The sequence below is a fragment of the Mustela erminea genome, chromosome 2 (assembly GCF_009829155.1).
Source record: "Mustela erminea isolate mMusErm1 chromosome 2, mMusErm1.Pri, whole genome shotgun sequence".
In the NCBI taxonomy this organism is placed as follows: domain Eukaryota; kingdom Metazoa; phylum Chordata; class Mammalia; order Carnivora; family Mustelidae; genus Mustela; species Mustela erminea.
This window is the reverse complement of record NC_045615.1, coordinates 84,739,537-84,883,715: the sequence shown is the minus strand read 5'-3', so window position 1 is coordinate 84,883,715 and position 144,179 is coordinate 84,739,537. Positions and strand designations below refer to the sequence as shown.

The 144,179-nt window shown below is 34.5% G+C and overlaps 1 pseudogene; it reads right to left on the bottom strand.

Moving 5' to 3' along the window:
- Window positions 1–70,063: 70,063 nt before the first annotated feature.
- Window positions 70,064–110,936, bottom strand: LOC116582322 (annotated as a pseudogene).
- Between the last annotated feature and the right edge of the window lie 33,243 nt (window positions 110,937–144,179).

Here is a 144,179-nt window from a genome sequence, read left to right as displayed (position 1 = left end):
GGTGGAGAGCATAAATTGATGAGGCCACTGTGGAAAAAGGTATGGAGTCTCCTCAAAAAATTAAAAATAGAATTACCATACAATCCAGCAATTCTACTTCAAGGTATTTATTCTAAGAAAATATAAACACTAATTTGAAATACACATTTATCTCTATGTTCACTGAAGCATTATTTGTAATAGCCAAGATATGGAAATAATCTAAATGTCCATCAATGGCTGAATGGAAAAAAATGGATTATATATAAAATCCATTTTAATTATTTATATTATTATATATAATATATAATATATGTATATATGTATTACTCAACCATAAAAACAATGAAATCCTACCATTTGTGAAAATATTAATGGGCCTAGAGGGTATTATGCTAAGTGAAATAAGTGAGACAGAGTAAGAAAAGTGCCATATGATTTCACTTATATGTGGAATCTATATAAACAAAACAAAACAAAAAAATGAAAAAAAAACCAAACTCAGAGAACTACCTGATGGTTGTCAAAGGGGAGAGAGGTGTGGTGCTGGACAAAACAGGTAAAGGGAATTAAAAGGTACAGCCTTCCAGTTATAAAATAAATAATTCTTGGGAACATAATGTAAAAGATAGGGTATATAGCAATAATATTGTAAAAACTTTGTATAATAACAAATGCTAACTAGATTTATTGTGGTGATTATTTTGTAATGTACATAAATTTGGAATCACTATGCATCTAAAACAAACAGTATTATATGTTAACTATTTTTCAATAAAAATATTTCAATGTTTGAATTGTGTCAAGAAGTGGACTTGTTTTGCAATCATCTAACAGATTACCTTCATACATATAAATACATATATGTATGTATATATAATATATGTACATATAATACATATATTATGTATTTACATACATTTATATGTAAATACATAAATACGTATATGTATTGTGCCTATTGCATTGCTCCTTAACTGTTTGCCTAGAAATGTAGAAATTGTTGAGTCAATTGTGAAATTAATTTTTTCATTAAATTTTTCATTTCATATCCTGATAGTCATGTTGCTAGTTATTTGTGGCTCCTTTATGTGCACTAAGATGCAGCTTGGAGGCAAATACACCATAAAAGTGCCACAGCCATCAGCAACCTTAATAGTCAACCCTTTTGACTGGTTTATAATTAAAACCACTACAATAGCTTTCTTTATAGTACTGCTGCCATCTCTGTCCATCACATGCAAAATACGTTTTCCAGAATTTTATTTTTGGAATGGCTTGTTTAACTTCTTTCACTTTGAGAACATGAGGACAAAATATATGTTAATAAAGTTGTAGGGAGTGAATTCCACTTCACATGGTGGCAGAAAAGGAGAGCAGATTGTTTAACAATTATCTTTACCTTATGGCATTGTACACAGAACTGCATTTTGTATAGCAATTTAAATTTAATAATTACTCAGCAAATGTTTACTCAGTAAGTTTTGTAAACACAATAAAAGTCTATGTATGTATGAGTATGCTGCAATAGAAAGAATCAGCTTGGAGCAATAATATTTTTGAGGTTAAAAAATATGAAATTTTACTTTTAATTAGAACCTATTTTAGTAAGAAACAAAGGGGAAAATTTCACATTAGAAAACTGATCTGTCCAGGAATCAAAGTTCATCTGGAATTACGCACTCAAATGTATCACAGAATATTTGGGATTTTGTACAATATTAATATAATATAGATTACAAATAGCCACTGTCTTCTTCAGACTATAGATTTGAATGCTACTGTTCTTTCCAAAAGCAATCATTTTTAAGCAGTAGATGACATTTAAAATTCTTCCTTTCAACCAGATTTGAATAACACAAACTTTTTCTACATTAGTTCACACTGCAAAAGATGTCTATTATCTACTAAACCAATGGCATTCTGAATCAAAGGAATTTCATTTGATGATAACCAACATTAACTGCTAGCTATTTGAACTGTCAAAGTCCAAGAACATTATATCTACCAGGAGTACTGTGCTGGGGTAATGAAAACGCTTCAAAAATTGGACTTAATGAATAAAAATGTCTAATAAAAGAACATTTCAATCTTTTGAATCATAAAACATCAATAGGACATAAGGACAACTAAATAACTTTGCCATCATAAAACTAGGAATGTTCATGAATTATCTTTTGCATTTCTGTAGTTTTATTCTTTTTCCTTCTTCTAGTCTAAATCGTAGTGGATGGAGTAGTGATACTAAAATAGTGGTTGTACTGGCAATTACAATAATGTAAATAAGAACTATCATTTAGTGAACATTTACTATATGCTTAGTATTGTCTTAAGTGAATCACTCCATCTGAGAGGTTAAGGAAACTGCTTAAGGTTTCCTAGCTATTAAATGAGAGAGAATGGGATTATGAATTCCATCTGCCTGAGTGAAATTTTTACCTTTACCAAAGTACTATGTAAGAAATAGGACTTTGTCTATGAACTTTGTTAAGAAATTTCACAAAAGCACATTTTATTAATATTTAATCATGATAATATATTCTGGCTCACATAGGGCAATATATATGATGATATGTGAGAAATTATTTTGTCAGTATTTTTAATAGTGACCTATAGTTGCCCATGAAAGTATTCATACACAATGTCTGTGTTTTTTATTAACATATAATGTATTATTTGTTTAAGGGTTCAGGTCTGTGTTCATCAGTCTTACACAAATCACAGCACTGACTATAACACATACCCTCCCCAGTGTCCATCAAACAGCCACCCCATCCCTTCCACCCCTCTCCCCTCCAGCAACTCTCAGTTTGTTTCCTGGGATTAAAAGTCTCTTAAGGTTTGTCTCCCTCTCTGGTTTCATCCCATTTCATTTTTCCCTCCCATCCCCTAAGGTCCTCTGTCTTGTTTCTCAAATTCCTCATATCAGTGAGATCATATGATAATTTTATGTATTTTTAAGTTTTCAGTTCTCAGGATTGTCAGACAATGTGAGTCAGGCTACTGTAGGAATTAGTATGTACCTAGAATGGAAACTAAAAGGCAGACTCCATCAAAGCAGGAGGAGATAAAAAACCAAGATTCACAGTCAAGTGAATAAGTAATACAGAAGTCAGAATCAAGGTTTCAAACAAGGGGCTAGTTTATTTAGGAAAAGTCTAACTTTCCTAGTATTCAAACTTTTAAGACTTCAGGTTTTCAGACAATTTACTAGACTAACTCTACATAATACTTTGCTTAATTGAGCAAGTATCTAATAGATAAATGTGGTCCACAAATATGTTTATCTACCAAGGACCTAATATCTGATGAATAGTAGGAGAGGTCAAATTAAACCAAAAAGGGTCAGATAAAACAGAGAACCAAGAGTCTGGCTCGCTGCAAATGCTTGACTGATTCACAAGATAATGTATATTTTTCAATTCAAAAAACATGATTCAGTAAGATGTGTCCAAACAAGCTAAATTATTGAAGAGAACTGCAAAGTCTGCATATGAAAAGATGCTCATGAACCTTGAAAATGCTTTTGTTGCATTATTTAGAACAGTTTTAAATGTCAGGTTACTGCTGGTGGTACTGTTCTTAAGAGTGGCATTTGCAAAATAATATTTGCAAAAGTTCATGTCACTATTTCTGTGAAAACCATAGGCAAACTTACTTTTACACAAAGTTATATGTTCCTTTAATGAAGATACTTTAACTGATACTAGTATAACTATTGCTTTAGTTGTTCTTACATAATAGGCTTGAATTGCTATATGCCTAAGATGTTTTAAATACATATATCAACTGTTTATGAATGATATGACTGTCTCATAAGGGAAGTAATTTAATTAGAATTGTTTGACAAACTACCAAGAGTCACTGTAAATGTTCATGGAGTAACCCATTAAACATTCAAAAAGTAATTGTTCAAAATATTTTAATATTGCTTTTACACTGAAAAATGCTCAAGATGTGTTTAATGCATTATACTTTCCTTATTCTACTATTCATGGACTAAGCAATTTTAATGACTCATAGATTATGATTAGATATACGATTTTTATTTTGGAATTTATATTAGAATTAAGAAATCCCCACCCAGAGAAACATATACTTAACATAATTTAGTTTTAAAAAATAATAGCAAAGAAAAAAAGTCCTGCATGATGAAATTTATTTATATTGTTAGAAGAGAAGAGAATGATGAAATAATATTTAACAAATGGATAGATGGGTTCAAATAGACAGAAAATGGTGGTGTCAGATTTGAATGTTCATTACTAAAGGATGTGTTGAAACAGAGAAAAAAAACTGTATATTTGCAAAAACTAACATGTTTAACACTCATGAAAATTTAGCGAATTCAGAAGTGATATATAAGATATTAATGTGAATCTAGTTTTTATAAAAGTAAACTTTTAAAATTTTGATGTCATTGTAAACTCCAATGCATTTTTCAGAAATAACTCAGAGATTCCATTTACATTTACACATTTACTCCCAATGGTAACACCCACAAAACTATAATACAGTATTATAACTAGGATACTGACATTGAAGCAGTCAAGACACAGAACATTCCTTTCACCACAGGGATCTCTTACATTGCCCTTTTACAGCCACACCTGCTTCCCTCTCACCAAGTATATTCTCTCCCCTCAGTCTCCTTAATCTCTGGCAAAAGATAATCTCTTCTCCATTTTGATAATTTTGTCATTCCCAAGTGTATAAATATAATCATTTTGTGTATAACCTTTTGGGACTGGCTTATTTCACTCAGAAAAATTCTCTGAAGATTCACTGAAGATGGATTTTTTTTTAACAGTTCATTCTTATTTATTTCTGGGGAATTATATTCTGGGGAATATCCCAAGGATAAATTTATCATAGTCTTGTTAACTATGCACATACTGGAGAACTATTGGGTTGATTCCAGTTTGGAGCTATTATGAATAAAGTTTCTAGAAGCATTTTTGTGAAATTTTTTGTGTGAACAGAAGTTTTCATTTATCTGGGATAAACACCTAGAAATATAATAGATAGGTTGTATTGAAATTTCACGTTTAGTTTTTAAAGAAATTGCTGAGCTGATTTCCCGAGTAGCTGTTCCGTTTTACATTCTCACCAATAATGGTAAGAGATGATCCAGTTTCTCCACATCTTCACCAGTATTTGATGTTGTCATCAAATTTTTTTTAACCATTTTGTTATGCATATAGTGAGATCTCATTGTGGTTTTGAATTCCATTTCCCTAATGGCTAATGATGTTGAACTTCTTTTTTTTGTGCTAATTTGTGATCTGTATGCCCTCTTCAGTGAAATGTTTATGTCCTTCCCTTTTAGGGAAGGACAATTAGGTTGCTTTATTTTTAACTGTTGAGTTCTGAGAGTTGTTTATATATTCTACATAGCAGACCTTTGTTGAGTATGTGGCTTGCAAAGCTTTTTATAGTCTGCTGCTAGTCTTCTCATTATCTCTTCATGCTCACAAGATCTTTTACAGAGAAAAAAATTATAATTTTGAAGTTTAATGTACTTTTTTTTTCTTTTATGGATCATGTTTTTGGTGGCAAATGACTATCCTAGATCTCAAAGAGTTTTCTCTTATTTTTTTAAGTTGTATGATTTCATGTTTTCTATTTTAATTTTGTGATCATTTTGAGTTATTTCTTTGTATGAGGTAGATTTAATTGGAGGTTCTTTTACCCTATAGATGTCCAATTGCTCTAACACCATGTTTTGAAATAGATATCTTTCCTCTATTAAAATTTCATTTTCACCTCCATCAAAAATCACTTAAGGATACTTGTGTGGATTTATTTCTGGGTTGTCTATTGGTTACCATTGATCTGTGTGTCCGTCCTTCTGCCAGTACCACACAATGTTGATTAGCTGTAAGTGTTGAAATCAGGTAGACAGATTTCATCCCATTTTGTAATTCTTTTTCAAAATTATTTTAGCTATTCAAGTTCCTTTTATTTTTCATATTAATTTTTAAATAACTCCCTATATCTATAAAATCTCTTCCTAGGATTTTTATATAAATTGCATTGTATCAGTATATCATTTTTGGGAGAATTGTTATCTTTAATATATTGAGTATTTCAATATATAAACATAGTATATCTCTCCATTTACTTATATCTTTTAAAATTGCTTCCATCTGCACTTCATAGTTTTCAACTCATAAACCATGTACAAATTTTTGCTAGATTTCACTTAAGTATTTCATTTTTTTTAAGATTGTTAATGGTTTTGTGTTTTCAATTTCAGTGTCCATATACTTACCAGTTTTATATAGAAATACAATTAATTTTGTGTGTTTATATTTTACTGTGCAATGTTGCTTAAGTCACTTATTATTTCTAAACTTTTTGTGCATTTTTTTTGGAAATTTCTATGTAGACAGTTGTTTTATTTGAAAATAAGAACAGTTCTATTTTTTTCCCAACTTGTGACTTTCATTTACTTTTCTTGCCTTATTACAATGGTCAGAACTTCCAACACTAAGTTGAATATGAGTGGTGAGAGCAGGCACCCTTGTCTTCTTTCCATCTTAGGAGGAAAACATTCAGTCTTTCAGCATTAGGTATAATGTTAGCTTGAGGTTTGTTTTTTGTTTTTTTTTCCTAATATGTTCTTTATCAAGTTGAGGAGATTTCCATCTATTTTTATTTTCTGAATTATTTTTTATCATAAATGGATGTTCAATTTTGTCAAATGCTTTTTCTGCCTAAGCTGATAGAATCATGCATTTTTTTTATTTTGCAAATATGAAAGACTGCATGAATTAATTTTCAAATATTGAAAAATACTTGCCTTTGCAGCATAGGCCCCACTCAGGAGTTATAATTATTTTTATATATTGTTGAATTATGTTTGCTTATATTTTATTAAGGATTTTTATGTATAATGAGAAATAATAGTGTGCAGTTTTTGTTTTTTTTTTTGTATTGTATTTATTGTGTTTTGGTATGAGAGTAATACTAACTTGATAAAATAAATTGGGAGGTGTTTCTTACTCTTTTATTTCCTAAAAAGGATTGCTAGTTAATTCTTTAGCTATCTGATAGAACTCTCCAGTGAAACCACTTAAGCCTGGAGTATTCACTTTCCAGATTTTATTATTATAAACTCAACTTTCTTAACAATTGTATAGATTTTCAGATTTTCTTTTTATAGTGAGTGAAGTGTGGAAATTTGGATTTTTGGTGAAATGGGTAAATTTCATCTAAGTTGTCAAATTTATTCCTGTAGTAGTATTCTCTTTTGATGTCTGAAGATATCCTATGTTTCATTTCAGTTTTATAATTTTGTGTATTTTATTTATTTCTTTGTCATTTTTGCTTGTCAATTCAATGATCTTTTTAACCTCTGTTTTTTTCCCATTGATTTTTCTCTATTGTTTTTCTGTTTTCAAAGTCATTGATTTCTGCTCTTAATATTATTATTTCTTTCTTTCTACATGCTTTTGGTTTATTTTCCTCTAGTTTCTTGGTTCTCAAGGTCAAAACATTGCTTTTCTATTTGACTTTTCCTCTTTTATATTGTAAGCATCTAATATAACAATTTTCCTCTTAGCACTATTCTAGTTGTATCCAAAAGTTTTGATATGTTGGGTTTTCATTTAGTTCAAAGTGTTTGGGGATTTTCTTGAGACATTATCCTTAAACCATGGATTATTTAGAAATGTGTTTGTTGGTTTCCAAATAAATGGAAATATTCCTGTTGTCTATCTGTTATTAATTGCTAATTTTATTCTATTGTGGTTGGTGAAGATCTTCAGCATTATTTCACTTGTATCAAATACATTGAGATGTGTTTTATGGCCCTGAATTTGGTCTATTTTAGCATATGTTCAATGGGAACTTGAAAATAATGTCTATTCTGCTGTTCTTGGTCAGAGTATTCTATCAATGTTGATTAGATCCTTTTGGTTGATGATGTTGTTTAGCTCTTCTGTGTAAATACAAATATAGTTCTTCTGTATTTGCTGGTTGTCTAATTGTTCTATCAATTCTTCACAGTGTCCAGAAAGATACTAGGGTCAAACACAAGCTGTCCAGGGGTTAGGATTTACTGAAAGGTCTCTGTGTTGTTAGACAATCATTCTAGGAATATATATACATATGTATATATATACATGTATATATATAAAATCACTCATGTATTCCACAGCATGAACTTAAAAGATATTTCTGAATTATCCAGTATACCTAGTGTATTTAATATGATTTAACCACAGAAATAGAACCAGTGGGGGATGTATATTAAAAGAGCTATTACAAGGTAGTGACTTATTGTGATGGTTGGTAGGCAAGTTCAAAATCTGCAGACCATGCTATCAGAAAAGGCAAGTTCGAACAAAGTTTGCCTCCTGCTGTCCACAGGTGGAATTTCTTATTCAAAGATGCCTCAGCTCTGCCTTGAGGACTTTCAACTGGTTGAACTATGCTCACCCAAATTATTTACAATAATCTCCCTGTCAGAGAGTTAACTGAATATGGACTTTAATCACATACTTGAAATACCATCATGGTATCATCTTGATTAGTGTTTGACTAACAGGATTGTAGCCTGGTCAAGTTGACACATAAAATTTACCATCACACCTAGCTGTGTTGATCAAACTGTTTCATCTTCTTCAGGTGCCTCTCAAAAAAAAAAAAAAAAAAACTTCTAAGTGAGGCTTTCTCCAGCTCTTTTACTTAGAATTATATCACTTCCTACCAAACATTTCTTATTCTCCCTCCTTGCTTTATTTCTTTTTCTCAACATTACTACCTTTCACAATCTATACTTTAATTGTTTAATTTATGCCCCTCATTAGGATGTAAAAACAATAAGAGTTATTATTTTTGGTTTTTTTTCATTGTTATGTTTCCAAAAACTAGAATGGGACTTTCTACAGAGTATACACTCACCAAATATTTCTTAGATGGATGACCAAGAGGTACCTAGGTGGCTCAGTCAGTTGAGCCTCCAACTCTTGGTTTCAGCTCAGGTCATGATCTCAGGGTCTTGGGATCAAGCCCAACATCAGTCCCTGCACTCAGAAATATCTGAAAAGATAAATATTTTTACTTCAAGATGTATCATTTTATTTATATTATACCTCAGAAATAATATTTCAGGAAAATAGCAGTACTGATTTGCATAGTAAAACTCCACAAAATAATTATTTACATAGTAAGTTTTAAACTACATACATTATTTGACTCATCAATTCCACTTTTAGAAATCCACCCTATAAAAAAAATTTCAAAAGCTTACAAAGACACATGTATAAGGAGATCCATTACAACACTGATTATAAAGGCAAAAATAATAAGCTAAATTTTTATCAAGACAGAATTGGTTAGGGATGCCTGAATGGGTCACTCAGTTAAGCATCTGACACTTGATTCAGCTCAGGTCCTGATGTCAGGGTGGTGAGATCAAGCCCTGCCTCAGGCTCCATGCTCAGTAAGGAATACGCTCAAGATTCTCTCTCTCCTTCTCCCTCTGCCCATTCCCCCTTGCAAACATGTGCACTCTCTCTCTAAAAATAAATAAAATCTGAGGTACTTAGATAGCTCAATCATTGAGTGTCTGCCTTAGGTTCACTCAGGTCATCCCAAGGTCCTGGGATCAAGCCCTGCATTGGGCTCCCTGCTCAGCAAGAAGCCTGCTTCATCTCCCACTAACTCTGCTTGTGGTCTTTCTGGCTTTCTATTTCTGTGTCAAATAAATAAAATATTTTAAAAATCTAAAATAAAATAAATAAAAATAAATAAAATCTTGGAGAAAAAAAAGAATTGGTTAAATAAAATACTGTACACCCATGTTATGAAATACCATAAAACAGGTTAAAAAAGAAAGAGGTAAGTCTGGTGAAGGTGACGAGAACTGTTGGGGCTGTTCGTTGGTTGTGAAGCCCATAGGTGCGAACCTGAGAAAACTGACAGACGCTGGTAAAAGCTAATACTATTTTTTTCATCAAGTTATTTTAAAAAAATAATTATTTTGGAGGAGTCAAGATGGCAGAGAAGTAGCAGGCTGAGATTACATCAGGTAGCAGGAGATCAGCTAGATAGCTTATCAAAGCATTCTGAACACCTAGAAATCCAAAAAGAGATCAAAGAGAAGAAGAGCAGCAATTCTAGAAACATAAAATCAACCATTTTCTGAAAGGTAGGACCTGCGGAGAAGTGAATACAAAACTATGGGAAGATAGACCATGGCGGGTGGGGCTGGCTCCCAGCAATCGGTGGAGCAACAGAGCAAAAAATCAGAATTTTTAAAAGTCTGTTCCACTGAGGGACATCACTCCAGAGGCTAAGCAGGGGTGAGGCCCATGCGGGGACAGCATGGCCTCAGGTCCCGTGGGGTCACAGAAGGATTGGGAGTATCTGAGTGTCCCAGAGCTCATAGGTATTAGAGCAGGGAAGCCTGCTGCAGAGACAGAGATGAGGAGTGAGCTCTCAACTTCGGTTTACCTTAAATTGTAATCCATGGCACAGGGATCTGTGAGCAGGAACCCCACAATATCCAGGGAGACCCCCCTGGAAAAGCGCAGGGATCTGTGGGATTTGGAGACTCCAGGCAGGGCTGTGTACTGGAAACAGAGATGCTTGATCACAGGCTGGGTGAGCTTGGAGCACAGCCTGAGGCGCACTGAGGAGTGGGGCCCTGAGCTCTCAGATCCTCTGGGCTAGAGATTGGGAGGCCGCCATTTTCATTCCTGACATCCAGAATTCTACAGAAACTTTTCAGGGAAAAAAGTTCCCCAAATCGAACCCAAGTGGATTATTTAGCCTGGCCCCCAGTAAGGGCGGTGCAATTCCACCTTGGGCAAAGATACTTGAGAATCACTACAACAGGCCCCTCTACCAGAAGATCAGCAAGAAATCCAGCCAAGAACAAGTTCATTTACCAAGGAAAACAGCGGAATTCCAGAGGAGGGGAAAGCAAAGCATGGAATTCATGGCTTTCTCCCCATGATTCTTTGGTCTTGCAAAGTTAATTATTTTTTAATTTTATTTTTTTCTTCTGCTGAAGTATTTTTTAAAATTTTTACCCTTTCCTCTTTTAATTTTTTTTAAACTATTTAATTTTAACAATACCTTTCATTTAAAAAAAATCTTTTTTGAACTTTCATTATTATTGTCATATATTTTCCTTCATTGTATCTAACTTTCTTTTTTGTACACACATAGGGTTTTTTCTTCCAAAAAAATCTGGGATATGACTTCTTCTAATAGATCAAAATATACCCTAAATGTAGCAGAGAGCTTTGTTCTAGTCTCTAACCTGAGAATATTCTCTCCACTTTCTTTTCTTTATTCTCCCAACCAACTTATTTATCAACTCCTTTAGAAATTAATTTTTGTTTCATCGTTATAGTCATATTCCATCCCTTCATTGTGTTTACCCTTATATATGTTTTTCATTCTTTAAAATTTTCGGAGGTAGTTTCTTCTAGGAGAACAAAATACTCCCAAAATTGAGTGGGTGACCCTGTTCTATTCACCAGGCTAATATATATAGATATAGATATATCTATTATCTATCTATTATCTACCTATATATTCTATTAGCTACCTAATATATAGGTAGATAATAGATAGATAATAGATATATCTATATCTATATTCTTTTTTATATTTTTTGTTTATTTAGTTGTTTTTTTTTTTTCTGAACTTCTTTTTATCCCCAATTTTCCCCCTGTGATTTGGGGTCTCTTCTGATTTGGTTAAAGCACATTTTCCTGGGGACTTTGCCTCACTTTTAGTATTTTATTCACTCCTTCATATATTCTTAATCTGGGTAAAATGACAAGGTGGAAAAACTCACCACAAAAAAAAAAAAAAAAAAAGAGGCAGTATTGAAGGCTAGGGACATAATCAATATGGACATTGGTAATATGTCAGATCTAGAGTTCAGAATGACAATTCTTAAGGTACTAGCCAGGCTCGAAAAAGTCATGGAAGATATTAGTGAAACCCTATCTGGAAAATAAAATTACTTTCTGGAGACATAATAGAACTAAAATCTAACTAAGTTGAAATAAAAAAAGCTACTAATGAGGTGCAATCAAAAATTGAGGCTCTTACTGCTAAGATAAATGAGGCAGAAGAGAGAATTGGTGATATAGAAGATCAAATGACAGAGAATAAAGAAGCTGAGCAAAAGAGAGAAAACAACTACTGTACCATGAGGGGAGAATTTGAGAGATAAGTGATACCATAAGATGAAACAACATTAGAATAATTGGGATTCCATAAGAAGAAGAAAGAGAGAGGGGAGAAGAAGGTATATTGGAGAGAATTATTGTAGAGAATTTCCCTAATATGGCAAAGGAAACAAGCATCAAAATCCAGGAGCTGCAGAGAATCCCCTTAAAATCAATAAGAATAAGTCCACACCCTGTCATCTAATAGTAAAATTTACAAGTCTTAGTGACAAATAGAAAATCCTAAAAGCCCAGGACAAGAAGTCTATAACATACAAGGGTAAACATATTAGATTGGCAGCAAATTTATCCACAGAGACATGGCAGGCCAGAAAGAACTGACATGATATATTCAGAGCACTAAACAAGAAAAACATGCAGCCAAGAATAATATATCCAGCTAGGCTATCAATGAAAATAGAAGAGAGATAAAAAGCTTCCAGAACAAAAACTAAAAGAATTTGTAAACACCAAACCAGCTCTACAGGAAATATTGAAAGCAGTCCTCTAAGCAAAGAGAGAGCCCAAAAGTAGTAGATTAGAAAGGAACAGAGACAATATACAGTAATAGTCATTTTACAGGCAATACAATGGGACTAAATGCATATCTCTCAATAGTTACTTGAATGTAAATGGACTAAGTCTCCCAATCAAAAGACAAAGGGTATCAGAATGATTAAAAAAATAAAACCCATCAATATGCTGTCTACAAGAAACTCATTTTAGAGCCAAAGACACCTCCAGGTTTAAAGTGAGGAGGATGGAAAACAACTTACCATGCTAAAGGACATCAAAAGAAAGCTGGGGTGGCAATCCTTATATCAGATCAATTAGATTTTAAGCCAAAGACTATAATAAGAGATGAGGAAGAACACTATATCATACTCAAAGTGTCTGTCCAACAAGAAGATCTAACATTTGTAAATATCTATGCCCCTAACATGGGAGCAGCCAACTATATAAACTAATTAAAAACAAAATCAAAGAAACACATGGACAGTAATACAAGAATAGTAGGGGACTTTAACACCTCTACCCCCACTGAAATGCACTGATCATCTAAACAAAAGAAAAACAAGGGAATAAAGGCCTTAAATGACACACTGGACCAGATGGACATCACAGATATATTCAGAACATTCCATCCCAAAGCAACAGAATACACATTCTTCTCTATGTACATGTAACATTCTCCAGAATAGATCATATCCCAAGTCACAGATCAGGTCTTAACCAGTATCAAAAGATTGGGATCCTTCCCTGCATATATTCAGACCACAATGCTCTGAAGCTAGAACTCAATCACAAGAGGAAAGTTGGAAAGAACCCAAATACATGGAGACTAAAAAGCATCCTTCTAAAGAATGAATGGGTCAACCAGGAAATTAAAGAAGAATTGAAAAAAATTCATGGACACAAATGATAATGAAAACACAATGGTTTAAAATTTGTGGGACACAGCAAAGGCAGTCCTAAGAGGAAAATATATAGTGATACAAGCCTTTCTCAAGAAACAAGGAAGGTCTCAAATACACAACCTAACCCTACACCTAAAGGAGCTGGAGAAAGAATAAAAAAGAAAACCTAAACCCAGCAGGAGAAGAGAAATAATAAAGATCAGAAATCAATGAAATAGAAACAAACAAAAACAAACAAACAAACAAAAAACAAAATAAAACAAAAAAACAATAGAAAAAATCAATGAAACTAGGAGCTGGTTCTTTGAAAGAATTAAGATTGATAAACTCCTGGCCAGACTTACCAAAAAGAAAAGAGAAAGGACCCAAACTAATAAAACCATGAATGAAAGAGGAGAGATCACAACCAACACCAAAGAAATACAAACAATTATAAGAACATATTATGAACAACCATACGCCAGCAAATTTGACAATCCAGAAGAAATAGATGCATTCCTAGAGACATAATGAACAACCACAACTGTACCAGGAAGAAATAGAAAACCTTAACAGACCCATAACCAGTAAGGAGATTAAAGCAGTCATCAAAAATCTCCCAACAAACAAGAGCTCAGGGCCACACAGATTCCCAGGGTAATTCTGCCAAGCACTGAAAGACAAATTAATTCTTATTCTCCTGAAAATGTTCCAAAAAATAGAAATGGAAGGAAAACTTCCAAACTTATTTTACGAGGCCAGGATTACCTTGTCCCAAAAGCAGACAAAGACCCTATCAAAAAGGAGAATTACAGACCAATATTCTTGATGAACACAAATGAGAAAATTCTCACCAAAATACTAGCCAACAGTATTCAACAGTACATTAAAAGGATTATTCACCACGACCAAGTGGGATTTATTCCAGGGCTACAAGTTTGGTTCAATATCCACAAATCAATCAATGTGATACAATACATTAATAAAAGAAAGAACAAGAACCACATCATACTCTCAATAGATGCTGAAAAAGCATTTGACAAAGTACAGCATCCCTTCCTGATCAAAACTCTTCAAAGTGTAGGGATAGAGGGCACATACCTCAATATTATCAAAGCCATCTATGAAAAACACACTGCAAATATCATTCTCAATGGAGAAAAATTGAGAGCTTTTCTGCTAAGGTCAGGAACACAGCAGGGATGTCCATTATCACCACTGCTATTCAACATAGTACTAGAAGTCCTAGCCTCAGCAATCAGACAACAAAAAGACATTAAAGGCATCCAAATTGGCAAAGAAGAAGTCAAACTACCACGCTTTGCAGATGATATGATACTTTATGTGGAAAACCCAAAAGACCCCACTCCAAATCTGCTAGAACTTGTACAGGAATTCAGTAAAGTGTCAGGATAAAAAATCAATGCACAGAAATCATTTGCACTTCTATACAGCAACAGCAAGACAGAAGAAAGAGAAATTAAGGAATCAATCCCATTTACAGTTGCACCCAAAACCATAAGATACCCAGGAATAAAACTAACCAAAGAGGCAAAGAATCTATACTCAGAAAACTATAAAGTACTCATGAGAGAAATTGAAGAAGACACAAAGGAATGGAAAAATGTTCCATGCTCATGAATTGTAAGAACAAATATTGTGAAAATGTCTATACTACCTAAAGAAATCTACACATTTAATGCAATCCCTATCAAAATCCCATTCATTTGTTTTTCAAAGAAATGGAACAAATAATCCTAAAATTTATATGGAACCAGAAAAGACTCAAATAGCCTAAGGAATATTGAAAAAGAAAGCCAAAGTTGGTGGCATCACAATTCCAGACTTCAAGCTCTATACAAAGCTGTCATCATCGAGAGAGTATGGTATGGCCCGAAAAGAGACATATAGATCAATGGAACAGAATAGAGAGTCCAGAAATAGATCCTCAACTCTGTGGTCGACTAATCTTTGACAAAGCAGGAAAGAACATCCAGTGGAAAAAAGTCTCTTCAGCAAATAGTGTTGGGAAAATTGGACAGCCACATGCAGAAAAATGAAATTGGACCATTTCCTTACACCACACATGAAAATAGACCCAAAATGGATGAAGGACCTCAATGGGAGAAAGGAACCCATCAAAATCCTTGAGGAGAACACAAGCAGCAACCTCTTCGACCTCAGCTGCAGCAACTTCTTCCTAGGAACATCTCCAAAGGCAAGGGAAAAATGAAATATTGGGACTTCATCAAGATCAAAAGCTTTTGCACAGCTAAGGAAACAGTCAACAAAACCAAAAGATAACTAACAGAATGAGAGAAGATATTTGCAAATGACATATCAGATAAAGGCTAGTATCCAAAATCTATAAAGAGCTTATCAAACTCAACACCCAAAGAACAAATAATCCAATCAAGAAATGGGCAGATGGGACACCTGGGTGGCTCAGTGGGTTAAGCCTCTGCCTTTGGCTCAGGTCATGATCTTAGGGTCCTGGGATAAAGCCCCACACTGGGCTTTCTGCTCAGCCAGAAGCCTGCTTCTCCACTCTCTCTGCCTGCCTCTCTGCCTACTTTGATCTCTGTCTGTCAAATAAATAAATAAAATCTTAAAAAAAAATTCATTTAAAAAAAAAAGAAAGAAAAAAAAAAAGAAATGGGCAGAGGACATGAACAGACATTTCTGCAAAGAAGACATCCAAAAGACCAACATACAAATGAAAAAGTGTTCCACATCACTCAGCATCAGGGAAATACAAATCAAACCACAATGAGAGACTACCTCACACCAGTCAGAATGGCTAAAATTAACAAGTCAGGAAATGACAGATGCTGGCAAGGATGCAGAGAAAGGGGAACCCTCCTACACTGTTGGTGGAAATGCAAGCTGGTGCAACCACTCTGGAAAACAGCATGGAGTTTCCTCAAAAGTTGAAAATAGAGCTACCCTATGACCAGCAATTGCACTACTGGGTATTTACCCTAAGAATACAAATGTAGTGATCCAAAGGGGCACGTGCACCTAAATGTTTATAGCAGCAATGTCCACAATAGCCAAACTATGGAAAGAACATAGATGTCCATCAACAGACAAATGGATAAAGAAGAAGTGGTATATCTATATACAATAGAATACTATGCAAGCATCAAAAGAAATGAAATCTTGCCATTTGCAATGATGTGGATGGAACTAGAGGGTATTATGCTGAGTGAAATAAGTCAATCAGAGAAAGACAACTATCATAAGATCTGCCTGATATGAGGAAGTGGAGATGCAATGTGGGGGGTGGGGGGTAGGAAAAGAATAAATGAAACAAGATGGGATTGGGAGGGAAACAAACCATAAGAGACTCTTAATCTCACAAAACAAACTGGGGGTTGCCATGGGTAAGGGGGTTAAGTGAGGTTGTGGATATTGGGAGGGTGCTATGTGCTATGGTGAGTGCTGTGAAGTGTGTAAACCTGGCAATTCACAGACCTGTACCCCTGGGGCTAATAATACATTATATGTTAATAAAAATTTTTCAAAAAGATTATTTAAAAAAAAGGAAAGAAAGAGACAAACCTATGAGTAAATATTAAACTGCATTAAGTGACTAAAGGATAAAGAATAAAAAAGAGAGTATGTATTATTAACCCATGTGCATTAACAAGGATAAACATGTTTATTTAAATATGTTTGAATATAAATAAAGAATTGCAAAAATAGTGTATTAACTGTTTATGTCTAAAGTGTGATGGTAGGTGAAAGCATACTTTCATTCTTCTTTTTTTTTTAATGTTTAGTACAGACTGACTCTCCAAAGTATATTTATTACTTTATGATTAAAAACTGGGTTAAAATAAATAAATAAAATGTGCATATGCTTTGACACAGCAATTTTGTTCCCAGTAATTTATCCCAAAGAAATGATTAAGGATGTGCATAAAGATTTATGTATATAATGTTCATTGTAGCATTGTTTATTATAACAGAAATGGAAAATAGCCAATCTTGCAATATGAGCATAGTTAAATAAATTATAGCACATCCATTTTATGAATATCATGTATTCATTAAAATGATGCTGTGGAAGTTTTCTCCTAGCATGATGTATCACCCTTTCTTAAGAAGTGTAAGAAAAGGGGTAGTTACAAAATAGTATGTATGGTAGGCCCACATTTTGATTAAATATAAATATTTTTTACAGATGTCTATATGTCAAATTCATAACTGTTGCCTCTGTTTAGTCAGTGTTGGTTGGTTTTTATATTTTTCTTTGTGCATTTATGTAATATTTAACATTTCTGCAAAAATACGCATTGCTTTTAAAACACAAAATGTTACAAAAATAATTTATATCATATTTAAAATATGAGAAATTTTCTTGCATGAGAAAATAAAAAGCTAACAAGTTTAGTGTAAAGTTTATAAATATGTCCTGGTCAGATTTTTATTAGTAACACCAAAAAGGGTAATTTACTACACTGAAACAGAGGAAGAAGAAACCAAATGAAACATCTGTCAGGATAAAGTTGGATAAAATCAGGCTCGCTGGGAAAAGACTGAGAATTGAGTCTGAATGAAGGCAAATATCTAAACTTAAAATACATAATAACTTAGTAAAAATTAACTTTACTTTTATTGTTGTTATGTCATTTCACTTGGTTTCAAAATAAATAATTACAAAAATTACCATATGTCAAGTGTTAGGTATATGGTTTTTATGTAATTCTCAGAATATTCCATCCCTAAGCCTTACTATCCACTTTTGGGGATATTTTGCCCATACTGAATGGAATATCATAAGGACTTTAAAAATTGCTCAAATATATTCAGTTAGTAAACAGTACAGTTGAAAAAATTAGATTTCTTTGATCCCAAATTCAATATACTTTCTTTTATCTCCCTAGCCTGAGAAGGTGTTTTACTACTTAAATTAAACAAAACAGATGTCCAGATATGTTCTGGACATTGGGACACTTGTAGAAATAAAACCAGGTAATGAATGGGAATGTTCCAAGGGAAACTGGGGTTATAAACCCAGGATAATTACAGAACAAAGTAGAATTTGGGGAAAAACTTTAGTTGAGAAATAAAAGCAAAACCTCTAAAATTTAAGAGTGACTCAAGAATAGTTTTGAGTCTTCATAGAATAATTTGCCTAATCCCCTTTCTTCTAAACTGAAAATTTTAAAAGTGGTAGTCAAGGACTTCTTTGGGCAAATCAATTATTTAGCAATTTCCACTTTTTCTCAGTCACAGGAGAGGGTTGGTGAGGACAATCAAAAACTGTCATGGGGACCCCTGTTTTTTGGCTCACAGGAACTTGACAGAACTTTGACAAGGGAAGCAGTAGAGTTGATGACTACAGTATTAAAATTAACATTGGTGCTGTGCAGAGGTACCAAGGAAGTATCTGCATTGGTGAAGATTGCAGTAAAATCCCCTGAAGAAGTTTATTGGTTGTATGAGTGCCTGTTTATGACAGGAATCTAGGAAAGAAGGTCAGAGTAGTTCAACTTGTCATAACAAGCAGAGCAAAAAAAGGAAGGGGAGCAGCATAGAAGATGGGCCCATTTACGAAATCTTAAGTAAGCCCTTTCCCCTCAAAAAATGATTAAAACCATCAGAAGTGTGATAGAATTGTCCAGAGGCCATAATACTATCTATGGAAAATGTGAGAACATAAACTATTATCTTTTTTTCCAAAAGAATATAAAATGTCATATATTTTCATTGCTTTGTAATATATAATTAATATATAATGTAAAATATAATCAAAGATATAAGCAGTTATCATAATCAAATGATCTCTACCTCATTGGTGTTTAGCAAACCTGTCTGTATGAATATGTTTAGAAATTTCAAAATTTCATAGCTTTGTAAGCTTTTGTATCCTTTCAGAAGATATTCAGAAGATAACATTTAAAATATTTTTATCCCTAGTAACAATGAATATGCAAAGTCATTGATAGGAAAAAAAAAATGTCAACCACCTCTCCTTCTTCACCAGTCCAATTATTCGGTTCCTAAACTTAACCAAGAGGTTATTTCCATTTTTCTCTTTTGCTCCTTTTTTTTCCCCCATCACTATCTCTTACCTTCCCTGAATCAAATATCCCAGGAAAAATTAAAAAAAAAAAAAAAGAATCCAGCAGTGTCCTTGGTCTGAAAGGGATAAAAACAACAGTGCCTTAATAACAATAACTCTGAAGTATAAAAACATGCGGGAAGAAGTAAAAAGCTTATATCTATCATATCTATCTATGTTATATATATCTTAATATTATGAATTCCTAATCATCAGCAAGCAATACTGTGCAGGATGAGATTATCAAGGCAACAAGTACAGAGAACCAAAGTCCATGGACAGAGCCATTAAGACCTTTCAAAGAGACTAAAAATCAACATCCCAAAAAACCACAGAAGAATTAAGAGAAAGAGAGGATAAACGTTTCAAAGAGGAGAGAGTAATTAAGTAGGTCAAATACTGTTGGTGGATAAAATAAGTGAGAAGTGGCAGTTGGAATTAGCGATGCAGTGGTTATTGGTGACCTTGATTAAATTCTTTGAGCCATGTGGGGGAAAAAACAAACAAACAAACAAACAATAGAATGGAGGATCCAAGATAGAATGGAAGGGGAGAGGTTAGAAGGCTAGGTAGGACAGGGAATTGACTTGGGAAATAGAGTGTCAATACTGCAAAGCTTTACGGGGCTCCTGAGGTAAATTACTATGGATGTAAATCGAGATGTGTGTATATCTGTTGTGCAGAGGCAAACACCGAGAAAGAACAGAAATAGATTTAACCAAGGCCAAGGTATAGCCAGGAGAGTACGAACAAGTAAGAGAGGCACAGGGGAGCTGCCAGCACCTGCAAAGGACTAGCTCTCATGGCTGACCATGGGAGTAAGGCTGGGTTAGGAGGAAAGGACACAAAGAAGGTGAGAGGCAATGAAAGGTGGTGGATAAGTGGATCACAGGTATCTTATTAATTATGGTGCTTAGATTGTAGGAGAAAGCATACTAAAGAGAGTAAACAGAAAAAGCAAAAAAGAGGTGATTTCAGAGTGTGAAAAAATACTTGTCTATTTATTGATAACCAGAGACAATGATGAAAGCAGTGCTTGTATTTATCGCAGCTGATGGACTTAGCGACCAAAAAAAAAAAAAAAAAAAAAAAAAAAAAAGTCCCTCTTTAATATTTGCATCCAAGGTATTTTAAAATTAACAAAACAACCCCTTTGGGTGGGTCTAACAATATTTTGCAAGTTGTTTCATAAAATAACCTGAGAGGACTCAAATATCCAAGCTATAGCATCTTAGCTTAAACTGTACCAACATACTAACCAAACAACACTGAGGTATCTTTCATTTACCTATCACTCTCTGTGTGTAGCTAAAGTCAATAAAGCTTTTCTCTATAGATGAATTTACATCTATTAATTTGTTTTTTTAAGATTTTATTTTTTTAATTATTTTTATTTACATATAATGTATTATTAGTCCCAGGGGTACAGGTCTGTGAATGATCAGGCTTACACATTTCACAACACTTACCACAGTGCATACCTTCCCCAATGTTCATAACCCCACCACCATCTCCCCAACCCCCCACCCCACAGCAACCTTCAGTTTGTTTGTGAGATTAAGAGTCTCTTACGGTTTGTTACTCTCATGATCTCACTTGTTTCATTTTTTCCTTCTCTACCTTCCAAATCCCCCGCCCTGCCTCTCAAATTCCTCATATCAATGAGATCATATGATAATTGTCTTTCTCTGATTGACTTATTTTGTTCAGCATAATCCTCTCTAGTTCCATCCATGTCATTACAAATGGCAAGATTTCATTTCTTTTGGTGGCTGCATAGTTTGGCATTTAAATAGAATTTAAAAATTCCTTTTCTATTGAATTATCATTTAATCTAACCCAGTTATTATTTTTTTATTTATTTTTAAAATTTAATTATTTTTTTTTTTGGTACTTTAATTTTTTATTTTTTATAAACATATATTTTTATCCCCAGGGGTACAGGTCTGTGAATCACCAGGTTTACACACTTCACAGCACTCACCAAAGCACGAATAAACCTACCCAAAGAGGCACAGAATCTATACTCAGAAAACTATAAAGTACTTATGAAAGAAATTGAGGAAGACACAAAGAAATGGAAAAATATTCCATGCTCCTGGATTGGAAGAATAAATATTGTGAAAATGTGATTGCTACCTAAAGCAATCTACACATTTAATGCAATTTCTATCAAAGTACCATCCATCTTTTTCAAAGAAATGGAACAAATAATTCTAAAATTTATATGGAACCAGAAAAGACCTCGAATAGCCAAAGGGATATTAAAAAAGAAAGCCAACGTTGGTGGCATCACAATTCCGGACTTCAAGCTCTATTACAAAGCTGTCATCATCAAGACAACATGGTACTGGCACAAAAACAGACACATAGATCAATGGAACAGAATAGAGAGCCCAGAAATAGACCCTCAACTCTACAGTCAACTAATCTTCGACAAAGCAGGAAAGAATGTCCAATGGAAAAAAGACAGCCTCTTCAATAAATGGTGCTGGGAAAATTGGACAGCCACATGCAGAAAAATGAAATTGGACCATTTCCTTACACCACACACAAAAATAGACTCAAAATGGATGAAGGACCTCAATGTGCGAAAGGAATCCATCAAAATCCTTGAGGAGAACACAGGCAGCAACCTCTTCGACCTCAGCCACAGCAACATCTTCCTAGGAACAACGCAAAAGGCAAGGGAAGCAAGGGCAAAAATGAACTATTGGGATTTCATCAAGATCAAAAGCTTTTGCACAGCAAAGGAAACAGTTAACAAAATCAAAAGACAATTGACAGAATGGGACAAGATATTTGCAAACGACATATCAGATAAAGGACTAGTGTCCAAAATCTATAAAGAACTTAGGAAACTCAACACCCAAAGAACAAATAATCCAATCAAGAAATGGGCAGAGGACATGAACAGACATTTCTGCAAAGAAGACATCCAGATGGCCAACAGACACATGAAAAAGTAACCCAATTATTTTAAAGATATATTCCTTTGCCCTGCATTATACCTTTGAAATTTATTAGTATCCAGATTCACTGAGGTATACCTTCTCTGTAAAACAAACATAAGGAGGATTAGTGCACAGGTGGTGAAATCACTTGTGCAAAACATGGGCACTACCAAGTTCAAAGCATTGAGGGCATTTCAACTTTAACATTGGTCCACCTTGGCCAGACAGGGAGAATATAGATAAATACAATTTGCCTACCTTATGACTGTATCTAAGGTTGTAGAACTTGTATGTGAGAAGGAAGAAGATAATCTTATAAGCATTTAGATGGTCGTGATTAGGCAATCTGTGAACTATGAGGCAATAGAGTGGTCTTTCTTTTAAATTCAGTGACCTTCAGGTGTTCAAATAGGGTAAGGAAAACTTGGAAATCTATGTTGCCAGATAGCCCTTGGTCGATGCCATCGAGTACCAGTTACCAGACAATATGTCAGAGTCTTAGCCACACTGTCATGAACAGGACAACAGTGAGTAAATTACATGATTTCATTCACAAGTTCAGTAGTTTTTCAATCTCCAGCAAAAACTTTGTATCAGCCTTCCTTGACAACTGGTAAGAGATACTTAGTTACTCACAGCAAAATTCAAGTATTCCCTCTGCATTTTGTAGGCTACATTCTCCAGTCCTCACTTTGGTCAAACAAAACTGTCTAAACTCAATAATATAAAACAATAATTGTATGGGCTTAAGAACAAAAGAAGAAATGTGTGATCCAGCTATACTGTTGGTCAGGCCAGAGGTACTCACACATGTGAGTCCTCTCTTATAGGTTTCTGAGGCCTTAATCTCTAATAATAAATTAATCAGTAATAAAATGCATCAATGAGAAAACGATAAGGTTTGCTGGTCCATATGCTGTAAACTATAAGACAAGCAAATGTTCCACATGCTCGTACCATATTTTCAACACATATTTACTGACCAAGCTACTATGCCAAGCATCAGTTAGAGGATATGAAGTCTAAAGTAATAAGGGAGGTGAAGTACAAATATTATGCAAAAAGAAAATGATGCTTGCTAAATATCAGTATTGCAGAAAGTTTGCTAAAGATAATTGAAAGAATTTAGATAAGCATCAGTAGTGTAAAGGAAGGTAGGGAAGGGAAAAGTGGGTGGAAAGCTTAGATGTAGGGAATCTAAAAGCTGTATTTGGATAACAGTAATGTTCACTGTGACAGGGCACTGGGGCTTACTATAAAATGGTAGGGAATCAAAATAGGAAGATAGATTGGGCTGTAGGTATATGAGTAGAACAGGGGTTCTCAAAGTGGCATCCAGAAACCTTTGGGAGTCAGTGAGATTATTCCAGGGAATCTGCAAGGACAAAGTGATTTTCATAATAATATTAAGATATCATTTGCCTTTCTTATTTTCATTCTTTTTTAAGACTATACTGGTGTGTTCTGGAGGACACATTCCATGTGATATTTTGACTGATGGAATACAGAACAGACATGAGAAATTGGTGGTGTCCTATGAATCCAGACATTAATGAAATTTGTAAAAAGACTGTATAGCAATGAGAATCTTCTCACTGTTTTTCGTTTGTTTGGAGAAATACAGTTATTTTTTTGTAAAAATATTGTTAACTTGTAATATATGTTTATTGTTTTTATTTTTAAGTTTATTCAACCTATTTTATAATTTCTATTTTAATTTCTAAATATGGTAAAGATGAGTCTATGGAAACTATATTAACAACATTACTTTGAGATTTTTAATGCTTTTTAAGACTATAAAGTGGTCCCTAGACCAAATATTGGAGAAATGCTGATATAGATGAAAGAATTCAGACTTCCTAAAGATGGGATGAAGAGGAAGTGGTCATTAAAACTGACTGAAAATGAAAGAACATTGTCACAGTCTGGAGCTCTGTCATGCTTACCTGCTATACTTCAGGACAAAATCTGTTTTGCAGAATTTATAAATTTGCCCATTTAAATTTGAAAATAATTTTCCTTCTGTTAAAGAGAACACAGCGTTGTTATTAGGCACCTCTTGCATCCCAATTCAAAACCTCTTGGTCCTTCTTATTCCAACTGCCCTTATCATCACTAGTCCTGCACAGGCTTCAACACTTTAGCTGGGTGCCATCAGCCTTGACCCAGATCTGGACCATCTGGAACACTCTTCCCCACCCCCCGTCTTCTCTGAACCAGTGCGGGATGCCCACAGGAACCCCCTTCACACTCATACAGGTACCCCTCCCATAAAATGTAGCCAATACCATTGAACAATGAATAATGAAGACCAATAAGTAAACACTTCCACCTTTTTTTTTTTTTTTTTTTTTTTATTACCTGAGTGGAAACTTTTGAAGCAGGTTTCATGTTTTTCAAAGGTGCCAGGGAAACCTGTCAGAGCCGACAACTTGATAACTCATCTTTGTTTGGCTTTTCCTCCTTCCTGGTTTTACCTCCTCCTTATTTCTCACTTCTGCTTCCAGGGATGATGTTTGCAAATGAAAACAAGTCATTCCTTCAGTCTCTGCTCTGGGGGAACACAAGCTAAGAAAATATGCAGCCAATTTTTTTTTTTTTTTGCCTAAAAATCCATTTTCCTGTCACACTAATTCAATTCCAATCTGTTTCCTGTAAGTAAAAACTGAAAAGTGCCATGGAAAGTATATATTTGTAAAACAAGAGAAACAAATGTGAAAAGCATCTTTGACAAACAAAGGCTCTCATGTACGTTTCTGCTTCCATGCTTTAAATGGAGACAAATAATAAGTTGATAATATAGTAATTCAGCCATGGAATGGATCCATTGGTCAAATTAAGCTTCTGTTGGGTACGCGAAAAAATTAAAATAAAAAGAAGTACCCAATGAACCAAGAAAATAAAGTGTTCTAAGCTTTTAAGATCTTTCTCCACATCAAATCTGAAGAATAATGGTCAAGAATCTAATTTAACATTTTCCAGTGCCCTACGATTCTGCATACTTTTTCAGTCCTTAGCAGAAGCCTTTCTCCCACGAATTCAATTTCATGCCATCCCATTAATATCATGTAGTGACATCTCATAGGTCATCATTAACTTCCAGAATCTCCTCTGGCAGAAAGTCCTCTTCTCAGGATTTCCACTCCAGGCTTTGGCTCTATGTGAGTATGCTAAACATATTTAGAAGAAATAAACCTATCCCAGTTGTATTCATAAGTCAGAGACTATGACCCTTTCATTTAACACAGCCTGATTAGTAATTATTAAATAACGACTGAAGGAAGTTTGATGCCCTTTTAGTAACCCACCTCACTTATAATGTTGGCCTTGTGGGCAAGACTGACATAATTTTAAATATAATCACTGTTTCACTAAGAATTATTATTCCATTTGCTTGTTCTACTTGTTCATTACATGTAAATCTCAGTACCTATTGCTTAAATATGCAATTATGTGAAACATAATAGAAAATAAGCCTCAAGTTTGTCATTTCTAATTATCTGAAAATGTCAGTGTTCTTCGAAATATGTTTCCTGTTTAAGTATAGATTTTGTAGATTCTCTGGTAAATATCAAACCCGCATGTGAAATGACTCCGACAGCATTCCCTCTTGGAAAGCTTACTTGATCATATTTACCACTCTAGATACAGGTAGATTTTAATATTTGTGTTCTCCTCTTACCATATGAAACTGTATCACATGTCATGACTCATGATGATTTACACCTCTCCGTCTCTTTAAGTACTTCAGTAGTGAACACCATGCCCTATACTCTTTCCCATGTTCAGTGTATAATCCAGTGCCTAAGGAACAGAAAATGTCAAAAAAATGAATGTGTGAATAGATGGGTGAAAGAATACATCAAACAATGCGGAAATGATGATATGAATGAAATAACAAATAAACAGATATTTGAAACAAGCAGCTTTACTAGAATACCAGAGTCAAAATTCCAGAAGCATGCAATGGAAAAGTCCAGACCAGTTAAGAAGTTTGGATTTTTTTTTTCTTTTCTTTTCTTCCAGTTTCCATTTCAGTGTTTAAATTGCTTCTGATTTAATGGAAATGAAAAGAGATTTTTCACTGAGCTAATTTTTCTATTTTAATGTTCTTTCTGACTTTAATTAAATAGCCTCCATAAGCTTGTCTTTTGCCTTCTCTCTCTCTCAGAAGTGAGGCAGTGAATGCTCAACTCACAGGCTTTACAAAGATTTCACAGCTCTATTTTTAATGCTCACAGTAGAGCTGGAGACATACATTAAATTTTTTTAAGTCTTATTATTATTAATTCCAACAAACTGTTACAGAGAAAGGATTGTTCCAATCAGAATTATACTAATTAATTTTACATAATCAGGGATTTGCCTTCACTAAAGCTTTGTATGTTCTTACAACTTGTCATTCTCTGCAGGATGCCAAATCTGTACCTTTGTGCTTTTACGTTTTCAGCAGTGGTATGCTGTACTCCAGATGTCAAGACTTAGAGCTTTGGAAGTAGGAATATATCAGATTAAAAAAAAACATATATAGTTTCTTGATTAAAATAGCTATTTAGAAGTGGCACAAAGTTTTGTTTGCTCATCTTTGTTATTTTGGAGGGTGGGGCTCTTTTTTTGGTACCCAAACGTCAGTTACTTTGTGTACTGTTGGCATGGCATTAGGTAAGCCACAGTACATGACAGCTTTGGTGAAGTTTACTTTTCAGCAATTGAACTTAAGAATTTGCTTTTGGCCATTTATCTAGAACTCTTTCACTTTCCTAGAGCTTTTGAAATCATCAATCTTATATATATCACTTGGATAGCTAGCTTGACAGTTTTGATGGGCCATTATTGTAGTTTAAATTTTTTTTGGAAGATTTCATTTGACATTTCAGACTTATTATGCTACCTTGAAAGCTGGAGTTCCATGGACTCTGCCTTTGATCTCAGGTCATCATTAGTTAATGCCAATGATCCACAGCATCCCCCTTGTGTGAACCTGAACTCAAAAACTTGTGAAGTACCATTTCATTGTGGTTCTTTTTCATTAGTAATTATATTGGACAGTTTGAGAGCAGTCTATACATATTATAGAAATTCTCCCAATGTAATTTCATTAATTACCAAGATGAATAATAATTAGAGATTAAAGTGGAGTTTGATTAAGGATAAATAATAAAGTTATGATTAAAGTGATACTTCCTTTCCATAAAAATTGAAAAGAGGAGAAGGAAATGCAGACTACAGAGTCCCTGGTTTCATTTCTTTCCTCCTTTGCTGCCACTGAAAAGAATTTTTATAGCTGCATTAAACCAAGACTGAGTGTGACTGTAATTAATACTATTATTAAAAAGAGGTCACTTTTAGGTTTATTTTGCTTTCAGCAAAGCTTCTGTAAAGAATATATTAAAGTAAAATGAGGCAAATAGTCATTCTAACAAATATTCACAATGTTATATGTGAAGAACAAGTATTCACAAATAGAATTTCTGTAAAAAGAATTCTGCTTTAATGTTTTGAAAAGATCAAGTGGTTCACACAAAAAAATATTTATACACTTTGTAATGGTACAAGGCATTGCATGTGATATATGAAACATATAATAATATAAGTCATTATTATTAAGAAGTAATTTTTCATATTTTGTTTAATGTACAAGCAAGAAAAAACATCTTGAATTACAGTTTTATGTCCTGGCATACAGAAATAATTGTCCTACAATTTTCCTTATTCCTTTACTCATGAAATTCTGAACATTCGGAGAACTCCCATCCAAATAATTAAGAACAATCTGGTTTAGGCTGATAGGTAGGAGAATGTTTTCCTAAAAGTACTTGATTCAGCATCATAGAATCATTAATTTTCTTGTGGTGGTATCTTCTAGGTATTACATTTTTAAAGAAAATTCTCTCCAAATACCTTGAAATCACAACATACCACTGACATTTCTTCCATAGACTATGTAAATAATCATTATTCTATTCACCAACCTGTAACAATGTGTATGATTCCTATTACAATGCCAACTGATTACAATGCGATCAGATGCTGACTGAGCACTGCATTTCATCCTCAGTACACTCCACTATTTCTTTAAAGTTGCCTCAAAGTTGCCTCAGTAAAACCTACCTTTACATCTTAACATTTCACTGTCAAATTTACATTTTATTTTATTTTATTTTATTTTATTTTATTTTATTTTATTTCACTTTATTCTATGTCTTTCTGTATTGTCATTTCAGGTCAGGGGCATTTTTCAGAGAACAAAGTAAATGGCAAGAGCTGTAGTGGAGAAATAATGCATCAGAGAATACTCTGCAGTGTCTAGAAGAGTGCTATTTGGCTGAGAGACTTTGTGGCAGAGTCTTCCAATGCTCACTGGCCAAAAGGCTAATGTTGGCCTGCTGTATCAGCTCTCCTGGCTGAGAATGCATGATAACATTTAACACATGCATAGGAGGGGTGTGTGTGTGTGTGTGTGTGTGTGAACAGGGTATTGTAATAGGAGGATGTGTTTCTGTGTAAAATAATGTTTTTATTAATCTATTATACAGAAAAATAAATCAGAGATGCATGAAGTAAAGTTAATCCAGTTATGTGTGTAATACCCAACAAATCTGAAAGGCCCCAAGGAATTGAGATGGTAAGAAAATAGCACATTTCTTTCTCTCCTTCTGTTCTCAGATATAATTTTTTATGTGCTAATTAACTACTGGGGGACTATATTCTCCTTCTATTTTCCTTTGATCATGTGAACCGAGAAGGAGTTTTACAGAAATATACTGATGTTAACAGAATCCCATTATAATAAAACAATATGTGTGACCACATGAGAATCTTTAAAAGGATTTGTTTCCATTGTTGTCGGAATCATCTTTGTATTCAGCTTTAAGGTGTAAAAGCATGTTTAGAACATTTAATCAATAATATGTATTAAAGAAGTTCCCTATAGGTTCATGATGATATTGTACATTTCTGCTTCAATTAACTTCAGGAGAAATAACTTGGGCTTGATTATACACAAAATTTACTGGAATGAGAACCTCCCACTAAGGATGCAGAGTATTACTCTGCTGAAAACATTGGGTATACTTTTGTGTGTTCATTTTAAACCCGATGAAGACATGTCCTACATCATCCCAAAATTCTGATCTCAAATATTTACCTTCAAATACCTACTCCATAGCTTCTGAGCAACATAAAATTGCTGGACTTTTGCTTGACCACTTGAAAAAGATTTCCCTCTTTACTAGGAGAGTTGACGTAAGGGTAATGGAAACCTAGAGCTAATACCAGCCTGACATTTTTACTATGACATGGGTGGAGACTGCCTAACAATCACTCCAACTTTAAGGAAAGCATCAGAAATAATTAGTTCTGATTATTTTCCCAGGAAAGTGAGAGGAGTAGCCTCCTAACATTGTTTGAAACCCTAAAACCAGTAGTGCCTGAGTAAGGTTTACTCCTTGGACAAACTTCCCTGAAACCAATTATATGAGATGAAAAATCCTCCTTTTGGCCTTTTTAGTTTAAACGTGATTTTGTCGCTTGCAACTGAAAAATTTGTTAACACATTTGCACGTGCACACACACGCATACATTTAACACTCGACATGTTGAATGTACAGGATGGCACATCTTATCTTGGAAGTGTTAGAAGTTAACTTTTAAAAATAGAGAAATGTTCTTGAATCTTCATCTGAGATAATGAATGAATATCTTGGGAAAAAGTAAGTAATATGATACAATGTTAATCTAACCTAGTGTTTCTTGGAAGAGACATTTTTCTGTTCTACCTTGAGCCCTGATTGTGATGCTCAACTGGTCTCCAAAGTAGCCTGCAATCCCAGAATATTCTTGTTGATAGAATTCCACTCTAGAGCTAGCTTCACCAAACTCCTTTGCTTCTTATCACATGCTCAGCCTGACCAATAAATTAGTGGTAGAGAATAATAGCATGTAGCTTCTTCCTATTGTGATATAAAACTAACCCATAAAATTATTATTTTTTTAAATTCCCAGTGTTGTGGATAAAATCTTTATATGTCACCTTACTATCAGACGCTAACATCTAAGTTCTCTTTTCGACCACATAGGGAAAGTTAGGAGTTATACACAGGCTGACTGTAGAAAACAACAAGAGGGAGAAAGAAACTTCCTCTCAGTCTTACATTTACATTTAGGTAAACACAAACTAAAATACTCTTTGGAAAAATGCATAAGTATTTTCCTGTTTAAGTAAGGAATGATTTGTTATTTTTGCTTTCAGAAAATACAAAGGAAAAAAAAATAATCCTTACTAAGTGGAGGGGAAAGAAGAGCTTAGCTTCTAAGACAAGGTGTAATCCACTAAGTGTACAGCAGAAGCTAGAAAGAAGAGGGGAATGTGGTTTAAAAATGGGAATTATTATTCCAATTTTTTTTTCCAAAAAAAAGATATGTGCTCTATATACTGCTTCTCCTAACTCCTCAGGATTAATTTACCATTGTCCACAATGTATTATTAATTTTTAACATACCTTTTATTGCCTCCTTCTCTTCCCCACCTAAATTTGACACTTCTCTACTGTCGCTTTCTAGAATTACCTCTTGGCCAACCAGCCCATTCCAAATCCCTGCCCCTTGTTTGCTTTTTTAGGATCCCAAGTCAAGACACCTAAAAATATTGAGCTTTATCTTAGACCCCATCCCATTTATGACAAGTTAAAAATGCCATGGAGAAGTGAGATTTAAGACTCTTCTGAATTTGGGTCAAATTACTCATCATCATTAATACTATTTTATCCAAAAATATTTGTTTTATAACTCACTATTTCCCTTTTATTTATATCTTATTCCTTCTTCTGGATTTGGTTTCATTTTTCCATAGTATAACTTTTGATACACATTTTGGTAAGAGTTCGTTTACATTCATAACTCATGGGGGTTTTTTCTAGAATGTTCTTTGCCATTTCCTTAATAAATCTTTATCTAGATATAAAATTCAGCTAATTACTGGATAAAAAATTTTAAATTGCAAATTATATTCTCTCACCATCTAAATTTTTTTCACTGTCATCTGTGTCTTTTAGTATTAGTCTACTAAGTTTATTCTTTGTAAATAACCTTTTTTTATGTTAAACTGTTTTCAAAGAACATAATTTTTCTCAAATACTCTGTATTTCATTAAAGTGTATCTAAATGTTAATTTCTTCTTATTCTTTCTGGTTAGGATTCTCCATGATTTAAGAACATGAGAAATCAAGATTTTCTTCAACTCCAGAAAGTTTGCAGGAATTGTCTTTCATATTATCTCTTTTCTACTCTTTGTACTCATTTTTCATTACTGAGAAATATGTTGGCCTATCTTACCCCTTCTTCCATTTTTCCTAAGATTGCTTTCATTTTATTTTATTCCTTCAACTCTTTGTGCTTTATTCTGAATAATTTATGCAGCTCTTGATTCTGTTTGCACTTTTTTCACAGCTGTATCTAATCTGCCATTTAACTTTTCTATTAAGTTTTCTGTTGAGATTACATTTTTCATCTTATAAGTTTTTTAAATTTATTTTAAATTTTGTTCTGATTATTTTATAGAATCTCATTTTTGCTTATTTTCAATCCCATGTTTCATTGCTTAAGACATTTAAACATACTTCTATTTTATATCTTATAATTTTAATATCAGTTCATTCTGTGTTTAATTTTGCTGTTTATCTTTGCTGATTCTTATTAATCATGGCTTATTTTATTTTATGTAATTCGAGGTTGTGAATTCATTTTCAGGAGAACTTTTTCTATAAGAACCCTGTACGGCCTAGATTGTATTTTGGACAGAAAGCATCAACACTTGTTTCTTCTTGTACCAGGGCAATAACAGAGCGTTAATTTGTCAGTTTTAGATGTCCTTGGCTTCTCTGGCAGCATAAATTGAAAGCCCAAAACATTATGAGGGCAAGGATTTGTTTACAAACTCTCAGAAGCTTTTCTTGTTTTCCTTCCAGAGCCTAGGAGTAGATGTGGAAGTTCAAAGGTTCTGACTTTACGCAATTGCAGCCAAGTCTCTACCTAGCCAAAGTCTGGTGCCCAGTACTGTAGTAATATGTAAAACTGAGCATTCTGGTGACCTAAACCACCAAACACCTCCCTGAGTACCCCTGCTTCAAGCCATAGTTTCAGTTCCCATTGTTTATGCATATCATCAGTTTTCTTTCACTTTATAGTTTTGGGGGATTTTTCTTCCTCTCCTATTAATTAAAGTATGTATTCAAATTGTTTTACTGTATTTTATCCAATGTTTCTAAATGTTTTAAAGAAGGGTTTTCATATAATCTATTAAGTTTGAGGCATATGAAATGTCATTTTTTGTCAGTTTGAAACAAGTGAAAATCATTGATTTCATATGGTTCAATCTAATATTTACCTATATCAATGGAAATAAATATTTCTCTAGTCTTTCATTCTGTTAAATAAATGGCATATACTTACAATAGCAGCTGATTTTTGGTGGTTCTGTCAACTGGTTATCAGATATTTAGACAGGATTTATGGACTATTTCCAAATTAGGACTATTTTCTGTGCCTCATCAGACTCTAAGTTGAAAAATATCACAATCAAATCCTCAATACGGAATGATTCAGTTTACAGTGTGGTGAAAAAGTGTCCAAATCATTCCTTGGATGTGTTTAGAAAATTTTACTGCACAGGACATGTATGATTTAAATATATATATTTTAAAATATACCATTGATTTCTTTCATCAGGAAGTGAAGAAACAATTTCTCTGAAGGAAGTAAACTCTTGGTCACCTAGCCAATTGCCTCATAGTTTTCTTTTTTTTTTTTAATTTTTATTTATTTATTTGAGAGTGTGTGTGTGTGTGTGTGTACGCGTGCACATGCAGTGGAAGGGCAGAAGGAGAGGGAGAGAGAAAGAATCCTCAAGCAGACTCTCCACTGAACTTGGAAGCTGAAGCAGGTCTTGATCCCAGGACTCTGAGATCATAACCTGAGCTGAAAATAAGACTCCAAACTGTTCTCCTTAAAAAAAACATTTATATTTATCCTTAATTTTTGAAACTAACATATATTGGCCACCAAATGATAGGATGGCTATGCTGAATATATCACATTTACTGAATTGCCAGTGAAATTGATTACTAAGCAAGATACCTGAAATCTCAAGAATGACCTGTACAACCATTTTCAGTGGCGATGAATAAGTGTTTTTTGTTTGTTTGTTTCTTGATCTAATTTGAAAATCATCTATCTTGTTCAGTCTTGGTTCAGCAGAATGAAAAAGCAAAGTCATAACTTAATAACCACTTTTTCAGAGAACACACAAAAAATATGCAGACAACAAGACCATAATTTGATCTTACTTATAACTTTTTTCCATTTTATTCAACAGTGGATTAAGATCAGTGGCCATTATTTTTAAGTCTGAAATGTCTAAAGCACAAAATGATGCATAAATTGGCAGTGCAACAGAGCTACCAGAATTCAGTTATAAAAGTCCCTAATTAGATGAGAAACCTCTTCTGTATCACCTTTTCTCAATAATAAGCAACACAAAGCATGTTGAGCACTTCTCTGTCATATGCATAGGCAGAGTGTTGATAGGCAGAGTGAAGATACATCAGTGTATCTTCGACAAGTAAACATAATGATGCCACATACACTGGATGGCAAGAGTTCCTCCACAATGCATCCTCGTGTTACTCTGCAAAGACATACCATGTCAGCTGATGAGTGTATTTTCCCCATAGTTTGTTCTGCTTTCCCTCCCATGATTCTATTTATTATTAACTGATTTGTGAAGCTCTTTAAAAAAACGGCATGACTTGCATTTTTTTATTATAAAGACTAAAACTTAGAATGCTGAACATTGAGAGCTAAGGGTTTTTTTTTCTCTATTTGAACACATTAAATAACTTCACACAGAAAATGATGATTTTCATCCTGTAGGTAAAGTCTAGTCAGTTCACCACAGAGATCACTGTGCTTTGTTTTAAATCAACACATAAACTAGGAAGCCCCCATGCCACCATTTAGGTTTAAGCCCTGCAATTTAGTATAAATGGCTACCAGTTAAACAAATCTAATTTAAGATTATCTTCTTTGAAATTCCTATTTACAATTTTCTTTTGCTGCTGCCTTTATGAGATCATTATATGCTCAAGTCTTGTTCTAAGAACAAATTCACATCCTTTATTTTAAAACTAATCCTAACCAATGTTTATATTTATGACTTTATTCTTTGTTGCAATATTTATGATCCTACTTTATCACCACCTTCATGCTTTAGTGAGTGACTTTTAAGCTATTGATCCTTTTCTGTGAGTTGGGGATACAATAAAGCAATATCCCAGTTACAATAAAAATGCAAATTTAACAAATTTAATTAATAAAATGTAATTTATATGAAAATACTTCAGTCAAGACAAATTACTCCCTGTTAAATGAATGTTAGCCTAGACCAACTGTCCAGCACAGTACTTAGAGTCCATTATTAAAAACTTAACAATGATTATGGATGTAATAGAATTTCTGTGAAAAATAGTTCATCTCGAATTTCAAATGTATGAAATATATGTGAATAAAAGGTTTCATCTTTTTATATTCATAGAAAATTGTCAAATCTCCATTGAACAATTGATAGTCTGCCATACTTTAAGAAGATGACTTCAGTCAATAGAGAGCCATTCTGTAGAGGAGAGACAAAACCTTCAGAAGCATAACATAGTCCAGAGATTATTTCAAAGATTCAAATGATAAATAATAGGGTATCAATTTGGGCACAAATAATTAGGAAATGGTAATGGTAAGTAGAAAGTTGATGCAGAGTCATTTTGGTATAAAATCCACAATCTCCACTTCCTACCTATACTCTTTTTTTTGCCTAATCAATTAGGCAAATGTGGCCACCAGCCCACTGAAACAGGAAGGGAACATACTACCTCTGTGTTGTCCAATACGGTATCAGGGATCTGTTCTCACCTAACTCACTTGACTCATTAACAATACTGGTCTCATAGAAATCACTATTCTCTTGGCTTCCATCACACCACACTTCCTACCTTCTTATGTCTGGCTAAGCCTCAGACTTAGTCAACTGCTTACTTGACATTAACTTTTTTTTAAAAATAGTTAATTTATTTATTTGAGAGAAAGAGAGAGAGAGAAAGAGTAAGAGAGAGCATGAACAGGGGGAGGCACAGGGGGGAGAAGCAGACTCCTCATGAGCAGGTAACCTGATGTCAGGCTCCACCCAGGACCCTGGGATCATAAACTTAATTGAAGGCAGATGCTTAACTGACTGAGCTACCCAAGCACCCTTGGCATTATTTTTTCATACCTAATAACTACTGAAAAGTTGAGCTCAATACTCAGATCCTTTGCTTCCCTAAGCTTCCTCACCGCAATAAAAGTCACTATCACTGAGCCCATTAAGCAAGTCCTTCTTTCTTACCTATCATTAAAGCCTATCAACACTAACTCCAAAACCTATCCAAATTCTCCATCATTACCACTCTAAGCCAAACCACCACCAGCTAACAATTGGGTTGTTTCAAAATCTTCTCAGCTTGTTTTATGACACTACATAGTAAAAAATTAAGAAATAAACATTTGAATATATCTATTGTAAGATATCTGTTTTTAAGACTGAGGAAACTTGAGCACCTTTATAAGAAGAACAGGACAGGGGTACTGGCTGGTTCAGTTGGTTAAGGGCCTGCCTTCTGCTCAGGTCATGATCCCAGGGTCCTGGGATCAATCCCCTCTTCAGGCTCCCTGCTCAGTCAGGAGTCTCCTTCTCCCTCTCCTTCAGTCCCTCCTCCTTGTTTGTGCTCCTACCCTCTCTCTCTCTTTCTCAAATAAATAAATAAAATCTTAAAAAAAAAAAAAGAAGAAGAAGAAAATGGCCAGAGAAGTTGGCAGGGGAGATAAAATATGCGAGTCTGAGAGAGGTTAAGGTGTAACCAAGGGGGCAGACAAAATGGATGTGAATAGAGTGCTTATGGAGTCACTGAGACCACATTCTGAAACCAGTGATGGCTTTATCACTTAAAACTCATGGAGGTAAAATGGATAGGTAAACAGCATGTATTAAAGACTGAAGTTCTATGAAGGTCATGTTGTAGAAGTACATTCAACAGGGTGGTATGGATAAGATACTGCTACAAAATTCTTTATTGCTCATTGTGAACTTTTTTCCTTGCATAGTAACTATCTAAGCAGCCATATTGCTCACATCCTCTTAATTAAAAAAAAATAGCTAAAAAGAAGTTACAAAAAAGGATTATAGGGCACATTTTGAACCCTGCTTTGCTTAAATAACAACAGGATGACACTATGGCCCAGACAGAACCAGTGTAATTGTTGGGAGCATGTCCTTTTCTCCCCAGTGTGCCCTAGTTTTGGGTGATAAAACATTGTGACTTACAGTAATCTTCTATAAAAATACATAATAGCATAATAATATATAATATTTTAATAACGTATAGTATAGCTAAAATACAAGATTGTATGCAGCAGTAATCAGCTATTCATAACTAAGAAGAAAATGAGCAGCAGAATTTATCCCAGTTTGTGACTTCTCAGGTTGAGTCATGGGATACAATAATTCCAATATGTATTAAGCAAGAAGCTCCAGGCACCACTCTACACTGCTAACATGTGTAATCTAATTTAACCCTTAGAGCAAGCCTAGGCGAGCGTTTTTTATAATTCTCACTTTGCTGGTAACTGGAAGACTGAAAAATTAACCAACTTAACTAAGGTACTAGAGCAGCAAATAGTAGAATTTACTATCAAAAGCAGACAATTCAGTAGAATGTTATGGTATTAGCGAATGCAGAAGTAAAAAGACAGGGATGTGATTTAGGAGGTAAATGACCAGTGGGTGACTCTACACTGGGTGGATCAGAAAAAGACAAGAGTTGAAACTAAAGGCAAAACACATGTTTTAGTAGAAATAAGGGGTTAACTGAATGAGCAGACAAAAGACTGTACAGAGAAAAGGATTTCAGAGTCTGAGTCCATGTATAGAAAACCATGTTAAAAACTGAGCAACCTGTGGGTAATCACCATGCTTGTGAGTGGCTAAAACACATTAGCAAATCAAAGGAAAGATTTAGAAGCCAAGGAAGTCAAAAAATTAGGAACCAGTAAATTATTTGAAAAATATTGAAATGCAAAGAATATAGAAGTATTAATATCTCAAAGAGAGAAGTAAAAAGGACAAATGATACTTTCAGGAAATAAACTTCAGGCAAAGGCTTATTTCCACCTTTTTTTTTTTAAGCACACACAAACACATAGATATACACACACTCACAATGAAATTTTTTTGATTCTAACACCAGGCATTAAGGAGAAAAAATTTAGAAATGTGAAATTGGGTGTTTAACAAATGTACCATATATAACTGTTAATGTTAATTACCAATCAGAATGTCAAAATGTAACTTGTACTTATTATCAATATAAATATATTTCCATTATCTCAAGGCAAAATTTCCATAACGGTCCATGTACCCCAGAATCCACATGATCCCCAAAACAAAGAGTAAATCTCCATCCACTGACCTAATTATATAATGAGAGAGAATTTGCCTTGCTTTTTTTCAGAAGCTGTTTATTTCTCTCAGATGTCCCTCGATAGAAACAGATTTCATAACTTAAAAAGGAAACTCATTTAATCAACTGATATTGTTCGTCCCTTTGTTTGTTCCAATAATTGCTACATTTTTAACACCAAAGGAAAAATACTGAGCCTGTCCTTAAAGGACTTTTGTCCCCCCATATTAAAGCAGGAAGGATTATATTTATACAGAAGTTGAAATAGCTTTGAGTTAGGAGAGAAACAGTGATAAACCCGTGCCACCAATTATATAACAAACAGCCTCACAAGGAAGCAGCACTTTGGTACTTAGAGGGATTAGGAAAGCATATTTGACAATGTTCATTTCACCTCCCTTCGACACAAATAGGCAACATCATTATTTGTCAACACTAAATGGCTGGGAATAAAAAATACCACTGGCTATGAACCCACTCTGATAACGTTTTCTATTAGATCCATCAACATACAGTACATTAAAGTCAATTTGTACTGTTTAGCCTCTTAAGTTCCTTTTGTGTAAAAATTTAAGGACCTTTGGCCATAATCAAAAATCCTAATTCTTACAATTTAGACTTATTAACAAAACAAACTCAGTTACAAAGATTCTGAAAATAAACAGAAAATACTAAAAATTGAGTGTTAAGATTCAGTAAATATCATTGAGTAAATTTACACATCCTTAACCCTGTGTCTCTACTGCAAGAGGGAACATTTCCTTATTTGCATTGACTTATTTTTCTAGACAGCAAAACTGTATAGAAACTGTCAGTTTCCTATAGTTTGGGGGACACCCTCGAATAGTATAGACTTTTTTTTTTTTTAACCTTGCTTGAGGTTTCAAGATTGCTTTTTGGACAATTCCAAAAATACCTATCACATTTCATGTTGAAAGTTATTTACAAAATGGTAGTGCATTTTCTCAACACCCTTCAGAGGTCACTAAATGCATTTTCATTTTCACTTTTAAACTATGTCTACATTAAAACAAGGCAATCCAATAAAAAGTGAAAAATTCACTTAAAAGGAGGTTTCCTTTAAAGCATACTGAACATTTTCTTTGGAAGATTTTCCCATCTAACTTCAGATTTGGAAATATTAATTCATTGCTAGCAGGAAGAGTCCTTCTTAATCTATAGGTGATTAGTCTTGAGAGTATATAGAAAAGGGAGAGAGATCTTGGCTCACAGAATCTTCTATTTTATTCATTTCATGGTATCTTTCTGTCATTCCACAGCACTAGCCAATATCCAAGTCCAATGCCAATTCCGAAGGAACACCTTTAAAAAGATCATCTAAATGGGTCCCTTTAACATTATATACCTTCATTATTTTGCAATCTGCTTGCATCTGTATCCCTTTCCATGAACATGAGCATAAGTATTCCAATATCTCCATCAATACAGAAACAGAAAAATTCCAGATAGACATTTTCCTGAGACCTTTTAAATATTTCAGGTTTGTGACCTATACACCCCTGAAGACAATACATCAAATATTCTAAGTTACTAAGAATTTTTATCTACCACCTAAAGGAATGTATGCCCTCATATTTGTATTAATTTGTCTCTTATACACAGTGGGTATAAGAAGTCCCAGGCAAGATTATCTCCATTCTTGGAACAATGGCCCAATAGTTCAACTGTGGCATTCGGGATCAGATGACTGGGTTAGTCTGGAACATGACAATTTCTATGTGTCCTTGGACAGGCTATCTAACTCCAATTCTCTTCCATTTCTTCACCCATATTGGAGATAGTAATAAAATCTTCCCTGCAAAGTTAGTGTGAAGATTAAATGAGATATCATATTCCGCTTCTTTATTAGAACTCTGAGTTCTCAAGTCAGGGCTCAGGTTTCATAAGTATTATCTGATGTCTGTTGATGTTGTTTTTTTTTTTGTTATTATGATTATTTTCAATAACTTTACAATAAGCATATTTCTTCACATAACCATCTAACAAAGGTAGGTCATTGTGCAAATATAAAGTTGATCCACAATTGAGAAAAGGTCATATTCAAAAGCATTGAGCATATCTGAGTTCACTCTGATTGTCTTTAAATATAAGGCTCACAAATGTTCGATATCAAACTCAGTTAAAATCAGCTTATCATTAGATATAATGTATAGCAGAAAGTAGAAGTAGAAACTATTTCTGGAGGTTCTCTTTGCCTCTGAAAATCTCAATACAAACCCAGTCCCTAAATGATACATAAATAATGTTGTATTAGGTCCACAGAGTTACCTTTACACTTTGTCTTATTAATCTCCATCACTTTGAAATATTTTCTTTGCTATAATATTAGTCTCCATCTAAAGAAATTTCTTCATTGAATATCAAGTCATAAAATAGTTGATTTGGTAGAAAGAAAAAGGCTAAATGAGGCAGAATCAGGTCAACACAATTATTACTCTTTCAGGAATTTTAAGGATATGGTCTTTTTTAAAATTTTGTTTTGATATAAATACATATTTATGAAATATAAATATTATTATATCTAACTTCTGCTTAAAGATACAGGTTTTTATGATATACTTTTATAGCCTTTATCAATAATTTTTGCAATCTATGTAAAAAATAGTAACACAAATGGTTTTCTCCCCATTACTTGAATCTAATTCCCAATGCAGTAGAATGAAATTCAGTTTGCTTTCAGATAGCAGTACAAATAGTGTTCAAATATTGATTTGCCTCATTGTAATAGAATTCTATCTACATTTTCTTATGTTACATCCTGAATTGTTCCTTCCCTCTTCTTGAGAGTGCATGAGACCAGTATATTGCCTCTAACAGAAGATGGCGAAAGTCTCAGATTAGGTTATGGATAGTTGTATTTTTGTTTTGTTTTGTTTTGTTTTCAGTTTTATTGAGGTATAATTGACAAATAAAATTCTAAGATATTGAAAGTGCACATCATGATAACTTGATAATGCATACACTGTGAAAGGAGTGCCCCCCTTCTCCAGCTAATTATTGCATCCATCCATCCATCACATCCATCCTCACACATTCATCTTTTTGTTTTCTTATGGTGAGATCATTTAAGTATTACCCTTTGAGCAAATTTCAATTATGCAATATAGTGTTAGAAAGTGGGTGGTTCTCTCTGTTAAGTGCCCAACTCCTGATTTCAGCTCAAGTCATGATCATGAGGTTGAGGGGCTGAGCTCCGTGAGGGGTCTGTACTCTGTAGGAAGTCTGCTTAAGATTCTCTCCCTTTCCTTATCCCTCTACCCATCCCCCACTCATGCATATGCTCTTTCTCTCTCTCTCTAAAATAAAAACAAAAACAAACAAACAAAAAACACTGTAGTCATCACGTTTTACACTAGATCCTCAGACCTTATTTATCTTATAGTTGAAAGTTTGCATCCTTTTACCAACTTCTTTCTATTTGCTCTACCCCCTCACACTTGGTGACCACGTCTCTACTTTCTGTTTCTATAAATTTGACCTTTTTATTGTGCATATACGTGAGACCATGAAGTATTCATCTTTCTCTGTTTGGTTTACTTCACTTAGCATAGTGCCCTCAAGTTTACATGTTTATAAGACTCTGCCTTGCTAATACACATAGGAGAGACTCTCCTTGTGGTCTTTAAGAAAAATCTGCTATTAAGTGAATTTTCTGTGAAGAGGGCCATGTGACAAGGGGCCACACATGACCTGTAGGCCTAAGGGCCACCTCCAGTGAAAATCAGCAAGAGGTCAGCGTCCTCAGTCACAGAACCACAGGAAATGAATTCTCCTAACAATCAGAAGAATTGTTGGAAATGGATCTTCCCCAGACAAGACTCCAGATGAGCAGGCAGACCTGGCCAGCACCTGATTTTCGCCTTGTGAGACTCTAAAGAGAGGACCAGGTTAGCTGGGTCCAGAATCTTGGCCCATAGAAGCTGAGATAATAAATGTGTGTTGTTTTAAGCCACTAAATATGCGGTAATTTGTTAACAGCAATAGAAAATGAATACATTCATTCTTCCAAGACATGTTTTGAAAAATCAGGAAATGCAACAGGAAGCCACCCTCTTTTTTTTTTTTTTTTTCAATTACCCAGAATCTCCACTGTTGCTTTCCTCTTCTATCTGGCTAGATCACTTTCAAATCAGGTAGTTTATTATATCCTCTCATTATCTTCTATTTCCTTTGGTGGGAGTATGGACAGGGTTTTACAGAATGGGAAATAGAACATATCATTCTTTGTCCCAAGTTTCTGTCACTAGTAATTTCACCTAGTTTAGCTGTAGTCAGTTCTATGTATAGCAGTTTGAAGTGATTTAAATAACCTAAAATGGCTTAAATAGAAAGGAGATTGATTATGTCAAATGACAAGAAGCTTATCAGTAGGGCAGGCTCTAGGCTAGGCAAACTAAAACTCCAGCTTAACTTCTTTGTGATTCTTCTAGCAATTTCCTTTTCTAAGTTCGTTTTATCCTATAGCAGATTCAGTAATCACATCGAGACTTGACAAGTTTGGCATTCAAAGAAGGGCTGTTCTTTGCTATTCATTCTTTCTCTCTCTCCCTTTCCAAAGAAACCTTCCCTAGAAAGTCATCTCCAGCTTTTCTTCATGTCTTATTGACCAGAACTATGTGTCACCTGTGTCTCCTGAAACAATCATTGACAAAATTAAGCCAATTTATATCATAAGGGTAGGCCAATCTTCATCCTCCCTGGAAGTTAAATAAGATGATCAAATTAGGATTTGGTTGTTGGGAATCCACAAGAATGAGAAGAGTTTAGGAAGATATAATAGAAGAAGTTATACCAGCCATAATGGATATTAAAAACACAAATAAGAATACTCAGAAAAAAAAAAATAATAATGGATGAGAGAAACAAAGCAGAGAGTTAGGCCTGTGAAGGGTAATCAGGACCTGAATTGGGATATAGTTATAGACTAGACAGAGGGAATGTCAGGAGGCGAGAACGATTTATGAAATATTGAGGCAGTAAAATTAGGAGGATTTTTTATCTATTATAAAATATTCATTTCCCCAAAACACTGCATACACAACTCAACTTTCTGCAGCCAGTTCATTTACAAAATTAAATTACTTCCAAAGATAATTTGTGAAATTTTGGAAATACACAGTATTCATGTTAAAGGTCACAAATGAGTTAAATTCTCCTATCTAATCGGAAAATTTCAGACTTGAGAGCAACTAAAAAGTGACCAGTATGCTAATTGCAAATACCAGAGATAATGGATTCAAAATATGAGAGCCACTTACGCATGAACAGCCTTCATTTCAAGATAGAAAACCAAAAGCAGTAACTGTTAAAGCAAATTGTCCTACTATGAAAGTCCTCTTACATAATTTTAAACTGTCCATTTCTTTAGAAAAATCTTCAACTGGGATTGTGAAAAGATTCATGTCATTTAAATATCCAGTGTAAGGCTTTAAACCGTTGAACACGTGAATAATTTTGCGAAGTTCAAAATAATTATATATGACTCCCCATAATTAAAATAAAATTGTTAAATTAAAAAAGACAATTAAAGCCGGAGTAAAATGATCTGTGTTAAAATCATAAAATCATCATTGCTCTAATTATCAGCACGATCCATTTTTAATCTATGACATTTATAAAGCAAGAGATTTTACTTATCCAGTCTTATTAGCATAATAATCATTGCACTTTACATGGCTTTAACAATAAATTACTTCCCTTATATTTAAGTTTTACCCAGACAAACAGAATTAAATATGTATTGACCTTAAAGGTTAAAGCCTCTTCATTAATTCTGTTATTGTTTTTCATAAGCCAGTTTCTCCATTAGGGTACCTCTTGACTTCATTGCATTGATTCTAATCATTTTCTAATAATGAACCCCAGACTGACATGAGATAATGCCTTTGGGCATTTTCACTTGTAAGAAACCTCAACCCCTAGCCCCTTTCACTTTATTTACATAATCATTTGCATAGATCTTCCTACATTTGGGATAGGTCTGTGTTTTTCTGCATTAATTTTCAATTTCACTATTTTGGAACCACCTCTTTCTTGATTAATTTCTCTACATTTTTCTTCATTGCCTCCCTAGGCCTGTACCCATCGCACCTGGGGCTTCTTGCTAGGGCTGGCCTCCTAGCCTCCACTCATTTGGTCATTACTTAGAAGACACTGTTAAGGATTTTGAAGGACTTCGACTTTGATGGATTTTTTTTTTTTTTTGGTGGATTTTGATGCACATAAGCAAACCACTATACACCCCTCTTTTTTAAGCCATTGTATCCATGATTAATACTTTAGATCTTCAAACAGAAGTTTTCCTGGTTCAGGCAATCTTACTCTCCAAGAGTTCTAGACTGCAACCTTTGGAACACAGGAGGAACTCGCCCTTTTATTCTCCACATTCTTCACACGATCCTTTCTGTTATTACAAATAAATTTGATTGAAAGAGCCACAAAAATGCAATGTAAGAATTCTCACACTGCAATTTATATGGGGAAAAGGTACCTTACAGTTACATTTCTCTCTCTTAGTGTACATTTGGCCTCTTTTCTTAGTGTCACCCTGCTTCACTCACAGGTCAACTGGGAGTTCACTTTGTCCATAACTATTCTTTAAAAAAAGTATCTTGCTCAGTGGTTCTAACCGTTTCCCTGTTCCCCCCACCCCAATTACTTTTCCTTATCTCAGACACAGAATTTTTATCTGTTCCAAATTAAATTAAATTCCACTAACTTTTTCTTTCTTCAAAGAAAGACCAACACAGCATAAACTCTAGTATTTTGGGGGGACTTTCTTTTCTCCAGATTGGGTTAATGTCCTCAGATCTAGAGTCATACAATCCCATCTGCTTTCATTACCCACTGATCCTTCCACTGTTGGTCAAAAATTAATCTATCACAACCTTCTCAAAACCTGTATTTGCTCTCCCCCCTCATACTTTCAAAAGAGATACCTACCCTGAGCTGAGGCTCTGTATATTTTAATGCCTGTTTAGAAAATGAAGAAACTGGTTATGTTATTGCTATTAATCTAAATTCTGCTCAAAATTCTTCATTGGCTTTCCACCGCATTTAGAAAAAAATGGTGACTCTTCATCGTGGTCTCCAGGCCTGCATGATTTGGTCTCTGCTTCCATCTCCAACGTAATTTCTGAACTCTAATCTTACCCTCTGCACTGCAGTTTAGAAAGGTCCAAAAAGGTCAGGTAGTGTTCCCTGCCTCTCCTGGAATGTTTCCACAGAATTTTGCACAGGCCCATCTCTTTTTCATTTACCTATCTTTGTCACTTAAATGTCAATTCCCTAGAGAACTTTTCCTGATTACCCTAAAGTATAACCATGTATATCCCAACATATTACCCTTTATCTGCTTTACACAATGTATAATGCCTCTCATATTTGTTTACTTATTTGTTATAATTTCCTTCCAATGGAACATAAACACCTGAAAGCAAAATCCATTCTGCATTGTTCATTTACTTTTGTATCCCTGGCATTTTGCACAGCATCTGGTCTATAGCAGAAACTCACTAAATATTTACTAAATAAATAAACAAGCATATATATGTATAGAAACCATGTTAATGCAAGGAATTAATTTATATGTGCAAGGTGATGTATGTTAAATCCCCCTCTCCCAAAATAAGTAATGTAGGACTCCTAAAACAATCAGCATTCTCCAAAATCTGTTTGGAACTAGTAGACATTTCACCCAATCAAAAACTTCAAATTACTTACTTTTTATAAGCCACAATTTCTAAATTTCCAAATATTCTAAAATATCTTACTTATTTTCTCTTTTTTGATATCTTTTAAGCCTAAATTAAATGGAGGGATTAGAAATCAAAGTACCTAGTGTTTCCAGGCAATTGAAAAAGGCAATTTCATACACTGTAAACTCCTTCATGAGACTATGAGCTCCTTGAGGGCATGTCTAACCAAATCTCTGAAACCCTATTAGTACCTATAAAATGTCTCCTTGTGAATACACAGCAATAGCTTGCAGACAGCGATGATAAATAGTTATACAAATTCACTTCGGAGTCTAAACTATTTACAAACGCTAGAATTAACAAAATGATTGTGGATACTTCATTTTTTTTTCCAGATTCAAAAATGGAATCCATATTAAATACACATTTGCTCAGCAATTCAGGAATAATGAGTGCTGAGCACTCTCAGGTAAAGTGCTCTGCGAGGCACAGTCATGCTGTCGGCTCACAGGAAACTGTTTAAAGTGGTAATATGTAATGCATTCAATGGCCTGATTATGTCCTAAGGGAAGACCTACCTAAGGACTTCACTTAGTGGTTAGAAATGACTCAGAAACCTGAGGAAATCAAGTTGACCAGGAGGCAAATAATGATTAGAGACTCTGGGAGTCTTTATTTGACATTAGAAGTTTTCAGTGAGAGAAAATAACACTTAAAAAGACAATAGGTAACATTTTTATATGCCATTTTTTAAAAATAAATATCTTAGAAGCTTAGTTTGGAACCAATAAAGTCTCTGGATTTTGATTAAAAAATAATCAGAAATGTAAAGCTCTTCCCAGGAAACTACTTCTTTAAGTTAGCTTTCTGTACTTTACTTTTTTTTTTTTTTTTTTTTTTGGTGTTATGAACATTTTGTTGAACAGGCAGGGGGTGTGTAAGACCCTGAGGAGACTCCTCCTTTAAGTAGTTAAGTTCTGGAAAAAATGTTAAAGAGTTGGGAATCACACAATGCTTGAATAGAAGACATTGCTTAAAGTGATTTTGATTAAAGCGATCGAAAGAATGGATGCCAAATTATCCAGGCAATAATGCTCTGGCAAATCAGAAAATTCTATCCCTAAAGACTTACCATGTATAAAGATGATAAGAACATTAAAGGCAGTCATGAAATAGCCTAGCAGACTGTCATCAAGGGAAACTACTCTTTAGGCAAATGTATCACTTATTTGAGGGGAGAAAGGGGAAACATTTACCCATTAGCTCCCTTTCCCCATTGGTCAGTGACTCATCTCTACCAAGTGTTAATGTCCCTAAATTTGGGAGTTGCTCAAATGTGGACACTGAGAGGTGTAAACTGGAAATGAGGTTGAACCTCCAAAAATCTATCAGAGCTCGCATGGAACAATCTTCGCAGTGGTGCCTGAAATAAGAGATGTAAGGCCAGACGTAAGCAACAGTGCAAAGGTCACCAGCACACATCCTAAGCAAGCTCCGGATTTTTGCCAGTTTGGATTTAAAAAGATCCTGCTTTAAATCAATCAATAAGTCTTGCTTCAGTTTGTGTGTTTATGTGTATTTATGTGAGTGTGCCCAATAATACCACCCTATTAAGAAGGCTACCTTTTCCTCTGTTCTTATCTTAGCAAGAATATTCCCGTAAACCCACACTTCCAATCAATATACTTCTCATAGCTGGACAGAATTTTCAGTGACAGCCAAATACTATCTAGTTCTTCACACACACAAAAAGATAGCTGTCAGATGAAATCACACATGGCTCACTTCATTTGGAAAAGAATATATGTGGCTGTAGAGTGTTTTGTGTGCAGAGTCCCATTCTGCTCCACTTCTACCTCCGAAATGATGGGGCAAAGACCTTGAAGTTTTACAACAACAACAAAAATTATTCTACATTTTAATGAAAACTTAAGACTCCTTGTTTTTATTATTTCTGAAGTAATTTGGAATCATATCAAGTTCAAAGACTCTCCTCTGTTTACCATTACCAGGGCCAAAAAAAGGCACATGTGTGACATTTTATATTGTAAAATTTGGAAAATATGCAGATAAGTTTCCTACAGTTGATACAACCCTAAAACTGTAATTATTCATTTCTAGATTTATAATAAACACTCTTAAAGCATAAATTAAAGGAAAAATTCTGAATAATAGCAAAAAAAAAAAAATATGGCAGAGGGAGACTGAGTGGCTCCGTCGGTTAAGCATATACCTTCAGCTCAGATCATGATCCTGAGTTCAGGGTTCAAATCCTGGGTTCAAATCAAATCCTGATTCAGGGTTTGATCCCTGAATCGGGCTCCCTGCTCAATGGAGAGCATGCTTCTACCCTCTCCCTCTGCTTTTTCCCCTGCCTGTGCTCTCTCATTCTCTTTCTCTGCCAAATAAATAAATAGAATCTTTTTTTTTTTAAATAGCAAAAAAAAAAAAAAAAAAAAAAAAAAAAGAAAAAGGAAAAAGAAAAAAAAAAAAAAAGAAAAGAAAACAGAAAAAAGCATGAAACAAAATAGTGATGGGCCAGGTCAGATACCAACCTTAGCAGATCTCAGAACTTAAGCCAAAGCCATTTGTGATAGGAAGAATAACAGCCCCCAAAATTCGCCTCCTAATTGGCAGAACCAGTGATTATGTTATGTTACATGGCAAAAGGGATTTCCCAGGTATGATTAAAGTTAAGGATTTGACATGGACAGATTACCCTGGATTACCCAAGTAAACCCAACCTAATTATATAAACTTTATGAAATAGCCTGACTTTAAGACAGAGGATAACAGCACCGAGGATAGCATTACAGCCCTGTTTAAATGGAGTAGAGAACTTCACAGGGAACCAGGAAGACAGCAGGCTGCAAATGCCATACTGTTGCTGGTTTAGAAGACAGAAGAACTCCACGAACCAAAGAATGCCAGCAATTTCTAGAAGCTGAAAAAGGCAAGGAAATGGATTTTCTCAGAGCCTCCAGAAAGGAACACAGCCCACCAACATCTTGATTTTATACTGCAGTGAGACCCATGTTAGACTTCCATCCTCATAACTAAAAGATACAATCTTCGTATGGTTTAATTCACCAAGTTTCAGTAATCTGATACAGAAGCAATAGAAAATGAATTCACCATTATAATCAGGTTTAATGTGATGTTGGAAGCAGAATAAATAACAAGCAGGTCAGTGAGACATAAGATAATGTAGAAATAGATCCCAATTTACATAAGAATTTAGTATTTGTTCAAGATGACCATTCTACTCAGTGTGAAAAGAGAAATGGTGGCAGGGTTATAAAACTGAGCTAGTACGATTTCTATCTGGAAGAAAATAAAACTGGGTCTTTATCTTAGACCAAAAAAAAAAAAAAAAAGAAAAGAAAAATTCTTGATGGATTTTAACTTTAATGAAAAAAAGTGAACATTGAAAATCTTATAAGAAAAATTAGGAAGTTATGAGTATATTATATACTATAAATATGTAATAGCTTGTTGACATGGTTGTGGGGAGAGATGACTGGATATGAAGGAAAATAGAGGGGAAACAGCAGAAAAAGAAAAACAAAGAGTATTTTAAAAGTATATAAGATATAATAGCATTTATATGTAAAATTATTTGTTAACATAAATTACTAATAAAGCAGAAAAAAATTTTATACACACATCTCTTTTCTGTCATTTGGATTCAACTTTTCATATTGTTTTAGTGATAAATGAAGAATATTTGAACATCTGTATAAATTACTTTTAGTAATATATTCAGATCCCATAGAACACAAAGTATAAAAAAAAGATGCTTTTAGATACCACCTTCTTAGTGTTCTGAAAATGTCCACAGGTTGTTCAGTATTATTAGATGTTCATTCAAAACCCTCACTTGCCTCGAGTATCTCTGATCCCTGTTTTATCATCCTTCCTCTGCTCTGTGCTGACAGCTCTCGAGTTGAAATTATCTTCTCCTTGCAGTCAAATTTTAACAATCCAGTTATCTTTTTCTCTCTTTATTATTCATCTGTCTTAAACCAAATGAGAGGATTTTTTTTCCAGTGGGACTTACTCTCAACATTTTTTAAAAATGAAAGTAACTTTCTTTATTGTAGAATTGAATTCATACCAGAAAAAGGTCTGAACCCCATTTAAAAGACGGTTTTGTAACGGAAGAATTGAAAGCATTTCTTTATGAAACAGCTTCACCTTAAGACAGAGGATAAAGGCCCTGAGGACAGCATTATAGTGAATTTCAAAGATACTCTTCTAAATAATGTTAATACAACTGAAAAGCAGCTTCTGATGAAGAATTTGGAAGGGCACCGTCTCAGGAGAAAACGAGGGACCACTTATCACCCAGGACAGTGGCGGCCTTCCTCTCTGATCTGCAGTCTAAAGAAAGGCCTTATGAGGAGAGACAACAGACAATGAAGAGCGTCTGAGAATGGTAGAGAAAAGGAAAAGGAGGAGCAAGAGAAGGAAAAAAATAATATCCTGTGCAAGTAATACTACAACTTTACATGGAACAAATCAACTTGTAATCTTTAACCTGGTCTGACGCATCATGGTTAAAAAATTCAGACTGTGTAATATTGTGATATGAAAACTGATTTTGGAAATGAGAGTTCCTCAGGAGCAGAGCAGAAGTGGTTCACTCCATTCAGGCCACATTTCAGGAGGCCTTCCTTTTGTGTCCCATGAGGACTGTGTGTAACTAAAGTCATTTTCTCAGACCTCGTGGAGGGGGCAATATTAGACCACTAGTGTTAAAGATAAGCACAACTCTCTCCTTTCTTGAACTCAGCGGCAACTCATCTGGTTATTAATCAAAGCTCCTCTGCCATAACTCTGGTGTATGAAGGCGGTGGAGGGAAAAGACACTGACTGATGGGTGAAGAAGTGGTGATATGGCTGACAATCTTCAAGAAGCAATGACTCTCAAAAGATGACTGGCATCTTGAATTTCTAGGAAAATGCCCCCTCAACTCTGGAAGTCTGTTTGAAACTCAGAAGAAAATTGACTGAACATAATACTCTGCCACATTTAGGAACCTGCATACATATTCTGCAGAAAATATTGTTGGCTATTTAGAGTCTACTTTAAATACCTATAGATTATATTTCCAATTTAATACCTGCGGCATTAACTCCACTCATTTCACCAGCTTCGGTGAATTTCACTCTAAGAGCATAACAATGCATTGAAAATGTGTCCTCTAACCTACGATATTTATATATCATTTAATATGAAATTTATGAGGTTCCATTTCTGATTTCCGAATGGATGCAAATTAGAAAACCGAGTATTTATATTCTGTCATTTCTAACCCACATACATAAAGTTTGACTTTAAGATGCCACTGTGTTTGTCTGTTTCATAGAAGCTGTATGTTTTCTTATGTCTTTGTCGCAAGCACACTCCAGATTTCAGTTTCTAATTTAATATTGCACAAGGATTGGTTATAAAAGTACTATGCTATTGAGGGTAGAAGTAAATCACTTCTTTTAATTCCTGAGATATTTGGAAGTTAGAGTAGAATTTGTAACCACATCACCTTCTAACATTTTCATGTCTTCTTTAGAGATGTTAACAGTTAAAAATCTATAAATTCTTTTTGCTACTCAGATAATTTTCTGGGTAGAAGAGATACTTTGGTCTGTTCCCATTTACTTTATGTTCAGAGAAGATAGATCTTTAGAAAATGAGTACCCTGTTTGTTGCAAATAAATTTGTTTTCAAAAAGAAATATCTATATCCCCTTTCTGTTAATAAGCGTTTTATGTTGGTTAAATACTATGAACTATTTGCATTTCCACAGGTGATATTTTGGTGGTGAAATGCAAGCCTATAACTTAAAATCATAAATAATTTTCTAAAAATTATGTTTTAAAGATTTTATTTATTTATGTGAAAGAGAAAGATAACAAGAGAGAGAACATGCAGGGATGGGGGAGAGGGAGAAACAGGCTCCCCGCAGATCCCAGGACCCTGAGATCATGCCCTGAACTGAAACCAAGAGTCAGATGCTCAACTGACTGTGCTACCCAGGCACCCCTAAAAGTTCTTTTCTAAGGTGGGGGACAGCAGTGGCTGGATAAATCGCCTTTGAATATAGTCACTGACTTTGTAATGATAATTGCAAAGGGAAAACCATCTATAAACAAACCAGTATTTTTTTGTGCATAGTTTGGACAAAATATTTGAAATGTCAGTAATTTGGGGATATAATTATTGTTGATAAGATAGAGCTATACCAGTAATTCTGCTTCAGGAATTGAAATACAGGAAAGTGACATAAATATCAAGAAATATATTAAGAGAGCATGTATGTCTTCTATACCTCCATCACTTCCCTTCTGATTGCATTTCTTGCACAACTGTTTATACTTACAACTTACCACTTTTTTGTCTTCTGATAAATTTATGATACATAACCTGTTCCTTCACTTCCCAAAACAAACAAAACCATTCATTCAGCCAACAAAATGTCCTTACCATACTGATTATTAGCCTTGCCCTCTATAAAAACTGTGTTAAAATACTTTGTTGAAAGGGTCTGAATTAATAAACAAAACCATTATTTTTAGAAGTGGAAAATGAGTATTTAAAAATGTGTTTGCATAAAATCTGAATAAAAACTAAGTTAATACAAGAAGATAGAAAGATAAGTGATCTTCTCTCTCATATTCAAGATAAAATCACACATACATAATAAGAATTCAAGACACCTGGGTTCCATGTCCTGATTTTGTCACTGGGTATGTAATGGAGGTAGATAAAGTCTCCATTCCTTTGTTTCTCTCCTGTAAAAGAAGGCTACTATTTTTTTTTAAGATTTTATTTATTTATTTGACAGAGATCACAAGTAGGCAGAGAGTCAGGCAGAGAGAGAGGGAGGAAAGCAGGCTCCCCGCTGAGCAGAGAGCCCGATATGGGGCTTGATCCCAGGACCCCGAGATCATGACCCAAGCTGAAGGCAGAGGCTTAACCCACTGAGCCACCCAGACGCCCCACTAATTTTTAACCTTACTTGATAAACTTACTGTGAAAATCAATTATGTAAAAATGTTCCGTAAATAGTGAAGGTGTAAACATATATAAAGTGGCACTGTCATAAATTCCAGACCTTTGAATCGTCTTTTGCTTTCAAACAAATTCTAAAAATAAGAACCTAAAAGTGTCCTCTAGATTTCTCTAGAGTCTAGAACTTAGAGTCAGTGAAACTTTAGAAAGTAAAATATTGTAGCTAAATCAAGAATTTTGGTTTTGAGTTTCTAGCCTTCCATTACACATTTTGTTCGCTTGTTTTTTATTGTTCATTAAATAGCTCCAGAATATACACTAATAATAATGTCAAGGAAGTATTTTCCAAAAGACGTTCAGTTTTACAACTTAAGCTCAACAATACAAGAAAAATTCATGTTCCGTCTGCTTTTACATCTAAGTATTCATAAATTTATAAAAATCTACTTGGAAATTATAAATAGGTACAAACTTGAATATATAATATTCCTGGACTTTCTGATAAAATTTTGTCTAAAACAAAACAAAAGTAGGGGCACCTGTCTAGCTCAGTTGGAAGAGTATGTGACTTAAGATTTGGGCATTGTGAGTTCAAGCCCCACATTGGTTATAGAGATTGCTTAAAAATGAAATCTTAAAAAAATAAATACATAAATTTTTAAAAAGTAATATGTATTTATTTCCAAGATTCTAGAATAGAATCATACATAAATATCTTAATATATATACCTAAATATGCTAATGACCCATACCATTCTAACATTTATTTTCTATAACACCCATAAGGTACATTATGTTCTGATTCTATAATAACTCCATAAATATTTTACTGGCTTTCTGGTTGTAGGAAAACATGATAAATCTATTTCAGGAACTTACAATATTTGAGGAGTGATAGAATTAAGCCATATACTGAGGTATGTTTATATGCACTTTAATTCTTAATCTTAATTCTGTTTATTTATTTTACATTTTTACTTTTGTTTTCTTTTCCTTTTCTTTTTTAACTTTACTACTATTCTTTACGTTTTTCTTAAATTAATTATTTCTCCTGACCTAGTACTAAAATATATATTTTACAGTTATTCATCGAATACAAAACGCCCATCTCTCCCATCAAGATAGACCATATTAAGGGTGCCTGGATGGCTCAGCTGTTTAAACAGCTGACTGTTGATATCAACTCAGGTCTTGTTCTCTGGGAATGATTTCAAGCCTGGCATTGAACCAGTGTAGAGCTTACTTAAAAAAATAATTAATTAATTAAAAACTGACCATTTTACCACCACGCCTTTCATTTACTTCTCATCACAATTAGACTATTTTCACCTTTTCTCTCTTTTGCTCTTATCTCGGGTTCACCTCTGAAAATGAGGTAAAATGTTTTTGTCACTCCTCTCTCTGACTTTCAAGTCATTACTAATGCACAGGTTTGGTGAAATTACTTGGTACTTCTGTGCATTTGATATCACTATCAGAAGGTCTCTTATTATATATCCCTTTTGTTACAAAGTCCTTATTTAGGACAGATATTACATATTCTTACTGTAGCCTATTTATTTAGCCGTAATTATTAAAAAAGGGTGAGAGAGAAAGATTAGTTGCTCACTGTTTTCTCTTCTTTCATATCTTGAAGTCTTTTTCTAGTTCGCATTGTTTTTAGTTGACCCAAAGACTGTTCCTTAAGTATTTTCCTCAATGGATTTTATGGACGTATTTTCTGAGTTGTTACATATCTTCAATTTTTATTTAATTTATTTATTTATTTATTTATTTATTTATTTATTACTGCAAGCTAACATATAAGGATTCTTGGATTGCAGACGCTTTTGCTTAGCAGTTCATAGATGCTCTTAATAGCCTTCCTTTCAGAGTTGCAAATGAGAAGTCCAATGTCAGTTTACGTCATTTTGTTTTCTATTTGCCTAAAAGCTCAATATATTTTTCTTTCTCGTTAGCATGCAAGGAATTTAGCAGATTATACCTAAGTGTGTACCATTTCTCTTCAGTTCAGTCTGAAGGTTGGTAAACATCTTTATATAATGGATATCAGATTTCTTTTTACCTCAGGAAAATTTTCTTCTATCACTTCTTTGTTATTGCTTCTAACATTTATTCCTTTCCCTCCCCCCCAGAACTACGTCAATTGTTAATTGCTTGTTAGGTCACCAGGAACTGATCTTCATGTCAATTTCTTTTTCTTTTTCTTTTCTGATAATTTCTACCTCTGTATAATTTGCCTTTATCTTGGAGCTATTTTTTGGACCTCATTTGATTCAGATCACTGATCCAGATATCAAGTGACTGTCATATCTTTAAATCAACTATTAAATTGCTTGGATGACGAATCTCATCTTCATTCTAAGCATTTATTTTATCTTATTTTACTTTATTTTAGGTGTGAAACTTTCTTTTCCTTATGTACTTTTGTTAGTATATGTCATTCAAGTGTTTGGTCATTTTCATGCTACTGTAATATTTTGCTGGACAAATATCGTTCTGACCAGAATGATCACTCTTTCTGAGTGCTTTCCATTTTGGATCGGTTGTAACTTACTAGGTTGAGCTCCAGGTTCTCAAGTATGGTTATTGTTAATAAGCAACAAGAATTCCGGGGTGCCTGGGTGGCTCAGTGGGTTAAAGCCTCTGCCTTGAGCTCAGGTCATGATCCCAGGGTCCTGGGATCAAGCCCTGCAACGGGCTCTCTGCTCAGCAGGGATCCTGCTTCCCCCCCCACCCCGCCTGCCTCTCTGCCTACTTGTGATCTCATCTGTCAAATAAATAAATTTTTTAAAAATCTTTAAAAAAAAAAAAAAAAAAAGAATTCCACAGGGGCTGGAAGACAAAACAACTACTTCTCTATGGGCCAGTAGTGAGTAAAAAAGCAGGTTGTTTGGCTTCTCCTAGCCACCCCCCTCAAAGAATCCTCTCTGGTCTCCCTAGATCAACCATGCTCTGGATGGCTTTGTACGCAGAGAAACCAGATATATTCTTGTCCCTATGATTTCTCTAATTCTCAGGGAACCAGTATCTTCTTATGAGACTCCATCGTCCATAATTATTTCAAGGCTTCCAGTAACCAATTCTCTCCATGTAACTCCAACAAAATCCAGGTTTCACTTTCCTGTACGCATCCACCTGGAGGCAGAAATTATGCAAATATATTGGGACTGGAACTAGAGGAAAAAAAGAGTATATGTTCAGATCACATATGCTTTATTTGTTCCTGCATATGCTTTATTTGTTTATTGTTTTAACACCAAAGTGTTAAAAAAAAGGAAAAAAAAAAAAAAGAAAACAAGCCTGAATTATCAACTTTTGTGAGAGTTAACTTGGACACCACTGGATCATAGTATTTTAAATATATATATATATATATATATATATTCATATTTATAAGGATCTATTTATATTGACCCATTAAAAATAACTGATTATTCATAGAATTTTATTTTATTTCCAGGTCATAGATAAGTTATCATTTTTTTAAATTTTCTTCCTCATGTTTTGTGTTTTCCAAGTTTTCTAGCATGTGTATGAAGTGAATGCTATTGTGTGTGTGTGTGTGTGTGTGTGTGTGTACATAGATATAATCACAAAAAAGTTTTTTGTGACACTTTAGGTGTTCAGCATGTAGGTTAAGTATTAATTATTTTGGTTTGTCTATTGTACTTTTGAATTTGAAGCTCTGAGTAGGTTGCATTATTTGACTTGCTTTTTAATACTCTATGAATCTAGAAGTGTTTTTGAAATCATAAATCTTTTGCTTTTTTAAATTAAGAGCATAGTAATCACTATAGTTTTATTTACTAATAAAGGCTACATCCTTTATTTTGAAGCCTTCACTAGCCCACTCTCTTATCAAATGCAGCTTTGCTTTCTGTTTTTTGTTTTTTTTTTTTAATCATACATATGTAAAATTATACTTTTCAGCAGTCTACTACAAACTCCTGTTGAGAAAGAAATGTATTATCTCAGCTGGACATGACTCCACTAAAATACTGAAAATGAATGAATGGCAGAAACACTAAGTATGAAATTTAGAGTGTAACTAATACTCTCTAGGTAATCGTGACTTCAGAACTAATGTCACCTTTTGGCAGGTGTAATCTGTAGGTTTTACTCAAGAAAATACATGTTACCAATATTTATGGCCCCTTCTCCACTTCTTGAAACAAAGGAATTCTACCTTTTTTAAACATAGAGCTTAATTCTAAAGATCTAAATCTTCTTTTTAGATTTTATGTAAGGGGGTTTATAGTACATGAACTCAATCTAATGTTCTTATTCCTAGAAATGGAAAAAGTCAAAGAACAAAGTTTTATCTATTTAGCAGAGGGCCTGAGGGATGTGGAATTCCAGAAGTCTGCAAGGTGTTTCTCTCAGAGTGGATATTTTTAGCTCTCCTAAATTTCCCAGGACCTATATAGACATTTGCCTCAGTAGAATCAGAGACCCATATCATTTCCCCTTCCAGGATATCTCTTGCCAGGTTGAACTTTATAATCTATTTTTACATATTTGATCGATCATTGAGCTATGAGTTATTTCAGGGAAGATGCATATTGTATTGTTCTTGTCACTAGTATGATATACTGCTTAAATGAATTAACGAGTATTAGAGTAATCTACGCAAGTTGCAAGAAACCAAGAAAATGGACAACCACACATAGAAACAAAAGCCAAAATATAAACACTCCAAGCCGTACAGAACAAGTGAAGGAAACAACTGTCAGATTTTCAAAGACAGTCTCATAAAATGGAACTTTGTTTTGTCTTTTAGAAGTTTTCTGTTTTCTGTTCTCATATAGGTGCTTTAAATTCACGTATTATCACCACAACTGAAGTAGGATCTAGTAGAGCACACACACACGCGAAGAGATGTTTTGTCCCCTACCAGTAAAAATTGCACTGAAACTAAAAAATTGTGCTGCAGAAATTTCAATAAATGAGGGTGTTACTCATTCATGTAGGCAGTTCTGGGCTAGTTTAGAGTCTCTTTCAAGTCATCAAGAAAGCAGGGTGATTTTTCCTTTCTGTTCCACCATGAGTTTTGTTTACCATCCTTGAGGTTGCTGCATGGTTTAAAAATCACGGCTGGAATGTCAGCCTTCACCGTTGCTACAGATGGGGAGAAAGAAAAGAGCAGAGGGTTTACTTAAAATGTATCGGTCACACATATCTTCAAGGAGGATGTAAATGCAGCTTTTCAGCATCTTGCCAGTTTTCTAGTACCAAAAAAAGGACAGAAGAAAGGAGAGTAGGCAGACAGCCAGAATTTCAAAAAAAAATCACAATTCCAAAGAAAAGCTCGATTTTCTGGAATAGGCCCTTGATTCAGAACAGGATGTGCAAACTCAAAAATACCGTGTGGTACTTAATTCTATGTGTTTGGGATACAGATCTTCAGATCAAAGGATAATCCATTTTTTCCTAAAGACCTCTTCTGGTTGGGACACACACCTAAGTCAACTCTGCTGAAAGTTAGAGCAGGCAGATTTCCTGCCTTTATAAATAATAGGCTGACTATTCATCTCTGATTACTCTTATTCATTCAGCCACAGTGTTGATCAAGAATGTAATTTTGCATATCAGATATTATTTTAAGTTTAATTGTTTTACACTTGCACGGAGGGCTGGCTTCATGGATGCATGCAACTCAGGTGATCTCACAAGATACTAAGCTCAAAAGCACCCTGCCCTCATTCTCCTCTGTTGTTGCCTTAAAACTCTGAGGCCTTGTGTTCTCAGTTTGTATTAGGAATCACAAATCAAGTAGCCAGTCCCATGCCCACATAACATAGCAGAAGAGTCCAAAAAATAACCAGAAACAGCACTATTGAATGCTTAATACTGGAGGAATGAAAAATAATTGTCTACTACTAGCTATAGATTAAATATATTTATGTTGCCATAGGTAACATTTACTAGACATTGTAAATAGCACACAACTTAGAAATCACATAAATTGTGACCCTGAAGCTAATTAAATTCAGCATCTAATGGAGTGCAATTTATTGACAGCTCACTAAAATGAATTAAGAGAAGCAGTAACTGCAGTGTGTTAAAAGTAATAAAGTGTTGATTTTTTTTCCTAAGCTCTTGGAAGATTATTATAAAATTGCTCTAGGCCACTCAGTTAATGTGCTACACCCAATTACTATTCTTAAATCAGTGAGGACATGTCTATTTATTGAAAAGTAACTTACTTGTTATTGTTTCTAATTTTTATTCATACTTAAGAAATTGGACACTTATTAAATATTGAAATTGAGCAAGGCACATCATAGATGTCAGGTTAATGACATGCAAAGACCAATTTGCATTGTATTAACTCTGTTTTCAGGCACTTTCATTTCTAACGTAATTTTAGCACAGGGAGCATGAATCTATGCAAACTTCTTCCATGATTTAATTTTTAAAAGCCGGAATTTTTCACAAAGAGAAGAATATTACGGGCAAATACAGACTTTTATTCACTTCATAGGGACAAAACTCCTTTTGAAAACTTTCTCATGGAAAAATAAACAAACAAAAACCATTTATAGCTGTTATGCAAAATCAGTTCTTAACATAAAGCCACATATCAACAAAAGGCAAGACCCCTGCCTCTTTTCTTCTATAATTTAAGAAATTCAAGGCAACAAAAGGAAATAAAATGTATAGATGATAACATAAGGAAAAATGCAACCAGAATTATTTTAAGGAAGCATACAAAATTACAATCTTAATGTCAAGACAGAGAAACCAAGGTAAATGTTTAAATTGGATAAATTAGCAGTTGCTTATACCTATAAAAAATAGGGTTTAAGTGCTTTGTTTTACATTAGTGTTTCAGGTTTTGTTTATTTGTTTTATTTTGCTAATTTTTAAACCAGGGAGCTCCCTTAAAATCGTTCAATGTATGAGAATAACACTGTAAACTTTATGGCAGTATTTCACTTAGGTATGGAGAGATTCTCCTGACGACTGTCGGTTTGTAAAGGGAAGTATAAGATGTGCTTAACCAAAGCCCATTGTTTACAGTTCGAATGCAATAGAGCAGTCCTGCTCAAAATGCCTTTTAAAAAAGCATAAAGGAAATTTCAGTCTTTGTTCCAATTCTTTGGCTAATTGACATAATCCTCCACTTTGTTTTATTAGTGAAGATGAATCCTTTAAAAGCTGATGATCTGGCAAAAGAATGTTATACTCATCTTGTACTAAATGGACACAGGCTAATGTAAAACTAAATGAATTCTGAAAAATGGGGCAGTAGGAGTTACAAAAGCAGAAAACTAAAATGATTAAAAACAATCCATCAGTCCTAAAGAAATTCTGCTGTCCACAAAATTTTTAAGGAACCCATTCCTTTAGAAGGAATTATTTTTACATTACATCAAAGTGCCATGTTTCTTACCTATATAAATGTCAATTCATAAAAGATAATATTTCAAGTAGGAAATGCGTAACTTTTCAGAGCCCCACGTTAAAGCATTGGCAAGCATCCCATTTAAAATACTCGGGCAAAGGGAGCCTACCTATGAATGCCTCCTCCCTCCCAACTCAGGATCCTGAAGGTTCTGTAATCACTAGAGATGAAGAAGTGTCCACCTCCGTTATTTGCTGCACTGAGACAGAAAGATAGATGAAGACATTTATTTTTATTTTTTTTAAATTTTTTTTTAGATGAAGACATTTAAATGTTCATATCTTTACATTTTATATGATTCTCACCAAAAAATTAAATATATCAGTGCATATATTTTAACAGAACAAATATTTCGACTAAGCGAGAATTGATGCTTTCTCTGCTTTGTGTGAGAGGATGCTAGAGGGGCCAAGGGGTCAAGTGCAGGTATGATTGTTCAAGACAAGAGGAAAGCTACTCTCTTTATCCTAAAAGGAGTGGAAAGGTATTGAAGTATGCCCATGAGGAGATACTCAGTACACGTGAGCTAATCCTTTTCCCTGTGTACCCATTGCTTGAAATAGTCACCTGTGGCCAACCCATGTATGACCCCAAAAATAACTTCTATGTAACTCTAACTAAAAAATGTATTACTAGCTCTATAATAAATGTAATCTTAGGAAGATTATGAGGCTTCCTCTTGAACATATTAACAAATGTAAAGACGATGTGAACACACTGGAACAATAGAATTTATATATAAAGTTCAAAATACAAAATAAAACAAATTCCCTTAGTGCTTTTACTTGAGAATGTTAAAAGTGTGCTGGGTATTGTTTTTGCTTTTTGTTTTTTTGTGGGTTTTTGTTTGTTTGTTTGTTTGTTTGCTTTTCTGTTCTAAAGCATTATTATCCCATTTAAGATAGTATTTGGTGTCGGGGCCCTGGGTGGCTTAGTTAGTTGAACGCTGAACTCTTGGTTTCAGCTCAGGTCATGATCTCAGGGTCATGAGATAAGGTGCGGTGAGGAGCTCCTGCTCAGCATAGAGTCTGCTTGAAATTCTCCCTGAAACTGTTCTTTTTTCTCACTCTCTGCCCTTCCCCCATGTTCATGCTCTCTGATGTGCATGCAGTCTCTCTCTCTCTCTCTCTCATGTAAATAAGGAAAATCTTTTTAAAAAACAAAATAGTATTTTTTGTAGGAAAATGCAACATTTTTCTACCTTTTTAAAAATATTTTTTTTCGGTTATTTGACAGAGTGAGAGAGAGAAGAAGAAGGCAAAGCAGCAGGCAGAAGGAGAAGGAGAAGCAGGCTCCCCGGTGAGCAGGAAGCACAATGTGGGTCTCAATCCCAGGACCATAGGATCATGACCCTAGCCAAAGGCAGAGGCTTAACCCACTGAGCCACACAGGCACCCCCATTTTTCTGACTTTGACCTATGAAAATAAGATAGAATTATATCAATTATAAGAGGCCATTGAGCAAAGCCTACAGCCACGTGTTTAAAAAAATTGGGATTCAGAATAATAGAAACAGTGGCCCTCCTTATTACTTTCTCCTCTGCAGGTGCATTTTAACTACATATGTCGATAACCACCATTGACAAAAGCTCACAATACTGCGTTTAGGAAAATTTTGTGCCCCTTATATTCCCCAAATGAAACAACAGCTTTAGTGGAAAGGGACTTTAGAAGCAAACTAGCCTTTCGTTTCACACGGAACAGAAGTTCCTTCTCCTGACTCTGCAAAATATCTTAAGTGACAGAAAGCTCCGTTCATGCTTGGGCACTTTGTGGAACCAAAATCTTCCCTCTTTTAACAACCACCCATTACACCTAATTTGGCTGAGTGCAGCAACACAGAATTACTTTTAATTCCCTTTTAAAGTGAATTACCACCGCAGACTTGCGCATATTTACTGTTTTCAATTTGTCTTCCGTCGCACCACACACCTAGTTGGTTCAGCCACCCCTACGAGACCCAGTAGGGCTGGACGCACCCTGCCTCTCTGAGCCCCTCTGATTCCACCTTCTCTTCTGCTTCTTGCGTTCTTCTCTGGCCACACCCATCTGCTTTGTGTTGCTTTAACCCAGTATGCTATACTTACGCCTGCCTAAGGCTTGATGCTTGCTATTCCCGGTCTCCCGCCTCCAGGTTCACATCGCTAACATTTTTGTATCTTTCAAATCTAAATTCAAATGTTATCTCGTTTTGTTCATAGAAGCGTTTGAAACTGTTTTGTTTACTTAGTGAGAAATTTTTGTTTCCATCCCCTCCATCGATTACGGAGCTCTTGACTATACTACTGACTACTGAATCCTGTAATAAGTAGATCAGTTTCTGGCACATAACATTTATATAATAAAAGTTTATTTACACAGACCTGTACCCCTGGGGATAAAAATATATGTTTATAAAAAATAAAAAAGTTTAAAAATGTTTATTTATGAGTGAATATATTCTATATAACATAAAATAGCTAGAATAGTCTTATATGAGTGCAAACCCCAAAGCAATTACCTCACTCTTGTGCTTGCAGCTATAAAAGCCCTTCCCACCTGGGATGGATGTGGATAGTTGCACAGGCTATGTGCTACACCACTTTGCAGGTGGTTATTTAGATAGACTACAGCGTGAACACAATTCACTGGAGTTGTGCAGTGCCAAGGCCTGTCCCATTGCTCCTAGAAGTAAAAGCAAACCCCATTGCCTGGCTTGTAAAACCCTCACTATCTGGCCCCATTACTCGTTCTGCTTTATCTTTCCTCCTTTTCTCCCCTGAAATTATTCATCAAACTTCCTGACTTACTTTTTTTTTTTTTTTAAGATTTTATTTATTTCTTTGACAGAGAGAGAGATCACAAGTAGGCAGAGAGGTAGGCACAGAGAGAGGGGGAAGCAGGCTCCCCACTGAACAGAGAGCCCAAGGGAGGGCTAGATCCCAGGACATGGAGATTATGACCTGAGCCAAAGGCAGAGGCTTAACCCACTGAGCCACCCAGGCGCCCCATCTGACTTACTTTCAGTTCCTCATAGCATCATCCTTTCTCTGCTCTATTCAGCCTTCCACAAAGAACAAGGTACACCTTTATTTCACACTCTTGTCCTTCCATACACCATCTATCTCACCCTAAACTTGATTAAGCTCCTTTTTATATGTTCTCTTCATTTTCTCTGTTTTCCCTCTCGTATCATTAATCACCTTATTGTGATTTTCACTTGTCTGGTTTCTCATTTCTTCTAGAAGGTGGGGACCCTGTTTGTCCTATTTACCGTTGTATCTCCTATATCTCTGGCAGGGAGCTAGACGAATTTTTCACACAAACAAGCAAATAGTCATAACATGTTTCGATATTGTATGCAATCTTGGCTATCTCTTTTTTCATCTCTATCTTATCATTATCCGGTTTTGAAATGTAGAACTCATTTGATTTGTATTTGTGAACAAATTCCACCTTGGGCTGATCAATGCAAAAAACAGTGAGTGTTCTTATATTAATATAGTTTATTAGTACAATTCAGTATGTTACTATTCTTCTATTGAAAAAGTCCAAAATATTATTATACCAAATCTGTGTTGACCCAATTCATATTTAACAAGCTCATCTCATCTCTACTTGATTTCATCAGTGTCTTCTATTTCCATTTCAAAAATATTTTTAGCAAATATATTTGTTTTTCTTAGAAAGAAGCTTTCCACTAAAAAGTCTGCATAAAAATGATAGGTAAAATATATTTACGTCCATCTCCTCATTCTTAGCAGCAATAACATGAATACCTTCTTGATCTTGTTTCAGCCCTAGTAAATTCCATGTGGCATTTAAATCAAGTTAATTTCTGTGACTTTAATAGGACATTGTTACTAGATTTTTGAATGTCCCATATTGTGACACTGATTGCCTCATAAACAACCAAAGCCTGTGGGAGCAATAATAGGGGCACCCTGGCACTCACCTTCACCTCCCATCCCATTTTCTGAGCACTGAAAGCAAATACATCCGATTTCTTTACATCCACTTTTTAAAGAAAAACCGTCTCCTCCCTAGAATTTAACATTCCTATTAAAAGAATTTTTCTCATGGCCAGATCCTTCAATTTTCAGCAGCAGTGTCATTATCACAGAAACACCAGTACCAGCCCTAGAATATACATTCAAAGCGATATTACTTGAGTTGACCTATTATTCAAGCAAATGGCTCTTTCCAGATTTTTAAAGTCAGGTGGATTCATGCTGCTACTCTAATCTGATTATAAGCTAAGACAAAATTTTAATTTATTTTAAATGGCAACAAATTCAAAATGCAAATCAATGTCACTATGATAGGATCAAATGCCTTTCAAACACAGAGCGGAGGAGGTAAGAATGATTTTCTCTGAGTATTATCTTTTAGGTATAAAATTAAGAATTAGATATTAAATCACAGAGACGAGCTGATCTTCTTAAGAAGCTCAATGAATATGAAAGCAAAATGAATGACATGAGAGGTATTAGACTTCAACGAACCTGAGCAGAGTGGGGCAGGCTGAGTGTGTGAGATAAACAGCCTGGAAGAGGAAGATGGGAAAGGGGACAGTGACTGGGAGCTGCAGGAAAGCTACCACTCAGATTGGCAGCAGAAGTAGACGGCTCAAGTGTGATCAAGAGCTTTAAAAGGTAAAAACTCCCATCAAGTTTCAGATGGCAGATGTTACTGTATATGAGTACAGAGTGAAATCACTGCATAAGACAGAAGAGGATGCCAGATAGAAATAAATGACAGACCACAGAAAAGTCAAGGAAGGACTTTGTTAGTTAACACTTTATTTGAAAACAACTGCGTTAATAAGACAATGATGAATATTCTAGGACAAACATAGAGGGCATTATTGAAATGGTAGATATCAGTCAGGAGAATTGGAAATGAGCTTTCTTTAATTAGGAACAAGAGTGGAATAACAAATGTGGAAGCGACATTTGGAGATACTAAAGATGAGACAATATGTTTTCATATGTTACTATTTGCTGATGGACCTGACGATCCATCGCCTCGCTGCAGAGGAACTTAGAGTGAATAATAGTTGACCATCTGGCTGCAAACTTTGACAGTCTTTGAAGATAGTAGTTCATAGAGAGCAAGGAGTAAAGAAAATAGAGTTTTACCAACTGTATCAAAGTTATATGGGAGTAAAGGGGTTGCCTACTAATGAAGATAATTACCTCTTCTTGATAAGAGATGAAGGCACAAAGCTACAGCTGGATAATAAAAAATCCTTCTAGAGCAGAACAGCATAAAATTATATTCAATTCAGGTCCCATGCATTATTAACTCCCTCAAAATTAAAGCATTTCTTTTAATCTCTGGTGAGGCGGAAGCATGTAATGGAAAGACCACAGGTTTCGAAGTCACATAAACATGGATTTGCAATCCAGCTCCACCATCCATGAGTATGTGATTCAGAGAAAATCTTTTAACCAGTCCTCAATTTGAAAATGAAGACACAGGTAACTATCTCACAGGGTTTTGAATGGTTGGAAAAAGAGGAGCATATTAGATGCCCACCATAGTAACTTGCATTCATTATTCCTTGAACAAATATGTGTTGAGGGCCACCACGTGTGAAGCACTGTGCTAGTGTCGGATTTTGCAAAGGTACCTGAACACAGATCAACACCTGCTCCTCCTATGTGGCTTATGGTCTTATGAGACAGACAGTCACTTATCGGGCAATTACAGAAATAATATAAAAATAACTATCATGCTAAGTGCTGCGACAGAAACAGCATAGATAACAGGATTATTTGATGTGCTAGGAGAGGTGATGGAGGCATCTGAAAAGTGACAATGGAGGTGATATTAGAAGGAGACACTGGAGTTCACTGGGTGAAGAAAAGAAAAGTAAAATCAGAGCAATAAAAATAAGCATCACATGCGACGACACTGGATAGATAGGATAAGATAGTGTGGGATGGAAAGATCTTAAATTATGTGTATAAGAACATAAATGAAAGCAACCACTTCACCCTTTGTATTCATTGTTTCTATGATCTTTGTCCAATCAACATGAAAACACTAAACAGAACTTCTCTTAAAATATCTGTATCTATGTAATAAGGTAGTCTAAAAAGCATTGTGAGCTACCTCTCAAGCATATTAACACATATAATGACACCCTTGTACAACCTGTAATGGGATAGAAAGAGGATAGAAACAGGAGTGATCTCTGGCAATGGTCAGAACCTGGACCACTGACCTATAGGTGCCGGAAACAACATGGCACAGTCCCCTGGACTAGCTCTTTCTCTGAAGAGGTTGATTCTCTCCCATGCTCACACTCCTCCCATACCTTCTCCCCTAGATTAAGATCCTCTCTAACACTTGCTTTTGGCTTCTCACGTGAAGATAAGGGCAGAGATTCTCTTAAACCTCTGGATAAGTTAATTACCTTAACTTATTCTGTATGTCAGAAGAATCTAGGTTATGTTAAACTAACAGAAACCCAAAAAATGTTTTAAGACAACACACATTTGTCCCCTGCTCATTTTTCATGGCTTTTATAGGTCAGCTGGGAATTCTGCTCCACATCTTCATTTTGTGGGTAGAATGAGGGAGTGACCACCATCTGGTACAGAAATGCATGTTCCAACCAAATAGACCTCTTTGGCTAAATCAAGTCACACGGCCATATCTGATTTCAAAGGAGCAGAGAAGTGTTATTCTACAATGCTTCTGGAATGAGAACCAAAATATTGATAAATAACCATATTGACCAAATATATTTACCTTCATTATGTATTCAAAGAACTAAAAATGACTTTTTCATACCTATTTCAGGGTTTCCTCTTATCCTGTATTGTGATTTCTTTACTTTTCTTTTTTCTTTCTTTCTTTCTTTTTTTTTTTTTACTAACTCCAGGGCATTTATTAAGCAACTTCAGCTAATTGGATGCCTGGGTGGCTCAGTTTGTTGAGCATCTGCCTTCAGCTCAGGTCGTGATCCCAGAGTTCAGGGATCAAGTCAGGCATTGAGCTCCCTGCTCAGTGGAGAGTCTGTTTCTCCTTCTCCCTACACCCTTCCCCAAGCCCCATTCGTGCTTTCTCTCTTAAATAAATAAAATCTTTTAAAAATATATTAAAAATGAATGAATAAATTAATAACAATTTCCAGCTACTGATCTTTATTTTCAATGACTCTCTTACAACATACATATCACATTCACCCTCTCTTGCCTTATAACTCTCTCTAAGCTAATGCTCTCCGGAACTGATTAAATGCAATCAAATAAACTTACTAGATAAAATATCGAGTTACCTTAGTATAGAGAAATATTTAAAAGTTTCTTTGACAAATAAATTTTCATTTAATATCATGACCAGCTTGGAGGTTGATAGTGTCCTCATTTTATAGGGAAAAAAGCTAAAATTCAGGTAAGCATGGTGACTAGGTAGGGCCAAGTGCTAATAAGTGATAAAGTCCAGATTTGAAGCTATGCCTAATAACAGGAAAGATACCATTTCCATTGTACTGCATAGTCTCAAATCTGACACCTACTTTTCCTTATTAAAATCTGTGTATGTATAAACTGTTACTCTACAGATCACACAACAGAAAGCCAACAAAAGCTTAGGGGCTGATAAGTTACTGGTTGGTATGCACACTCCAGAGACTCTACTTCAAATTCATTAACTAAATGTAGGCACTCAGAGTCCCACTGCATTAACCTCATCAGACATTTCAGATAATAACTGACCCCACCCAAATCACAGGATACGGGAAGTATTGACATAAAATAATGGAGTCACATCTTCTAAGTAGTAAAAGGATTAAAATACAGTCAGAGATAAAAGAAGTAAAATACCCTTTCAAAATGTAAATTACTTCTTCCATAGCAACAATGATAATGTACTAATTCTAAGAGTCAGATAAATTATTCAAGGACACTGCCATTTAGTTTGTTTCTTGACTCCATAGGGAAAAAGTAATTATGTCTAGCCTAGCCAAGCCTATGATAACAGATGGCTATAAGGGAACAAAAATGAAGGTAATATCTTCAGAAATCTACCATGATGATTCATATTTTAGTGAAAAAATGTCTTTGGAAGGACCTTAGAATCAATCAGTCTGAGAGTCTTATTTTACATCGAAAGAAGTTGAGACCCAGAGAGGTTAAATACTTTTCTTGAGGTCACATAGTTTGTGGCAGTACTTAACTTAAAGGCAGAAGGCATATTCCAACCATGAAAAGGCTGGGAAGGAAACTACCAATTACTTAGCATGTTCTTTGATGCTTTGTTCACATTGTCTTACCTCATGCTCAAATGAACACCATGAAAAAGGTGTCATTTTCTCTTCTATTATATCAGGAAACCGAAGGTAAAATAACTAGCCTGCATTCCCACAGGAAAAGAGAGACCCGAGACCAGTATTTTTTCCTGCCCCCAAAGATGGGTGCTTTCTCCACACCAAAAGCCCTGTGAGCATGTGCACTCCCCTGCTAGTGTGGGTGTTCAAGTCTGGGTGACGTTTTGCCAGTGGTGCTATTTTAAGGGATGACTGCTTGTTTTAAAAGATTTTTGACTGAAATCTCTTCTAATGCTATCATTCTGGGATGTCTGATCGATGTGCCTATTAAGTTCTTGAAGTGCTGTCTTATTTGAGGGGTTGGTTAGATAATTGAAATAATTCAGGGGTCATTAAGATGATTGAAATTGTCTTCCTGGATTATTGTCCCAGGCCTTTAGAATGTATCTGAATGCAAGGGCCTTCTACAGAGAAGTTTCCTGGAGACTAAAGGAGGGACTGTCTTCCAGATTTACAATGGATTCTCTTAGTGAGAAAAGAGTTGCCATTGTGCTTCTGGAAAGTGGATAATCAAGTCTCCCCAAAAGAATGGGGTTTCTTCCACCTGGCCATGCTTACAATAAAATACAGTATCAATATGATTGGGGCTATAAATAATACACAGTGAGATAATCATTCAGTCAGCTGAAGGATCCATCTACTAGCCTCTTGCCTCACTGTCCTCTTCTAAATACATGTTGGCTTCGTCTTTTCTGTTTGAAAGGATGTGCTATCTGGTCTAGACTGGGGGCACAGGTAAACAGGCAGAACCACCCAGGCTGTCCTGGTGGCTGACAGCAAAAAACAGCAGCTTGCCTGACACATTAGGCTTGATTACGTTTCTGGGATGTTCTTAGACCTCACTGCATTTCTGGAGAGGTTTTTTTCAACATGCCAGACTATAAGCTACCACCCACACTTATAACATAAATACCACCTCCACCAGGAAAGTGTCCAACTAAAGGATAAGAGGAATAGAGGATTCAGCCTGGGCATGCCTTTTTCCATATATATATTTTATTGATACATAATTTAAAATTTTTTTCTGGAGCTTTACTGAGATACAGTTGCCCACAAAACATTGCGCAAGTGTAAGGTGTACAATGTGTTTATTTGATACATTTATATAAGAAAAAATGATTACTGGCATGAAATTAGCGAGCACCTCCATCCTGTCACATGATTGTTTTTTGTGGTGTATGTAATATAGTGTTACATTTCCGTGTCTTGGATGAATTATGTATACATCCAGGTTACTACCGTCCTAATTAGGATATGAAACATCTCCGTCTCCATAAATTTGTTTAATGCCTCTTTCCACTCAATTCCACCACACAGACACTTTTGTGTCTTTTTTCTTTCATGGAGCATGTTTTTGAAATGCATCCCTGTTGTGTAGATCTTGTATCTGTCTTTTGTATGGGAATCATTGCAAATCATTACAATATGTGACCCCTTCTCTCTAGCTTCTCTCATTAAGTTTTTTGTGGAGATGAAGAACCAAAAGAATTAGCAATGAAGTTTCTGGAGAGAATTTGGGATTCCGTAATGGGACAAAGGGAGTAGATGTTAGGATGTTGGTAGATGTTTGGCAGCAGCCAAAATGGACTATTTTGTATGGTCTGGGAAAGCCTTAAATTTGGGGCATATACTGAGTGGGAAGGAAGGTATATGAGGATCTGTATAAACCAGGGAAGCAGGATAGGCACTGTCAGGGGATCCTGAGGGTGCATCCATATTTCTCTAGGAAGAGCTGGGCTTGACTTCCACCCCAACTAGTAGTTTGGCTTTCTTTCTTTCCTTTTCTTTCTTTCTCTCTTTTTTTCTTTTTCTCTCTCCCTCATTCTTTCTTAGATTTTATTTATTTGAGAGAGACAGGAGTAGCAACAGAATGCGTAAGCGGGGAAGAAAAGGAGAAGCAGGCTCCCTGTTGAGCAGGGAGCCCAATGCAGTGCTCAATCCCAGGACCTTGGGCTGATGACACAAACTGAAGGCAGATGGTTAACCAACTGAACCACCCAAGCCAGGCATCCCATGTTGTTATTTGGCTTTCTTGAGCTTTGTTCTATGCTTCTTGAACCAAACCTGCAGTACTGTGAGATGTATCTCCAGTTTTGAAGCCATTTCTTTCTGAAGGTTGAGAATAGTGTATGGGTTCTTGTTGAACAAGAATTCCAAATCTGTCAATTATTTCTCAGTGAACATTGTTAGTTTCCTTTGTGAATGCTCTGGTGCTTTCTTTAGGAAGGTCTCCTGCACCTGACATCCTGATATCTAGATGTGTTTGCATGCTCTGGTTCTGTGTCAAGCCTGGGCATGCCTTCTGAATGAAAACTTATTTACAGCATTCCAGATCTCATTCAGGCACATTCTGAGAATAAATAATGACTACAAAGCATATGCTAATACCCAAAGGCTGTTCTCACGAGCAGCCTTAATGCTAGAGTTGCCTACAGAAGTCAATCTTTTACTGTCCAGAAGAGATAAGACCCAATCTATGGTTGGCATAAAGATTTCACTCTCTTTTCCCCCAACCCTATCATTTGGGCATCCCTTGGTACAGATGCCCAATCAGAACTCAGTTCAGAGCTTTCGAATGCATTCTTGGATGGAAAGACAGAAGGTCCACCAGTGTCTGGCACTTTGTCACTGCTTGCAGTGAACTAGGAAGAAAAAGACTAGGGAAGAGTGGTAAATCAGGTAGTGTCACCAGATACCTATTATAATAAGCAAGAACCACCTAGACCCTCTGGAGTTCCAAATCAATTGCCACTGGAATTAACTAAGCTTCATCATCCACATTAAACATGGAAACAGTGAAAAATATTTTAAAACTCATAATGTATTTTTTTATAAATTAGAGATTTGTTGGGTTCAAAAAGTAGTAATCTTACATTGCACAATACTTTATTATATGCAAAGATTTTTCATTCCTTCCTTGAATCCTTTCAGATAGGAAAGGCAGGTGTTATCTTTATTTCAAAAATAAGAATTGAAAGACCATAGAGATTAAGGGAAATGTTTTAGGTCACACAGAAGTAAATTTTGAATCAGTCAATAAATGCCTTTTCCTATTTCTTCTCACCCCCTTCACCTGTCAAGTTATATTTAATCTACAAAGTAGTCATGAACTGTTTTTCCTTTTGTTTCTTTTGACTTTTTTAGAGATACTTATATTGATCTGCAAGTTTAATAAGAAGTTCTGTAATTATTTTCTTCCCTTGTACTTGTCCAAAAGGAAAAATAGTTTACATTTTAATTCTGTGGGTGGTCCTATTCTTAAAAATAAAATAAAATAAAATAAAAAATCAAATGCAGTGTGTTTGAAGTCTGGATACTTTTTTAAATCTAAGGGTATTTTTGTTGTCATTGTATTTGGAAAGCTGACTCTGACATTTTAGCTATAGAGAGAAAAATTTTGATAAATCTGTTGTTTGTCACCTTACCAAAACCAAGAAAGGTAGGAAATGGGACAGCTGGTAGATATTCCTAACTGAGAGTGTCAGAAAGAGTGAGTATGAAGAGAAATCTGTTGATGTTGAGGCTTTTGATCTGACCCTCCAGGCAGGGATGGCTCTGGCAGAGAATTACTCCCTAGTAGCACTTTCAGGTAGAAGTCCTAGTAAGTGCCCACATCCAAAATGCTTGAAGAATAGGAAGGACTTTTCTCCAAAATAAGTTTCTTTTCCTTCTGAAATGCCTACTCTGAATAAATGATTCAGATCTCTATGGAATGGAATTAAATTCAATGGAAGAGTGCTCACATCCTTGTTATGTTCTCTACTCAGAGTTAGCAGTTGCAGAAACAGGAACCAAAATGATGGATCAAAAGTGGTCACTTTGTGGTATTTATATGTTGCATTTTAAATTAGATTTCATATAGCTTTGACAAATATAACTTGAAAAAAGACTATTCTTGGGTTAAAAAAAAGAAAGCAAAATAGTGCCAGTTTGGGAAGTTAATGGGAATTATGGGAAAACAATAAAATTTTCACTTAATATTTAGCCCCAGAGAACAGATACATGAAAAATATTTTATCAAATATGTTGAGTTCAATTCCCTCTGTTATTTTTTCTCCCCAAATCAGTTAACTATTCTGCTCAAATGATATATGTTTTCTTTCCAGAGTATTCAATTTTTAATTTTCATACTTAAACGCATTTTTAAAATTTGCTCAAGTGTCCTAAAGGAGACCATTAACTTGATAAATAGATTTATGGTCTTCTCATATTTTGTAGGTTTTTGTTTTGCTTTCTCATATAGAGGCATATGAACACTAAGAAGCTATTTAACAAGTTAGGTTTCTCAATATATTTTAGGATATCATTTCCTCCTTAGATAAATGTGCTGATTTGCTTAGCACTGCTTCAGAAAGCACACAAAGCAATTTGAAAAATATGCAAATATTGTGTTAGCTTTTTTTTTTTAACATTGGAGGAAAAAATAAAATGTGTCCTACTTGAGAATACTGCCTTTTTTACTTTTGAAGAAAAAAAATCCCAGATCCTTTTAAAAATGCCAGATAAATAGCACTATCATTGAAAACTTCCAAAGGAAAAAAAAAAGTTATTTCCAGTCAATCTTCAATGGAAACCACTGGAGAATTTCCAATAAAACAATCAGAATAGCTAACAGCTGTTTTTTTTTTTTTATTACATTAAAAATATTTAAATGACCGTAGGCAGTTATAAACAATAATTCCCTCAGATATCTATCTCATCCTCTTGTTGATTCTTCCTTCCAAAGAAGTAGGTAGATCAAATATAACTGCCTAAGGAAGTATGTGACTAAAATAAGTACTTTTTGCATTTTGAACTCAGGTTTTTACTTCTGAGTAGCTGTTTCTTAACTTCTGCTGGTTTATATTATCCTTGTGGTTAAAATTCCTTCAGCCCCTTTCTCCAATAAGATGGTTATTTCACATCTTTATCTCTTTATCTTCTCAACCCTTTTAAAGAGATGTAATAACTTGAGCTCACAACTAAAAAGGTGGGGGAAAGAGAGGATGTACTTTCTTCTCCAAAAGAGACATTAAACAAGAGCTCACCAATGAATATTTTGACCCAATTTTTTTTCAAAAAAATATAAAAATAATGAATCTCGTCTTCTCCAACAAAATCTTGCAATTTTGAACATTTGTAAAGAATTAAGACCTAGGAAAGACTAATCTCTAGTATCAACATATAAACCTTGACTTTGTCATGAATTTTCCACCTGCATAGTGTCAAAGCAAAAATTGTAAATAAAAAGATAAACAGGCCAAGAAGACTTTATTCAAGGCTATTGAAATAGATAAGAGAGGAGGGAATTAAGTCTGAACTTAAGACCACAGAGACAAGGAGCAGTAGGGTTTTTAAAGGCTAGAGTAAGAGGGAGAGCATAGGCCATCTGTGTTTGTTAACAGGCTTTACCCAAAGAAAAAGGAAACTCCTCTTATATTTTGGACAGAAAATAATGTTGCAACTTGGAGCAAAACACCTACCAAAGTTAGGATCCCACCCTCCAACAAAGAGAAAAATAAAGATGCTACCTCATTGATGACATTTTAAATAAATGTTTCCCAGATCTTTGAGATCCTTTTATATCCTGAGATATAAAACTGCCAAAAAAAGGTTTTTAAAAGACGTATCTTGAAGGGGCAGAGAAAATATTTATACTTAAGTTTCTAAAGTAAATATTCTAAGAAAAGTGAGTTTAGGGGCCTAAAGGGCTTAAAGTCAGAAAGAAGCCTATCTAAAGTTTAGTCAAATTGAGGGACAATTAAGATCCCCTTGATGAATAATTATAGATAGATGATAGATAGATAGATAGATAGATATAGATATGTAAGTATAGATATGGATGGCACAAAATAGCTTATAAATTCAACCTTCTTTATTTAGGCACAAATTTTATCTTATTATATCCAATAGAGTAGAAATATAGTTTACAACACACCTTTTTCCTAGGTATCATCCTTAGCAGGAGTAAGAACAGGAGTCCCTAAGAACTATAAATAGCAACAGCTTCTAAAAATTTATATTTAAAGTATCATTTAAAAAATATACTTCAGAATACCATTCTAAAGTCCAGCACCATGGTTATTGTCACAGACTGTAGAACTAGACTTCCTGGGTTAAAATATCAACTCAACTATTTATTTTTTTTTTTAAAGATTTTATTTATTTATTTGACAGAGAGAGAGAGAGAGACAGCGGAAGAGGGAACACAAGCAGAGTGAGTGGGAAAGGGAGAAGTAGTCTTCCAGCTGAGCAGGGAGCCCAATATGCGGCTCGATCCCAGAACCCTGGGATCATGACCTGAGCCGAAGGCAGATGCTTAATGACCGTCAACTCAACTATTTAGCACTTAAGTGATCTTTGGCAATTATTGTGCTTCAAATTTCTTTTCTTTTTAGTTTATTATATATATATACATATATATAATATATGTATATATATTTTTTTTGAGAGAGAGAGAGAGAGAAAATGGTGGAGGAGGGGAAAAGAGAGAGGGAGAGAGGTAATCTTAAGCAGGCTCCATGCCCAGCACAGAGCCCAGCACAGGTCTCAATCTCACAACCCTGAGGTCATAATCAAAGCTGAAATCAAGAGTGGGATGCTTAACTGGCTGAGCCACCCAGTTGCCCCTCTGTGCCTCCAATTCTCAATAAACTGAATAATAATAATAATTTATCACTGGGTAACCAGTAGGGTTGAGTTTATAAATGTAAAGTACACAGAACAGTACTTAATATACAATAAGTATGAAAATGACTTTTCTTTATTCTAGTCAAAGAAGATTTGCTACTAGTATTGAATAACAGAGCCCTTCTCATCCTTGACACTGCAGAGAATTCTGAATCAGCTTTTTTCAGGATGGTGATCAATATCTTCAATCCTTTTTTTTCTTACTCTCACTAGGTGTCATTGTATTTATTCATACAACTGTAGAATAGACCATCTTAAATGATAAATTCATAAATATCCCTGAACTGAGTTCAGCATACTGAACAATAAAACCATAACTACTAGAATAATAAAAACAAGTCTCATGTTGTTGACATGAAATCTAGAATAACAGCAATGGGTGGGTTTTGGAAGAGCAAGATACCAACAATTCATCATAGACTTACTCTCATGACACATCCCAAGAGTCTTTGATTCCAGCCAAAGCAACACATGATGCCTCCTGCTTGTTCTTAATTATTTCCTAAGCTTCTGGCATGAATGAAAAAATAATACAGAGTAGGAAACACTACAAGTTTCGGAGTGGGAATCCTAGTTCTTTTAATTGCTACATATGTGATCTGAGCAAGTTAATGAACTTTTTTGAACATTAGTTTGATCATACCTATTTTAAATTTTTCAAGAATTTAAAAATAGTAATACATTTTTAAACATTTAGCTAATGATGCATGCTAAATGCTACGTCTTCTGGTGATGAGTTTTCCCCTTCCCTTACATCTTTATGAAACTCTCTAAAACAAGCTCATTCATTCATTCAGCATGCGGCATGTTGCGTCCTCCCAGTGTAAAGTCCTAGGAGTACAAGGGGAACATGGCAGAAAATGGACATTCCTTCACAGAAATTGTGTAGCCAAATGGGGATGCATATAAGTGAATAGTGAATTGAAACTAAATGTGATAAATGCCACAAGAAGGAAATGCAGTATTCTGTGGAGGAACCTAACACCTAACCTACACTTGGATGATCAGGAAAGACTTAAGATACCATGCAATCATCATAACTGAAGTAGTGTTTTTACTGAGGATAAGTACTTTGGTGGAAGCATACAGCTGGGGAGGAAAATGGACAGGATTGAGGCCAAAAAGTAGGTATTGCCTGAAAGAGGAAGGGGTATTAAGTTGTGTAAAAGAATTTGGGATATGATCTCATTGGTAATGGAGACTGAGTCAACAATTTTCAGCTGAGGAGTCACATGATCATATGTCTATTTTAGGAAGATTATTGCAGCTATAATACAGATGATGAAACAAAAGGGAAGAGATAAGTTAGAATCATTGGTAGCAATTGAATCTGGACTTTTAGGTAGTCTGAATGAAGAAGCTGGAAGTAAATGTGTAGAGAAATAGATGAACTCAAGACATGTAAGAATGCAATCAAGATGAACAAAGATGGAAAATCAAGGACAATATCTAGGTTTCTAGTTTGAGAAACTGAGTGGAATCATTCTTTAAGATGGGAACAATGCAGGGGAAAAAAACAGAGTTGATGGGTGCAAAGACAAAAAGTACATCTTTTGTTATATTAAATTTTAGGTGTATGTAGGGCAATGAGGTGATAAGACAAGAATTCTAACATATAGCTCAAGAACTCAACACCAGAATGTAGATAGATGTCAAAAGTGAGTGGTAAGAGCATAAGGAATAACATAGAGGACATTAGGAGAAGGAAAGGAAAAGTGAGTTGGGGTAAATCATAGAAGGAGATGAACGATGAGAGACTGTGGACTCTGAGAAACAAACTGACAGTTTTGGAGGGGAAGAGGGTAGGGGGGTGGGTGAGCCTGGTGATAAATATTAAGGAGGTCATGTATAGCATGGAGCACTGGGTGTGGTACATAAACAATGAATCTTGGAACACTGAAAAAATTAAATTAAATTAAAATTTAAGAAAAGAAAAGGGAAAAAATTGAGTGGTAGATGAAAGTATGTAAGGTCAGACTACAGAGTAACAGAAGATATAGATGCAAGACAAAATGCTAAGGAGGTCCAATATTTAAGAGTTAAGAAAAAAACAAAACAAACAAACAAACAAACAACAATAAAAACAACCCTAAAGGTCTCTGGGAAAGAAAGGGCAAAGAGGGAGGAGGAATGCTATGCACATGTGCTATTAGAAAGGTAAGGAAACATTCCAACAAACTTTTAGGTAAATCTATTATTTTAAATGATCAAACATTAAATAATGTAATATAATATGTTTATTCCTGACAATTTTCCTTAATGACTGCTAAGTTTCTTATTTGCCAGAAGTCAAAAGACAGTTTTTAAAAGATAAAGATCCAAAGTAATAAAATGAGAAACAAAAATAAAAGACAAACAATAAATAATATAAAACAAAAACAATAACCAAACCACAATTACTAAAATCTGATTCCTTAGATGTTTGTTTGCCTTGAGTAGCCAATTTGCATCCTAACTCATCCCTGGAGAAATTATTAGTCCTTTAGTTTTTATTTATATAATGTTGTTAGAATTTGATCTAATTCTGGAGGATACATCATAGGCATAGGTACCTTTCTAATGTGTGTTAATGTGAAGCCATAAGCCAGTAAGATTAATTCACCAAGCCCAATGCAGATAAATTCCTAATCTGTTAAACATTATGAAAATGAAATTACTATAAAAACAGTAAATTTTTTGAGGGAACAAATTCTGTCAGAGCCTTATGTTTATTTCAATTAGAAAATCTATGGAGATAAAATAATGATCCACAGACAGAACAATTTTCTCCAAATCCACTGCCTTTCCCTAAAGCTTTTAAATTCCTTTCAGTCATTTAAAATAGGCCCAATATATTTAGGGTGAGAAATAGGGGAGGGGAGGTAATATGTACACAGGAAGCTTTCTGTGACATAAAGGTGATAAATTTTTTAAATAAGACCTTTTGGTACCTTAATAAATAAGGATAGTCAGATGGAATCTATGAGAGATAGAAAAAGGAGGCAGACTGTTATAAAGAAAAAAGTACATCTTTTAGAGCCAAGCAAACCTTGTTTTGTATCTGTTTTGCCATTTTTCAGCTACATGACATTGGCAAGTTTTTTAACCTAAGCTTCAGTTATTGCACTCACTTAAAGAGAGAGAGAGAGAGAATATCCTCTAGCAACATTCTAGAGATTAAAGATAATATAAACATATGGATTAAAGATAATGTAAATTTTAAAGATCATGAAAATGTTAAATGTAAAGCAATTAGCATGATGATTTTCACTCAATAAATAAGATATATTTTTATAAATACTAGTATGTAAATTGTAATATTTGTGTATGTACATTACCATATTTAATAAATATTGGGTGCCTTGTACAGTGCCAAGTGGTGGAAATGAGGGGGTGAACAAGGCTGACAAGGTCCTCTCCCTGGTAACTTAAATTCTAGTGTACTCTCCCAAAACTGCACAACACTTCTTGCTCCCAAATAATTAAGCACTTTTCTAAATTTAACATTAATGGAAATTTGATTTATTATAAAGATCAAATTGCAGATGGAGGGCACCTGGGTGGCTCAGTAGGCTCTTGATTTCAGTTCAGTCATGATCTTGGGGTCCTTTAATGGAGCCCTACATTGAGATCCCTGTTCAGTGGGGAGTCTACTCAAAGATTTTCCCTCTCCTTTTGCCCCTCTCCCTGCTGGTACATTCTTTCTCTCTCTCAAATTAATAAATAAATCTTAAAAAAAAAAAAAAAGACCAACTTGGCATTTATCCAGGAAGTCCAGGAAATCCACTGAATGTTTTCTGGCCACAGTGGGACAGACCAGATTTGCATTTTAGAAGGATTATTCTAGTGTTAGTACATAACAAATCTGCTAAAACATCTTCACAATGGTTTGGCTGACAAATGATATGACCACAGGAAAGAAGAGAATGTACTGATGTAAGAATGTGTCAGAGACAGAATCAATAGGGTTGGTTTCTGGTTTAGATAATTGATGAGCCAATTTATTAACAACCAATATAGTGAATATAAAAGAAGGTGCTAGTTGGATGAAAACCAGGTAAAAAAATTTTATTAGATGAATTTTACTTGATTTTCATTTCACCAAGCAACTTCTCTTTTTTTTTTTAAAGATTTTTCATTTATTTATTTGACAGACAGATGGAGAGAGAGCAAACACAAGGGGAGGGGCAGAAGGAGAGGGAGAAGCAGGTTCCCCACTGAATAGGACCCTGAGCTGAAGAAAGATGCTTAATGGACTGAACCACACAGACACTTCTGTAACTTGCTCTTTCTGCATTATGTGAAATGGGAGATAAGGTCTTTCAAATACTGGTTCAGATGTTTTACCCTCCATGAAGCCAGCTCAACCCAAGAACAGTTGAACTCTCCTCCCTCTTCTGGATTTCTTGTACTCCTTAGTTACTGGCTTTACCTTACATTATACTATATCATACATTTATCTGTCTCTACTATTGTGTGCTTCTTGAAATTAGGGTTGATGTTTCATCTACCTGTGTTTATCCAAGAATGGCAAAATGTCAGGCCATAACAAGCAATGTATAAATAACTTTGAATTGAATTTCTTAAGATATCTTCTTATAGACCAAGATCTATAGGGTTATAAATATATCTTTATGTATGCAAGTTTATTAGTACTATCAAAGTAAATACACAGTGAGGTCTCTGTGGACACGTTAAAACAATCTGAATATAAATAGAATCAATAAACTGGTTTCAGGCTCTGGATCCATTGATTACTAGCTGTATGACATTAGAAATAAATACTTTTTAACTTTCTGAATCAGATTTATAATCTAAAACATAAGTATAATGATATTGGTTCAATTCAACAAACATAACTGTGTGGTTCACATGAGAGGATACCCTTAAGAGCAGTCTTCAAAGCCACAAAAGGATGTAGACATGCAAGTTATATATTATCTTGAGGAAAAGTTTTTTAAATCATGCATGTTTGTTGATCATTTTATACTTTCTAAAAGATATGCAAATATATAAATACACTATTGCATTTTAGTATATATTCTATAATTAAAATATAGGAATAACAAAAACAAATATTCAAATATATACTATCCTTCTATTCTTCATTTCTTTACAAAGTCAATCATTATCATTGAACTTTCTAAAATATACAAATTTCTACAAAATATAAATTTTATCCCGAGCTGGAGTGGGATGAAAAGCAATCAATTACCACTGGAATTTATTCTTGCAAATCATAAAAACAATAATATGATGTGTTTAGAAACAAGTGGTATTCTTTCTTTTGTTCTTGAATTTTATATCCAACTATATATATAGTTTTATATATATATATATAGATATATATATATATATAGATATATATGAAATGTTGAAAAAGGAAGAGCAAGATGGTGGAGGAGCAGGAGACTGAGATATCATCAGGTCCCAGGAATTCAGCTAGATAGTTATCAAACCATTCTGAACACCCACAGATTCAACACAAAATAGAAGTGGAGAAGAGCAGCAGTACTAGAAACAGAAAATCAACCACTTTCTGGAAGGTAAGACATGCAGAGAAGTGAATCTGAGGTGACCAGAAGACTACAAGGGTCCTGGCAAGTGAGAGAGCAGCAGAAAATGAAATCAGAACTTTTAGAAGTCTGCTCTACTGAGGGACATCACTCCAGAGGCTAAGTGGGGAGTGGAGCCCTCACAGGGACAGTGTGGTCTCAGGACCCACGGGGACACAAAAAGACCAGGGGTGTCTGAGTGTGGCAGAGCTCCCAGGTATGGGAGAGGGGGAGCTGGCTCCAGGGACAGAGCCCACTACTCTCAGCTTGGGATTACCTTAATCTGTGATCTGAGGCATAGTCGGGCCACTGATCTTCAAGCAGGGATCCCACAGCAGGTCCAGGGAGACCTCCCCCCACCTTCCTCCCCCAGGAGGAGCTGCCCAGGAGGGCACTGCAGGAATCTGCTGGGTTTGGAGACTCTGAATGGGGCTGTGCACCAGAGATAGAAACACTCAGTCACAGGCCTGGTAAGAACAGTGTGGCCAGAGACCAGGGAGATGGGAGGGATTGACTGCATTTCTCTAAGGGCATATTGAGGAATGGAGCCCTGAGCTCTTGGCTTTTATGGGCTGGAGATAGGGAGGCCACCATTTTCATTCCCACCCTCCAAAGCTGTATGAAAAGCATTCAGGGCACAAAAGCTACTGAGAGCAAACCCAAGAAGATTATTTAGCCTGCCCCTGGCAAGAGCAGTGCAATTTTGCCTCAGGCAAAAACATTTGAGCATCACTGCAACTGGACCCTCCTTCAGAAGATCAGCAAAAGCATTCAGCCAAGAGTAAGTTCACTGATCAATGAGAACTGTGGAACTCCAGAGCTAGCAGAAAGCAACACATAGAATTCATAGCTTTTCCCCATGATCCTTTAGTCTTTCAAAGTTAAATTTTTTTTAAAATTTTATTTTTTTGTATTCTCTTTTTACAATTTTTCCCCTTTCCTATTTTAACATTTTTAACTATTTTATCTTATCGAGACCTTTTTAAAAATCTTTTTTAAATATTTATTGTTATAGCCATATGTTATCCCCTCATTGTATTTAACCTTACTTCTTGTATATATATTTTTTTCTTTAAAATTTGGAATACAATTTATTCTAATATACCCTAAATTTAGTGCATAGCTTTGTTCTAGTTTCCAACTTGATAACATTCTTTCCTCTCTTTTTCCTTTTTACAACCAACTTCTTATCAATTCCTTTCTAAGAATCTTTTTAAATTTTCATCTTTACAGTCATATTCATTCCTTTGTCATGTTTACCCTTATTTTTGTATATATATATATAAGTTTTTCTTTCTTTAAAATTTTGGGAGGTAGTTTCTTTTAACAGACAAAATATACCCAAAATCAAGTGTGTGACTCTGTTCTATACTTTTTCTTTTTTTCCCCTCTTTCTTCTCCCCCTGATTTCGGGTCTCTTCTGATTTGGATAATGTATATTTTTCTGGGATCACTGCTACCCTTTTAGTATTTGTTCTCTCCTTCATCTATTCTTACCTGGATAAAATGACAAGGCAGAGAAACTCAAAACAAAACAAAACAAAGAACAGGAAGCAGTACCGACAGCTGGGGACCTGATCAATATGGACATTAGTAAGATGTCAGAACTAGAGTTCAGAATGATGATTATCAAGGTGCTAGGTGGGCTTGAAAAAAACATGGAAGATATTAGAGAATTCCTTTCTGAAGAAATAAAAGAACAAAAATCTAAGTTGAAAATTTTAAAAAAGCTATTAATGAGGTACAATAAAAAATGGAAGTACTTACAGCTAGGATAAATGAGGGAGAAAACAGAATTAGTGATACAGAAAACCACATGATAGAGAATAAAGAAGCTGAGCAAAAGAGAAACAAACAACTACTGGACCATGAGGGGAGAATTCAAGAGATAAGTGATACCATAAGAAGAAATAATATTAGAATAATTGGGTTCCCAGAGGAAGAAGAAAGAGAAAGAGGGGCAGAAAGTATATTGGAGCAAATTATAGCAGAGAATTTCCCTAATTTGGTGAAGGGAACAAGTATCAAAATGTAAGAGGCACAGAGAACCCCCCCCCAAAATCAATAGAAATAGGTCCATGCACCATCATCTAATGGTAAAACTTACAAGTCTCAGTGACAAAGAGAAAATCCTGAAAGCATCTTGGGACAAGAGGTCTGTAACCTACAATGGTAGAAACATTAGTTTGACAGCACACATATACACGGAGACCTAGCAGGACAGAAAGGACTGGCAAGATATATTCAGAACAATAAACATAGCGAAGAATATGATATCCAGCTAGGTTCTCATTGAAAATAGAAGGAGAGGGCACCTAGATGGTTCAGTGGGTTGGCCCTCTGCCTTCAGCTCAGGTCATGGTCTCAAGGTCCTGGGATTGAGCCCTGCATCAGACTCTCTGCTTGGTGGGAAGCCTGCTTCCCCCTCTCTCTCTGCCTGCCTCTCTGCCTACTTGTGATCTTTCTTCCTCTGTCAAATAATTTTTTTTTCAAATAGAAAATAGAAGGAGAGATAAAAAGCTTCCAGGACAAGCAATAATTAAAAGAATTTTTAACCAGCTCTACAGGAAATATTGAAAGGGGTCTCCTCTAAGTAAAGAGACAGCTTAAAAGTAACAGACCAGAGATGCACAGAGACAATACACAGTAACAGTCACCTTACATGAAATTCAATGACACTAAAGTCATATCTTTTAATAATTACCCTAAATGTAAATGGGCTAAGTGCCCCAATCAAAAGACACAGGGTATCAAAGTGGATTAAAAAAAAAAAAAAAGACCCATCTATATGCTGTTTGCAAGAAACTAATTTTAGACCCAAAACAATTCCAGATTTAAAGTGAGGGGGTGGAAAACAATTTACTATGGTAATGGACATCAAAAGAAAGCTGGGGTGGCAATCCATATATCAGATATATTAGCTTGTAAGCCAAAGATTATAATAAGACATGAGGAAGGACACTATATCATTCTTAAAGGGTCTAACAAGAAGATTTAACCATTTTAAAGATCTATGCCTCTAACATGGGAGCAGCCTATCACCTAAACCAATTAATAACAAAAATCAAAGAAACATATCAACAGTAATACAATAATAGTAGGGGACTTTAACACCCCCTTACTGAAATGGACAGATCATCTAAGCAAAATTTCAACAAGGAAATAAAGGCTTTAATGACATACTGGACCAGATGGACAACACAGATATATTTAGAACATTGCATCCCAAAACCACAGAATACACATTCTTCTCTAGTGCACATGGAACATTCTACAGGATAGATCAAATCTTGGATCACAATTCAGGTCTCAACCAATACCAAAAGATTGGGATTTTTCCCTGCATACATTCAAACCATAATGCTCTGAAGCTAGAACTCAATCAAAAGAGGAAAGTTGGAAAGATCTCAAATACATGAAGGCTAAAGAGCATCCTACTAAAGAACGAATGGGTCAACCAGGAAATTAAAGAAGAACTAAAAATAAAAATTCATGGAAACAAATGAAAATGAAAACACAACTATTCAAAATCTTTGGGACACAGCAAAGGTGGTCCTGAGAGGAAAGTATATAGCAATACAAGCCTTTTTCAAGAAACTAGAAACATCTCAAGTACACAACCTAATCCTATATCTAAAAGAGTTGGAGAAATAACAACAAAGAAAGCCTAACCTCAGCAGGAGAAGAGAAATAATAAATATCAGAGTAGAAATCAGTGAAATAGAAACCAAAAGAACAGCAGAATAAATCAATGAAAGCAGGAGCTTTTTCTTTGAAAGAATTAATAAGATTGATAAACCCCTGGCCAGACTTACCAAAAAGAAAGGAGAAAGGATCCAGACTAATAAAATGATGAATGAAAGAGGAGAGATCACCACCAACACCAAAGAAATGCAAACAATTATAAGAACATATTATGAGCAACTATACACCAGCAAATTTGACAATCTGGAAGAAATAGAATTATTCCTAGTGACACATAAACTACCAAAACTGAACCAGCAAGAAGTAGAAAACCTTGGGACGCCTGGGTGGCTCAGTGGGTTAAAGCCTCTGCCTTCGGCTCAGGTCATGATCTCAGGGTCCTGGGATTGAGCCCCACATCGGGCTCTCTGCTCAGCAGGGAGCCTGCTTCCTCCTTTCTCTCTACCTGCCTCTTTGCCTACTTATGATCTCTTTCTGTCAAATAAATAAATAAAATCTTAAAAAAAAAAAAAAGAAATAGAAAACCTAAACAGACCCATAACCAGTAAAGAGATTGAAGCTGTCATCAAAAATCTCCTTATAGACACCTGGGTGGCTCAGTTGGTTAAGCTGCTGCCTTCGGCACAGGTCATGATCCCAGGGTCATGAGATTAGTCCTGCATCAGTCTCCTTGCTCAGCAGGGAGCCTGCTTCTCTCTCTGCCTCTGCCTGCCACTCTGCCTGCTTGTGTGCTTACTCTCTCTCTTTCTCTCTCTTTCTCTCTGACAAAGAAATAAATAAAATCTTAATTTAAAAAAAAAGTCTCCCTACAAACAAGAGCCCAAGGCCAGATGGCTTCCCAGGGGAATTCTACCAAGCTTTTAAAGAAGAATTAATACCTATTCTCCTGAAACTGTTCCAAAAAATAGAAATGGAAGGAAAACTTCCAAACTCATTTTATGAGGCCAGCATCACCTTGACCCCAAAACCAGACAGAGACCCCATAAAAAAGGAAAATTACAGAACAATATCCTTGATGAATGCAGATGCAAAAATTCTCACCAAAATACTAGCCAATAGGCTCTAACAGTACATTAAAAGGATTATTCACCACGACCCAGTGGGATTTATTCCAGGGCTTCAAGGTTGGTTCAACATCCACAAATCAATCAATGTGATACAGTACATTAATAAAAGAAAGAATAAGAACCATAGGGAACTCTCAATAGTTGTTGAAAAAGCATTTGACAAAGTACAGCATCCTTTCTTGATCAAAACTCTTCAACGTGCTGGAATAGAGGGTACATACCTCAATACCATCAAAGCCATCTATGAAAAAACCACCATGAATACCATTTTCAGTGGGGAAAAACTGAGAGTTTTTTCCCTAAGTTCAGGAACATGACAGTGATGTCTACTATCACCACTGTTATTCAACACAGTGCTAAAAGTCCTAGCCTCAGCAATCAGACAACAAAAAGAAATAAATGGCCTTTGAATTGCCAAAGAAGAAGTCAAACTCTCACTCTTTGCAGATGGTATGATACTTTATGTGGGAAACCCAAAAGACTCCACTCTAAAACTGCTAGACCTCATACAAGAATTCAGTAGTATCAGGATATAAAATCTATGCACAGAAATCAGTTGCATTTCTATACACCAACAGTAAAACAGAACAAAGAGAAATTAATGACTCAATCCCATTTATAATTGCACCCCAAACCATAACACACCTAGGAATAAACCTAACCATAGAGGCAAAGAATCTGTACTCGAAAAACCATAAAGTACTCATGAAAGGAATTGAGGGTGACACAAAGAAATGGAAAAATGTCCCAGAGAGCCTGCTTCTCTCTCTCCCTCTGCCTGCCACTCTGTTTACTTGTGCTCTCTATATCTCTCTGTCAAATAAATAAATAAAATATTTAAAGAAATAAAGAAGAAGTGATATATATATATATATATATATATATATATATATATATACACAATGGAATACTATGCAGGCATCAAAAGAAACAAAATCTTCCCATTTACAATGATGTGGATGGAACTAGAGTGTATCATGCTAAGCAAGGTAAGTTAGTCAGAGCAATACAATTATCATATAATCTCTCTGATATGAGGAATTTGAGAAGCAGGGCGGGGGGTTGTGAGGGATAGGGAGGGAAAAAAATGAAACAAGATGGGACCGGGAGGGATACAAACCATAAGAGAATCTTAATCTCATGAAACAAACTGAGGGTTGCTGGGGGGTCAGGGATAGGGACAGGGTGGCTGGGTTATGGACATTGGGGAGGGTATTGCTATGGTGAGTGCTGTGAAATGTGCAAGCCTGATGATTCATAGACCTGTTCCTCTGGGGCAAATAATACATTATATGTTAATTTTAAAAATCCACCCTCTCCCACTCCCCCTCTTTGTACACCTTATCTCTCTTTGTCAAATAAATCTTTTTTAAAAAATCCAAATAAAAACAGATGTTTTGGAAGAAAAAAAAAGATATTCAACCAGAAATAAATAAAGTAAAGAAGAGAAATCAGTAGGAAAAAATCAACAAAACTAAGAGTTGTTTTTTTGGAACAATAAACAAAATTGGAAAACCTTAGCTAAACCAACTGAGATAAAAAGAGAAAAGACTCAAATAAATATTTCTGATGCTACAGAAATAAATATTAAGAGACATCTATAAACATTTACTCACCAACAAATTGGATAACCTAGAAGAAATGGGTAAACTCCTAGAAACATACAATATACAAAAAATAGAAGAAATAGAAAGTCTGAGTAGATCTACAACTGGAAAGGATATTGAATTATTAAGTGAAAATCTTCCAAAAAGGTCCAGGAAAAGTCTAGGACTAGATGGGCTTCAATAGCAAATCCTACTAAAATTTTTAAAAAAATTAATGCCAACCCTTCTCAAACTCTTTCAAAAGGAAATTAAAGAAGACAAAAGAAATGGAAAGACATCCTGTGTACATGGATTGGAAGACTTAATATTGTTAAAATGTTTATACTAACTAAAGTAATCTATAGAGTCAATACCATTCTATCAAAATCTCACCAGTGTTTTTAAAAGAAGTAGAAAAAAATAATAAAATTCATATGGATCTGCATAAGACCCCAAATAGACAAAACAATCTTGGCAAAGAAGGAAAAAGATAGAGGTTTCACACGTCCTGATTTTAAAATATTTTGCAAAGCTATAGTCAGCAAACAGTATGGTTTGACCTAAAAACAGACATGTAGGTCAAAGGAACAGAGTAGATAGCTCAGAAATAGACCCATAACTCTAAGATCAACTGATTTTTAACAAGTGTCCCAAAAACAAAACAAAACAAAACTATACACTGGGGAAAGAGTCTCTTCAACTAATGATGTTGAGAGAATTGGATATGTACATGCAATAGAATGAAATTGGACCTTTATCTTACACCATACACAAAATTCAACTGAAAATAAATTTCGTGCTTGAATTTAAACCTCAAACTGTAGAACTACTAGGAGAAAACAAGAAAAAACTTCATAATATTGGTTTGGGCAATGATTTTGTATATATGGCAGGTAATAAAATCAAAAATAGACAAGTGGGACTACATTAAAGTTAAAAACGTCCTTGTAGGGCGCCTGAGTGGCTCAGTGGGTTAAGCCTCTGCCTTCAGCTCAGGTCATGATCTCGGTCCTGGGACCGAGCCCCACACTGGATTGGAAGACTGCTGAGCAGGGAGCCTGCTTCTCTCTCTCTCCCTGTCTGCCTCTCTGACTACTTGTGATCTCTGTCTGTCAAATAAATAAATAAAATCTTTAAAAAAAAATTAAATGACAAAATTAAAAACAAAACAAAACAAAACAAAAAACCTCCTTGTAGGCAAAGAAAGAAATCAGGAGGGTGAAAAGGTAAGCTATGCAAGGGAAGAAAATATCTTCAAGTCACATTTCTGATAAAAGGTTAATATCCAAAATATATAAAGAACCACTCTAGTCAGTAGAAAATAAGCCTATAAATTCTTGATTAAAAAATGAACTTGAGACTTAAATGGACATTTCTCCAATGAAGACACACAAATAGTCAACAGGTATATGAAAATATCAGAAAAATTCAAATCAAACCCACAATGAAATATCATTACACAAGGGTTAGGATGGCTATCGGGAAAAACAAAAAACAAAAAAAAAAAAAAAAAGAGAGAGAGAAAAGAAAAAAAAAGAAAAAAGACAAGTGTTGGTGAAGATGTAGAGAAATTGAAGCGCCCTAGTAACACTGCTGCTGGCAAGGTAAAATGGTGCAACCATTGTATTAAATAGTATGGAGAGTCCTCAAAACTTAAAAATAGAACTATCACATGATCCTGCAATCCTCGTTCTGGGTATATACACAAAATTATTGAAATCAGGATCTCAAAAAGTTATCTGTACTCCCGTATTCATTGCAACATTATTCACAATACACAAATAAGGAAATGATATAAATATCTGTTCACAGATGAATGGATTAAAAAAAAACGTGTTATATACATGCAACGTAACATTATTCCTCTAAAGTCTCAATTATGAAAATGAATAAGTTCTAAAGATCTGCAGTACAACATCGTATAGTTAACAACACTGCATTGTATAGCTAAAAATGTATTCAGAGGGTGAATTCCACCCTCTGTGGTATTCTTACTATAATAAAATAAAATTTTTAAGAAGTTTCCTTATTGATTATTTAAATTATGCCTTCAAAAATTTGGAATTTGCCAATCTCAGGGATCATGTGATTGATTCATTCCCTTAAACTAACTCAATTAGGATATCAACACCTTTTCTATTAAAGAACAATAATTTCTTTCATTAAACATATTAAGGATACTTAGAGTCATTGCTAAAAGCAGTGTTTTTTTATTACACAATTTTTTTTATCATACAGTGTCTTCTTACTAAATGAACATATACTTAGCTAAGAAAGAAGGAAAGAGAGAGAAGAAGGAAGGAAGGAAAGAAGGAAGCAAGGAAGGATGGATTGGGGAAGGAAAAAGGGGGGAGAGGGAAGGGAAGGGAAAAGAAAGGAGGAAAGAAAGAAGAAAGGGAGGAAGGAAGGGAGGAAGGAGAGTAGAGTAAGTGTATCGTCTCATCCATTTCCTCTGGCACTGCTGATGAGTATAGTCAATTGTCTTTTTGACCCCAATTTTTCTCTCATTCTCGCTGACCATTCCCTATTGTTGGCATACGATTCCTGTACAAATTTTAACACTACCAGTTAAGCAGATAGTAATACAAAGAGAGTGGACTTTGGATCTTGTCTTCACCTATTGTTAGCTAGGTGACTTCACCCAAGTGAATGATTTCAAGTCACAAAATATGGTGCATAGGATCCTACAATTAAAGCTTAGGCTAAACACATGAAGTCCATCAGAACTTCCTTCTTCTTTCCTTTTTTAAAACGTTCTAGCCTTAAGCTGAATAAATAGAAACCAACAGTCTCTAAAAATAAAGAAATAAATAAAAGAATAGGGAAAAGAATGCTCAGAAATTTCTAATCCTCACTAAAATAAGAACCTATACTGGATCTTTCATATTATATTTCATACTAGATCATTCAATTTTATCATCAAAATACAAAATTGAAAGAGATTATCAAATGTGATTGAAATAATGGTAGATCTTACTTGATTATATTTGCTCATTACTTTTCTTTATATTTTTTCTTGCTATGTTATGAAATAAAATAGTCCTAAGGCCTGCATATAAAAGCTTCAGTTAAAGGTCAAGGCTTCCTAAATAAAGCACCATCAGTAAACATTCTTATTGTAGTAAATTGTTCTTCCATTCTTTTAGAGATTAAAAAGGAGAGGTTTAGTGAAGAAATAACCATGGTAATAAATTCCCTTAAGAGATACAAAGTGGTTTGAATTTGTTATAAAATTTGATTGAAAATAAGCTTTAAGAGATTATTTTTAACCTATAAATGCATGGTTTCTAATTCCACTTTCATATCTCTAAGGGAAAAGAAAACCTGTTAGATCATTACTTTTACTTTTACAATGTGCATAGGGTCCCCAAGTAATAAATTTTCAAAGTATTTTTGATGTGAAAGATAAAATCCTGCCCTTAATATTAAAAAATATTATCAAGGCAGTAAAGCTGCTCATCTAAATTGAAGGATTATCACTATTAAATTGAACATGTATATTTCTGTAGGAGATCTATAATCCCCAATTTTTGGAACAATGATTTTCATCTTTATTTGCCTGTCAAACATCTATAATTCAGATTAACTTGACAGCTTTATGAGACATGATAATTCTGTCCAATTGAATGCAACGGGGCAGGGATTTTTTTCTACCAAGAAGCCATAACAATATTACAAATATCAATGCAACATCTAGCTATGACATTAATGATATTATTTTCTTCCTAGATGATTAGATTAAAATAGTTTTCTATATGTATTAAAAATTATAATCTCCAATAACCAAAAAAAATCTTTAAGTAATTCTTCTCGTTCTTAGTTTTCATTTGACCAAGAATATAAACTAGGCTTTTAGTGTACAATAGCATGCAGCTACTAAAAAGGAAAGATCACATGGAAATTTGGGCTGACAATTTATGGCCTGATTATGGAATTGTGTCAAACCACAAAGAAGCAAATTCACCGAAAAGCCTTCCCCAAGGCATAAAGACTGTGTTGTTTTTCTGATTCTAAGTGATATCAAGGGATGCCTGGGTAGCTCAGTCAGTTAAGTGGCTGAGTGTCTGCCTTTGGATCAGGTGGTGATCCTAGAGTCCTGTGACTGGGCCCCATGTCAGGCTCCCTGCTCAGTGGGGAGTCTACTTCTCTCTCTCCCTCTGACCACTCCCCCCAACCCCACTCCTGCACATGGGCTCTCTCTCTCTCTCTCTCTCTCTCTTTCAAATAAATAAATAAGATCTTTTAAAAAATGAAAAATAAATAAGCGACATCAAGAGACTTTTCAAGGCACTACTAAATTCTCTTCCCTGTCACAAATTCTGATCAGTTTAGGACAATTTCTACTCAATTTATGTCTAAAAGAAGAACGACATTTTTTTGTTTCTGAAGTGTTTGTTAAAGGTATGTTTTTTAAAAAAATGTCTTTGCTTAGTACTGCTTGACCCTGAAGTTAATGTGGACAGTCCAGAAAACTTCCTGGATACTGACTGAAAGGCTGCAGGGTGGGGCACGCAAGGCCAGGTCTTCTGCCAAAGAGCCGATATACCCCCTGACAGATGACTCTATATTGTACAGTAGTTGGGAGTGAATTGGTCCTACAATCGCTACTATTCGCCTTGAAAACTGTGCATCAGCCAGATTCATAGACACAAAAGGTGAATGGGTATTGAGAGTCTAACAGGGGGAGGCAAGAATCCTGAGCATAAATGGTGCTCACTAAATGTCCATCACAGTGGGGAAAAGACTGTAGGTGGGAGTGCAGGACTTTAGAGAACCGTGGGCACCTAGCTTTGCTTTATTTTTCTCTTTCTTTTTTAGATACTAAAGCAGAAACAGAGAGTTTAGACTGCTTAATAAAAATAAAAACCTCTCAGGTAGCATATTGAGGTTCCTTGCCGAAATAAGGGAACTGTTTATAGAAACTACTTAAAGTAACCTGTTAAATCTTTTTGTTGTTGCTTGGTTCAGGAAAAGGGCATATTTTTAGTTTACATGTTGCTGTTATTGTTACCATTACTTAAGAGTCTATCTCATAATACCTGGCTATTTTTAAACAAGCCACAGTATATTTGGCAATGTGTTTTGAAATAAAATGAAAATTTATATAGCAATTACTTTTCATTAAGGAAATTGGGAACATTTGGAGCCTATTTTGACAAAACAAATAAAACCTTCTTAAAAAGATGAGGGATTATATGTTAGTGTGAGTACAAGAAAAAATTATCATTCTATGAACATATTTGGCAGAGATTCAGTAATCATCATTATTAATTAACTAATAATAAAAGTTTTCATTATTTCAAATGTTCATCTTAGCAAAAAAGAATGAGTTTATACAAGGCAACTGTATACAAGTGTATACAAGGCAACTGTCTGGTATTTTTTAAATCTCATTCACTAATTGGTGGTATGTTAATTAAGTAATATTGACAGGATAATGGCCTAATAAGGTAACTAACATTGACAATGTATTGTCATTTTGGTAACATAAAAACTTCACAAAATCTAGGCTGAAAGAAGTGATAATAATTAGCTTTAGTTTTCCACAATTCAAAACAATAACAACAACAAATCTTCCTTACAAACCTTTATATATCCATTTAAAAAGAAAACATAGCAAGCCTATATGGGTGAAAAGAAATCTAGGAACAATAGAAAGCACACAAAAAGAAACAAATTTTCAAAATATGAACTTCGGCTAGGGCAATAAATGAAAAACAAGTCTATTAAAGATGTTTGATATAATAACTGTAAGTGTTAATGTTTGGTCACTAAGAAAACACAATGAAAATAATTTCTATCCAGAGATACTAAATTTTCTTTCAGATTGGCAAAGATTAGAGAAAGCATAAATGTCTGGAATTAACTGGCTCTGAAAATGGAAGAACATGTGTCTAACATGAGTAAATAAAGACTTCCCAAGGAAAAGGTTGGTAATATGGATCAAAATATTTTACAAAGTTATCTGCTTACTCTTTTTCCAACAATTCCACTTCTAAGAATTTATACTAATGAAGGAAAACCAGCCATATTCCCTCTAGTTTTGTTTATGATAGAAAACAAATCCAACAACAGAGATTTAGCTAAAGACTTTATGGTACTTTATTTTTTAAAAAGAGTGATATAAGAAAAAACGAAGGTCACAAAACTTCACATAATGAGCAATACATATACAAAATATATACACACATGCATATACACATATACATTTACATATATTAACAGTGATGGTCTCCAACTGGTAAAAGTCCAGATTCTTATACTATTCTTAAGACTTTCTGTTTTTTCAGTTTTTTGTAGACATCATATATTTTTGATCAAATAGGGGAAAATGAAGATAATTATAGTTCCTATTGGTAACTGATTCTAATATATAAATCAAACAAGCACTCATAGCACAGATAAACAGTATGCCTAATAATTAAGGTTAATGTCTTTGATTACCATATGGCACGAGTTCAAGTCCCAGTATCATGAGTTACCAGTGGTACAATGTAGCCAAGTTACTTAACATCTTTGTACCAAGATTTCCTTATGTGTAAAATATATTAATCATTCTTTATTAGGTTTAGATGGCCAAATGAGTTAATGTGCATAAAGAACAATGAGCCATACCTGTTTCACAGTAAACACTACATAAGAATTACCAATTATTATTGTCTCCACTTGAACAAAGACATGACAAAGACAAATATTTTATTTATTTATTTATTTATTTATTTATTTATTTGAGAGAGAGAGAGCATGAGCAGAGAAAGAGTAGAGGGAGAAACAGACTCCCTACTGAGCAGGGAGCCCAATGTGGGGCTCAATCCCAGAATCCTGTGATCATGACTTGAGCCAAAGGCAGACGCTTAACCAACTGAGTCACCCAGGTGCACCAAGACAAACGTTTTTATCTATCTTACTCACTAACAGAGTTCCAGAACATGGACCAGTAAATGATAGGCAATAAATATTTGATAAATGAATGTATGCATAAAGGGAAAGGAAGAAAGAAGGAATATTTTTATTTTAATAAGAATTATAATCCACATGTAATAACACGGCAGGGATATTATTAATATTAAAGACTGTGCTCTTACTCAGGTAAGAATTTTTATCTAATTCAGTTCTTTTTCAAATTAGATAAGAAAAGCATAGATTCTGTACCTTTTGTTAGAAATCTCTGATTCATTCTCCGTCATGTTTATTAGAATAAATCTTGACAAATTCTTGGCTTAATTTTGAACTTTTTATATTATCACCTAACTCTAGGTCTATATTCTCCCTTTAACTTTCATGGAAATCCGTTTATTTTAGAGGAGAACCACACTCCATATGGACACTGGGGATAAAAATATAACATGGTGGTGTTGGGACAGCACCAAACAGGAGAGTTTGAAAGGTATAAAATATTTCATATTTTCCTTAACAATATGTAAATGCTTTGAAAATGTCATGAAGTGATTATCTTTGCTGGAAAGGTTGTTTTCATTATTGATGAATGTTGTGGTAGAATGTTACCAGGTTAGTCAGCCTGCTTTTATAACATCTTTCAAAAGAGATTAGTCACCAAATAGCCATGACCCTTAGGAAGCCAACTATGGACTTCCATTTCAACATGACAAAGCAGTGATATTTTTATATCCTTTTCTTTAAAAACCACTTCTAAAATGATGAAGAGAAAAAAACACAGAATCAAAAACTATATTGGTAAACAAAAGCGACATCTGCAACCCTGAATCACAGTATGTAAGGGCTTTAAGTGGAAAAAAATAAGACTAGAAAGGAGGAAAATCATACTTAAATGTTGGTGGAAATAATGAAAAGAAAACTCATTTGCCAATTTGCCACTACAGAACTCCAGAAAGACTCAGTACTGTAGACTTAATGACCTCAAAGCAATGTTGATGTTGGAGCAGAAAACAGGATGATGTCTATTTTTTGTTTTTTTTTTTCCCCTTTTTAATGAGTATATAAGAAGCAGTTAGATGCCCCAGTTCTTATTCCCAGCTACCAGGCCTATCAGCTTCCCCCCAAAACAGATATTTATATTTTCTGGATCTTGACAGGCTCCAGAGTAAAGGATTCCAGGCAGAGGAAAAGAAGAAAATTCAATCTATATTGAGAACTAGGATTTTAAGTACAATCCTTATGTGAAACTACAAGTTATGCTTAAGGGTGAAATAACTACATAAATTATTTGGAATTTTCATGCAAGATTTGTCTTTTTTCTCCATTACTTAATTTTTCAATTATTTTTTGCACATCATTATGTCCTCATGGATATTTATATTATACTTTAGGTTAAAATCCTTTAATATTTATTCATCATCAAATTATTCCATCTTGCACCATTGGTAACCTTTTCAGTTTGTTCCTGAGCGTCACTTTGTTATATCGCCATCACGGTGTTGGTATTACAGTTTTAACATTTCCTTACTTTCTGTCACTTCAAGATGCTCCAAGGTTATCTTGAATATTCAGTGTTGATCTATAGTCAGCCATTTCCTTAAGAAGCCTTGGTTTCTTTTATTGGAATATTGCATCAGAACCCTAAATCTGGACTCTAAGTGTGCTATCTTTCTGTTTCTAATTTCTAGCTTAAGTTTGTTGTGGTCTGAGAAGACATTGTGTGTTATTTCTATCTTTAAAATTTGTTATGGTGGGAGTACCTGGGTAGCTCAGTGGGTTAAGCATAGGCCTCTTGATTTCAGCTCAGGGCATGATCTCAAGCTTGTGACATCAGGCCCTGCATCAGTCTCTATGCTAGGCATGGAGTCTACTTAGGATTTTGTTCTTGCTCTCCCTCTGCCTGCTCCCCATGCAAATTTTTTTTTTTTTTAATTTGCTAAGGTGTGTTTTGTGCCCCAGAATGTAGTCTATCTTGGTAAATATTTCATGTGAGCTTGAGAAAAACGTGTATTCTGCTGTTATTATATGGTATATACTATAAATATCAATAAATTAATTGATAGTTTTTTCAGGTCAGCTACATTTTTATTGGTTTTCTGCTTGTTTGACCTATCAATTAATTACTGTCAGACGGTGGTGAAGTGTCTAATTGTAAGAGTAGATTGGTCTATTTCTCCTTTCAGTTCTAACAGCTTTTACCTAACATTTTTATTCTTTGTTGTTTGGTACATACATGTTTAGGATTGTTTAATCTTCCTAAAGAATTTTTCCCTTTATCATTACATAGTCCCCCTCATTACCCTTGATTATTTTTATTATTTTGAATTCTGCTTTGTCTGAACTAATACAACTACTCCCCTTTGTTTTGATTAGTGTTTGTCTGGTACATCTTTCTCCATCCCTTTATTTTTAACTGATCAGTCTTTGCATTTAAATTGGGTTTCTCATAGACAACATATTGTTCTGTTTTTATCTTCTCTAATAATCTCTGCCTTTTAATTGGTGTATTTAGACCAACCAAATTTAAAGTGTTTATTGATTTACTTGGATTCATGTAAACAATATTGGTAACTGTGATCTAGTTATGACCAGAGCCTTCTTCTGCCTTTTTTGGTTTTAATTGAGCATTTTGTATGATTCCATTTTATTTCCTCTTTTAGCGGATCAATTATATTTCCTTAAAAAAAAAAAAAAAAACTTTTAGTGATTGTTCCAGAGTTTACAATATATGTTTTAATTTATCTAAGGCCACCTTCAAATAACACTATTCCACTTGGTTTTGATTCCTTATAACAGAATAAACTTAATTCCTCCCCTCCTGTTCTTTATGACATGGCAGTCATTCATTTTACTTATTCACATGCTACAGTCACCCAATACGTGGTTGTTAGTATTGTTTTTGAACAGTTTTCTTTTAGATCATTTAAGAATAAGAATAATAAAGTATTTTACCTTAACTTATTTCATCTCCGGTGCTCTTGTTTTCTTTACATAAATTCATGTTCCTGACTTACATCATTTCCCTCTGTCCAAAGAATATCTCTTAATATTTCTTCCAAAGCAGCTGTGCTGGTGATAAATTACCTCAGTTTTTGTTTGAGAAAGTTTTCATTTCTCTCTCACTTGTGAAGGATAATTTCATTACGTATAGAATTTTAGGTAGAAGTTTGTTTTTCATCAACAAGGCTCTCTGGTAAAGTCTTTTCTCCTAGAAAGGAAGCCTTTATTAAGAAAAAAGCCCTGGGTGTTTTTCACAATGACTTTTTCTCTCCCTCTGCCAGAGACTGGAAGGTATCTTGCTCAGATCATCACTAAGGGAACCTGGTTGGGTTCCTGGAGGTAAAGCTCCAAAAGTGTGTGGGCTCTCCATAACTGTGGCTCCCATGAGTCTACCATTGTGTGCTAATCTCTAGGTAGCCTCAAGCAATTCATCAAAATTGTTCTTTTAGTGCTCCTATCAACTTCTGGCTCCAGTGTCTTCTGTTTCAGGTAAATCGATCTCTGGACTCTCTGTATTTGCCTCTTTTTCCAGGTTTCAAGGTGATGGTTTGCTCTGAATACTCAGTCCTCTCATGGGTCCAAGAAAAAAACATTAATTTTGTTCAACATTTTTTTTTGTTTTTGTAAAGACAAAAGCGACAAATCCCAAGCTCTTTACATATCAGAGCTAAAATTGGAAGTCTGAATGTAAAATTTTGATGATAAAAGTTCAAAATTAAAAGTTGACTTTGGAATTAAACAAAAAACTTAGGCAATCGAGTCTGTAAGCTTGTGATATAAGTGATATGAAATTATGTACAGAAAACAATACTATCTGCCCTGAAAATTATTTACAAATAACATCCAACTATATTCATCTCTTCCACTCAAATATTTCCTGAGGGATACAAACAGCTGCAATTTTGACTGTAACATAGGCTTCATATTGGTCATTCACCAAATACAGAGGACTAAAAAGTTTTAACTTTTAGCAAAATAAGCATAAAGAGAAATTGATGACAAATGAGAAACAATCGGCTTCTTTCAGCAATTTTCATTTTAACACTTTTTTAGAAAGTATTTTATGAAAAATATTCTTAAAGCAAGTCTATATCTCTATTGACAATATTTTTTAAAAATATATTTGCAACTTTAGTCATCACTAGCTAATATTAATTATCTTATTGAAAGTAGAATAAAAAAAGATAGCTCTGGGACGCCTGGTGGCCCAGTGGGTTAAGCAGCTGCCTTCGGCTCAGGTCATGATCCCAGTGTCCTACATCAGCTCCTTGCTCAGCAGGGAGCCTGCTTCTTCCTCTGTCTCTGCCTGCCACTCTGTCTGCCTATGCTCACTCTCTCTCTCTCTCTCTAACAAATAGACAAATAATTTTTTTTTAAAAAGATGCTAGCTCCATCATACAGATTTTCATGATGCATTGATGATTATTTGAGTAGGAATTATGACACTAATTGATTAAATACTGTATTTTTTCAATGGGAGATTATAAGAAGAAACAAAATACCATGAAGAGCCATGAATAATGTACACTTGGGACTAATAGTGGGGATAAATTAAGACACACTAATATGCTAATGAAAATGCATAAGAGTTTGGATGGTGTAGAGAACTGTAGTCCCATTTCTTCATTCCCAATCCCATGAGTTATCTAAATAACATCTAGAAAACCCCAGTACAGATGATTCAGCAAGTTTATGTATTTTAGATTTCATTTAGAAGAATATTCCATCCAAAAATATTTATGATTTAGTTAAGATATTTCTCCACACTTAAAAATGTTCAGAGACATGCATATACTAAATGTTTAATAGTGTTAAGAGTAATAGGGATGTTACATTGTAGAATGTTCTCTATTGTGAATGACCTACAGTGCTAGGATAATTCCCCTATATCCATACTGTTCTTTTAAACAACAACAAAAAAAATTCAATTTGGAAAATTTTATTTGAAAATTCACTGGTGACATCTTTTTGAAATATCAGAAAATTAGACCACACTAAACCAGAAATTCTACATAGTAACAATAATCTAGAACTGAACACAGGTTGAGATCTATACCCACCAGGGTGATCAATCAATAAAAGATGGAGGTTTGGGTTTAATTTTTGAGCAGACTCCTTTAGTGCAAAAACTGTCTCCAGACAATTTAACTGTAGCTTACATTGACCTGCTTCTTCTTCTTCTTCTATTTTTTTTTTAATTGGGGAAAACTTGAATTCATTGACCTAAACTAAAAGCAAGTGTTTTAGATTGATTATTTAAGCCTTTGATTTTTCATGTAATTTGAGTACATGCTTTACAGAGCTATGCACTAGAACACTCCAGTTGTTTCTTTCTGAGAATTGTTTCCTACTCTAAGCTTACCTTACCTGAGTTTCTTCCCTTACCTGAGTTTCCTCTGAGGCCACTAGAATTCAGGATCCCTGATTTATAGTCAGACCAACATAGGTTCAATCCCAATTCTGCCACTTACAAGTTGTAAAATTTGGGGCAAATCAGTCAACCTCTTTGAGTCTTAGTATTAAATTAATGAATGAACAAATAAATAAATAAGTCTGTTACTTAGTGTGCAGTCCAAAAACAAAGTTACAAGAGCCTTACGGGAATAAATTACTTATATAATCTTAGGGCTGCGGTACAGACAGGCTGGACATCTGGAAAAGCAATTGGAACATTAGAGAAAATCACTAATTCATCTGATGTACTGACATTGTGCACAAGTCAGTTTTCTGGAAAATCCAAGAGTCCAAACCTGTTGAACCATCAGAACAAGATTATAAGAAGGCAGATCCTGGAGAGGAACCCATGGCCTCTGTTTATCTGTCTGCCATAGTTAAGTGTCCGATCTGGATCTGTCGCTGCTGTTGGCCAGCAGGCATATCCCTCCAGAAAACAAGTTCAATACAGGACAAAGGAGCAGAAAGGTGGAACTCATTGGGCACTTCTCTTTCTGACCATTACAATTATCAGTGAGTAATGACTGTTTCCCTCACTTGCATCCTCCAAATCTCACATAAGTTTCTCCTTCAGCCAATTCTAACCAAAACTCCACAAGAAAGGTAATTCAGAACATGAATTCCAACTTAGCCAAGTAGATGCAGAACAAGAATATACCTCACAGAGCTATGAAAATGATTAATACATTGTACTATAATCCAGTTAATCAGTCGTCTCTGAGAGGAATGCCATGCCAGATCTGAGAAGCCTCTATACCCCTGAGACTTAGTCTAAATATTACAATTATTCTTTAAGCAATGAGTGAGCAGTGTAAACTGAACTAAAAATTTCATTAATGAGAATTTATAATGTAGAATCTAAAGTACATCATTTGAAATAAATCCCTACTAAACATTCCTTTATTATCACTGACTTTTTCTCTTTTCAATTTCTTGCCCTCTTTCACAGAATATTTTGCCTTTTGGTCTCCTGTCTTGCTCCACTTTTGGATATGCTCTGTGATGATTAATTTTATAGGTCAAGTCGACCACAACCAGGGACCCAAGCATTTGGCTGAACATAATATATGGGCATGTCTCAAAGATGTTTCAGGATAAGATTGGCATTCAGATATGTAGGCTGAATAAAGCAGATCATCCTCCCCTGTGTGGGTGAGATGGATATTATCCAAAACATTGAAAAAGGAAGAATTCACTCTTTCTAATTGCTGAGCTGGGATATTGGTTTTCTCCTACACTCAAATCAGGGCTCATACTATCAGATTGTCTCCATAAACTTAATGACTTAAAACAGAATTTACTGTGGTTTCCATGGGTCAGGAATCCAGCATGGTTTAGGTTGATCCTCTGCTCAGGGTCCTACAGACTACCATCAAGATATTCACTGTACTATGACAAGCACAAATTGTTCAACCTCATTTTGCCTCAGTTTCTTCTCTATAAACTTTTTTTTTTTTTTTTGCTACATGGTTTTTGTTTATCTAGGAGAATTAAATGAGATGATGCATGAAAACACAGCGTAAGGCCTAACATAGAGAAAATAATGCTTAATTTTAACTATTAACTTAGTAAGTGACCAAAAATATATGGAAGAATTGAATCAGAAACATGGATGATAGAACAATCTAGAAATCTGAGAGGAATGTCTCACAATTTGTTCCCAAATAAGTGAAATATAAATTTAATTTACACCATCTATAATGGATATTATTGGTCTATTCTTTCCAACACCAAACAGAGTAAATTGCCTAAATCATTACATAGTATACTATCTTATGAGGGAAAAAAATGAGTCTTAACAAGTGACATGGAAAATAAGAAAAATTAATGTCAGAGTAATTACTCTCAGTAGGAGAATAAAACCAGCCTTTGTCTAAAATCCCTAGTGAAATTTGGTACTCATTTAAAAATAACAGAAGAACCAAATTTTATTTCAAAAAGATAAATCTCTAATTATCACCAGTTAACATGAATTGGATAGCAATAATGATTTCAAAAGAAAACTCACAACAGAAGGACATAGGAGTAATTATTTTGATCTAGAGAAAAAACTGGCTTTGGATCCAAGTCCATTGTTTGACCCACTATAAACAACCACTTCCAAGAGAATAAAACAAACTAAAAAATATCAGAATGGCTAAGAATTGATATTTCTATGACCTAAATTTGTCATCTTAAAGTAGTATACTAGCTGCTGAAAGGCAAGCAAAAGGAGTAAAACTGAGTCTGGAAACCTGAATTGAATAGGGGCTTGATAATGGGGTTACCCAGTCACTTCCCAGCTGGGCATCAATAACTCTTTATTGGGACTATTTGAGATGCATGGAATTAATGAAAAGTTGATGATATTTTTCTTTCAACTACAGCATTTTTAAATAGCCAAGTTAATTGCTATGAAATGAAGAATCAGTGCACAACAGGAATCTCTGTTTACAATGACCTCAAAAATCAGTGGAAGGATCAGGACAGAAAGGTAGACAACCTCTGAGAAAAAACAGCATTGGGACACAGAAGAACGTATATATCTTAAATTATTGGTAAAGTTTTCACCACTACCAAAATTTCACACTTAATTTAATGTTTCCTATTTCATACCATGCTGTCTCTGAAACCTTAGATATATAATTGTACTCTGGTTAAGAGTAGGCATTTGAGACATCATGGATTAAATAATTCTGTTCTTGAGCAACCTTTACAATTCCAGCAAGACAAATTTTATTTTCCCATGTAAGCACAGAATTTCCTTTTTTTTTTTTCAGTATTAACCATCCAGTAAATTGCTTTGTTGTCTACAGTGAACAACTCTCTCTGTCTCTCTGTCTTTCTCTTTCCCTCTCTTCCTCTCTCCCCTTCCCTCCCTCGCCATGCTTCCCTATCCCTCTCCATCTCTCCTCTCTTTTCCCCTCTTTCACTGTCCTTCCCTCCCTCTCTCTGATAATCCCTCATCAATTTATGGCGACCAAAAGTAGATTTGAGGCTGGATACAAATAATGAATACATAAAATAAAAACATAAATTACACATATGTGTGACTTTCATACACCTTATGATTTGGATGGAATTAAGAACATGATGTAAAAACAGATTTGTAAGGAGAAGTAAAGTCACTAAAACTAAAGTCAGGATGCTCTCCATCTTCCAAGAACAGTTCTGAGGCTGAGGCATCTACTCCACTCTCTGTAAACTGATAATATCAAAGTAGGGGATCACTACATAACCTAAACTTCTATGAGATGATGTAAGCAGAGCACTGAGAATTAGTAATAAGGATTTAGAGAAATAAAGTATAGTACTGAAATTTCTCTCCCTGGGGGGGGGGGGGGGAAGTGAGAACAAAGATAAAAACAGAAGTCTTTATGTAAAACCAACCAGCTAATACTGGATCCAAATATCTATCCTCTGGGAAGTCTTCCCAACATTACCAATTATACCTTTCCTTGATGTATCTCTGACATTTTAGACATGTGTGTCTATTAAAGTGCACAACCCATTGTTGTCATCATCTCTTACATGTTGGCTTCTCTCACAGTGCTGGGAGTACACGAGGAGCAGAAGCATTCTTTCATTTCCTTGCAGCATCAGCACTAGCAAGGAACACATAACATATAGTCAATAGAGGGTTGCATTAATAAATGAATTAATTAATTATTTAGTCAGGCTTAGCACGATAAATAGCTATCCAGAAACTAAATACATTAATCTCTGTCTCATCCCCGTTTTTTTTTTTTTTTCAGATAATAGTAATTTAGGGTTTCAGTAGTATTTTATTTTCTTTATCCAATTATAGCATGTATTTTAAGCACATATTCCATATAAATAACCAAAGTTATATCTACGTGTTGATTAAACTAACAAGAAATCCTTGTTCCCCTGTAATCCTTGTTCCAGCGTAAGCAAGAACTCCCGAAATTCTTTTAGAATCAAATATTCTACTTTTAACACAGGGTTTTATTTAACCTGCAACCATCTTTGCATATTATACTCCCTAGTCGATCATTTTCTACATGTATTTTCTGAACATAGAAGCAAGTCATATTAAATATAAAATTAAGAAAATATACATATAATCCATGGTAAGCTTGGAAAACAATTTGAAGCCATTATAGTCATATGAAACATAACTGTAAGAAATACAGAATGTGAATTAAACAAATTTGAGTTATCAAAAAAAGAAAAATAACAATAAGAAAAATCTTCCGTGTCTGTAAAATCCTTTATATTTTATAAAGTACTTCTGATACATGAACGTTGTATCTTTGTAAGAACTGGATTCATTATTTCCATACGCCAAGGCATAAACTGAGCCTTAGTAAATTATATGACTTGTTGGATTTCATACTAATTATAGGTGGTAGAGTTGAAACTACAGCTGAAAGCTACTGATTTATACTTCACTTTGCTTCAAAAACCACACAGTACATCCTTATTACATAACAATTTTGGTAAATAAATATATTTTAGGTATACATTCCATTCCTATTACTATTAATAATATTCCTATTTTAGTACTTTGCAGAAATATTAGAATGCATAAATGTTAACTGTAAACCAATATAAGCATAAAGAAGCATTATTAAAACACAATAATATGGCATTTAAAAATTGATTTGTTTCAATTGATGGAGAATCCAATTTAGGTTAAATAACTATGTTTATGAAATTACTTCAGGATTTATTGGCCGTAGCATGATAACTCATCAACTACAGTTGAGCTTGCAGGAATTTGAGCAGAAAAGTTAATTAACAATAATTTTAAAACTGCCAAAAGCTGCTGCAGTTCACTTTGCCCTCTGCATACATAGCAACATGTGCTGGGTTTCAAAAACAAAGTCATTTCCTAAAACTGTTTACTTTCATGTCATTGAACTCATTATTAAAAATAAGTGAGCAATATTGATTTGGATGGTTTAATAATTCAAAATGGTTAAAGGCAATAACAGCACTTGAACAGACAAATATTTCCTATTATTGTTTACTACCAACTTTATACTGACTCAATTATTTCAGGCATGGTTTCCAAAAACAAATTGAAATGCAATTATCAGACCAATAATATAGTTACTAAAGTCAGTAACTTAAAACTCAGGGAGGAGATTTTATAAAGTGATATAATCAATACTACATTTGAGGTAGTATATGGTGTTAATTTGCCACAGAAGATACAGAAATTCTATTACCTTTTAAAAATTAAAATAAAATATCTCAAAATCTGTCGATATAATATTGGCTGTGCTTTGAATAGTTGCTTTGCAGAATATATATGATTTTAAAAAAAAACAGCTTACATTCATACACTTTGAATGATGACATTTGCCTCAGGTAAGAGCAATTGTGGCTGATAAATGCTTGGCCTTCAGTAATACTTAGTAAGAGCACAAGGTGCCTTACCAACATACAAACAATTTTCATATTTTCCTTTTGTTGCAGAAATAGTTATACATGATTTTTGCTCAAAAATCTATTCACAGTCATCACACTTATTCTCATCAAATTTCCTTTCAAAAAAATAAGTATTGGCTCTAAAACCAAGTTGTTGCTACATTTGCCCATCATAACTCTTTGTAAATTGAAGAAAAGAGAAGAACAGTAACATACCTTTAATAGAGAAAATCATGCACCTGTTCCAGTTGTCCTTCTTGGACTATGACTAGTTTTCTCCATAAACCTTTACAATCTTCCAATTCAGTATTACCAGTTTAAAAGAAATGAAATGCACAAAGCTAGAAATCAAACTCATGTAAAGACTGAGACTATGAGCAGGAACTACCTTAAACCAAAGGCAGAATCTATTATTGGCTAATAGTGCACTTTTTGTGTGTTGTTTTTCTGTATGAAAGCACTCTTACATCCAACCACAGAATAAGAATAACTACTAATTGGTTTTCTGCTTAAAGACACGTATCATTGGTTGGCAACTAAGGTAGCAAGAATAGTATTTTCACCCACTCACAGTTTTAAAAATGAGAAGAAAATCTGATGTACTGAATATAGATAAGAAAATCTTTCAGATTCAATAAACTTGCTGGGAAGATATTCTTATTTTCCTTTAAATTCTGATTGGTATAATGATGACCATTGTCTTTAGAAAATATAATCAGCATCAAATGCAAAAAATGAGAAAATACCATTTTACAAGTCTTTATAAATTTTAATATTGTTAAAAGTAAACTTTGTAAGAGATTAAAAAATGGAAAGATATACAAAGATAAAACTAATATTTCCACTCACATACTCCCCATTCCAAACCCCTTAAATGGCAGCATGAAGATCCAAGTGTATGTACTTACACCAAGTTCCCCAAGCCTGTACAAAGACACACATCTTGGCAGATGCTGTGTTGCTGCACCAGATTTAGGAAGCATTTACCCCAGCTATTGAAAGTACATCTATAAGGGACGCCTGGGTGGCTCAGTTGGTTAAGCAGCTGCCTTCGGCTCAGGTCATGATCCCAGCGTCATGGGATGGAGTTCCACATCTGGCTCCTTGCTCAGCAGGGAGCCTGCTTCCCCCTCTGCCTCTGCCTGCCATTCTGTCTGCCTGTGCTCGCTCTCTCTCCCTCTTTCTCTCTGACAAATAAATAAAATCTTTAAAAAAATAAAAAAGATAGCTTTCACGGTCAGTTACCCTCAGAATGGCCTCAGCTGAACCAAACTACCTATTCAAAGCTCATGTTTGCTTGCAGGGGCAGTCAGCTTCTAAAGACTGCTTATCTCAGGAGTGAAAAGGCCTACTCCCTCATCCCAACTCAGAACAAATGAGTGAACTATGACACCTCTAAAACACACATGAAGTAGATGGTGACTTTTATTGGTTCTTGATCATGAATTTCCTCTCCCTCGCCAATCCTGTTTCAACCCCTTCCTGTTTCAGTCCCAATCCTGTTTCAAGATTTTTTTTTTATTTGACAGAGATCACAAGTAGGCAGAGAGGCAGGCAGAGAGAGAGGAGGAAGCAGGCTTCCTGCTGAGTAGAGAGCCTGATGCTGGGCTCGATCCCAGGACCCTGAGATCATGACCTGAGCCGGAGGCAGAGGCTTTGACCCACTGAGCCATCCAAGAGCCCCAGTCCCAATCCTGTTTCAGGCCCTTCCTCCCACAGGTACGGACCTGAAGAGCACTCCTCATAAACATCCAGCTTACTGATCATCTCAGAAGATTCACAAAGATGTTTGAAATACACCACTTCACAAATAGGGTAAGAGCCTTAAAACTGTAATTTTAATTATCCATTCCCTGCCTTTGTGCATCTTTTGTCTTATATTTTACTGCTACACATACTATAAACTCCCCCCTACCTTATTATTTTTGCTTTAAATAGTCAATATTTTATTAATGAAATGTAATTACACATACACAGAAGGAGAGAAGGAGGGTGGAAGAGAGAGAGTTTGACTTTTACAAAAGTACTAAAAATATCTTTTACATTGACCTACTCAGATATTTACTTGGTCTGATGCTCTTCATTCCTTGGAAAAGATCTGGAATCAAGTCTGGTATCATTCATGCATTATCCTTTGGTCTAAAAAACTTTTTACCATTAATTGTTATAGAGAGCTCCTAGCTCTTGTCTCTCTGAGAATGTCATTAATTTTCCTCAATTTTTGAGGAATATTTTGTCAAATACAAAATGTAGATTGACAGCTTTTTCTTTTAGTGCTCTAATGGTGTTCTTTGAAATCTGGTCTTCATTATTTATAAGGGACATTCATCATTATTTCCTTTCATTTTTCCAAGTATATAATAGTTCGTTCTTTTTTTTTTTTTTTTACTACTTTTGACATTTATTCTTTATGTATGGTTTTTAGCAGTTGCTCGTAATATGCTTAGGTGTTGCTATTGTTTTTATTGCCTGTATTTGCTCTGCTTGGGGTTTACTGAATTTCTTGGACTGTGAGTTGATATCTTTTATCAAGTTTTAGAACACTCTCACATTATCTCCTCAGATATTTCTTTGTTCCCATAGACTCCAGCAATATATATTTTAGACTGTTTCTTATTGCCTCATATATCTTGAATATTTTGTCCCTTTTCAGTTTATATTCTCTTCCTCATGTTTCAATTTGTATAGGTTCTTTTGACCTTTCTTCTATTTCACTGATCTTTCATTTGCTCTGTTCAGTATTCTGTTAAACACATTTAATATTCCATTCCTAAGATAATATTTTTTATTTCTAGCCTACTTGGCCATTGGAAATTTCTATTTCCATTAGATTAAGTCTCTGCTAAAGTTTCTCTTTATAAAATTGTCACAATTTTCCTTTTAGATTCTTTACCATTTTTATAATAATTAATTTAAATATCCTTGTCAGATAATTCGGTTTGGGCCAAATTTTAGTCTGCTTCTATTGACAATTACCTTTTTTTTTTTTAAGATTTTATTTATTTATTTGAGAGAGAAGGAGAGAGCATAAACAGAGGAAGAGGGAGAAGTAGACTTCTCTCTGCTGAGTGGGGATCCTGACCTGAGGCTTGATGCCAGGACCCTGAAATCATGATCTGAGATGAAGGCAAATGCTTAACCAAATGAGCCACCCAGGTGCCTCTACTATTACCTTTCTTGTCTTTGAGTTACAATCATCCATCCTTCCTTCCTTCTTTCCTTCCTTGCATGTATTACGATTTATTTATTTTTTTATATGTCACACATTTCTATTAAGGACCAGTGGGGACCAAAGTAGTAAGTCCCAGCAGACTTTCTTTTGTCAATCTAGATACCATAGTTGTGGATCTAGGTCAATTTGGATCTAGAATGGGACTGCTTCTAAGTTTTTTAAATTTTAGTTTGATTCATTTTACCATGGACTTCAAATATTTTGAGCAAGGTCAGGATTTTTCTCTTGTCAGGGCCTTTTATCTGAGCACTTGTATCAATCCAAAGATTTACCTGTGAAAATGTAACTGAGCCATCTGGCTGTGGTTACTCTCAGTTTGTGTTCCAATCTGGCTGCCCACTTTTTGGATAACAGAGAAATCACTGATGCTCTCCAGTCATGCTCCCTGTTTGTTCAGCCTTTCAGTCCTGTTGTCTACCTGAGTCTTCCTAGACAACAGCTCTATATTCCTGGAAAGCTTCAAGTGTCCTGAAAAGCTTCAGTAAGCTTTTCCTCAGCTATCCTCCAGTCCCCCAGTATTAGCAACTGATTCTCTGAGTGTCTCTAGAGATCTACCTCATCTCCCCTGTCCTCTTCCTCCCTGACTTAGGGTGGTAGCTGCCTTGTACCTACTGAGCTTTCCTTTTTTGTCTCCTTCATTTCATTCTCATTAAAGGCTTGTAGAAACAAAATGTCACAGATGGATACTTGCTCTGTGACTAGAAAGTCTAATTTTTCAAACCAGGCCACATGAGGTCATTAAAATTTGATTCAAATTTTGACTGGCTTCTCTTTTCCCAGTCTAAGATGTATTCTTCCTCTTTCAACAGTTCTGCCAAAGATGAGAGGGGCTGTGGTTCTTTCCTTTCCCTTAATGGGCTCCTCACATCTTGGATTTCATTTATTTTGGGTTTTTGTCTCGAGTGGGTTTTAAAACCCATTATTTTGAAGTTTATCAAGCTTTTATGGCTGTTGGCCTGAAAATAAGAAGCTCTTTATTTTACATCTATAGACGTAAATATTGATACTATTAAGTCTTGTGAATTGATATTTAATCTAAGAAGTTTTTATCAGATTTAATTTTTAAAATATTAAAATCCTCGATTATTTTGTCTCCTTTAAATTATCAAAAATATAGATAAAAAGGGTTAATTCTTGTTCTAGAATAAATTGTTTCATCACTCAAGGAAATTCAACTCTCAGTAATAGTTGCTGCCACTAAATCAGGCTTTTAATAAATTGATCGAAATGTGTAAATAGGTTGTTCATATTTATACCAAATCGCAGGATATTATTTTGATATATATTTTACAGAAATGTATCCTATGATAGAATTAATTTAAAAATTAACAAAAACACTTGATATAAGTCTAATATATGTTAAAATATAAAAATACTATATGTATCTAACCACTATTAGTGATCACTGATCTAGGATATAATTTATGCCAACATGACACAACCTAAGATCTCAAAGAGTGGATTCTCTTGTTGATTAAAGTCTATTTTGTATTATATACATAGAGCTCTCAGGATTTTTTGGTTTTAATTTGCCTAGCTGTATGTCTAATCTTTTTTTTTTAATCCTTCATTATTCCTATTTTTTACACTTCTTTAAACAGCATATAGTTGATTTTTTTATCCAGTTATCTTTTAACTGAACTGAAGCATTTTGTCTAATCATTTATATTATAATTAAAAATATGATTTATTTTGACCATCTTATTCTATGTCTTTTGTCTCAGATCTTTACTTTTTTTTTTCTTTATTTCTGTCTTTTGTTGGATATTTTAATTTTACTCTTTCTCTGTACTTGTTCAGAGATCGCCCTAGAAACTTTTACATCTATATTCATCAGTAGATGTACATTCCTCCCAGTTTACCAATACACATTTAAAGCCTGGTTTTGGTGTGTTTCAGTTATTCTTATCCTTTATTTCTTTCCTGACAGGACATTATTACTACTGTGCTATGAATTCAATGTTCTTATCTTACTCTTTTCACTTTGGTGAGAGAATAGACAGAATAGACTTAGTCTGATCAATCAGCTCCCTTCTAGGGTTAGTGAAACTTCTGGAACCAATTTGTGCATCAGGTGTCTACTGCTATATAATGAATTACTCCAATTAAAAAAACAAGTCATTATTTCTCATAATCGGTGGGTTGATTGAGCTCACCTCAGATAGACAGACTTGATGGAAATTTCTCTCCATATGCTTCTTATTGGCCTCTTAATGTAGCAGCAGCATTCCAAGAAGATAAGCACAAGCATTTACCAAGCCCATTGCTTGTGTCTAATTTGCTGATTTCTCATTGGTCAAAGCAAGTCACATGGCCAAGCACAGAGTCAATATGGGAAGGAATACATAAAGGCATTGCAAAGGAAGAGTTAACTCAGCAGACCAGACCTGGATTATTTAAACCCTTCACATTTGCAAGGAAGGCATATCTTCAGAATAGGCCCTTAGGAGAAGAACTTTGAGCACTTGTAATATTCTGCCTAAAATGAATGTTTTTGTATCCCTGAGGCCCTACATCATAGCATACCACTTTGATGAGATAATTAATGCTAACAATGCCTTTTATGGTAAATGACTGTTTTTGTATGCCTCAGGCCATGGGCCAGTTCCATCAGATAGTTTATGCTAACATATGTAATTTATGGAGAAAGTCTGTTTTTGCTCTGGAAGGCAGGAATTTGATTAACTGAGATCAGTCACACAAGTACTACCTACCTGTGTAAGCGAATCCCAATAAAAACACCGGACACCATGGCTCAAGTGAGCTTCCTTGGCTGTTAATACTTCATATGTGTTGTCATACATTGTTGTTGTCACTCTACCGGGCAAAGACATCTACAAACTTATCCATGGTTTCCCCTGGACTTTGTCTCATATATCAATTCTCCCTTTGTTCATTTTATTCTGTATCCTGTCACAGTAATACACTGCAACCATAAGTTTCTGTGGGTCCTTACAGTGAATCACAGAGCCTGAGGGTGGTCTTGGGGACTCCTACCACACGCATGAAGATATTTGGTGATATTGGTGATTATTGGTGAAGTGCAATGTAGGAATTTATTGCAGAGAGTGAGAAAGATCCAGACATCAAATAGATTCTAAATATTGCCCAAAGTTCAAAGATATCCAATACACAGCTCATGAAGGAATGAATATGCTACCTTTCATTACTTTCTTCATTGGCCAATTACATACCTTGTGGAGAAGCTTAATGCCTGTTTTCTCTATAAGGAGCCTAAGAGTTCATTCATACCTGGCAGCCCATCTGTTTTAGTCGTAAGAAGTAGTTTGAAGATGAAAGTAAATCAGAAGAGAAATAACGGTAGGTTAAAGCTGAAAAATCTACAAGAAATACACTCTCTAGAAACAGTGTATAGAAAACCACCAAACCAAAAGTAGGGATAAAAACAAGGACACTATAGAAATTCAAAGCCTGGTTCTCACAGCTAAAATAAATGTTAAACATAGCCCACCTCTTGGGCCAATTAACATAAATCATCACATTAAATGATTTTTATCTCAGTACCTAATATCCAACACATTATATCATGCTTTCACCAAAAATTACAAATCATGCCAAAAGTCAAGAAAAGCTCAATATAAAGGAAGAACAATCATCATATTATAATTACCATAGTGAGATTTTTTTCAAAAAACTAGCAAATATACTAATGGCTCTAACAGAGAAATTGTACAACATTCAAGAATAAATGGGTGATGTAAGCAGAGATGGAAACTAAGAATCAAATTAAATTATAAAATGGGAAGCATAGTAACAGAAATAAAGAATACCTTTGATAGACTCATCATTAAATGCAGCATAGTAGAAAAAGGTATCCATGAATTTGAAGATCAATCAGCACAAGAGTAACAAACTGAAATACAAAGACAAAAAAAAAGGAAAGAGATTGATGATGAAGAAAAAAAAACTAATACATCCAAGAACGGTGGGAAAATTTCAAAAGATATAAACATACATCTAATTAGAGTAACATAAGAAGAGAGAATAGAACAGAAAAAAACAAATACTTAAAATAATAGCTATAAGTTTCCAAAATTAAAGAAAAACACCAAATTACAGTTCCAGAAAGCTTAAGGAACACCAGAGAGAATGAATACCTAATCAAAATAAAACTCTCCTCAGGAGTGATGTCAACAATATGGCAGAATAGAAAGCTCCAGATGCTTGTTCTACTCTTCTGAGAAACATCAAATAAACAACTGCAGATTCATTAAAATAACCTAATAGACATTCTGGAAATGAGTCATAGATTTATAGCAAATATGTGAATGCTCAATTAAAAAAAAAAAAGGCACATTAAAAGGGATAGGAAATTTTTTGCTGTTTTTGCTTGACCTTGTCCTCCTTCCCTGGAACAGTATGGCATAGTCAGGAGGAAGTGGTACCCTTCCTGGTTCCCTCCCTTGAGATGGAAGGAGCAAAGTAGAGCTTACATAAAACTTTCTGAGTTGTGGGCTGCCCAGTGGACTGATTTATGTCCATCTGACCTGGAACTTGGATAGAAAAGGGCAACATGGATTGGATCTCAGGCTGGAATCCATAGAAGGGAGGGATGAATACCCCAGCACACAAAAGCCACAAGGGAAATGGGGACCCATGGATGCCTGGGTGTAAAAGATTATGAATATAGGAATATAATAAATTATCTTAAGTCTCCAAAAGAAACTGTGAGGGGAGACCCTTTGGCAAATTAATTTAAAAGCAGTTGGGTAAAATTGGGAAAAAAGAAAAGAGAGAGAGAGAGAGAAAGAGAAGCACACACACATGCGCAGATGGGATACATGCCCCAAACAATGTCGGAAGAACCACAGCCTTCCTCGTGGGCTGATTTCAAGGCTCAGAGGCTTAATAATTAGTAAAAGTGTTATACAGCAGTTTGCAAAGACTGGAAGAAGTGGTTGTTTTTGCAAATGCCCTATTTTCAACAAAGATCACAAAGCATCAAGAAAACAGAAACGGCGTTTATTAAAAAAAATAAAACAATCCTCCAGATACCATACTTGAAGAAACACACCCATAAGACTTACTAGACAAAGACTTTAAAACAGATGTCTTAAATATACTCAAAGAGCTAAAGAAGAACAAAGAATTAAAGGAAATCAGGAAAATGACATATGAAAAGAATAAGAATTTAAAAGAAGAGATAGAAATTACAAAAAAGGACAATTCTAGAGCTGAAAAATACAATAAATAAATTGAAAAATTCATTATAGGGATTCAACAACAGACCAAAAGAGGGAGAAGGAAAATAAAAAATCAGCAAATCTGAAGTTAGGTCATTTGAAATTGTTAATCTGAGGAGAAAAAAAAGAAAGAAGACAAGTGACCCCTGACTGTTAGAAGAAAACACAAGAAAAAACTTCTCAACATTAGATTTAGCAACGACTTTGATGCATAGGCATCAAAAGAAAAAAATAAATAAATTGAACTTCATCAAAATTAAAAACTTTTGTATACAAAAGTACTCCATCAGCAAAATGAAAAGATGACACCTAGTGTGGGAGAAGATATTTTCTAATCATATATCTGTTAATGAATTAATACCCAGAATTTATAAATAACTTCCGAAACTCGAGAAGAACAAAAAACACCGTGAAAAAATAGCCAAAATACTTTAGATAAATATATTCAAAAGAAAAAATTCAAATGACAAATGGTACTTGAAAAGATGTACACATCATTAATGATTAGGGAAATACAAATCAAACCACAATGAGATACCACTTCATATACATTAGGAAGACTATTATAAAAAATATGCAAAACAACAAGTGTTAATGAGGATGTGTAGCTATTAGAACTTTTGTTCATTGCTATTGGGAATGTAAAATTATATAGCTACTATGGAAAATAGTATGGAAGTTCTGTAAAAAAATAAACAAGAATTAACTGTATGTACCAACAAGTTCAGTTCTGCGTATAAACTCCCCAAAAATTGAATGCATGGACTCAGATATTTATACATCCATGTTCGTAGCAACATCAGTCACAGCAGCCACAAGATAACAACAATCCATATGTCCAAATGTCCATCTAGAGATGACTGGATAAACAAAATGTGATATAAATATAAAGTGGAATATTATTTACTCTTAAGAAGGAATGAAATTCTGATATATGCTACAGAATGAATGAACCTTGAACAAAATATTATGCTAAGTAAAATAAGCTGAACACAAAAGATTAAATAGTAAGATTTCACTAATATGAGATATCTAGAATAGCCAAATTAATAGGCAGGAAAATAAAATAGTGGTTTCTTGGGGGTGGAGAAGGGAGGTAAGGGGAGTTATTATTTAAAATAATTATGAAGTTTTAGTTTGGGATAATGAGACATTCTGATAATACATGTAGTGTTGATTGTACAGTAATAGTAATGCAAATGTGCCCAATATCACTGAATTATACACTAAACATTGATTAAAATGGCAAATACTGTATTATGCATATTTTACTACAATAAAACAATTTTAATTGTATGATACATAGAGCAAAAGCATTGTTTAGAAAATAAATACATTAAATGCATATGTTAGAAAATAAATCAGTTTCTAAAGTTAATAACCAAAGCTTCTATCATAGTACACTAAGAGAAAGAAAAGCAATTAAAGCTTAAAGGGAACAGAAAAAAAGAGGTAACAAAAATTATAGCTGGGGGCACCTGGGTGGCTCAGTGGGTTAAGCCACTGCCTTCGGCTCAGGTCATGATCTCAGGGTCCTGGGATCGAGTCCCACATTGGGCTCTCTGCTCAGCAGGGAGCCTGCTTCCCTCTCTCTCTCTCTGCCTGCCTCTCTGCCTACTTGTGATCTATCTCTGTCAAATGAATAAATAAAATCTTTAAAAAAAATTATAGCTGAAATTAATAAAATTGAAAATAGGAAAACAATAGGAAAAATTCAACAAAACCAAAAGCTGATTTTTTTTTTTAAAGCTCAATAAAATCAATAAGTCTCCAGCCAGGCAATCTATGAAAAAAAAAAAAAAAAAAGATATAAATCACAAATACCAGTAATGGAACTGCACTATCTCTACAGAATGTGAAGAAACCAAAGGGATAAAAAAGAAATACCATGAACAACTTTCCTCACAAATCTGATAACATAGATGAAGTGGACCAACTTCTTTTAAGACATTAACTACCCCAATACATAAAATGATAGATAACCACAATAATCCTATATTGATTAAATATATTACAGTAAAAAAAGGAAAAACCTGCCAAAAAAAAAGCACCAACCAGGTCCAGATATTTTCATTGGTGAATTCTACAAAATATTTGAAAAAGAAACAAAACCATTTTTTCCTACAACATTTCCCCCTAATATCAGGAACAAGGTGAGGTTATCCTCTTTTATCACTACTATTCAACATTGTACTAGAAATCTAATACTAGTGCAGTAAGACAAGAAAAAGGCATAAATGATATAAAGTTTAGAGAATAAGGAAAAACTCATAGACAACATGACTGCCTATTAAGAAAACCCTAAAAATATGCCAAAAGAGGGGAGAAAAAAAAACACTTAAAACCCCCAGCAAGTGTAGCAAGACTGCAGGATACAGAATTACAAAAGTCAATTGGAATTTGACATTAATATCATTTATAATAGTAACAAAAACTGAAATACTCATAAAATATACATGTGATATAGCTATGAAAAAATTTTAAAAAACACTCATAAAAAATCAAAGAAGATCTAAATAGAACAATAGATATTCTGTGTTCATATGTGACAGACAATATGTCAATTTTTCCCAGTTTACCTATAGATTTAAAGAAGTTCCAATCAAAATCCCAGTAAGCTGTTTTGCAGCTACCAACAAACTGATTCTCAAATTGATATGAAAGAGAAAAGCCCAAAATAGCCAACACAAGCCTAAAGAAGAACAAAGTTTGAGGAATTACAGCACCAAATTTCAAGCATTACTAGAAGACAGTAAGCAAGACAGCATGGTATTGGTGAAAGAATACACATAGAGATCACTAGAACAGAATACTAGAGCCCAGAAATAGATACATGCAAAGAAATATTGTCAATTGGTTTTTCAAAAGAATGCAAAGGCATTCAATAGAAAAGAATAATCTTTTTAACATATAATACTGAACATTCAGAGCAAAAATATAAACCTAGACATGATCTTACAACTTACAGAAAAATTAAATAAGAATGAATCATAGACCCAAATATGAAATAATAAAACATTTGTATGATCTTGAATTTGGTAATGAGTGTTTAGATACAACATCAAAAGCATGATTAATAATAGGAAAAATGGATAAATTGGACATTATTAAAACTAAAAACTTTACTGTTAAGAGAATAAAAGAGGGGGCGCCTGGGTGGCTCAGTGGGTTAAGCCTCTGCCTTCAGCTCAGGTCATGATCTCAGGGTCCTGGGATCGAGCTCCGCATCAGGCTCTCTGCTTGGCTGGGAGCCTGCTTCCCCCTCTCTCTCTGCCTGCCTGCTTGTGATTTCTCTCTCTCTCTGTCAAATACATAAAATATTTTACAAAAATATCTTTTAAAAAAAGAGAGAGAGAGAACGAAAGGGACAGCTGAGTGGCTCATTTGGTTAAGTTTTTGCCTTAGGCTCTGGTCATGATCCCAGGTTCCTGGGTTGGAGTCCCACATGGGAGGTCCTTGCTCAGTGGAGAACCTGCTTCTCCCTCTCCCTCAGCTCCTCCATGCTTATGCTCTTTCTCTCTGACAAGTAAATAAATAAAGTCTTTTTTAAAAAATTGGACTCCTGAGTGGCTAGGTTAAGCACCTGCCTTCGGCTCAGGTCATGATCCCAGGGACTTGGGATTGAGTCCCATATCGGGCTCTCTGCTCAGTGGGAAGTCGGCTTCTCCCCCTCACTCTCTCTTTCTATCTTTTTCTCTCTCTCTTTCCCTCAAGTAAATAAATAAAATCCTAAAAGCAAAACAAAGAGAGAGAGAGAGAGAATGAAAAGAGAGGTCACCAACTGGTATTAAGTGTTTGCAAAACACCTATTACATAAAGCACTTGTACTAAAATAATACAAAAATAAAATTTTTAAATACATACTACTATTTCTTTACTATTAGGAGGGAAGAAAAGCAATAATCAACACTTGATCAATATCCATACTTTGGAATGTATTAGAGAATAAGGGAGATTTAAAAAACAGAGGAAGGGATGATAGAATTTCTATTTCTTTGCTCTTTATAGATCAATGAAGAAAAATTGCTAAAATGTTTTATTGGTCAATTATCAACTGCTTAAAAAAATCTGAAAGTGTACTCCATCAGAGAGCACAGCACCATTAGAAAATACAAATTAAAACAACAATGATATGCAACTACAAAACCATTAGAATGTTTAAAATCATATTGAAAATGTGAAATGTTGACAAATTTACCTTGTAAAGCAGATTTACTTAGATTAGTTCCCAAAGCAAATTTCTCAAGGGAATAAGTTAAATGCAAAGAAGTCCAGGAAATACTACATAATATATTCTCCTCCTGAAAATACATACAGTAAATGTTTTAAAAAACCAAGTAATAAAGGAACTATATAATTTTATTTAAATTAATGTTCCTCCATCTTATTAAACATATGACTTATTTTTATTGAGATTTTTTCTAAATACCTGTTAAGATTCTGTTACATATTTTAAGAAATGTAAGTCTATAACACTGTTAACATATAGATTTGCTTCATTTTAAAAATATCTCTAGCCTCTGTTTTGCTTTTTAATAGGTGCTACAGATATGTCATTAAATATTTGGTTTTAAATTGAAGTGTTAGAGTTCAAATCTTAGTTTGGTTATTTATCTTTTCCTCTGTGATCCTGGAAAAATTAGGTAAACTTTTGAAGTCTTTGTTTCCTCATCTGCAAAATGGAAAATAATGGCATTGCCGTATTATAAAGATAAAAATGAAATCCTGTGGGTAAGGCAGGGCACTTGGCCCACAGTAAGCAACCAATAAATATAAGCTAATTCATTCAATATTATCATCAATGTCATCTTCATTAGTGTTAATATAAATAAAGGAATAGTGACTAGCCATATCATTCTCTCTTTTTCACTTTTACTTTCTTCTCCCACAAGCTCAATGATAAAGAGATAATTATAGGAAGAACCTGAAAGGGAAAACTAATCTCAAGGTTTCTATTTTTTCAGGGGAAGGAAGGAGTGGAAGGAAGGAAGGAAGGAAGGGGGTTCTTTCTGGGGTAAACTTGGAGAGTAGGGTGATATTTTTATGAAGGAAAACAGTATTTGCTTATCAATTTTTTTAGACTTTTGGTAGATGTTTACAAAATCATGTAGAAAATTATACATAAGAGAAAAATAATTAACTATAAAAATTACCTGCACTCCTGAAGGACTGTTGGTTCTTCAGAACCTGACTGTTGGTTGGCAACCTCAGGAGATTCCCTGGTGAAACCTGAAACTGGACCCTGGACACGACATGGATGACAAAGAGAGACCAAAGATAGAGGCCAAATTTGCCAGATTGGTAGGTTGCAGGCTTACTAAGGACAGGAATTTATAGATGAGGTTTGCTTTGGGTATCTGCAGGACAAGCAGATCTCTGCATCCCTTGGCCAGAACTTTAAACATTTGTATAGAGGACGTAACTGGGTTCAGTCAGATATTCAGTCTAGATGGCCTCCGCAACACCTTATTTTCTCAAGCCTGTATTCTTGAAACAGCTGCTAACATAGTTGTCATAGGCAGAATGTACCTTCCGAGGACAGGGGAGAGGGTGATGGGTTTCTTATTGCCTGTGTCCAGCTTGTAGGTCACCCAGAGGTCACATACTCTCACAATGACCTCCTTCAGCACACATTTTGTATCATACCTTACATTATGTTTACTTACAATAAACTATGACTTCTCCCAAGGTCAAGAACTCTTACAATTTATTCAACTCAATTGCAATTACTCTATAAATTTCATGGTGTTTAAATTCCTTCTGTGAATGCTAGATCCTTGAGACACATGTTCACTTTTGGTGAAATCTTGGGAAACCTTCAGAAAAGAAATGCTACAGTGAACTAAATGTTACCTTAGTGGACAATAAAAAGGGATCTTTCAGCTGAAGGATTCTGACAGCAGCATATTCCGGCTAACCAGGACATTCCAAATGTGTGTCTGACCATTATTTTAAATTAAAAGATATACCACTGTCAAACTATAGCAGCCAAGTCAAAAGTGACAAAAAAAAAAAAAATGTCAAAGGAAAAACCATGGACAATTTTATCAGAACTTCTCATCTAGTGTCAGAATGCAATGAATGCCATAAATAATCTGTCTCTAATAATACTAAAAGTGCCAAAATTTGTGAGATAATTTACTTTACTGTAAAATATTGTTTAGCTTGGCTCAAGTCTAGTCTTATACATTACCCTCCCTTGGTTGCATTCAATTTGCTTTATTTAATGGGAAAAGAGGGACTGATGATACAGGTTCTACCCTGGAGAATCACCTTTAACCTCAGTTTACAAATTCATCAGTCAGATATATCCTATGTCATGATGGAGGGCTGGTTAAAAACTTCTGAAATATAGAGTGATACATACAGACTAGGATGCTTTCAGATTCCCATGCAGACAACAATTAATAAAAGAAAGCAGAATATTGAAAAATTAAAAAGCCATTCAATTTATCTTTCTCTTCTGCTTAGTAGTTCATAAAATGCTTCCACCTTTACATAATTTTTCCACAATAGTACAGTAACCTTGGTAATGAAAGAAACAATTCCAGGTATGATCCGCTCATGGTAATTAAGAATTTACCTCACTTTGAAATCTCATTATTGAGTGGGATGTATAAAATCCCATTATTGAATACACCATAGCTGAAGTTTTGGCAAATAAGATACTAATTGTATGTATTATTTTGGTGTTTGGGCAAAGTTTCCAATTACCCAATTTTTTTTGGTTAGTTATTTATAAAAGCAGAGTTAGAGCTAACACAATTACTTACACACAATATTTATCTCGCATTGAAGACACGAACAACACAACATTTCAAAGTAGCTCTAGGAATACTTACTAATTTTCATGTAGGTTCTAGATAGCAACTCAGATTCTCAGTATACCAAACATTCAAAAAGAGAGCAAACAGAGTAGCTTGGGTATCCTGATGGAAAGTATGCTTTCTGATACTTTGCTAAATTTGGTCTTACATTTTTAAAAGAATACACAGAGATAATCCCTAAGAACTTTAATATATTCTTCAAGCTGAGTTACCACAGTGAGCATTAATTTCTACCACTATCCATAGGTAAAATACCTTTAAAACTAAACTTAAAGACGCCATGGCTTCCCCCTCCTCCTCCCTCCCTCCCTCCCAGTGAGTTATTTACCGCAGATAAAGATGATCTTCTACTCAAATAGAGCACATGTCAAGTGAATAAACATTGATTTATACAATGCTACAGTTTCTATTTCCCACTGTTTGTCATCTTTAAAACATAAATCAATGCAATGTTCACTAATTGCATATTCAAGTTAGAGTAAACAAAAGTAATTTAAACATTGAATGCTATTTCTAATTTTTTGAGTAACTATTAAATGAAACTGTAAATATCTCATTTAAACAGCTATATCTTTAATCATGTTAAGATACCATATTATATTAACATGTCTTTTTGATAGCTTTTTGAGCATCCTGGCTTGATAAACATCCTTTTACTATTTCATACTGCTGCTCACGTCTCTGGCTAGGGTTGCACAAAATATAAATCGCCACTTCAAATGTCCCCAGCTGCTCTTTTATATCTTGATAGGTCCAATCATTCTCAACAGGAATGCTTGATAGCTTTGGAATCTTCAATATTGCAGTGCCATATTCCTGACTTTTTTTATTATTATTTTATACTATGGCATAACAGGTGCTTCATTTTATTGATTAAATCAAAGAATAGAATTTTCAATCTCTCAACTTTCTTTGTTTAGATTAATTCTCCAAGTTCTTTCTATAGTTTATCGTTTGAAAATTTCCCAGGTATATGAGTAAGTACACATATGTGTACCCTACACATAAGCTATTAGATAAAAGAGAATTTTTAGCAAAAAGATGTTGAATTGTAAGGTTGAAAAATGGACTGACTGCAGGACATAATACCCAAAGCCACAGACTCAGGCACTATAACTGAGAGATCTTATTTTAAAAAATTCCTATTGAGTAACAGTTTGTACCTACAAATTTAAAAAAATGCATCATTTATTACACCTTTAAAAATAGTGTTCTGCTTCAAATGGACTTCAGAATTTGAGAGTTTTCAGCTGAGTTGGAACCAAGAATAATAGAATTATTATTATTATTGACTTATTTTATACTCAGGTGTGTTTGTTTTCTATTATTTTGATTTTTAAAAGACAGTACAGCGGCGCCTGGGTGGCTCAGTCGGTTAAGCAGTGAACTCTTAGCTCAGCTCAGATCTTGATCTCAGAGTCATGAGCTGGGCATGGTGCCTACTTAAAAATAACAAATAAATAAAACTAAAAATTAATAAATAAAAAGGCAGTAACTGGCGGCAAGTATATCAATACTCTTACATGCGATACACTATGTAGAGTCACATGATTTTTCTAATATAATACAATTTTTATACATCTGGATATGATTTTTCAATTTAAAAAACCAGTTTCCACACACATAAAAAGATAGCAGATAAAAGATGCCGAAAACGCATGCTGAGTTGGATTTTCTAACTGTGATGCTAGTATTCCTAAGTCATACTGATTCACCATGTCCTTTTTGCAGCCAGCGAAGTTAATGCCAGCAAAACATGAAGACATGTAATGAAACCAAGATTTTTTCATCAGGAAAAAAAATTAACAGGTGCAACTTATGTAGACTTATTTACACCACTATCTAAACATATGAACTAACTTACCAGAAAAATAGCAGTCATGTTGAAGTGAAATTTTGTCACACTCTGGTTTTTCCTGTTATATCTATTATAATATTTCTTTACTGTACTTAGAAACTTGCAACCACATGATTCTATGGTTCAGAGAAAGATCCTAATACTATTACTTTTCATTCATGAGTTTATCTTGAAAGCCAGTAAGGCTCACAGATACCCTGAACAATAGCACAGCAGATAGTCATTAGCAAACTGTTGAGGAGCATTTCTTATCTGGAACAAAAGTGCTCTGTAAAGACCAGACTCAAAGAATGTGTGAGATGTTATTGACAACATAGGATTATCCCTTAAAAACCAATCACCTTTCTTCTCTTCTCTATTGCTTTACCAACTCCCCAGAATGTTATCAGTTAAACAGTTTTACTTTGTAACTACATCTATCATAGTAATACAGCTCAGTAGGTCACACACACACAACAGTGACCTTTCCAAAGAACATTTGAATCTGACATAAAAATGTGGTGTAGTCTAATTGTCACACACATCCTATTCTCAGTAAAATATCAATGCTCAGCAAACCTTTACATTGAAAAGAACAGATTTGCGATGCTCAGAACAACAGATGTTAGTTTGCTATTACATTAAAAACAGAACATAAAAGAGAAAGATATTCACTCGTATCATATGCTGTGAATTGATCATCTGCATCTGCTGGCATGTTTGGGTCTAAATGAAGCTAGTTGAGTTTCCAAAGGGAGTATCCATTTACTGCCGCATCGTCAAAGCAATTACATCTCTTTCCTGCTGCACTCATCAGTCATAGAACAAGCCAGATAGTCACACTGCAGCAGAAACAAGAAGACCAAAAGGAAACAGGCATCACATTCCAGGTATTAGGTATGTGAGTGAGATGCTAAAGAGAACAGACTGGGCAATGCTGAAAACAGAGGGCAAAGGGAAAAGCTTGGAGCACTTAGATTGCTTTCAGTCTTCCTGTCACTTTCCCACAGAATTAATTTAATTAGCCTTTCCCCAGTATTGGGTATTGCTCCTAACCTTGAATAGTGGCTGATGGAAGTACGCGTCACTGCTGCCCCCACTAGCTGAGCACACTTCTGTTCTGTAATGGTGATTTGCTGCAAGTGAAAAATAGGATCACTCTCTTTTCCTATTGATTTCTAAAAAAGAAAATGCTTCCTCCCAACCAGCACTGCACTATTATTTTTGTTATCACTTTTCATGGAGCTGCACTCTTCTCTACGTAAAATTGAAAAAAAAAAAAAAAGAAAGAAAGGTATCAAACCCTTGCTCATGCCTAGAGGTAGAGACTAAAATCCAATTATCTAACTGATAGAAACCCTTATATTCTATCTTTAAAAGGAAAAGGGTTATTGTTTTAAAAATAGAATGTCATTGCCAATTTTTAAAGTGTAATTTAAGTTTACAAAGGAAATATACAATTGCTGAAATATAAAAATAGAAGAGAATGAAATGTTCATATCTAAACTTAAATTCTTATGGTTAAAAAATATTTTTAAACATTCACCTTTCTGTTCATTCAGTTTATAAAGTAACAGATGGAATTCTTGATCGGTGAACCTCACATAAGAATCTTTCAGGAGAATAAACCAATTCCTAGGCCCTAGTTCTTCCTTTATTCCTGGAACAAAAACATAATGTATTTTCAAGACAAAAAATACTATTGCTTCAGAAATTTCGGTTACAAGAATCACTCATTAAAAGGTTTATTTATCCATAACTACAGTGTTTAACTGAAAATAAATTACAAAGTTATAAAACAGTAAATTACAAAATAAAAGTAGTATGCAGTGCAATTAATTTTTTTCCAAGAACTATAGAATCATAATCATTAATTATGTGGGGGGAAAGCTGTATTAAAATAAATTTGGTTGAAATTTGATTTCAGATGGAAGACTGTTAACCTCCTCTTTATCTTGACACTAATTGAAGTGAGAGAAAATAACAAAATTTTAAAGTCCCTGTATATGAAGATACAGAATGGTTGAAAACAAGATATGGAAAAATATAAATAATACAATAATAATAAATATGCTAGCTCAATTATAGAATCATTACCCTCAATGAACTCAGTGACCCACTAATTCAAAAATTCCACAGCAGGTTTTGATGAAGCTAAAACTTGCAGAATGCTCCTATTTTACTCCCACACAGCAAATGGACATTAAAAATATGTGCTCTTTATTATAGAATCCAATACATGATATGTATCTTAGAACATTCTCAGCGCAAAATAAATACATGAACCTTAAGTCCCCTACCATCGTGCACCTGAAAGAATGGAGAATTGACCACATATTAAAAGAACTTGGGGGGCGCCTGGGTGGCTCAGTGGGTTAAAGCCTCTGTCTTCAGCTCAGGTCATGATCTTAGGGTCCTGGGATGGAGCCCCAATTTGGACTCTCTACTCAGCAGGGAGTCTGCTTCCCTCTCTCTCTCTGCCTGCCTCTCTGCCTACTTGTGATCTCTCTGTCAAATAAATAAAATCTTTTAAAAAAAAAAGTAAAATTAAAGTTAAAATTAAAAAAGCACTTGGAACTTTTACCTGAAAATGTTCTAACCATTCATAAAAATGTACACTCTTATTTTACTATAACTTTTGTCTATATAGTACCAAATGTATTGTGTCTTTTTTCTAAAATTTACACTTTAACATTATGATAGAAGAACCTAACAGCAGTTCATTTTAAAGAATAAAATATGCATGGAATTTTGTAGAGAGAAAATATAATAATGAAAGAAAACTGTGTCCACTGAAAAATAAATGAAAACGTAAACAATCATTCTAAATGTGTATGTACAAACTTACATTGGGTCCATATTTAAAATGACAGAATTGAAAGGAAAATAGATCTGCAAACAAAATAGAAGACTGAACATATCCTTCTTAGTTAATGTAACAAGTACTGTCCATTGCAAGAGAAATAAAACTACTTATTTTAACAGAAATAATGTGTTATAAATAGTTGCATAAATGGTATTTAGGATTAAAAGAGCAAAAATACCGAGGTAAGATTTAAATAATATGTGCAGGAAGCAGCTACTTTCCTTATGGCTGATTGACAAAGGAAAACAGCTAAGGCTATCCAAACTTAAAAGTTTGGAGAAGCTTGAAGAAGGGGTCTCATGGAACTGGATTCAGACCTTAGAGGAGAATTACCAAGTTTCTATTGGTAATTCCAGAAACATGAAGAAAGACATCCCAGAATTGAGACTTACGTCTGTGACAAACAAGTGCTGCCCAGTGGCAGGGGTTATCTCAGGCAATCTGAGGAGGGACTTGTGGAGTAGGAATTCTGCCTGCTGAAAAGAAGGTAGCCTAATTATGGTTGGAATTTTGGAGGTGGAGGGATGTGGAAGGCTCTTGGAAGTGCTGGAAAAGACAGAAATTGCAAGCAACTATTGCTGGAATCAATCTCTGCTGTCTTGGATAAAAATCAATTGTTGGAACATGTTAATAACCACAATTAAATACGAAGTAGTTATTTACTTCTACCTTTTGCTATCTTCCAATTTCCTTTATTTTTTTTTTTTCCATTGAAAAAGAATCTAAGAAAAAGCTAGCAATGACAAAACGTAGTTTAAAGAGTCTTAGCTCCACATCACAGAACAAATTTTGGCAGAAAGGGTTTGGAGCTGAGGAACAATAGCTTAATAACTGAGTCAATCAACTCCTTTAGTTACTCAGCATTTATAAACACACTTCCTCATATAATTTACCTTCAATACAACTACAATAAAATAATACTTTGCTGTACAAGACACAGCTACCTTTCACACAATCAAGGTCAGTCTCACCTTCTCCCTAAAAATGAGAGACAAATATTCTGACAATCATTGTATCCATTTCTATGAGTGATAGTCATAGTGTCCATCCTATAGCTACGTTAATTAGTCCTCAAATTCAGCAACATGGATTTTTGAATATTCTGAAAACAAAAAGCTATGGACAACATCCTTAAATAAAGAGAGTAAAAATGAGAAAGGGGGAAAAAGGAAGTAAAATATGCAAAACTCCTTCAGGTAACAGCTTTACAATGGGTGACATAGTTGATATTTAAGACATATCTTTCTGTATACATTTTATAGCCGCTTGGCCTGGTACTAACCTTTCAGCTGATTGGGATTCTTTACCTTGTGAAGTCGAACCTGTATTCATGAAGGATGCAAATCTTCAGTAGTTTTGTTGCTTTTGGGTTAAGGTGTTTCCTATCTTGTACAACATGAAAGTTAATACAAAGTGCCCCAGAGAATCACTTGTCTTCCAAAGAGTATTATTTCTGATATATTATTAGAAACAATTCAATATCCCTTTGATATTCAAAATGAATCACCCAAGCCAATACAATAATCTTGGTTGGTTGTTTTATTGATTGATTGATTGCCTTTTCAATGGCATGAAAATCCTGCATACTGGATAAAATGTTCAGTAGTAATCTAATAATCAGGAGAGAGAGCATTCACACCTACAAGAAACTTTGCAAACACATTTCTAGAGATTAAGGCACAGTATAAATGTTTCTCACCATTCCAAAAGAATAAGCATGTAATTTGTATATTAGGGAGGTCTATTGCAGTTAGATTAGATAATTTTATGTTTAGTAATCATTTATGTTGAATAGGCTATGGCTGGTTGATTTCCACTTACTAATGCACAGTGGACTGATTTCCACTTACTAATGCACATTGGTTTACTGCAGGTCTTTGGTATACACACACACACACACACACACACACACACACCCCATATCATTGGCCTAGACTACTTCCTTTCTAGCTCATTTTGCTTGGCCCTCAAAAGGTCAAAGAAGAAATCAAAAGGAAAATTAGAAAACATTGAGACAATGAAATTGAAAACATAACATGGCAAATCTTATGGGATGTGACAAAAGTGATAATGGCAAAGAAATTTACATAAGAGTGAATTTCAAGTAAACACCTATGTTTGAATTTAGGAAAGAACAAAGATCTTAAACAACCTAATTTTACATCTCAAAAATAGAAAAAGAAGAACAAACTGAGGCTAAAATTTTCTGAAGAAAGAAAATAATACAGATTAGAGTAGACATAAGAGGAATAGAGAATTAAAAAAAAATCAACCTGTGTTAGTTTTATAAAAAATATTAACAAAACTGAGAGACCTTTAGCTAGACCAAGAAAAGAGAGAAGACTCAAATAAATAAAATCATAAATGAAAAAGAAGTTATAACTGATATCACACAAAAGAAAAAAAAATCATAAGATATTACCATGAGTAATTATTCACCAACAATGTGGACAACCTTGAAGAAATACATAATTTTCTAGGAAGATACAACCTAGCAAGACTGATTTGTAAGGAAAAGCAAAATCTGAATTGACCTATAACTAGTAAGAAGATTGAATCAGTAAACAAACTTTCCAACAGGGAAAAACCTAGGACAGAATGGCTCTACTAGAGTATTCTACCAAATAAGGAAAAATTAATGCCAAACTTCCTCAAACTCTTCCAAAATATTGAAGAAGAAAGAACATTTTAAACTCCAGTGTGACATACAACAGTACAAAATGAAAGATAAAAATCATATAACCATCTCACTTAAATGCAGGAAAAAACATTTGACAAAATTCAATACCTTTTCATGATAAAAACAACAAACTAGGAATAGTAGGTAATGATAGCAACATAATAAAGACCACATATGAGAGCCTACAGCTAAAATCATACTCAATGGTTAAAGTGTTTCCCCTAACACCAAGAATAAGACAAAGATGTCCACCCTTACCACTTTTATTCAACATAGTTCTGGAAATCTTAGAGCAACTAGAAAAAAAAAAAAAAGAGAGAGAGAGAGAGAGAGAGATAAGACATCCAAATTGAAAAGGAAGAAATAAATGACTTCATTTTACAGATGACATACTCTTATTTGTGGAAAACCTTAAAATACCACCAATAAATAAATAAATAAATAAATAAATAAATAACTATTATAACTAATAACTGAATTCAGCAAAGTTACAAAATATGAAATAAAAATGTAAAAATCTATTTGGATTTCTATCTACTAAGAACAACCAATCTGAAAAGGAAATTTAAGAAGACAATTCCATCCACAAAAACATCAAAAGGAATACTTAGGAATAAACTTAACCAAGGAGACAAAAGCCCTGTCCACTGAAAACTATTAAACATTGCTAAAAGAAGTTAAAGATTACACAAAAAATGGAAAAAGGCATTCCACTTTCATGAACTAAAAGATTTAATATTGCTAAAATGTCATGAAAGTAATACAATGTAAACTATGATGTGTTCTATAGATTCAGTGCAATCCCTATCAAAATCTCAACAGCATTTTTTACAGAAATAGACAAAATAATTATACAATTTAGGAACCACACAGGGTAATAAGATAACACAATGGGAAATGAATTATCTCTTCAACAAATGGTGCTGGGGAAACTGAATGCCCACATACAAAATAATGAATGTGAATTCTTATGTCCCCCCAAACATAAAATGAACTCAAAATCGACTAAAGACTTAAACACAAAACCTGAATCTGTAAAGCCCATTAGGGAAGGGGAAATAGAAGGGTAAATCTTAATAACATCAGTCTTGGCAATGATTTTTTTGAATATGACACTAAAAGCACAGAAGCAAAAAGAACAAGAACAAGACAAAACAGAAGCAAAAAGACAAGTGAGATTACATCAAACCAAAAGGTTTCTGTACAACAAAGGAAACAATCAATAGAACAAAAGGTAACTTAGACATGGGAGAAAATATTTGCAAATCATGTATCTGATAAAAGGTTAAGATCCAAAATGTATAAAGGACTCCAAAAACTCATTAGCAAAAAAAAAAAACAAGTAGCCCAATTTAAAAATGACCAAAGGACTTGAATAGTCATTTCTCCAAAAGAAGACATTCAGATGGATAACAGGTATATAAAAGATGCTCATCATTAATCATTAGGTAAGTGTAAGTCAAAACCACAATGAGATATTACATCACACCTGTTAAGATGGCCATTAAACAAAACACAAATAAAAACAGAAAATAGTAAATATTGGTCAGGATGAAGAGAAATTGAAACACTTGTGCACTGTTAGAAAAAAAGGAAAATTGAGCAGCTACCATGGAAAACAGTATAGAGATTCCTCAAAAAATTAAAAAAAGAACTACCATATGATCCATCCATTCCAGTTCTAGGTATTATTCCAAAGAATTGAAATCTGGGTGTTTTGCTTGTTTGTTTGTTTGTTTAATTTTTTATTTTTTATAAACATATGTTTTTATCCCCAGGGGAACAGGTCTGTGAATCACCAGGTTTACACACTTCACAGCACTCACCAAAGAGTTTATTTATTTATTTGACAGAGAGAAAATGCGTACGCACAAGCAAGGAGAGCAGCAGGCATAGGGAGAGGGAGAAGCAGACTCCTGCTGAGCAGGGAGCCTGATATGGGACTCAACCCAGGACCTTGGAATAATGATCTGAGCTGAAGGCAGGTGCTTAACTGACTCAGCCCCCCAGGCACCCTGAAATCAGGAACTTTTTTTTTTTTTTTTTTTAAATTTGCTTCTTCTTTTTTTTTTTTTTTAATTTATTTGACAGAGAGAGATCACAAGTAGGCAGAGAGGCAGACACAGAGAGAGAGAGAGGAGGAAGCAGGCTCCTTGCTGAGCAGAGAGCCCGATGCGGGACTCGATCCCAGGACCCTGAGATCATGACCTGAGCCGAAGGCAGCGGCTTAACCCACTGAGCCACCCAGGCGCCCTGAAATCAGGAACTTAAAGAGATATTTGTACTTCCACGTTCATTACAGCATGATTCACAACAGCTAAGAGGTAGAAACAACCTAAATGTCCACAGATGGGTGGATGAATAAAGATAATGTAGCTTATACAGAAAATGTGATATTTGTCATCCTTAATAAATGAAGGAAATCCTGTCATATATGACAACATGGATGAACTATGAGGGCATTATGCTAAGTTTCATAAGCCAGTCACAGAAGTTAGAAATATCCCATGATTCTATTTATTTTTTTTTTTTTAAAGATTTTATTTATTTATTTGACAGAGAGAAATCACAAGTAGGCAGAGAGGCAGGCAGAGAGAGAGAGAGGGAAGCAGGCTCCCTGCTGAGCAGAGAGCCCGACGCGGGACTCGATCCCAGGACCCTGAGATCATGACCTGAGCCGAAGGCAGCGGCTTAACCCACTGAGCCACCCAGGCGCCCCCATCCATGATTCTATTTAAATGAGGGATCTAAAGTACCAAACTCTCAGAAGCAGAAGATAAAATGGTTGTTTCCAGGGACTGAAGAGAAGGATAAATGGGGTGTGTCTGTTCAATTGGTGTAGAGTTTCCATTGTGCAAGATAAAACTGTTCTGGAGACCTGCTGTACAACAACGTGCGTTTGGTCTACAATATTGTACTGTACTTTTAAAAATTTAAAAATGCTATGTTATGCTTTTTTTTACAACAATGAAAAATAATCCAATAATGACTCCTAGAAAATTTTAATCACAGCTCCCTAACTACTGCATTTTGACCATTTTGAGAAAGACTGCTCTTTTAATTATTTATTGGGACATGATGGTTTATTTGGAGGCAAATGCAATTACCATCTGACACCTTAATTACTATTAGCTTGCTTTGCTCCCTGTTACTACTAAAAGGAAAGTTAACTTTCTATGGATATTCTGACACACCTATAATAGGTTTCTGCATATTCTTTGAGACTGTAGATGATCCATAGTGTTAAGTATGTACAAAATATATGACTTAATATGTAGTGAGGCTGATACTTAATAAGGTCTAAAGATAGACTTCACACTGTCACTGAAACAGATTTTTTTTATTGTTATTGAACTACTAAGCTAATTTTTATTATAAATGGATTCTTTTTTCTAGGTGATAACTTACTATGATCTAAAAGTTCTTTATAATTCTAGAGAAACTGCAACTAATTTTGTATTTATGTTCCAGTATACTTTCATATAAGACTACCAAATCTTAAATCAATTTTTTACCTGAAGATAATTCTTTTTTTTTAAAAGATTTTATTTATTTATTTGACAGAGAGAGATCACAAGTAGGCAGAGAGGCAGGCAGAGAGAGAGAGGAGGAAGCAGGCTCCCCACTGAGCAGAGAGCCCGATGCGGGACTCGATCCCAGGACCCCGAGATCACAACCCGAGCCAAAGGCAGCGGCTCAACCCACTGAGCCACCCAGGCGCCCCAACCTGAAGATAATTCTTGACCTATAAATAAGCTTCTTGTTTTTTCTTTAATAATTTAATTTTCCATTAATATTTAATTTATCAACTTTAAAAGCCAAGAATAATGTGACTTCCCAACTTAAAATGGTGGAAATCTCAAACCTACAAGGAGAATTAAAAACAGAAATGCATATTTAACTTCAGTGAAAAAAGGAGCTATTTATTTTTTTAAAGATTTTATTTATTTATTTGAGAGAGAGAAAGAGAGAGTATGAGAGGGGAAAAATTCAGAGAGGGAGAAGCAGACTACCCGTGGAGCTGGGAGCCCAATGCAGGACTCAATCCCGGGACTCTGGGATTATGACCTGAGCCAAAGGCACTGACTTAAACAACTGAGCCACCCAGGAACCCAAAAGGAGCTATTTAAATCTCCAAACTGCAAAACAGTATGAAAGCCTGCCCAAAGTAGTGACGATCAAACAGAGGAATAGTGTCTTACTGTTTCAATTTGTATTTCCTTGATTATTGCATAAAGTGTGATAAATTTTACATATTATCCTTTGCAACCATCACTTTATCTATTTTGTTATATTTTTCAATAATATTCTATTGGGTGATTCAAAATTTCATAGTTGATAATTTTCTTAATTTCCTGCACAAGTACTTTTTATATACTATATGGTAACCTCAATACTGAAATTAGTCTGTCTTTATTCATTCATTTAAAAATCTGTCTTCATTATTTACTCAATCCCCATATTTTGATGAGTTCTTTCCAGACTCATATATGTGTGGGGTTGCATCAAAAACATTACAATTAGTTTTACAAAATACTGGGTTTTAGTGGGGCATGCTTACCAACCACCAAGTTTGTTACTTTGGCTGCTGTTGCATATTTATTCAAGTCCTATTATTAATAGTGTCTGACTTCTCTCAGAATTGAATTGATACACAGGTTAATGTGCAGTCTTTAAAATAGCAAGTCATTCTATCTGTAATGATAGAATGCCTCTATATTTACTTAGGACTTTTCACAGCTATCAGTAAGAGTTTTCAGTTTTCTCCATAAAATGCTTGTATATTTCTTGTTAGGCCTACTCATAGATACTTTAGAATATTTGCTGTGTGCCATGCTTTTCCATGGTATTTCTTAATTTATTTTCATTTTTATACAAGAAAAATTGATTTTGTGTGTGTGTTAATTTGTCTTTACAAATTCTCTTACTAAGTTCATCTTGACAAACTCTCTCACTGGGCTCAATAGTTGTGGATTAATTCTTTAGGTTTTTTCTTAGCTGACAATAATGACATATGCAAATAATGATTTTTGTCTCATCTTTCCTGATACTTATATCCACCCTTATTGTACTTTGTGTTATTTCATTGACTAGATTCCCTACTCTAATATTGTACCATGTTAATTGTATCATAGATACTCACTTTCTTTTCTTTCTTTTTTTTTTTTTTTAAAGATTTTATTTATTTATTTGACAGACTGAGATCCAAGTAGGCAGAGAGGCAGGCAGAGAGAGAGGAGGAAGCAGGCTCCCCACTAAGCAGAGAATCCGATGCGGGGCTCGATCCCAGGACCCTAAGATCATGACCTGAGCCGAAAGCAGAGGCTTAACCCACTGAGCCACCCAGGTGCCCCGACTCACTTTATTTTCTATTTCAATTGAAGTTTATTCAAAAAATAAGTATTTATTGGAACCTTATAATATGCCAGAGTATATTCTGGGGATAAAAATCCTAGTGATAAAGGAGTGAAAAAGACTGAGGAAGTCATTGCATTTGTGGAACTATTTGCAGTAGAGAAGATATGATATACAAGTAAAGAAACAAAAATATTTTAAAAAGCTGGAATTCCCCCCCCCCCACAAAAAAAGTTAATATAACTTCAGATAATGTCAAGGACTAGGAAGAAAATGAAACATCAGCTCAATGAAGAAAGATCTGATAATAGGGATAGTACAAAATTAGAAAATACAGCCAGATGAGATTTCTTCATCTAATTATACTTGAGCTCAGACTTGAATTTTGAGGTGGATTCTGCCATGTTGAGATCATCTGATAAATAACTTTTAAAAAATAAAAACAAAAGATCATGTACAAGAGAGTTCCACTTAGGCAGAAATAAGAGCAAGTGTCAGGGCTCAAAGACAGATACTTCACAGGGGGAGAGGTAGGAAGTGTTGATTGGTATTTAGGGACGATTTTTGGTTCCTCTATAGTTATTAATCTATTTAGATTCTCAAATTTTGTTATTTTTACCTTCCTACAAATTTTCAATTCCTTCTAGATTTTCAAATGTATTGGTGTGAATTGACATAGTATAGTTTAATATTTAAAATCTACTCTATATGTGTATTTATTTCCCCTTTTGTATTCCAATATTATCTTCCTTCTTTCCTCTTTTATGTCAGTCATACTTGCCAAGCTTCTAATTTTATCTTATTTTTTTTTTATTTTTTTAAATTTATTTGACAGAGATCACAAGTAGGCAGAGAGGCAGGCAGAGAGAGAGGAAGGAAAGCAGGCTCCCTGCTGAGCAGAGAGCCCGATTCGGGGTTTGATCCCAGGACCCTGAGATCATCACCTGAGCCGAAAGCAGAGGCTTTAACCTACTGAGCCACCCAGGCGCCCCTAATTTTATTTTAATTAAACTTTTCACTATCTTCTCACAACCTCGATGATTTCAAGATATCTGCAAATTTTTTAGAATCTATATTCTTACTGGAAGAATTGGTCTAAATTACTCATTTTGCAACTATTTAAAGCAGAAGTCCTAAATCATTTTTGAAAAGCTGCAGCATTCTAATCTCCTTTAGTGATTTCTGATATAATTTAATGAATATGATCCTACAATAATATTATATAATAAGTCAAGTAGTTGGTAATAGATAAGATTAAATTTGGTATTTTTTTTTCTTTTAGAATTACATTCATTCAACAAACATTTATTCATGAAAAGCCTTACTGCTATGTTTTAGGAATTATACCTTTAGGAATACTCAAAAATAAGTAGTCCATAGTCTCACTCCTCAAGATAGTCAGAAATGAGGGGCACCTGGGTGGCTATGTGGGTTAAACTTCTGCCTTCGGCTTGGGTCATGGTCTCGGGATCCTGAGATTGAGCCCCACATCAGGCTTTCTGCTCTGCAGGGAGCCATCTTCCTTCCCTCTTTCTCCGCCTGCCTCTCTGCCTACTTGTGATCTCTCTCTCTCTGTCAAATAAATAAATAAAATATTTTTTTTAAAAAAGATAGTCAAAAATGAGAAACCTAATATTACTTCTTTAACATGATATAAATCATGCATAGTCCCAGGGTTTAAACAGGATTATAGGTTATGTGGACAGAAGGAAAAAAATTTCCAATCTTACCTCTACCTAAAGGACCTCGTGTTTGCACAATAATTTGCTTTCTTCTTTAAATCCTAATTTATTTTTCTGATATACCAACTGTCATCTTCATTTTTATCATTCATAGTGTTTTGTCTCTCTAATTCAAAAAAGAGGTAACTTTCCCTGAACCATATACAAAATAGGTATTTCAGCATCTTCAAATTATCATATGTCAATCTGCCTGAAAGTTAAGGGAATGGCAAGCAAGATGTTAATATTAAGGGCCATTCAAACAGTAATAGATTCACTTAAGTCTCCCTGGCAATTAATTAGATCAATTAAAATGAGGAAGAAGTATGAAATTGGGAGGAGAATGGAATCTGCCTTATGACATTGGAACAAATGAAATTTTTGTGAAATCAAACTTCTTCAAACTAGACTTAAACCATGATGCTGTATAATCACAAAGCATAGTGGACATCATGCATTTGATAAAATTCTTGTATTTAACTTGATTTTACCTAAGACCTAAAAATAATTCTATTACAAGGATGCTCAATTTTGGTTCCCATAATACATGCAAATTAATAACCACAATGTAATGCGATTGAGAGTAAGGAGAAAACTCTTTCTAGTAGGATCAGAAGGCACTTTTAAGGTTTATGAATCCCCATGCTATAAAGGCTGGATCTTTGGGGTGCCTGGGTGCTCAGTCAGTTAAGTGTCTGCCTTTAGCTCAAGTCATGATCTCAAGGTCCTGGGATTGAGCCTGGCATTGAGCTCCCTGCTCAGAAGAGTCTGCTTCTCCCTCTCCCTCTGTCCCTCATCCCCATTCATGTTCTCTCTCTGGATCTACTGGCTCTTTCTCAAATAAACAAAATAAATTTTTAAGAGAAAAAAAAAAAAAAAGCCTGGATCTTTTACTCAGTGAAAAGGATCAGTTCCCTTTCCTCAACATCACCTAGAAAGACACTTTATGAACTATAATAAATAATTAAACACTGGAGACGAAGTGTTTCTTAGGAGATTGTTGGAATTATCTAGGAAATAACAGTGGCGACAGAGAACAGGAAAGGGTTTATAAATATTTACAAGTTAGAATTGATGATATTTCTTTAAATTCAGAAGCTATTATTTACTTGTAAATAATTTCAAGTACCTAAATTAACTGGTTGATTTCAAAGCATTCCAGAAACAAGAAAGTATATTCTATCAAATATGAGAATATCATTGAATATATAAACACTAAAACTAAAATATTAACACCAGCATTGAAATGACCAACTAAGATAGTGTGGTATATATTTTTTGAAGATTTTATTTTTTTACTTGAGAGACAGAGAGAGAAATAGTGACAGAGAGCATGAATGGGGAGTATAGAGAGAAAAGCAGATGGCCCACTGAACAGGGAGCTCAATGTGGGGCTTGATCCCAGACCCTGGGATCATGACCAGAGATAAGGCAGTTGCTAACTGACTGAGCCACCTGGTCATCCCAATAATGTAGTATATTAAAATTTACTCCATAAATGTCAAGACAGAAAGCAAAATCTTAGGTATGTAAGTTTCTCATGAACCACTTTTAAAAATAAGACTAGAATGTAAAGCACCTATAGGACTGATTTCCCAGCATGCATTGAAGACTGCTTTTAACTGCCTATATCACTTTTACCTGGGGACCATTTTAAAATACAGATTCCAGAGGTCTGTTCCTTGAACTGCTGCCACCAGGGAATCTGCAATTTATGTTATACCGGTGAGAAATTAAGTTTGTTTGTTAACTATGAAGGATTAATATCAAATCCAGTCCTTACAAAACAAAATTCTGATACCCAATCTATAACTGACTCCTCTCCAACCTAGGTACACATAAATAGGAGTCACATCTTTGCCAACCACTTCAAAGGACTGTCAAACTGAGATACAAAATTGTTGAAGCAAAAAATGGAAATAAGCATAAAACCTAATAAATCATCTATCTTGAAGAAACACCAATCATTATTTCTCCTAAATAAGTATTTTATCCCATTTTAGAGATTTTTCTGAAAGAAGGCTAAATTGCACCATAAATTATAATTTTTTTTTCACTATTTAGTGAGCCTCAAGACGAGGTAGCATTTTAAGACATTTAGGTTGATCGAGGACATAAAACACAATCAAGATATTTATTTGGCAGAAGTTAAAGATGGCATGTAATAATCACAGAACTCTGTCTCAGATGTCAGAAAAGCTCAGGTTTTCACAAGCTTTTTGTCTTCCTGATCTCTTATGGACCTCTTACAGATATTAAGAGACCGTGTAATTTCACTTTATTTATTTTTCTATAGTTGAGCCTCTGATTCTATACCACAATATTTTATCCTGCTTATCCAAATTAAAACAAAAGCTCAATTTCCCTCAGCCTGTGGTACTTTGGCTTATGAACAATTTGGACTATTTTTTCAGAATTGATCAAAATCTAATTTTTGTTCTGAAAAATGTTCATATATATTTATGTGTATGTGAATGTGATATATATGGACATTACTGTGAATAATATCTATGTACTTACTTTCTAAATAACATATATTTTAAAGTGATTTTAGCTTTCCTAGAAATATTCATTTTAAGTAGAAATGACAATGTTAAACAGTGTGTTGTGGTCAGCACTTAGCAACTCAAAATAGCAGCTGCAAAGGAGTGACAGAGCTTCCTCAATCATGTGCTTTATTCTTTCAAAGAACCTTCCATTACAGTATAAATCCTTCAGGACAAAAACAAAAAATGAAACCTAACCCTTTTCTTATTCTTCATGCTTCCTATCTGAAATCTAGTTGAAATTTAAAAGCATAATGTAAGATAGATAATATCTATCTAGTTGAAATTTAAAAATATAGTGTAATATAGGTAACAGATTAAATAAAAAATATTTAAATTTTAAACTTCTCCATTTTGGATTTGAAAGATCATCTTTGCATTTCTTGTTTAGATTGTCATTTATGATTATTAGTGATTTTTAAAATAATTTCATAGTTATATGTCCTTTTCGGAAACCCTCATGTATATTTTTTTCTAAGACCTACAATCACAACTCTAGTCTTTTACAACTTTCTCTGCATATATCATAAGTGCTTTAAGTATGATAATGTAAAACTATGATAATGACAGTATTGAAACAAAAATGGGTATGATGAGGAATCTGAGTGCAATCAGAATACCAATTATGACATACGCTCATATACACTCAATTAGATAGAGAAGGAGAATATTTTTAGACATTTCTTTCACCAAGAAGATATGACATCTAGGCAGCAGGAAAAGGACAACTTCATTTTAAGTAAGTGTTTAAATATTTCATAATGACTATAATAAGGGACAGAGGTTACCTTGATAGAGTTTGCTATTCTTATACAATTCTCTATGGCTTTCTAAAAAGAGATAAACTCATGTAATTCTGTAGTTAAAGATGACCTGTATTTATAAATGTTTAGAAGGTTTTCACTTTAAAGTTAAAAAAAGAAAGCATGCACATTTCTTTTAGCAATATAACCTATCACCTCATTCACAAAAATAGATTTAAACAATGTTTTTTAGTACAGTAAGTTGTGCTCAACTTGAAACCAGATTTAGTTACAGGATAGGATGGATTTTTAAATTACTATAGAGACATGATTGCAGTATTTTGGTAATACTAACAAACATGATGAAAACAACTTGTACCATTTCATCAAAATTTATAAGAAAACTTCCCAGTAACATATTAATTCCTAGCCTTAACATTAGCTGATTTTCATTACGGTGCATATTTTTTTGTTCACTTCAATGTTCATTAAGATTTCAATTCAAATATATCTCCTTGGCTTTCATCTAATGCTATAACGTAGGTAGTATGAACAGTTGTCCCAGTATACAGATCAAATCAATCCTTGACCCATGTTTTCAGGACTAATGGTGTAAATAGAAGAAAACTTTTCAATAAATTTTAAAAAGAACAAATTTCTTTGCTACTGTTGGTGGGATTATTCCTGTGGTTTCTGATTTGTAAGTAAAGATCAAAAGCTAAAAACAAAAGACACTAGGTATCCACATTCTAAATTAGCATAGTATATCTAGATTGCCATAGTACCTTCCTGTAGTTTGACATTTCCTATCCCCTATATCAGCATTATCCAGTAGAAATATAATGAAAGCTACATATGTAATTTGAAATTTTCTTGTAGTCACATTAATAAAGGTAAAAATAAACATGTGCAATTAATTTTAATATCATAGTACCTAAAAATAATATGTTCAAAATAGTTTCAATATATAATGTTGAAACCCAGAAAATATATATATATATAGAGAGAGAGAGAGAGAGAGAGAGTCCTGTCTTTGAAATCTGATGTGTGCTGCACACCAACAGTACACATCAATTAAATCAATCAGATTTCAAGTACTAAATAGCCACATACATGCAGCTAGTGGTTACCATAACAGACAGTGCAGGATGAGAAAAGATGAGGTCTCCTTTCAGGGAAGTAGTGTTCATAAAAAAAAAAAAAAAAAAAAAAAAAAAAAAAAAAAAAAAAAAAAAAAAACATCAAAGGGCTAGAGAAAGGAGCTGTAACTCATGAACACTGGGATGTCAGTGTCCTTGCCAATCTTCCCCTGGACACATAAGAAATGGATACAGGTATTTTGTTTCCTTATTAGCAATTTAGGGAACATCTGGGCTACATGCCAATCTCCCTCTACTACCCAAGCAGGAGAAGAAATAAATGTAGAGGTAGTACAGGAGAAGACTGCCAATCAATGAGTGGGCTAGGCTATTCTCCCTGTGGTTCCCACAGATGCCCACAAGCCCAGGAACTGGCCCTAGGGTGCAGATCCTTTTGAGATCACCAGAGTAGTGAAGGAAAGAAGCTCACATACAAGAAAAATGTATGATGATGGTGCTAACACCTAGAAGTCAATCAGAAAATTTGTCCCAACCTTCAAGAAACTGTGGAGGCATGAAGAGTTCTTCTGAGACCCTATTGATGGAGTGCGCTGAAGCCACCACGTAACACCAGCATCCTATAGACACTAAGCCAAATGAGGAGAGGCCAAAATCTTCTCTTAAGCAAGGTTCTACCTTATATTAGGAGAATGAAAAAACAGTGCACAAAGTTTGAGTCTTAAAATGAAATAGGACTATTTGAACACTGAAATTACCGCATGTTTTAGATTTTAGCCAATGTCATTTTAAAAAGTGACACTTCTGAGGGAAAAAAAAAAGTTTGCTTTTTTGGTAGAAAAAAATTGAGATCTTGACTGGGGGAAAAAGATAAAGCTACAAAGCTATTACATATTAATATCCCAGTGAGTTGTGACTTCTCAATAAACTAACTAAATATATGCCACTTTAAACAAAATTTTGTGAGTGAAATGTTTAAAACACGTGTTTATAAAAGCTAGGAACGAGACACAGAGCCTGGAGAGAGATGCTGCAAGATAACCCAAGCTAGATATGTAAAGACAGACTGCGTCGGGCCCCAAATACCAGGAAGAAGGAGCAGGTACTTCTTCTGGAAAACAAGTGGCCAAAGTTTTTGATCAGGAAAGTGACCTGATTGGATCCATTGGAAAGATTACAATTTTAGAGACACTGTAGAGTTTAGAGTAGAAGAAACATAAAAATCGGAGAAACAAACTGTCTAGCATTGGTAACAATCAGGAGGGAATGGATAACTGCAAAAGTCATGGAAAGGACAAGTCAGAATTGAACAACACATGGAAAACATTTCTGACAGACATGATGACTTACTGTTGGTAGTACTATTCTGGGAAAGAGAGGAGATAAAAAGAGCTCTGTGGCTTCCAGGTTGAATACTGGGGGAAGGGGATCATGATTGCCTGAAGCAAAAGTGAAGAGTAGTGAAATGAAATAGCAAATTAGGCATGACAACATGTAATCCTCAAGATCCTTGCTGGAAATTCATAAACCCATTTCCATCAACTAAACATTAGAACTAAAGATCTGAAATTCAAGAGAGACATCGGTGATAAAGATAAAGATTCTGGAATCAACAAATTATAGTGAAAGTTGAAACATGGCAATGGATGAGATCTCCCTGGAGGAGAGCAAAAAGGGCAGTCCTAGCAGGAAAACCAGTGTCACTGAGGCCAAAGGAAGAGGGTAGGAAAAGAAGAGGATGTCAGCAGCCTCACAGGGTGCAAGGAGGGTAAGAATCAGGAAGAAGTCATTAGTTTTGGCTAATAGGAAATAGCCTTAGCAAAACAGTTTCAGCAATACTATGACAATCAAAAGATAATGAACCAGGTCAGAAAGTGATTGGGACTTAAAGTGAGGGCAGTGGTCATAGAATAACGCAGAGCTGTAACAGTCCTGAGCTAGATTCAAGGGAGCATTTGGGGAGTTTCTTAGGAAATTGATCAGGGCACTAATAGAGGCTATGAATTCTAGAATAAAGATTGTCTGTAGGCCAGGCTAGCTAGATATAATCTTGTCTAGAAACTGGACTGCACAACCTTTGTTATCATTTCTAAAGGAATGTTCATTTCATCAAATAATCATGCAAGCTTCATTATTACAAACAAGCTACATTTAAGAAAAAAGATGTCAGATTGTATTGTATCCACCTATCAGAAATCCCGAGAACAATTTAAATATATTGAGTCACTAAGTAGAGGGGAAAAAAGTTGCCTTATGTTTAACTAAGTATATTTCAATAAATTAAATAATTTCCCTTTTATTCTCCCCAGATAATGATTACTTACTACATGTCAGTCTCTATAACCAAAGTACAAAAACTGATGCTGAAATTCAAACAAAATCATTTTTTTTCTTTGTGTTACAAGAACTTGAAAGAAAAAGGTGAATCATGGATTCTTAACCCCCCATATTTTATTTCATTTAAATTATGCTGGCTTGAATATTCACTTCAAAGATCAGAGATTTTAACTTTTTTTTCTTTTTTTTTTTAAGATTTTTTTAAAGTAATCTCTACATCCAATATGGGGCTCAAACACATGACCGGAGATCGAATTGATCTCGACTGACTGGGCAGCCAGTCACTGCTTAATTTATATTTCTAATGGGTATTATTTTCACTAACATTTAAATTTCAAAATATTAGAGATTTTAATATGTTTACTTTCTTTATAACTACTATATAAGAACTTATTTTTTCAGAAGAGTGCCATGAGTATAAGTAAAATCCTAAGGTATATTTATTAATGTTTTGTCTTTTGTGTTTTGCTTTTTTTTTTAACTTCTGAAAACCTAAAAAAATAACTTGGGGGATTTATTCCAGTTAGGATATACCTGCATTTGTATAACCATGACTATCCTTCTAAAATAATCCCAAGACAGACAAGAAATGGAAACAATCAAAGAAAGCAATCCCATTACAAATGAATCCATTTTTTAAAAAGTCTTTTCCCTCTTACACCATTTAATGTTATAATTTCATATGTGCCTATCTTAATATTTCTTCATAAAGGTATGTTATAAGGTAGGACTGCTCAAAATGGAAAAAAAAAAAATTAGAGTGAAGTCCAGCTTCCCAGTAAATGTGATACTTAAAGCTAAAAGATAACAGTGCACAAAAATGGGTAATTGCCATCTGTCTCATAAAAACACAGAAGCCTACGCAAAGCCAACCAATATGTTCTGTCAAAGAAGTGACTTAAAATATGTTCTGCTAACACTAAAATGGCAATAAGCAATCTGAAGGAAAATGTATACTTGACCAAATTGTCTCCTACAGCTCATAAACACCTCTGTTTGTGCCCTTGGAGTTTATCAGGGCTGTGGGAGACATTTATTGACTTTTACTTGATCTCCTATTGCCAAAACACACCAAGGTTAACACAGTTACTCAACACCTTTGATGCAGCCAGGAAAATGTTTGACTGAAAAATGTGTGCAATTTAACAAAGCAAGCAGCAACTGCCTGCAGGACGTTCTACAACCACAATCATTTCAAAATGTCACAGTTAACCCAGTGCTGTGACAGCTCCACTCTGTGAGCACCCCTCAAGACTGTCTGTAAAGAAGAGAGAGGTCAGCTTTTAAGTGGAGATTTATTTTTACTCCTGAGTTATCCCTTGAACTTGGATCAAATATTGTATATAGAAAGTCTTAAAATAAAACATATACTTCTAATTCTTTGTATCAGACATCTAAATAATTTAAAAGTTTTCTAAATGCTTCAGAATAATTCATATAGTGTTCTCTATTTGACCTGAAGGTAATATATATGAACCCAATTCAAAACATGAATCAGAATACACACTAGAAGGCCAGCTGACATGAAGAATTTGCTTACAATATTTGAGCGCTATCAAACCTAGCGAGCAACTCCATGATTATTACAAATGTACACCTTCCCCATTGGAATTAAGAAGTCACAAAAATGTATGGTAATTAATATATTTTGAACCTTAAAAGTAAAGCAGCCAATTATTTTACCAGCTAAATAGGCTTATTTGGCAATTCAGGACATGCAAACTATGGCAAACCCTAGGCAAATCTGGGACTCAAAGGAGAGGAAGGTTACTTCATAGAGTAAAGGAAGAAGTTGGGAGAGGCCACTTTGAATAAAAGACCACCGAAGGAAGAAAGTGAGAGCTCATGGCTCACTGGGCGAGTTGTGGTATTTTCCTATTGGCTGAGCTTGCTGCTGGCCAAGAAAAAATTTCTCTTCCCTCCTGTTGAGCAGTAAAGTAAGCTTCTTCCAGTTGGGAAAGCAAGGTACCTCTCTTCCTCTTTGGGTCTACAGTTGATGACCAGTTGTAGAATATGAGAGCTCCCCGCTCTGACCTCCCAACTCCATTTTTAATTTGGTTTCCTTTATTCAGTTTCACACTTTCAAAGACAGCATAGTTCAGAAAACAGAAGCAATGAAAAGAAACTCAGAAGCTAAGAATTTAAAACCTTTGTTGTCATTGACTTAATAAATGATCTTGGGTAAATCAAACTAAATTGCACTTCCAGGCAATATCCCTGGCTGAGGATGATGATGTGCTACAGTATTTTCACAACATTGTTAAATGCACTATTTGTGTTGCTATAGGCAAACCATTAATGAACAATTCAGCTTGCCAGTAATTAAAGTTGATTTAAATACTAAATGACCCTATGCCAGCCAAAAAGAAGAGGTGGCTTTCCTCTATTCATGCTTATTTGCTTTCATTCCACATTATAAGCAAGATAACTTGATACTCAGATAACTTTCATTTGGTTTGATTGCCTGCATTTTGCTGAATAAATTTTGTGGGGTTTTTTTTTAAGATATTTAAAAAGATATAAATGCTTTGTGGTAATACAAGAGAACTGGTAAAATTGATATGAATTATAATCACTTCTTCCTCCCTTACTCCCTATTAAAGCTTTACTTTGCAAAGAAGACCAATTTCTAAAATAAATATTATCATTGCATAATGCATAACCTAATCCACTATACACTAATTCCAGCAAATATTGATATAGATCCCTTTACCACTTTTAGATGAAAGATGCTTCTGCTAAGCCATTTTCTCTATTTGCTGATGCACTAAATATAAAAAAATACTTACGTTCATTCCTAATGGAGTATTCAAAAACTCCTAGGTCATGCACTA